Raw genomic sequence first — 144,179 nt, forward strand, 5'->3', positions numbered from 1 at the left:
ACTTCTGTGAAGCACCTGGGGGTTTAAAGTGCTCAATATGCATCTAGATAAGTTCCTTGGGGGGTCTAGTTTCCAAAATGGGGTCACTTGTGGGGGAGCTCCAATGTTTAGGCACACAGGGGCTCTCCAAACGCGACATGGTGTCCGCTAACAATTGGAGCTAATTTTCCATTCAAAAAGTCAAATGGCGCGCCTTCCCTTCCGAGCCCTGCCGAGTGCCCAAACAGTGGTTTACCCCCACATATGAGGTATCGGCGTACTCGGGAGAAATTGCCCAACAAATTTTATGATCCATTTTACCCTACTGCCCATGTGAAAATGAAAAAATTGAGGCGAAAAAGAATTTTTTTGTGAAAAAAAAGTACTTTTTCATTTTTACAGATCAATTTGTGAAGCACCTGAGGGTTTAAAGTGCTCACTAGGCATCTAAATAAGTTCCTTGGGGGGTCTAGTTTCCAAAATGGGGTCACTTGTGGGGGAGCGCCAATGTTTAGGCACACAGTAGCTCTCCAAACGCGACATGGTGTCCGCTAACGATGGAAATAATTTTTCATTCAAAAAGTCAAATGGCGCTCCTTCCCTTCCGAGCCTTACCATGTGCCCAAACAGTGGTTTACCCCCACATGTGAGGTATTGGTGTACTCAGGAGAAATTGCCCAACACATTTTAGGATCCATTTTATCCTATTGCCCATGTGAAAATGAAAAAATTGAGGCTAAAAGAATTTTTTTGTGAAAAAAAAGTACTTTTTCATTTTTACAGATTAATTTGTGAAGCACCTGGGGGTTCAAAGTGCTCACTATGCATCTAGATAAGTTCCTTGGGGCGTCTAGTTTCCAAAATGGGGTCACTTGTGGGGGAGCTCCAATTTTTAGGCACACGGGGGCTCTCCAAACGTGACATGGTGTCCGCTAAAGAGTGGAGCCAATTTTTGATTCAAAAAGTCAAATGGCGCTCCTTCCCTTCCAAGCCCTGCCGTGCGCCCAAACAGTGGTTTACCCCCACATATGAGGTATCAGCGTACTCAGGACAAATTGGACAACAACTTTCGTGGTTCAGTTTCTCCTTTTACCATTGGGAAAATAAAAAAATTGTTGCTAAAAGATAATTTTTGTGACTAAAAAGTTAAATGTTCATTTTTTCCTTCCATGTTGCTTCTGCTGCTGTGAAGCACCTGAAGGGTTAATAAACTTCTTGAATGTGGTTTTGAGTACCTTGAGGGGTGCAGTTTTTAGAATGGTGTCACTTTTGGGTATTTTCAGCCATATAGACCCCTTAAACTGACTTCAAATGTGAGGTGGTCCCTAAAAAAAATGGTTTTGTAAATTTCGTTGTAAAAATGACAAATCGCTGGTCAAATTTTAACCCTTATAACTTCCTAACAAAAAAAAATTTTGTTTCCAAAATTGTGCTGATGTAAAGTAAACATGTGGGAAATGTTATTTATTAACTATTTTGTGTCACATATCTCTCTGGTTTAACAGAATAAAAATTCAAAATGTGAAAATTGCGAAATTTTCAAAATTTTCGCCAAATTTCCATTTTTATCACAAATAAACGCAGAATTTATTGACCTAAATTTACCACTAACATGAAGCCCAATATGTCACGAAAAAACAATCTCAGAACCGCTAGGATCCGTTGAAGCGTTCCTGAGTTATTACCTCATAAAGGGACACTGGTCAGAATTGCAAAAAACGGCAAGGTCTTTAAGGTCAAAATAGGCTGGGTCATGAAGGGGTTAAAACTTTATTTTGTGATTACTTGTGTTATGTTTGCCTAATATTTAAAATGGTTTGGTGACTTAAAACATTTAAGTGTAACAAACATGCAAAAGAATAGGAAATAAGGAGGGACAAACAATTTTTCGTACAACTGTATTTTTTCAGGCCACATTTTACTTTGTTGGCATAAATAGGAAAAAATAGCCACCCCACCCTTGTGCAATGCCTTCAATGAAAAAAAAAAGGTTTCCAAAGGACTCTCACCTGTTGATGAGGGCAAAACACCAGATCGGAGATATAAATCAACCCACCATTGCATTTCTGCTGCTTTCACATGTGCACCAGAGAGATAAGAATGGGTATTTCAGATATGCACCTGGGGCAAAAGGACCTCTGGGAAAAATACAATATGACCTAGTTGTGGATGTACTTAATGAAACTTAATGAACACAATGGCAGTGGATGAAGTGCTGAAATACTAGGAGGACTAGAGGTCTACAAAAATGTATTTAAAAAATAATATTTAGAATTGAGAGTCCTCAGTGGTTGATACCTTTTAATGGCTAACTGAAAAGATGGCAACAAATTGCAAGCTTTCGAGACTACACAGGTCTCTTCATCAGGCAAAGACTAAAAGAAATTCTGAAGAATCACATATTTATGCACAACATAGCATAGAAAAAAAAAGGGAAAAACCATGGATAAGACTGGTGACATGAAGCAGAATTACTATGGGTGATAAACAGTTATGTCCATAAATATTGGGCCAGTTCTTAGATAAGGATTGTTTGATTGTCCTCTGATTAGGGCCTGTGTTGTGATGACCCCTCATAGTCTGGGGGGCAAGTTCCTTAGTTGATGTAAAAAGACATAAATCCGTGCGACACATTCATTCCTGCAGTCAGAGTGTCAAAGGTCGTCATCAGATTATATTCCCAGACTCTTCTGTCTCTCTGAGATTTGAAGCTACCTTTTAACACCAGTAATTTCATGTCCATAATGTTATGATTTGGGAGACAAAAATGTATTGCCACAGGTAGATCCATTCTTTTTTCTCTTATTGTATGGCGATGAGAGTTCATTCTTGTTCTCAGTTTCTGCCCTGTCTCCCCTACATACAGACCCCCAGTTTGACATTTAGTACAAATAATTAGGTACACCACATTAGAAGTGACGCAGCTGAAAGTACCTGGTATGTTGTAGTCCTGATGTGAATTGGGGATCTTTATCTTGTCCATGGTCATTATAAATGGACAGGTTTTACATTTTTTCTGGTTGGAAGGAAAGGTACCTGCAACTGTTGGAGAGGACAGGGAGCTCTTGACAATGATGCTTCTTAGATTTGGGGGCTGCCTAAAAATTAGTAGTGTGGTGTCTGGAAAAATGGATTGTAAGCGGGCATCTTTTTGCAATAAAGGTTGTAATTTCCGTGCAGCTCCCCTTAGCACCTCCAGATTTGGATTGTAGGTAACTACTAGAGGTACCCGGTTATTTTCTTCTTTAGCTTTGTAAAGTAGCAGGTGATTCCTTGATATTCTGGTGGCTCTTGTAATCTGGTTTTCAATTGTTCTTGGAAGGTAGCCCTGATTCAAAAAGGTCTTTCTGAGGCGACCAAGGTGTTCATCCCTATCCATTGGATTGGAACATATACGATTGTATCTGATGGCTTGGCTGTAGACAATAGAGTTTTTATGTGTTTTGGATGGAAACTGTCCCATTTAAGGTATGTTGGACGGTCGATTGGCTTCTGATACAGGGAGGTCTCTATTTCATTGTTCTGCAGCTTAATGATGGTGTCCATAAAGTTAATTTCAGTGCAGGAGTAGTTGAGTGTCAAGTTGATGGTAGGATGAAATTGATTAAACTGTTCATGGAACGTCTTTAGCTGTGGCTCAGACTCCATCCAGATGATTAAAATGTCATCAATGTAGCGGTAGTACGCCAGGGGCCTGATGGGACATGAGGACAAAAAGTCGCTTTCAAGCTTGGCCATGAAAAGATTTGCATACTGTGGGGCCATTTAACTTCCCATTGCTGGGCCAGTCTCCTGTAGATAGATCTTCTGTAAACAGCCTTCAAAAATAATATTATAAAAATGGACATCTCATGCAGTTCCACAATTTATGTCATTATTTTGTTCAAATGCAGTTTGGTCATAAAAAGACAATGTGAAAAAATTGTAGGACATCCTGAGACGGAATCTATCAGTGATAATTAACCTAGCTATTCCCAATTCCTTAAAGGATTTATCACCATGGTGCAAAGAGCATAGAAGCTGATGAGAGCTTTAATCAGATGGTAAATAATGGGGAAATGGTGTTGAACATCTGTTTTTAAGGCTTCAGGGATGAAGAAGTTTCAATATTGACTGCGGAATATCATTCAATTGTATCACTCAACTACCAATGAATGTATAATATCTTTTATATTTAATTACAGAAGACAAAATGTATTGAGCATTTTATTAACATAAATAGCACGCTTGGAATTTTTCCTGTTAATTTTCTATGTATGTGTAATGAACTTGACCAATTTCTGAGTTAAATTATTCTGCTACGTAGTAATAATAACTAGGGTTGAGCGAAACGGATCGGTCATTTTCATAAGTTGCCGACTTTTGGCAAAGTCGGGTTTCATGAAACCCGACCCGATCCCAGTGTGGGATCGGCCACGCGGTACGCGACTTTCATGCCAAAGTCGCGTTTCGATGACGTGTTCAGTGCCATTTCTCAGCCAATGAAGGTGGACGCAGAGTGTGGGCAGCGTGATGACATAGTTCCTGGTCCCCACCATCTTAGAGAAGGGCATGGCACTGATTGGCTTGATTTCTGTGGCGTCACAGGAGCTATAAAGGGGCATTCCCGCCGACCGCCATCTTACTGCTGCTGATCTGAGCATAGGGAGAGGTTGCTGCCGCTTTGTCAGAAGCAGGGATAGCGTTAGGCAGGGTACATTAACCCCCAAACCGCTTATGCTGTAGCGATTTCCACTGTCCAACACCACCAGGGACAGTGGAGGGTACATTTTTTTTCCCCAGCGCTGTAGCTCATTGGGCTGCCCTAGAAGGCTCCCTGATAGCTGCATTGCTGTTTGTACGCCGCTGTGCAAACCAACTGCTTTTTTCAAAACACAAATCCTGTTGCTCCTTCCTTTCTGCACATCTATCTTGTTTGTTTGTCCACACTTTTGACTTTTTTGTGCAGCAGTCCACTCCTTGTTATTGCTGCCTGCCATACTTTGCTGAGATTACTGCAGGGAGATAGTAATTGTAGTACAGTCCCTTTTTTTTTTTTTTTTTTTTGTTATATCTCTTCAAGCCACTTTCTGCCACAGAAAATATACTCTAATACAGTGGCCCAGATTTATTCACAAGTCTCCCTGAAGAAAAAAAAAAAAAAGGTGCAGATTAAAATTGGCAAATCTGCATGAGTGGCAGTCCTGTGTGTGGCATCTGTGTCATTTTCTGGCACAGAAAACATAAAGTCTAACAGAGGGCCTGATTCCTTGCCAATTCTCCCATAAATAAAAAAAATAGTGGGAGATTAAGATTGGCAATTCTGCCTCAGTGCCAGTGCTGTGTGTGGCATCTGTCTCTCATTTTGTGCCACAGAAAACCTAGTGTGTAATACTGGGCCAGATTTTTTGACAATTCTCCCAGGAAAAAAAAATAGTGGGAGATTAAGATTGGCATTTCTGCCTCAGTACCAGTCCTGTGTGTGCCATCTGTCTCTCATTTTGTGCCACATAAAACCTAGTGTGTAACACTGGGCCAGATTTCTTGACAATTCTCCCACAATAAAGTAAAGCAAGTAGGAGATTAAGATTGGCATTTCTGCCTCAGTGCCAGTCCTGTGTGTGGCATCTGTCTCTCATTTTGTGCCACAGAAAACCTAGTGTGTAACACTGGGCCAGATTTTTTGACAATTCTCCCAGGAAAAAAAAATAGTGGGAGATTAGGATTGGCAATTCTGCCTCAGTGCCAGTCCTGTGTTTCGCATCTGTCTCTCATTTTGTGCCACATAAAACCTAGTGTGTAACACGGTGCCAGATTTTTTGACAATTCTCCCAGGAAAAAAAAAAAGGGCCAGATTTCTTGACAATTCTCCCACAATAAAGTAAAACAAGTGGGAGATTAAGATTGACCATTCTGCCTCTGTGCCAGTCCTGTGTGTGACATCTGTCTCTCATTTTGTGCCACAGAAAAACTAGTGTGTAACACTGGGCCTGATTTCTTGACAATTCTCCCAGGAAAAAAAACTAGTGGGAGATTAAGATTGGCAATTCTGCCTCAGTGCCAGTCATGTGTGTGGCATCTGTCTTTCATTTTATGCCACAGAACATATACTGTATAAGAGTGGGCCACATTTCTTCAATATTCTCCCTGAAAAAATAAAAAGGGGGAGATTTTTATTGGTAGTGTGTGCATCTGCGTCAGTCCTGTTAGTGGCATATCTGTCTGCCACTGAAGCTGTGTATTGTTATACATAGGGCCTGATTTTCCCTGCAGTCTCACCCACCTATAAAGGGATATATAAATCCAACAGAAGTTTGAGTTCACCTTGTAACTGGTTGTACAGTAACAAATACTGTTAGTTTGGTTACGTTTTTCAAACAATGAGGAAGTCTGGTGGGAGAGGTCGTGGCCATGGGCGGTCATTGCCAGCTGGTAATGATGGTAGTGGTGGTGGAGCATCAGGATGTCGTGGGAAAAGCAATATAGCACCTAAGTCTCGAGTTGTTGAGCCAGCTTCATCGTCTGACTACACTAGGCCTCGAACGCTCCCTTTTCTGGGAGTAGAAAAACCGCTTTTAAAGCCGGAGCTGCAAGAACAAGTTTTGGCTTTCCTTGCTGACTCTGCCTCTAGCTCTTTCGCCTCCTCTTCTGAAACAGCTAAATGTAAAAGCAGCGCGTCGTTACTGGATGTTCATGGTCAGGGACAAGTCGCTTCCTTGTCTTCTTCACCAAGAACAACAGAGAAGGATGCGTCAGGCGACACAACGGGTTACTCCATGGAGCTCTTTACACATACCGTTCCTGGGTTAGAAAGTGAAACAGTTAACAGGCCATGCCCATTACAAGTTGAATCGGACATGGAGTGCACAGATGCACAGCCACAGCCAGATTACTATGCTGTTCCTTTGACTCAGACCAGAACATTGCCCTCGAAGTGTACTGATCCAGAATCTGACCCTGATGAAACTACGGTGCCCCGTCACGAACGCTATACCACCGGCTCACACCGTGACACAGATGAAGTTGCACACGAGATAGAAGAGGAGGTCATAGATGACCCAGTTGTTGACCCCGATTGGCAGCCATTGGGGGAACAGGGTGCAGGCGGCAGTAGCTCTGAAGCGGAGGAGGAGCCGCAGCAGGCATCAACATCGCAACAGGTTCCATCTGCCAGGCCCGTATCTGGCAAAAAACGCGTGGCAAAACCAAAACCAGTTGTAGGACAGCGTGGCCATCCGGTTAAAGAAGCTCAGTCTGCAATGCTTGATAGTAGAAAGAGTGCAGTCTGGCATTTTTTTAAACAACATCCAAATGATCAGCGCAAAGTCATCTGTCAAAAATGTTCAACTACCTTAAGCAGAGGTCAGAATCTTAAAAGTCTAAATACAAGTTGCATGCGTAGACATTTAACCACCATGCATTTGCAAGCCTGGACTCACTACCAAACGTCCCTTAAGGTTGTAGCACCCTCGGCCAATGAAGCTAGTCAGCAACGCTACATACCTTCCCTCACTGTAAGCCCACCATTTCCTGCACCACCTGCAGTAAATGTGCAGGTTTCGTCGCCAGGCCAAAGCAGTCAGGGAATCACCAGGTTCGTGGTAGGAAACACTGCATGTAGGGCACCAGTAAGAATATCATCTCCAACCCTCTCTCAGTCTGCCATGTCCACCGGCACCCCCGCTAGTTCCACGATCTTCAGCTCTCAAGTCCAGCTCACCCTACATGAGACTCTCGCTAGGAAAAGGAAGGACTCATCCTCGCATCCGCGTACACAGGGTTTGAACACCCACATTGCTAGACTAATCTCGTTAGAGATGATGCCCTACTGGTTAGTTGAAAGCGAAGCTTTCAAAGCCCTGATGGACTACGCTGTACCACGCTACGAGCTACCCAGTCAACACTTCTTTTTGAGAAACGCCATCCCAGCCCTCCACCAGCATGTAAAAGACTGCATCGTCCATGCACTCAGGCAATCTGTCAGTACAAAGGTGCACCTGACAACAGATGCATGGACCAGTAGGCATGGCCAGGGACATTACGAGTCCATCACGGCACACTGGGTTAATGTGGTGGATGCAGGGTCCACAGGGGACAGCAATATTGGGACAGTTCTACCTAGCCCATGGTCTAGGAAACAGTTGGCTGTAGGCGTTCACCCCCCCTCTTCCTCCTCCTTGTCCTCCTGCAGAAGCGAAAGCTCGTCCAAAGACCGCAGTCGCATGAGCACTCCATCCGCATCTGCCACTGTTGCACACGAGGTGTCCCATTATAGGACAGCTAGTGGCAAGCGTCAGCAGGCTGTATTGGCAATGAAGTGTTTAGGCGACAACAAGCACACCGCGGAAGTTCTGTCCGAGTTCTTGCAGCAAGAAACTCAGTCATGGCTGGGCACTGTACATCTTGAGGCAGGCAAGGTAGTGAGTGATAACGGAAGGAATTTTATGGCTGCCATAGCCTTTTCACAACTGAAACACATTCCTTGCCTGGCTCACACCTTAAACCTGGTGGTGCAGTGCTTCCTGAAAAGTTATCCGGGGTTACCCGACCTGCTCCTCAAAGTGTGCAAACTTTGCTCGCATATCTGCCGTTCGCCCGTGCACTCCAGCCGTATACAGAACCATCATCGGTCTTTGAACCTTCCACAGCATCGCCTAATCATCGACGTTGCAACAAGGTGGAACTCCACACTGCACATGCTTCAGAGACTGTGCGAACAGAGGCGTCCTGTTATGTATTTGTGGGAGGATACACATACACGGGCAGGCAGTTGGATGGCAGACATGGAGTTGTCAGGTGTGCAGTGGTCGAAGGTACAAGACCTGTGTCAAGTCCTTCAGTGTTTTGAGGAATGCACACGGCTAGTTAGTGCAGACAACGCCATAATAAGCATGAGCATCCCCCTAATGCGTCTGCTGATGCAAAGTTTGACTCACATAAAGGAGCAGGCGTCTGCAGCCGAGGAAGAGGGAAGCCTTGACGACAGTCAGCCATTGTCTGGTCAGGGAAGTCTACAGGACGAAGTAGCGGGCAAAGAGGAGGAGGACGAGGAGGATGATGGGGATGAGTATTTTTTGAATGAGGAAGCTTATCCGTGGCCAATAGAAACTGGTGGCGTTGCAAAGCCGGGTTCAGGCTTTTTGAGGGAGACAAGTGACGTAGATTTGCCAGAAACTGCCCCTCAACCCAGCACAAGCGCAGATTTGACAACTGGAAGTTTGGCCCACATGGCGGATTATGCCTTATGTATCCTCAAAAGGGACCCACGCATTATTAAAATGATGACCGATGACGATTACTCGTTGGCCTGCCTCCTTGATCCTCGCTATAAAGGCAAATTGCAAAATATCATGCCACATGAGAACCTCAAATAAATATTAGCAACCAAACAAGCAACTCTTGTAGACCATTTGATTCAGGCATTCCCAGCACACAGCGCTGGTGATGGTTCTCACACGAGCTGCAGGGGGCAACAGGGCAGAGGTGTTAGAGGTGCACAAATCAGAAGTGGCGTTGGACAGAGGGGTTTTCTGACCAGGTTGTGGAGTGATTTCGCAATGACCGCAGACAGGACAGGTACTGCAGCATCAATTCAAAGTGACAGGAGACAACATTTGTCCAGTATGGTTACTAACTATTTTTCATCCCTTATCAATGTTCTCCCTCAACCGTCATTCCCATTTGATTACTGGACATCCAATATAGACACCTGGCCTGAATTGGCAGAATATGCATTGCAGGAGCTTGCTTGCCCAGCAGCTAGTGTGCTATCAGAAAAAGTATTCAGTGCTGCTGGTTCAATATTGACTGAAAAAAGGACTTGTCTGGCTACCCAAAATGTTGATGATCTAACCTTCATTAAAATGAACCACTCATGGATTTCGAATTATTTTGCCCCACCTTTCCCGGCTGACACCTAGCTTTCCTATAAAAAGGTCTTGCTTGTGGACTGGTCTTACTGACTGTTCCAATCTCTTAATTTGCAGCAGCTGTTTGTCCAGCATACGACATGTTTACACCTCCCTAAATGGGCTAACTCCCCCCATGGGGCCGTGGTCTCGCCACTTGGTGCAAGCACCTGTGAGAGTGCCGTTTGTCTGAAGAGGTGGGTGTGCCCGCTTTTGGTCAACGGCACTGCCACTGGGTCCTTCATAGTAAAATAAAGTGTCTCTGGCGGTGGTGGCGCGCACCCAACATCAGACACACCGTTGTAACATGAGGCCAGTACCGCCGGCCACAAGAGAGTTTCCCCCCCCAGCTCAAACAGTGCTCTACCACTTGCAAAATTATCTCTCACAGCTCCACCAATGTTTAGTCTATGCGCTGACATCCTTCAATGCCTTGCACTGACAATACCAATTTGTTGACATATATGATGCTAGTTAAAATAGTCAGGGTCAGTGTCCTACATTGACACCAGTAAATACTTAGCGCCAAATTACTATGTCTGAAACTCAGCAGAGGAGCCCACCCCTGTACCTAAGTATGCCACCTTTTTTTTTTTGGTTTTGTTGTTTTGCGAGACATTAACATCTATTTCTTTTTTAGGAGTACTAACTGTGTCAGACACTCCTTCCAATCGTCCACCAATGCTGCCTGTGTACCCCTGCCACATAATCGAAGGTGCTTTGAGCCTATTTTTTTTTATTTTAGGCCTACTATGTCTGTCTGCGGTCCCTCCTTCAAATTGTCCTCCGCTGACCACACCAATGCTGCCTGTGTACCCCTGCAAGATAATTCAAACTGCTTTGAACCTATTTTTTTTAAATTTTTTGCCTACTAAGTCTGTCTGCGGTCCCTCCTTCCAATTGTCCTCCGCTGAGCACACCAATGCCGACCGTGTACCCATGTAACCTTTTTTCAACCTGCAGTGAGCCAACTTTGTGGTGTAAGGCCTACTAGCAGTGTCTGTCTGCACCACTTAATACAGCTGTCCTCCTCTAAAAACAAAACAAAAAAAAACACAATTGTCTGGTTTTCAGCCTGTCGGAATTATAAAACTGCATTGGGGCCACAAGTTTCGTTGTGATCTACAAACTGAGTCTTCCGCTCCAAGGTGTTCTCTATGTTGCCTCTCCCTCGCTTCTATCTTGAAGCTCTTGTAAAGTAGTTGTTGAAACAACACTGCATTTGGCCTACAAGTTGGGTCTGGGTAGTAGGGACGGTGTCTACCGCTCCAAGGTGTTCTCCAGGTTGCCTCTCCCTAGCTTCTATCTTCAAACTCTTATTAAGTAGTTGTTGAAACAACAGTGCATTTGGCCTACAAGTTGGGTCTGGGTTGTAGAGACGGTGTCAGCCGCTCCAAGGTGTTCTCCAGGGTGCCTCTCCCTAGCTTCTATCTTCAAGCTCTTGTTAAGTAGTTGTTGAAACAACACTGCATTAGGCCTACAAGTTGGGTCTGGGTTCTAGAGACGGTGTCTGCCACTCCAAGGTGTTCTCCAGGGTGCCCCTCCCTAGCTTCTATCTTCAAGCTCTTGTTAAGTAGTTGCTGAAACAACACTGCATTAGGCCTACAAGTCGGGTCTGGGTTGTAGGGATGGTGTCTGCCGCTCCAAGGTGTTCTCCAGGTTGCCTCTCCCTAGCTTCTATCTTCAAGCTCTTGTTAAGTAGTTGTTGATACAACACTGCATTAGGCATACAAGTTGGGTCTCGGTTCTACAAACGGTGTCTTCCGCTCCAAGGTGTTCTCCAGGTTGCCTTTCCCTAGCTTCTATCTTCAGGCTCTCGTTAAATTGTTTTTAATATAACACTGCATTTGGACTACTTGTTTTATTGGCCCTACTAACGGTGTCTGCCACTCCTTGATGTTCTCCTCTACTGTGCCGCCTGTTTACTTCTGTTAACAATTTTGAACTGCATTTAGCCTACTTACTGATTTGGGCCTACTCACTGTGTCAGCCTCTCATTACAGTTGTACTCCAATGAACAAAGCAATGCCCCCTGGTTAGTCCTGTTAGCAATTTTGAACTGCATTTAGCCCACTTTATTATTTGGGCCTATATCTGTGTTTCCTCCTCATCCTGCCCATTGCCCAGCCAGTGATAGATGAGTCTGCTGGTACATTGACCCAGAACGCCACATTCCCCATGCGCTCTACACAGCCAGAATGTGACCTTGCTGAATGTCAGGTTCCCCTTCTCGCATACTATACCACCTTACACGGGGACAAAGAGGAAGGTGCAGATGAAAGTGCAGTTTCCTTCATCAGGTGGGGGGGAATACTCGTTGGCGACGTCACTGGCACAGGGCCCCTCATAGTATGCAAAAGTGTCGCTGTCGGTGGGAGGCACCCCCGCCGTGCAAACTCACCGCCGTACTTTGAGGGGCCCTGTGCCAGTGCCAATGCCAACCAGTGGGCCCCCCCTGCTTGCTCAGGATCACAGCACTTGCAAAGTTGAAATACTTACCTCTCCCTGCTCCACTGCCGTGACGCGGTCCACATTTCCTGGGCCCACTAAATACTTGAACCAGCCCTATCCCCCACAACTTTAGCCAAATGACCCCCAATTTCCAATGCCTAACTATTATTATAAGGTAAATTAAGATTGACAAGCTTCAGTAACAATAATGGATGTTTTTGCCATTAAAATGGACACTGTAGGTGTTTTCCTGGCCTCCACTCACTGCCGACTATGCTTCCCCATTGACTTGCATTGGGTTTCGTGTTTCGGTCGATCCCCGACTTTTTGCGATAATCGGCTGATTTCACTCGACTCGACTTTAGAGATAGTCGGGTTTCGCAAAACCCGACTCGACCCTAAAAAACTAAAAGTCGCTAAACCCTAATAATAACTATTAGGTGACAGCCATTAGCAGCCACAATAATAACGCCAATAAGGTAGCTCTATTTACTTGTCTCTTCAACTGGTAATCGCTATTAATGTTAGAGATCCATTTTATTTGGGCATTATATTTATAAACTCGTTGATTTCTAGAAATATTATAATAAAAACACATACAAGCAAAACTTTGTTAAAGATGTAAAACTCCTTCACTCCGAAGCCTGTTTTCATCTTCCTAACCAGGCCAATTTTTACAATTCTGACCACTGTCACTTTATGAGTTTATAACTCTGGAACGCTTCAATAGATCCCACTAATTCTGAGAAAATTTAGAAAATGTGGAAATTTTTTATTTTGATGCCCTTAAATCAGTGAATCGTGTCATCAAAATTAGTTGATAAATAACATTTCCCCCATGTCTACTTTACATCAGCGCAATCTTTGAAACATATTTTTTTGTTAGGAAGTTATAAGGATCAAAAGTTGACCAACAATTTCACATTTCTACAACAAAATTTGCAAAACCATTTTTTTAGGGACCACATCACATTTTAAGTCACTTTGAGGGGCTTATATGACAGAAAACACTAAAAAATTACAAAAAAAACTATACTTAAAGTTACTGAAAGCCACTTTCAAGAAGTTTTTTAATAGTGATGAGCGAGTATACTTGTTACTCATGTTTCCCTGAGCATGCACAGGTGGTCTCCCAGTATTTTGGCGTGCTCGGAGATTTAGTTTTCGTCACCGCAGCTGCATGATTTGCGGCTGCTATGCAGGCTGAATACATGTGGGAATTCCCTAAGAAATAGGCAGCCCTTACATGTATTCAGCCTCCTTCCCAGAGCCATAACTTTTTTATTTTTCAGTCAATATGGTCATGTGAAGGCTTATTTTTTGCGGGACGAGTTGTACTTTTGAACGACACCATTGGTTTTACCATATACATGAAGTCAGTATCAACTGTCAACATTTCTAGGATCTTGCCATATTTCACCAAAAAATAAATATGATGACATTTGCAAGGAGCTTTTATGTTCTCCCCATGTTTGTTGTGGTTTCCTCTGCATGCTCCAATTTCCTCCCACACTCCAAAGACCTAATGATAGGCAGTCTTAGATTGTGAGTCCCAATGGGAACAGTGTCGATAATGTCTGTAAAGTGCAGGGGAATTAATGGCTCTATATATGGTATGTGTGTGAAAAAAATAAATAGTATAAAAAATAGCCTGCATCATAAATAAAACGTACTTTTGATTGATGGTTTGCAAAGTATATTGTTCCAAAACGCATTTTCCCCTATTCTTCGGTCTAGGGGTTTATCACGGGAATCCCATTATAGAGCAGTACAAGGAACGGTGCAGGCAACAAGCACACTTGCTCCTCAGGCCACAAAGATGTAGAATGGAATTCTACATACAAACCTGTTTTTGGCTTACAAATACTGATGTAAAATGCAGACAAAATACTGAACAAGTGAATGTGGCCTATAGGTTATATACTTTCTAAAAAACAGAGGTGCCCAAGCACTTACCTGCCTGTTGTGTATGGCGCCATTCTTTCCAGGCACAGACCAGCAGTGATTTAGCTGCTTTTGTTGGCATCACATTGATGAAGTGGTGGATTCTTTTCTGCTCCTCTCTGTTAATGGGGTAGGACAGTTAGGCAGCGCAAATTCTGCCACCAATCAGAATGACTTCTGGAGCCCTACCCCTTTAACTAATGTGCCTGTTAGTGCTTAGGCCCTTTTTTCTTCAGAAAGTCCCAAAAATACCCTTTAACCCCTTCACCCCCGAAGCTTTTTCCGTTTTTTCGTTTTCATTTTTCGCTCCCCTCCTTCCCAGAGCCATAACTTTTTTATTTTTCCGTCAATATGGCCATGTCAGGGCTTTTTTTTTGCGGGACGAGATGTGCTTTTGAACGACATCATTGGTTTTACCATGCCGTGTAACAGAAAACGGGAAAAAAATTCCAAGTGTGATGAAATTGCAAAAAAAGTGCAATCTCACACTTGTTTTTTGTTTGGCTTTTTTGCTAGGTTCACCAAATGCCATTATGATTCTCCAGGTCACTACGAGTTCATAGACACCTAACATGTCTAGGTTATTTTTTATCTAAGTGGTGAAAAAAATTCCAAAATTTGCTAAAAATAAAAAAAAAAAAAAATTGCGCGATTTTCTGATACCAGTAGCGTCTCCAATTTTTGTGATCCGGGGTCAGGTGAGGGCTTATTTTTTGCGTGCCAAGCTGATGTTTTTACTGATACCATTTTGGTGCAGGTACATTCTCTTGATCGCCCGTTATTGCATCTTAATGCAATGTTGCGGCGACCAAAAAAACATAATTTTAGCATTTTGATTTTTTTTTTCGCTACGCCATTTAGCGATCAGGTTAATCCTTTGTTTTTATTGATAGGTCGGGTGATTCTGAACACGTCGATACCAAATATGTGTATTTTTGATTTTTTTTTATTGTTTTATTTTGATTGGGGCGAAAGGGGGGTGATTTGAACTTTTATATATTTTTTATTTTTTTTATATTTTTAAACACTTTTTTTAAATTTTGGCATGCTTCAATAGCCTCCATAGGAGGCTAGAAGCATGCACTACACGATCGGCTGTGCTACATAGAGGTGAAGTACAGATCACCTCTATGTAGCAGAAAGGCAGGTGTACTTTGAACGCCGACCACAGGTCAAAGCAATCGGCCATCAACAACCATAGATGTCTCAAGGAGACCGCTGGTTGTTATGGCAATGCACCGCTGACCTCCGATCATGTGACGGGGGTCAGCGGTGCGAGCATATCCGGCCGCGCGGCCGGGAGCACTAGTTAAATGCTGCTGTCAGCACTTGACGGCGGCATTTAACTAGTTAATGGACGCGAGTGGATCGTAATTCCGCTCGCGCTCATTGCGCGCACATGTCAGCTGTACAAAACAGCTGACATGTCGCTGCTTTGAGGTGGGCTCACCGCCAGAGCCCACCTCAAAGTGGGGGATCTGCAAGCTGACGTACTATTCCGTCAGCTGGCAGAAAGGGGTTAATATTTTGAAATCATGATATTATATAGTACTGTGTACTTACATTTGCTCATTTTACCCTTCTACTCAACTAATTCTTCCCTTTTTCATTAGGTCTATGACATCACTTGATTAATAACTGACTAGCTGAATCCTTCTATGTCAGGGCAATATATATTTGCATATCATGAACCTGCAAGTCCCAGTATGACCTTAACAATGGTAAGGAGATGTTGTGAGTTGCTATCAGTCTTTATCAGACTGTGGACCATACAGGAACCACAGTACTGATGAGAGGTAGTAGGTATCAACAGTAAACATTTATATCCAAATACCTTATGAGTGATCTTTTCTCTGACTGAGATTTTTCTTTCTTTTCATCTCCATCTTGTCCAGATGCCATGATGACTTTTCAAATTCACATTTCGTCTCTGTAGACCTCCCCCTTTTCCGGTCTTCTGCAGCACATACCGACACAGTGTCCTTTAATATAACAGTGTTATTAAAATGTCCACTACATGAAAAATATCTGTCAATATTATGACCTAAATAAACTTTCTATAGTATATGGCCTCCATATTGTCCACCTTAATGAGCTACACACACAAACTGCCATTATCCACTATAAGGCTGTGTGCACACGTTCCGGATTTTTCATGGTTTTTTTCGCTATAAAAATGCGATAAAACCGCGAATAAACGCTCACATTAAGCATCCTATTAAAAGAATGCAATCCGCATTTTGTATGCACATGCTGCATTTTTTTCCTGAGCGGAAACGCATTCCGTAAAAAGCGCAGCATGTTAAAAAATTTGTGGAATTGCGAGGATTCCGCACACATAGGAATGCATTGATCTGCTTACTTCCCACATGGGGCTATGCCTGCCATGCGGGAATAAGCGGATCATGTGCGGATAGTACCAGAGTGGAGGAGAGGAGACTCTCCTCCACGGACTGGGCACCATATAATTGTTAAAAAAAAAAAAAGAATTAAAATAAAAAATAGTGATATACTCACCTTCCGATTGCCCCCGGAGTCCTCCCGCCTCTCAGCGGTGCAGGCGGCAGCTGGGAGGGATGCTGTGTGCAAAGGACCTGCGATGACGTCACGGTCACGTGACCGTGACATCCTCCCAGGTCCTTTGCATACAGCATCCCAGCCGCCACGTGCACCGCTGAGGAGATCGGGTGACGTCGGAAGATTTGAAAAACTATTTTTTTTTTATTATTATTTTTAACATTAGATCTTTTACTATTGATGCTGCATATATCTAATCTGTACCTTTCCCTTTTCAGTTTTATTCCATTGCTTCTCATGTTTCCATGTGCAAATGAGAATAAGAATGATCTCTCTACACTTAAGGCTCTGCTCACGTTTATCCTGCGCTCTACGCTGAGTTCTTCCACCGGGGTTTCCGTGTAAATCTTTTAAATGCGTGATTCAGATGGAACAATGTTCAGAATATTCCCTATAGTGAGGCAGATGGAGGCACTGTGGATGTCATCTGACCTGTGATCTGGCGGTGACCATCTTTTTAGTCATGCAGAAAAACACTTTTCGACAGTTTTGTGCACTTCTACAAAGAAGGACAATGCTGAATAGAGGCCATATGTAGTCCAGAATAACTTTGCTGCCTCATTATAGTGAATGGATTCCTCTGTAGTTTCATCAGAATCTGGTTACTCAGAGATTTACAAGTAAACCTCGATGTAAGTGCTTAGCGTAGAATGCTGGATAAATGTGATACCAAATGTTATGTAATATGTTCTTAACAAAAGCTGAAGTCAATCCACAAAAAAAAAAGCTCCAACTCAGGTCTGTCATCAGTTATTGGAAATATAGGGGCTTCCATGTTAGTGGTAGTACACATGTTTGGCATTTCTGTAGCGATGACCATCCCTCTTAATTTACAGGTGCATGTCTTAAGAAGCATGAGCTGGGCACCACAATGTACTGGGCACTACAACTTACTGGTCACTACAACGTACTGGGTTCTGCAATGGCAGTTTGCAATTTTCACTCAGCAACTACTGCATGTTTCTGGAAAATACCCATGAAGTCAATATCGTCACTATACCTGTAGATAAACTCCTAAAGGGGTAGAATTTCCAAAATGGGGTAATTTGAGGGGAAATTCTGCTGTTCTAGCACTTAGAGGCTCTGTATATGAAGTCCACAAACTATTCTAGCAAAATCTGCATGCCAGAGCACTGTGTCCCTCCCGAATCTCGCCATCGGCTAAAGCAGTACTGTATATCCACATATGGGGTATTTCCACATTCATCAGAAATTGTGGGACAAATTTTGGTGCCAGTTTTACCCATTTTCCAGTGTGGAAATATAAAATCTGGGGCTAAAACAAAATTTTGGTGGGAAAAATGTAATTATTTTTTCTGTACTGCTCAATGGTATAGACACCTGTGGTGTGAATATGATCACTGCACTGTAAAATGAGGTCACTTAGGGGGTAATCTGCCAATTTAACATGGAATCATCCAACCAGTTCAGCAAAATCTGAACTCCAATGCGACGTTTCTTCCCTTTTGAGCTTTTCACTTTGCCTCAAAAGTAGTTTTCAACCACATGTGGAATATTGTTATAATCAGAAGAAAATGCAGAACACATTTTGGGGTCTATTTTCTCCTGTTATCCTTGTGAAAAAAAAATGGGGGCTAAAAGAAAATGTATGTGTCAAAAATGGGATTTTTTGTATTTTCCTGGCTCTATATTATAAACCTCTGAGAAACACCTGGAGGATCAAGGTGCTCACCACTAGAGTTGAGCGACCTTGACCTTTTTAGAGTCGAGCCGGGTTTTGCGAAACCCGACTATGTCCAAAGTCGGGTCGAGTGAAATCGGCCGATTATGACGTAAAGTCGGGATCGACCGAAACACGAAACCCAATGCAAGTCAATGGGGCAGCATAGTCGGCAGTGAGTGGGGGCCAGGAAAACACCTAGAGTGCCCATTTTAATGTCAAAACCATCCATTCTTCTTAATGAAGCTTGTCAAGCGTAATTTACCTTAAAATAATTGGAAGGCATTTGAAATTGGGGGTCATTTGGCTAAAGTTGTGGGGGGTAGGGCTGGTTCAAGTAATTAGTGGGCCCAGTAAATCTGGACCACGTCACGGCAGTGGAGCAGGGAGAGGTAAGTATTTCAACTTTGCAAGTGCTGTGATCCTGAGCAAGCAGGGGGGGCCCACTCGTTGGCATTGGCACTGGCACAGGGCCCCTCAAAGTACAGCGGTGTGTTTGCACGGCGGGGGCGCCTCCCACCGGCAGCAACACTTTTGCGTACTATGAGAGGCCCTGTGCCAGTGACGTCGCCAACTAGTATTCCTCCCCCCACCTGATGAAGGAACCTGCACTTTCATCTGCACCTTCCTCTTTGTCCCCGTGTAAGGTGGTATGGTATGCGGGAAGAGCAACCTGACTTTCAGCAGGGTCACAATGTTGTTGTGTAGCGTGCACGGGGAATGTTGCGTTATGGGTCAATGTACCAGCAGACTCATCTATCACTGGCTGGGCAATGGGCACGATGAAGTGGAAACACAGATATAGGCCCAAAGAAGAAAGTGGGCTAAATGCAGTTCAAAATTGGTAACACAGGAATAACCAGGGGGCATTGCAGTGGAGGACAACTGGAATGAGAGGCTGACACAGAGAGTAGGGCCAAATCAGTAAGTAGTCGAAATGCAGTTCAAAATTGGCAACCGTAGTAAACAGGCGGCACAGCTTTGTTCAGTGGAGGAGAACAGCAAGGAGTGGCAGACACCGATAGTAGGCCCCAACCCAACTAGTAGGCCAAATGCAGTCTAACATTAACAACTACTTAACGAGAGGCTGAAAATGGAATTTCAGGACAGGAAACCAGGAGAACAGCAAGGAGTGGCAGACACCGATAGTAGGCCCCAAACCAACTAGTACGCCAAATGCAGTTGTTCCATTTAACCACAATTTAATGAGAGCCTGAAGATAGAAGCTCAGGAAAGGCAACCTGGGGAACACCTTGGAGTGTAACACACCATCTCTCTCCACCCCATACCCATTTTGTAGGCCTAATGCTGTGTACTTTTCTACAACTACTAAACGAGAGTCGGAAGACCGAAGCAATGGCAAGGAAACCTGGGGAACACCTTGGAGTGTAACACACCATCTCTCTCCACCCCATACCCAATTTGTAGGCCTAATGCAGCCTACTTTCCGACACCTACTAAACGAGAGCATGAAGATCGAAGCTCAGGAAAGGCAACCTGGGGAACACCTTGGAGTGTAACACACCATCTCTCTCCACCCCATACCCATTTTTTAGGCCTAATGCAGTGTACTTTTCTACAACTACTAAACGAGAGTCGGAAGACCGAAGCAATGGCAAGGAAACCTGGGGAACACCTTGGAGTGTAACACACCATCTCTCTCCACACCATACCCAATTTGTAGGCCTAATGCAGCCTACTTTCCGACACCTACTAAACGAGAGCATGAAGATCGAAGCTCAGGAAAGGCAACCTGGTGAAAACCTTGGAGTGTAACACAACCTGTCTCTACACCCCATACACAATTAGTAGGCCTAATGCAGCGTAGTTTCCAACAGCTACTAAACGAGAGCCGGAAGATCGAAGCTCAGGAAAGGCAACCTGGGGAACACCTTGGAGTGTAACACAACCTCTCTCTACACCACGGAAGGGCTGATTCTTAGGAAGGAAGGCTGTTGTAAATAAGCATTGCGCGTCCGAGGGTGATTATATTCTTATTCGGTATCTACTCACCCTCGGACGCGCCATGCTTCTTGATTTGTAATTAATGTTTATTTGCAATGTGCTTTTGACTTACTCAATTATTTTTTTAATTATTGATTTTATTAAATTAATAGTTTAACATCTTATTGGAAATAATTTAAAGGAGACGCGACAGGACAACACTCGGTGGATGCCATATCTGTGTTAACAACTCCAAAAAACTTTCAGTTAACTTCTTGCAGGAGAAAGAAATTGTAGCTGTTGGACCTTTGTAGTACAGTTCCAGATATTTGTTGTGTGTTTGTTTTGATTGTTAAAATGTCTGCATTTGAGATCTCAACACGATCTTATTTTTTATAATCAAATTAATTTTTTAAATATTTTATTAGGTTGGTTCAAGGGGTACACGGGCCGCAGTAGACAGGTCAGTGGAGGCCTAGTGGAAGGAGGGACCGCAGATGCGCCACTGTTTCACCCATACACAATTAGTAGGCCTAATGCAGCGTAGTTTCCAACAGCTACTAAACGAGAGCCGGAAGATCGAAGCTCAGGAAAGGCAACCTGGGGAACACCTTGGAGTGTAACAACAACCTCTCTCTACACCACGGAAGGGCTGATTCTTAGGAAGGAAGGCTGTTGTAAATAAGCATTGCGCGTCCGAGGGTGATTATATTCTTATTCGGTATCTACTCACCCTCGGACGCGCCATGCTTCTTGATTTGTAATTAATGTTTATTTGCAATGTGCTTTTGACTTACTCAATTATTTTTTTAATTATTGATTTTATTAAATTAATAGTTTAACATCTTATTGGAAATAATTTAAAGGAGACGCGACAGGACAACACTCGGTGGATGCCATATCTGTGTTAACAACTCCAAAAAACTTTCAGTTAACTTCTTGCAGGAGAAAGAAATTGTAGCTGTTGGACCTTTGTAGTACAGTTCCAGATATTTGTTGTGTGTTTGTTTTGATTGTTAAAATGTCTGCATTTGAGATCTCAACACGATCTTATTTTTTATAATCAAATTAATTTTTTAAATATTTTATTAGGTTGGTTCAAGGGGTACACGGGCCGCAGTAGACAGGTCAGTGGAGGCCTAGTGGAAGGAGGGACCACAGACAGGCATCGAAGGCCTAAAATAATAACACATGGCTGTAGGCAATTTTAAATTGGTTCCAGGGGTACACGGGCAGCAGTGCCCTGGTCAGTGTAGTAGTAGTTGAAAGAATGGACCGCAGACAGGCATCGAAGGCCTAAAATAAAAAAATTGGGCTGGCTGTAGGCAATTTTAAATTGGTTCCAGGGGTACACGGGCAGCAGTGGTGTGGTCAGTGGAGGCCTAGTGGAAGGAGTGACCGCAGACAGGCATCGAAGGCCTAAAATATTAACACATGGCTGTAGTCAATTTTAAATTGGTTCCAGGGGTACTTGGGCAGCAGTGCCCTGGTCAGTGTAGTAGTAGTTGAAAGAATGGACCGCAGACAGGCATCGAAGGCCTAAAATAAAAAAATTGGGCTGGCTGTAGGCAATTTTAAATTGGTTCCAGGGGTACACGGGCAGCAGTGGTGTGGTCAGTGGAGGCCTAGTGGAAGGAGTGACCGCAGACAGGCATCGAAGGCCTAAAATAATAACACATGGCTGTAGGCAATTTTAAATTGGTTCCAGGGGTACACGGGCAGCAGTGCCCTGGTCAGTGTAGTAGTAGTTGAAAGAATGGACCGCAGACAGGCATCGAAGGCCTAAAATAAAAAAATTGGGCTGGCTGTAGGCAATTTTAAATTGGTTCCAGGGGTACACGGGCAGCAGTGGTGTGGTCAGTGGAGGCCTAGTGGAAGGAGTGACCGCAGACAGGCATCGAAGGCCTAAAATAATCACACATGGCTGTAGGCAATTTTAAATTGGTTCCAGGGGTACACGGGCAGCAGTGGTGTGGTCAGTGGAGGCCTAGTGGAAGGAGTGACCACAGACAGGCATCGAAGGCCTAAAATATTAACACATGGCTGTAGTCAATTTTAAATTGGTTCCAGGGGTACTTGGGCAGCAGTGCCCTGGTCAGTGTAGTAGTAGTTGAAAGAATGGACCGCAGACAGGCATCGAAGGCCTAAAATAAAAAAATTGGGCTGGCTGTATGCAATTTTAAATTGGTTCCAGGGGTACACGGGCAGCAGTGGTGTGGTCAGTGGAGGCCTAGTGGAAGGAGTGACCGCAGACAGGCATCGAAGGCCTAAAATAATCACACATGGCTGTAGGCAATTTTAAATTGGTTCCAGGGGTACACGGGCAGCAGTGGTGTGGTCAGTGGAGGCCTAGTGGAAGGAGTGACCGCAGACAGGCATCGAAGGCCTAAAATAATAACACATGGCTGTAGGCAATTTTAAATTGGTTCCAGGGGTACACGGGCAGCAGTGCCCTGGTCAGTGTAATAGTAGTTGAAAGAATGGACCGCAGACAGGCATCGAAGGCCTAAAATAAAAAAATTGGGCTGGCTGTAGGCAATTTTAAATTGGTTCCAGGGGTACACGGGCAGCAGTGGTGTGGTCAGTGGAGGCCTAGTGGAAGGAGTGACCGCAGACAGGCATCGAAGGCCTAAAATAATAACACATGGCTGTAGGCAATTTTAAATTGGTTCCAGGGTTACACGGGCAGCAGTGGTGTGGTCAGTGGAGGCCTAGTGGAAGGAGTGACCGCAGACAGGCATCGAAGGCCTAAAATAATCACACATGGCTGTAGGCAATTTTAAATTGGTTCCAGGGGTACACGGGCAGCAGTGGTGTGGTCAGTGGAGGCCTAGTGGAAGGAGTGACCACAGACAGGCATCGAAGGCCTAAAATATTAACACATGGCTGTAGGCAATTTTAAATTGGTTCCAGGGGTACTTGGGCAGCAGTGCCCTGGTCAGTGTAGTAGTAGTTGAAAGAATGGACCGCAGACAGGCATCGAAGGCCTAAAATAAAAAAATTGGGCTGGCTGTATGCAATTTTAAATTGGTTCCAGGGGTACACGGGCAGCAGTGGTGTGGTCAGTGGAGGCCTAGTGGAAGGAGTGACCGCAGACAGGCATCGAAGGCCTAAAATAATCACACATGGCTGTAGGCAATTTTAAATTGGTTCCAGGGGTACACGGGCAGCAGTGGTGTGGTCAGTGGAGGCCTAGTGGAAGGAGTGACCACAGACAGGCATCGAAGGCCTAAAATATTAACACATGGCTGTAGGCAATTTTAAATTGGTTCCAGGGGTACTTGGGCAGCAGTGCCCTGGTCAGTGTAGTAGTAGTTGAAAGAATGGACCGCAGACAGGCATCGAAGGCCTAAAATAAAAAAATTGGGCTGGCTGTAGGCAATTTTAAATTGGTTCCAGGGGTACACGGGCAGCAGTGGTGTGGTCAGTGGAGGCCTAGTGGAAGGAGTGACCGCAGACAGGCATCGAAGGCCTAAAATAATAACACATGGCTGTAGGCAATTTTAAATTGGTTCCAGGGTTACACGGGCAGCAGTGGTGTGGTCAGTGGAGGCCTAGTGGAAGGAGTGACCGCAGACAGGCATCGAAGGCCTAAAATAATCACACATGGCTGTAGGCAATTTTAAATTGGTTCCAGGGGTACACGGGCAGCAGTGGTGTGGTCAGTGGAGGCCTAGTGGAAGGAGTGACCACAGACAGGCATCGAAGGCCTAAAATATTAACACATGGCTGTAGTCAATTTTAAATTGGTTCCAGGGGTACTTGGGCAGCAGTGCCCTGGTCAGTGTAGTAGTAGTTGAAAGAATGGACCGCAGACAGGCATCGAAGGCCTAAAATAAAAAAATTGGGCTGGCTGTAGGCAATTTTAAATTGGTTCCAGTGGTACATGGGCAGCAGTGTATGGTCAGTGGAAGTCTAGTGGAAGGAGTGACGGCAGACAGTCTTCGAAGGCCTAACATAACAAAATTGGGCTGACTGTAGGCACTTTTAAATTGGTTCCAGGGTAACACGGCCAGCAGTGGCCTGGTCAGTGTAGTAGTTGTAGAAAGAAGGGACCGCAGACAGGCTTCGAAGGCCTAACATAACAAAAATGTCAAAACAATGGTATTGTCAGTGCCAGGCATTGAAGGATGTCAGCGCCTAGACTACACATTGGTGAAGCTGTGAGAGATAATTTTGCTAGTGGTAGAGCACTGTTTGAGCTGGGGGGGGGGAACTGGCTTGTGGCCGGCGGTACAGGCACAGGGCCCCTCATATTACAACGGTGTGTCTGACGTTGGGTGCGCACCACCACCGCCAGAGACACTTTATTGTACTATGAGGGACCCAGTGGCAGTGCCGTCGACCAAAAGCGGCCACACCCACCTCTTCAGACAAACAGCACTCTCAAGGGTCCAAGCGCAAAGTGGCGATAGCACGGCCCCGTGTGGGGAGTTTGGCCATTTCGTGAGGTGGAAACATGTCGTATGCTGGACAATCAGGTGAAGAAAATTACGAGATTGGAAAAGTCATTCAGAATAGTCCACAGGCAAGACCTTTTCATAGGAAAGCTAGGTGTCAGCCGGGCAGGGTGGGGCAAAAGATTTTGAAATCCAGTTGTGGTTCATTTTAATGAAGGTTAGATCATCTACATTTTGGGTAGCCAGACGAGTCCTTTTTTCTGTTAGTATTGAACCTGCAGCACTGAATACTCTTTCTGATAGGACACTAGCTGCCGGGCAAGCAAGCTCCTGCAATGCATATTCTGCCAATTCTGGCCAGGTGTCTAATTTGGATGCCCAGTAATCAAATGGGAATGACGGTTGAGGGAGAACGTCGATAAGGGATGAAAAATAGTTTGTAACCATACTGGACAAATGTTGTCTCCTGTCACTTTGAATTGATGCTGCAGTACCTGTCCTGTCTGCGGTCATAGAAAAATCACTCCACAACCTGGTCAGAAAACCCCTCTGGCCAACGCCACTTCTGATTTCTGCCCCTCTAACACCTCTGGTCTGCTGGCCCCTGGAGCTCGTGTGAGAACGATCACGGGCGCTGTGTGCAGGGAATGCCAGAAGCAAACGGTCAACAAGAGTTGATTGTTTTGTTGCTAATATTAGTTCCAAGTTCTCATGTGGCATAATATTTTGCAATTTGCCTTTATAGCGAGGATCAAGGAGGCAGGCCAACCAGTAATCGTCATCGTTCATCATTTTTGTAATGCGTGTGTCCCTTTTGAGGATACGCAAGGCATAATCCGCCATGTGGGCCAAAGTTCCCGTTGTCAAATCTGCGGTTGTGCTTGGTTGAGGGGCAGTTGCAGGCAAATCTACGTCACTTGTGTCCCTCAAAAAACCAGAACCCGGCCTTGCCACGCCACCAATTTCCCGTGCCCCCGGGAAAGCTTCCTCATTAAAAATATACTCATCCCCATCATCCTCCTCATCCTCCACCTCCTCTTCGCCCGGTACCTCGTCATGTACACTGCCCTGACCAGACAATCGCTGACTGTCATCAAGGCTTTCCTCTTCCTCTGGTGCAGACGCCTGATCCTTTATGTGCGTCAAACTTTGCATCAGCAGACGCATTAGGGGGATGCTCATGCTTATTATGGCGTTGTCTGCACTAACCAGCCGTGTGCATTCCTCAAAACACTGAAGGACTTGACACATGTCTTGAATCTTCGACCACTGCACACCTGACAACTCCATGTCTGCCATCCTACTGCCTGCCCGTGTATGTGTATCCTCCCACAAAAACATAACAGCCCGCCTCTGTTCGCACAGTCTCTGAAGCATGTGCAGTGTTGAGTTCCACCTTGTTGCAACGTCTATGATTAGGCGATGCTGGGGAAGGTTCAAAGAACGCTGATAGGTCTGCATACGGCTGGAGTGTACAGGCGAACGGCGGATATGTGCGCAAAGTCCACGCACTTTGAGGAGCAGGTCGGATAACCCCGGATAACTTTTCAGGAAGCACTGCACCACCAGGTTTAAGGTGTGAGCCAGGCAAGGAATGTGTTTCAGTTGGGAAAGGGAGATGGCAGCCATGAAATTCCTTCCGTTATCACTCACTACCTTGCCTGCCTCAAGATCTACAGTGCCCAGCCACGACTGCGTTTCTTGCTGCAAGAACTCGGACAGAACTTCCGCGGTGTGTCTATTGTCGCCCAAACACTTCATAGCCAATACAGCCTGCTGACGTATGCCAGTAGCTGCCCCATAATGGGAGACCTGGTGTGCAACAGTGGCAGGTGCGGATGGAGTGTTTGTGCGACTGCGGTCTGTGGACGAGCTCTTGCTTCTGCAGGAGGACGAGGAGGAGGAGGAGGAGGAGGGGGTGCGAACGGCTACAGACAACTGTTTACTAGACCGTGGGCTAGGCAGAACTGTCCCAAACTTGCTGTCCCCTGTGGACCCTGAATCCACCACATTTACCCAGTGTGCCGTGATGGACACGTAACGTCCCTGGCCATGCCTACTGGTCCATGCATCTGTTGTCAGGTGCACCTTTGTGCTCACAGATTGCCTGAGTGCATGGACGATGCGCTCTTTAACATGCTGGTGGAGGGCTGGGATGGCTTTTCTGGAAAAAAAGTGTCGACTGGGTAGCTCGTAGCGTGGTACAGCGTAGTCCATCAGGTCTTTGAAAGCTTCGCTTTCAACTAACCGGTAGGGCATCATCTCTAACGAGATTAGTCTAGCTATGTGGGCGTTCAAACCCTGTGTACGCGGATGCGAGGCTAAGTACTTCCTTTTTCTAACCATAGTCTCATGTAGGGTGAGCTGGACTGGAGAGATGGAGATCGTGGAACTAGCGGGGGTGCCGGTGGACATGGCAGACTGAGAGACGGTGGGAGATGGTATTGTTGCCGCCGGTGCCCTAGATGCAGTGTTTCCTACTACGAAACTGGTGATTCCCTGACCCTGACTGCTTTGGCCTGGCAAAGATACCTGCACAGATACAGCAGGTGGTGCGCTAAATGGTGGTCCTACACTGCCGGAAGGGATGTTGCGTTGATGACTAGCTTCATTGGCCGAGGGTGCAACAACCTTAAGGGACGTTTGGTAGTTAGTCCAAGCTTTCAAATGCATGGTGGTTAAATGTCTATGCATGCAACTAGTATTGAGACTTTTCAGATTCTGACCTCTGCTTAAGGAAGTAGAACATTTTTGACAGATGACTTTGCGCTGATCAATTGGATCTTGTTTAAAAAAATGCCAGACTGCACTCTTTCTAGCATCGGATACCTTTTCAGGCATTGCAGACTGAGCTTTAACCGGATGGCCACGCTGTCCTCCACCAGGTTTTGGCTTTGCCACGCGTTTTGGGCAAGATACGGGCCCGGCAGATGGAACCTGTGGCGATGTTGATGCCTGCTGCGGCCCCTCCTCCTCCTCTGCTTCAGAACTGCTGCCGCCTGCACCCTGTTCCCCCAATGGCTGCCAATCGGGGTCAAGAACTGGGTCATCTAATAACTCTTCTTGTACCTCCTGCGCAACTTCGTCTGTGTCACCGTGTCGTTCGGTGGTATAGCGTTCGTGATGGGGCAACATAGTCTCATCAGGGTCTGATTCTTGATCAGCACCCTGCGAGGGCAATGTTGTGGTCTGAGTCAAAGGACCAGCATAGTAGTCTGGCTGTGGCTGTGCGTCAGTGCACTCCATGTCAGATTCAATTTGTAATGGGCATGGACTGTTAACTGCTTCACTTTCTAAGCCAGGGACGGTATGTGTAAAGAGCTCCATGGAGTAACCCGTTGTGTCGCCTGCTGCATTCTTCTCTGTTGTTGTTTTTGCTGAAGAGGACAAGGAAGTGACTTGTCCCTGACCGTGAACATCCACTAACGACGCGCTGCTTTTACTTTTACCAGTTTCACGAGAGGAGGCAAAAGAGCTAGAGGCTGAGTCAGCAAGATAAGCCAAAACTTGCTCTTGCTGCTCCGGCTTTAAAAGCGGTTTTCCTAATCCCAGAAAAGGGAGCGTTCGAGGCCTTGTGTAGCCGGACGACGAACCTGGCTCCACAGCTCCAGACTTAGGTGCAATATTTTTTTCCCCACGACCACCTGATGCTCCACCACTACCACTACCCTCATTACCAGCTGACAATGAACGCCCCCGGCCACGACCTCTTCCACTAGACTTCCTCATTGTTTTAAAAACGTAACCAAACTAACGTTATTTGTTGCAGTCACACAACTTACACGGTGAGCTATAACTTCAGTATGATTTAGCTACCCCTTTACAGGTTGGTGAGACCACAGCGAAAATCAGGCCCAATGTTACACACTCTTTTTTTGGTGGCTGCAAATTAGAGAGATGCCCCCCACGCAGGACTGTCACTGAAGCACAAATGTTAATATTAATGTCACACTATTATTTTTTTTTTATTTTTATTTTTTTCAGGAACACTTTAGAAACCCCCCCAAAAAAAAAAAATTGATTTTTGCAGGGAGAATTTAGAAAACAAATGTAACAAACTATATGCTTTCTATGGGCCACTGAGTGAGAGATGACGCACACAGGAATCAGGAGTGGCACACAAGCCCAGAGGCCAATATTTTTCTACCAATGATTGATGGAGTTATTTTCTCTGGTAGATTTTGGAACCCAAATCAAGGAAAAAAAATATAGGCTTTCTATGGACCACAATTGGAGAGAGAGAGAGAGAGAGAGAGAGAGAGAGAGATGGCACACCCAGGAGTCAAGACTGGCACACAAGCAGAAAGGCCAATATTAATCTCCCACTGTTTTTTTTGGTTGTTTTTTTTTTTTTTTTTCAGGGAGACTTTAGAAAAAAAAATAATAAAAAAAATATGATTTTATCAGGAAGAATTTAGAAACCAAATAAAATAAAATGATTTTTTCAGGGAGAATTTATAAAACAAATAAAACCAAAAATAGGCGTTCTATGGCCCACTGACTGAGAGATGACGCACACAGGAATCAGGAGTGGCACACAAGCCCAGAGGCCAATATTTTTCTACCAATGATTGATGGAGTTATTTTCTCTGGTAGATTTTGGAACCCAAATCAAGGAAAAAAAATATAGGCTTTCTATGGACCACAATTGGAGAGAGAGAGAGAGAGAGAGAGAGAGAGATGGCACACCCAGGAGTCAAGACTGGCACACAAGCAGAAAGGCCAATATTAATCTCCCACTGTTTTTTTTGGTTGTTTTTTTTTTTTTTTTTCAGGGAGACTTTAGAAAAAAAAATAATAAAAAAAATATGATTTTATCAGGAAGAATTTAGAAACCAAATAAAATAAAATGATTTTTTCAGGGAGAATTTATAAAACAAATAAAACCAAAAATAGGCGTTCTATGGCCCACTGACTGAGAGATGACGCACACAGGAATCAGGAGTGGCACACAAGCCCAGAGGCCAATATTTTTCTACCAATGATTGATGGAGTTATTTTCTCTGGTAGATTTTGGAACCCAAATCAAGGAAAAAAAATATAGGCTTTCTATGGACCACAATTGGAGAGAGAGAGAGAGAGAGAGAGAGAGAGAGAGAGAGATGGCACACCCAGGAGTCAAGACTGGCACACAAGCAGAAAGGCCAATATTAATCTCCCACTGTTTTTTTTGGTTGTTTTTTTTTTTTTTTTTTCAGGGAGACTTTAGAAAAAAAAATAATAAAAAAAATATGATTTTATCAGGAAGAATTTAGAAACCAAATAAAATAAAATGATTTTTTCAGGGAGAATTTAGAAAACAAATAAAACCAAAAATAGGCGTTCTATGGCCCACTGACTAAGAGAGAGAGAGAGAGATGGAACGCTTAGTACTGGCACACAAGCCCAAAGGGCAATATTAATCTCCCTTTTTTTTTCCAGGGAGAATTTCTAAAACCCCCCCAAAAAAAAAAATAGGCTTTCTATGGCCCACTATTTGTGAGAGAGATGGGACGCTCAGGACTGGCACAGATGGCACGCTCAGGACTGGCACAGAAGCCCAGAGGCCAATATTAATCTCCCTTTTTTTCTGGGAGAATTTATAAAACCAAAAAAATATTTAAATAGGCTTTCTATGGCCCACTATTTGTGAGAGAGATGGCACGCTCAGGACTGGCACAGATGGCACGCTCACAACTGGCACACAAGCCCAGAGGCCAATATTAATCTCCCTTTTTTCAGGGAAAATTTATAAAACCAAAAAAAAAATTAAATAGGCTTTCTATGGCCCACTATTTGTGAGAGAGATGGCACGCTCAGGACTGGCACAGATGGCACGCTCACAACTGGCACACAAGCCCAGAGGCCAATATTAATCTCCCTTTTTTCAGGGAAAATTTATAAAACCAAAAAAAAAATTAAATAGGCTTTCTATGGCCCACTATTTGTGAGAGAGATGGGACGCTCAGGACTGGCACAGATGGCACGCTCAGGACTGGCACAGAAGCCCAGAGGCCAATATTAATCTCCCTTTTTTTCTGGGAGAATTTATAAAACCAAAAAAATATTTAAATAGGCTTTCTATGGCCCACTATTTGTGAGAGAGATGGCACGCTCAGGACTGGCACAGATGGCACGCTCACAACTGGCACACAAGCCCAGAGGCCAATATTAATCTCCCTTTTTTCAGGGAAAATTTATAAAACCAAAAAAAAAATTAAATAGGCTTTCTATGGCCCACTATTTGTGAGAGAGATGGGACGCTCAGGACTGGCACAGATGGCACGCTCAGGACTGGCACAGAAGCCCAGAGGCCAATATTAATCTCCCTTTTTTTCTGGGAGAATTTATAAAACCAAAAAAATATTTAAATAGGCTTTCTATGGCCCACTATTTGTGAGAGAGATGGCACGCTCAGGACTGGCACAGATGGCACGCTCACAACTGGCACACAAGCCCAGAGGCCAATATTAATCTCCCTTTTTTCAGGGAAAATTTATAAAACCAAAAAAAAAATTAAATAGGCTTTCTATGGCCCACTATTTGTGAGAGAGATGGCACGCTCAGGACTGGCACAGATGGCACGCTCACAACTGGCACACAAGCCCAGAGGCCAATATTAATCTCCCTTTTTTTCAGGGAGAATTTATAAAACCAAAAAAAAAATTAAATAGGCTTTCTATGGCCCACTATTTGTGAGAGAGATGGCACGCTCAGGGCTGGCACAGATGGCACGCTCAGGACTGGCACACAAGCCCAGAGGCCAATATTAATCTCCCTTTTTTTCAGGGAGAATTTATAAAACCCAAAAAAAAATAAAATAGGCTTTCTATGGCCCACTATTTGTGAGAGAGATGGCACACTCAGGACTGGCACACAAGCCCAAAGGCCAATATTAATCTCCCACTGTATTTTTATCAGGGAGAATTTATACACCCCACAAAAAAAAATACAGAAAAATGAAAAGGCTTTCTATGGCCCACTATGTGAGAGAGATGGCACACACAGGGATGGCACTCTAGCAGAAATGCCAAATTGCCAATCTTAATCTCCCACCAAAAAAAAAAAAAAAAAAAAAAACAGGGAATGTCCTACAATTACTATCTCCCTGCCTGCAGTAATCTCAGCCAGGTATGGCAGGCAGCTACTATCTCCCTGCCTGCAGTAATCTCAGCCAGGTATGGCAGGCAGCAATAAGGAGTGGACTGATGCACAAATGAAATAAAAAGTGTGGACAAACAAAAAAGATAGCTGTGCAGAAAGGAAGGAACAAGAGGATTTGTGCTTTGAAAAAAGCAGTTGGTTTGCACAGCGGCGTACACACAGCAATGCAGCTATCAGGGAGCCTTCTAGGGCAGCCCAATGAGCTACAGCGCTGAGGGGAAAAAAAAAAAAAAAAAAAAACTTCCACTGTCCCTGCACACCGAGGGTGGTGTTGGACAGTGCAAATCGCTGCAGCACAAGCGGTTTTGAGGTTAATGGACCCTGCCTAACGCTATCCCTGCTTCTGACAAAGCGGCAGCAACCTCTCCCTAAGCTCAGATCAGCAGCAGTAAGATGGCGGTCGGCGGGAACGCCTCTTTATAGCCCCTGTGACGTTGCAGACAGCAAGCCAATCACTGCAATGCCCTTCTCTAAGATGGTGGGGACCAGGACCTATGTCATCACGCTGCCCACACTCTGCGTTTACCTTCATTGGCTGAGAAATGGCGCTTTTCGCGTCATTGAAACGCGACTTTGGCGCGAAAGTCGCGTACCGCATGGCCGACCCCGCACAGGGGTCGGATCGGGTTTCATGAAACCCCGACTTAGCCAAAAGTCGGCGACTTTTGAAAATGTTCGACCCGTTTCGCTCAACCCTACTCACCACATATCTAGATAAATTCCTTGAAAGGTTTAGTTTCTAAAATATGGTCACTTGTGGGAGGTTTCCACTCTTTAGACACATCAGTGAATCTCCAAATGTGACATGACACCAGCTGAACATTCCATCAAAATCTGCTATCCAAAATGTCACCTCTTCCTTTCTAAGCCCTGCTGTGTTCCCAAACAGTAGTTCCCCCCACACATATGGGGGGGAATGCTCAGAAGAAATTACACAAATTTTAGAGCCCATTTTCTCCTGTTACCCTTATAAAAATAAAAAAATCTACTATATAAAGCTGAATGTGTGTGTGTGTGTGTGTATGTGTGTATGTCCGGGATTGGCATCTGCACCGTCGCAGCTACAGCCACAAAATTTTGCACAGTCACACGTCTGGACCCCGAGAGCGTCATAGGCTATATTGTGAGGTGAAATTTTAACCCCGTGCATTCCAATTCACCAAACAATTTTGCCCCTATCTACATAATGGGGAAAAAAGTGAAAGGAAAAGTGCTGGAGGCGTCGCAGGTACAGAAACAAAATTTTGCACAGTCACACATCTGGACCCTGAGAGCATCATAGGCTACGTTGTGAGGTGAAATTTTAACCCCGCGCTTTCCAATTCACCAAACAATTTTGCCCCTATCTACATAATGGGGAAAAAAGTGAAAGGAAAAGTGTTGGAGGCGTCGCAGGTACGGAAACAAAATTTTGCACAGTCACACGTCTGGACCCTGAGAGCGTCATAGGCTATGTTGTGAGGTGAAATTTTAGCTCCGCGCTTTCCAATTCACCAAACTATTTTTCCCCTATCTACATAATGGGGAAAAGTGAAAGGAAAAGTGTTGGAGGCAAATTGACAGCTGCCAGATGTGAACAAGGGGGACTTAAAGAATGAGAGCGATGGCGCCAAAGAGTATATACCGTACAGTTGCTAAGGTGGGACCCCGACATGGGATACTCACCACACACGGGGATATGAACACACACACAAAATGCGCCACACACTACCACGAGCTTGAACACATATACCACCCTCAGCACACATTTCAGCACACATACACCAACCTCACCACATAAAAGTCGAAACACAAAAGTCGCCATTCAAAACTCACCATGCGCAAAACTCGCCACATGCAAAAAATAGGCTCACGCAAAACTCGCCACAAGTGCAAAACTCACCTCATGGAAAACTCGCCACACGCAAAACTTGCACATGCAGAAAATTTGCAACACATGCAAAAGTTGCCTCACACAAAACTTGCACATACTCAAAAGGCACCAGACATAAAACTCACCACGTGCAAAACTCGCCATGCGCAAAACTTGCTGCACACAACTTGCTACACTAACCTGTCACATGCAACTCGACACACAAAAAGTTGCTACACGCATGTTGCCACACAAAACTCATCTCACAAAAGTCGCTACATGCATGTCTCCACACACAACTCAACACACACAACTTGACAAACAAAACTCGCCCTAAAACACACACAAGTCTGGTATTAGCCTTCAAAAATAAAATTCTGATTAATAAGCAGACAACCTACAAGAGCAACAAATGTACCATATAGGAAATATGGCAGCTGTCAGTCACATAACCTGTCTATTATGTGTATGTGTGAGCTAATATATACTGCCAGGGGGAGGGCTTCCTGTTGGCTGGGGATTTATCAGGCTGCCAATTTATCTTACAAATACTGAGGTAAAAATACTGAGCAAATAACATGTTAACGAGGTCTAATACAGGAGATCACACAGGTATATACTATATACAGGGGAGATGACACACAGGTATATACTATATAAAGGAGGAGATGACATACAGGTACATACTATATACAGGAGGAGATGACATACAGGTATATACTATATACAGGAGGAGATGACACACAGGTATATACTATACACAGGAGCAGATTACCTACAGGTATATACTTTATACAGGAGGAGATGACATACAGGTATATGCTATATATAGACGATGACATACAGGTATATACTATATACAGAAGGAGATGACACACAGATATATACTATATACAGGGGAGATGACACACAGGTATATACTATGTACAGGAGGAGATGACATACAGGTATATACTATATATAGAAGGAGATGACATACAGGTATATATTATATATAGGAGGAGATGACATACAGGTATATACTATATATAGGAGGAGATGACATACAGGTATATACTATATATAGGAGGAGATGATATACAGGTATATACTATATACAGGGGAGATGACACACAGCAGGTATATACTATATACAGGGGAGATGACATACAGGTATATACTATATACAGGAGATGACATACAGGTGTATACCATATATATAATAGTGTAGTGATCGGAAAATGACAGATGTGAGGTCGAAATGACAAGTGTTAGGCGGGAATGAGAGGAGTGAGGGAGAAAATGAGAGGTGTGAGGGAGAAAATGAGAGATGTGAGGGGGAAAATTAAAGATGTGATTGGGAAAATGAGAGGTGTGATGGGAAAATAAGAGAAGTGACGTGCTATAACTAACCACAGATATTTACTATGCCCAGGCAACGCCGGGCTCTTCAGCTAGTTGGAGATAAAAATACATTTTTGTAGGGAAAATTTGATTTATTTTTATTTTTACGGCTCAACATTATGAATTTCTATGACCACCTGGGGGTTCAAGATGCTCACCACACATTTAGATAAGTTCCTTGAGGTGTATAGTTTCTAAAATGGGGTGTGGGGGATTCTATTGTTTAGGCACATCAGGGGCTCTCTAAACACTACATAGTGTCCACTAGTGATTCCTGCTAATTTTGCCTAAGGAAAGTCAAATAGTGCTCCTTTCCTTCCAAGCCATGCCTTGCGCCAAAATAGTAGTTTCCCTCCACATATTGGGTATCTGCGTACTCAGGAGAAATTTCACAACAAATTGTATGTTGCATTTTCTTCTCTTACACTTGTGAAAATAAAAAATTGTAGCTAAAAAAAAATTTGCTTCAAAAATGCTATTTTCTTATATGTATAAGCTCTTATGGTCAGCAGAGTTCTCTCTCTCTCTCTCTCTACCATAGAGTCAAAACTCTTACATAGTTACATTGCTTGAAAAAAGCCTCAGGCACATCAAGTTCTACATTTTCCACCAAATATACTTTTTTTGTCACTAAATAATCTATATCCCACAATTTATGATCAGGGGTTTTCTGTCTCTTTCTTATAAAGTGTAAGCTTTTATGATACATAAAGTTTGGTATCTATTTTTTTCAGTGCCTTTTATGGTACTTTTGTATTTACCGTACAAAAAAATTATTTTGCAGTACCGTGCTAGACAGAAAAATCAATGTAACTACTTTTATACCAAAAAATACAAAGTATTCTAAGAGCGATACCTTCATTCGCTAAACAAAAAACTTATATTTGCAAACTTTCAGAGGCTCCTTCGTCATGAAAGTTTACAAAAATCTACACTTTTTATTTGTAAATTTCCTTGATGAAGGAGCCTCTGTGTTCTGAAAACTTGCAAATATATGTTTTCTGGTTAGTTAATAAACATATCACTCTTTGAACACTTTTTTCTTTTTGGGTCACAAAAGTATTTACATGGTGTTATGGACTGGCGGAACGCACCAAGAATAAGATGTTATGGTATTAGGTGCGTTCGCAGTCCGAGGTCCAACTTGCAGGTGAAAACCCTGCTGCTAGTAGAGACGGACGATATGGCGGTACAATAAGTATACACGCTTGGGTTAACTTCACCCTGTGTGAAGGAAGCGAACCCTGTTGCGTCACAGGGCCGCAGTACCGCACATAGAGCGCAAGCAAGAAGTCTCAGAACTCAATCCCAAGACAAAGGATTTGAGTACAAAAGACCTCATGCGCTCAACACCACAACTGGGGAGTCAGAGAGACAGAAATAATAATATATAAAGGCACGAGTGTGCGTGCGGTGCCGCACTGACGGACGCCACTAACCACCCAGGCTTGGGTCAGGAAAGCGCAGAGAAAGCGCACGGCGCCGTACTGGCGAAGACAGCAACTAGACGCTGTAATGTGTGTTTCGTGCTGATGGCTTAGTCGGGCGCTAGATAGCTACCACCATTCGTGAACAGACAACAACACTAGGAATGGGATATTTAGGAGCTTTCATCCTTCGACATACATCCATCTACACACACACATAATATAAAGACAATACTAGCGCATGGCCGTGCGGTCATGCGCAGCTATATAGTTGCAGCACAGGAAACTACTACCAAAGTTTTGCCCTTTCAGGACCTTCCTGGAGGACCAATGGGATGTGCTGCAGTACCTGAGCATGTGACCCTCGATCTCCAATGGGAGATCTTGCCCTGGGCATGCTCAGTGTGTGCAAATAAGGACTTAGTCCCAGAGAAGCCCGCTCGCCGCAGATCATTGCAGGGTACAACAGGAGAGCCAGAAAAGGCAGCAGTAACCCTTTGCACAGAATCAGTCCCAGCGAGACGCTGGGAGCGATGCCTCCACTGAGCAAACCCCACTGCGGCCGATGCAGAATGGAAGACCGCAGCAGACACGGATCGAGATTCTCCCTGTGCAGCAGAGGAAACTCGACTCCTAACACATGGTTCTTTATTAAATGAGTAACGAAGATATGGACAAATGTTCACACTAACAGTTTTCCAGCTGGTTAAGCTGTTCAGATATTATTTTTTATAATGCACATACTGCAAACATGAATATCCATAGTCTATTGTCTTGTTATTCTGTATCATGAAACCTGTAAAAACAAAAAGTTTCAATATTGTATTACGTGGAAAAGCTGTCTCCTGAACAATTACAATGTGGTGCAGATATCTGGGAAGAGCACATGGATAGACACATTGCTCACTTCCCACACTTAGTCACAGCTGTCTTTCATACCTATGTCACCTTGCTTGCATTTTAGGCATGTCCTGTCTTCTTTTTAAGTACTGGAATCCTGAACATTGCATTCTACTAGAGAAATTACTTTCTCACCTAAAAATTTTTTCGATTCCCAAAACAAAGCAATGATTCAGAGGTGTAATGTCATTCTAAATGTTCTTATGTGATAACTATTATCCTAAGGGAAGTAGCTTGACTAACATCCTATTTTGAATTCCATATCAGAAATTTTAGAACAAGGTGTACTTTAATCCTATTATATGAAAGTATTAACCCAACATTCACCAGTCCACCTGTTTGTTTCATTTGTTAGCTGAGTACCTACAATCACTAGAAAACCACCATGCCCCTATTCTGCAAAATAAACATACATTGCTTTGTCGTAAATTACCTCATTGCTGACAGAAGATTACATCAACCATGAACATGAACCTAACATGTGTCCTTAAGGGAATGGGTTAAACTGAACTACCTTCATTTCCAGGCTTTGAAAGGTGAAAAGGGTAAAATACTCAAAATAGTGCAATGATCCCTTTATTTAGAGTGTGAATATATATATATATATATATATATATATATATATGCTCATTTTTGAGATACTATGGGGGGGGGGGAATAAGTATTTCATCCCTTGCAAATTTTGTAAGTTTGCCCACTGACAAAGACATGAACAGTATATAATTTTAAGGGTAGGTTGATTTTAACATTGAGCGATAGAATATCAAAAATAAAATCTAGAAAATCACATTGTATACATTATATTACTTTATTTGCATGTTGCAGTGAGAAATAAGTATTTGATGCCTCTGGCAAAGAAGATTTAATACTTGGTGGCAAAACCCTTGTTGGCAAACTCAGCAGTCAGACATTTTTTGTAGATGATGATAAGGTTTGCGCACATGTCAGGAGGAATTTGGGTCCACGCCTCTTTGCAGATCATTTCTAAATCTTTAAGATTTTGAGGCTGTCACTTGGCAACTCGGAGCTTCAACTCCCTCCATAAGTTTTCTATGGGATTAAGGTCTGGAGACTGGCTAGACTACTTCATGACCTTAATGTGCTTCTTTTTGATCCACTGCTTTGTCGCCTTGGCTGTATATTTGGGTCATTGTCTTGCTGGAAGACCCAGTCATGACCTATTTTTAATGTCCTGGCAGAGGGAAGGAGGTTGTCACTCAGGATTTTATGATACATGGCTCCATTCATTCCTTCATTGATGCTGTGAAGTAGTCCTGTGCCCTTAGCAGAGAAACACCTCCAAAATATAATGTTTCCACCTCTATGCTTGACAGTGGCGACGGTGTTCTTTGGGTCATAGACAGCATTTCTCTTTGTTAGGGCTATGGCCACCCAGTCCCCCACTACCTCCCGCTACTCACCTTCTCCCTTCTGCTCCGGCGTCTTGCTGGATGGGGGTCGTGGTGTATTTCTTCTGTGCAGTCAGCCTCGTGGTCGGCAGCGGTACTTCAGTGCTCGAGCATGTGCCTTAGGGTGCGATCGCGTCCCTCACCCAGACTTTCTGTTTCTGCAGTGACCTGACCCGGAGCGCCTCCCAGCCAATGGAACTGAGGTACTGGGTGTATCAGGCCACGCTCTACCTGTAGAGGCGCCTGATTATTAGGTGCTTCTCGGCATATGTGCTTAGGCCCATTTTTGAATGTTTTCTCTATGTTCCTGCATTCCTTGTGGTGATTCCTGTTGTTCCTTCTAACTGCCTGTCCACCCGGTCCATGTTTGGCTGTCCCCTGCTGCCGCTTTTCCTCTTGGTTATCCCTGTCCACCAACTCAGTGCTCCTGCCCGTACTCCTGTCCTGGCTTTCTGTATTTCTTTGCTCCCACTCCGCCTCATGGTCATCCCTGTCCACCGACCCAGTTCTCCTGTCCGTGCCCCTCTCCTATTCCAGACGTTCAGTATTCCGCTTCGCCTCTTTTTCCTCTGTCTTTCCTGTTTCCCTTGTCCCTTGTGTTATCACTATCTCCCATTCTGTTTGTTCCCTATGAGCTGCCTCATGGCACAGGCTGTCAAGGTATTTGAGCCCCTTGGGCCTGCCCCAAATGATCCCTGTATAGGGGTCGGCATCACTTTGTTAGCTCACCCAGGGGAGTTTTGATGCCACGATCCTCCAGAGGGCTTACTCTAGGAAGTTCTCTTTCCCTAGTGTTACACTCTTCCTCTAAACACGTCGAGTTGAGTTAATGCCAAATACCTCAATTTTTGTCTCATATGACCACAGCACCTTCTCCAAATCACTCACAGAATCATCCAGGTGTCCATTGGCAAACTTCAGACAGGCATCCACATGTGTCTTTTTGAGCAGTGGGACCTTGCGGGCACTGCAAGATTTTAAACCTTAACGGTGTAATGTGTTACTAATGGGTTTCTTGGTGACTGTGATCCCAGCTGCCTTGAGATCATTAATAAATTCCCCCTATATAGTTTTAGACTGATTTCTCACCTTAATCACTAGGATACCCGATGAGGTGAGATTTTGCATTGTGCCCCAGATCAAAGTCGATTGACAGTCATTTTGTATTTCTTCCATTTTCTTACTATTGCACCAACAGTTGTCTCCTTCTCAGCCAGATTCTTACTTATGGTTTTGTAGCCCTTTCCAGCTTTGTGCAGGTCTATGATCTTGTCCCTGACATCCTAAGAGAGCTCTTCGTTCTAGCCCATGTTTTAGAGGTTAGGGTCTGACTGATTAATTGAGTCTGAGGACAGGAGTCTTTTATAAACATGACTATGTAAGACAGCTGTCATTAATGCAGGTAACGAGTTGATTAAGAGTGTCTAACTGGTCTGTAGGATCCAAAACTCTTAATGGTTGATAGGGGATCAAATACCGGTACTTATTTCTCACTGCAAAATGCAAATAAATGTATATAATTTATACAGTGTGATTTTATAGATTTTATTTTTGATATTCTATCTCTCAATGTTAAAATTAACCTACCCTTAAAATTATAGACTGTTCAGGTCCTTTGTCAGTGGGCAAACTTACAAAATCAGCAAGGGATCAAATACTTATCAAAATTACTTATTTTCCCCACTGCATATGACTAGAAAGAAATAATTGAGCTGAGTTTTCTCTTTAATCCTTTAATGACACATTATGTCATGGTACATCATATGTCGGCTCAATGTCTTTGATGTGGACCCAGGAGCTGAGCCTGCATTTTTCTTCTCTGATCTTCCGCCATTATTTGCCTCTAACAGCTGTGAGTTGAGCAAAGCTTCGCACCTGATTGTAAACCTCTTAAATGCCACTGTCAACCTGTGACAATGACATTTAACGATGGGTTGCCAAGACGGCAATGATTGGTGTTCATTGGAGATCATTATTTTTCCTGTATGCAGCAACACTGTGTTAGTACTGCATATAATACGGGGATCAGATGATTACAGGTACATATTTACCTAATGGAACTTCAAAATACATTTAGAAGTAGAAAAACATGTTTTTAAAAATATGACAAAACATTTGTTTCAAATCACTGCCTTTTTTCTTCATTAAAAATAAATAAATTAAATAATTTTACACAAATACGGTACATATGTGATATCTCCACGTATGTAAAGGTCCGATCCATCAAAATTAATTAATGTCGGTAACAACCCATTCAATCGACACAGGCAAATAAATCAAACCGTAGATGGCCATAAATTAAGTTATGTGTAATAATGAGAAATGACACAGGGAAAAGTATTGAACACACTTACTAAAATTTATTTAATACTTTGTATAAAAGCCAATGTTGGTGATGATAGCTTCAAGTAGCCTTCCATATGGAGAAACTAGTTGCATGCATTGCTCAGGTGTAATTTTGGCCCATTCTTCCACACAAACAAATTTCAAATCCTGAAGGTTTCGTGGGCTCCTTCTATGAATTTTGAGCTTTAGTTCTTTCCAGAAATTTTCTATTGGATTCAGATCAGATGATTGGCTGGCTGTTAAGATTGAACCCTTACACTCGTACAGGGATAAACAAGCAAGGGGAGACGTTCAACCTGCACACAACAGGTTCTATTACAGACTATCCAAATCTCTAACTTGACCCTGAATTGTTCTTGCCTTACCACAGAGGTTGGCACCGCAAATTACACAATGGCACCCCCTCTCAACATCGGCTGACCCTGAGTGTCCTTAACTGCACTCTCAACTAGTACACAGAGTGCAAAACAACAACAACATAATGTAGTGCACACAGACAAAGGGTGAGGTACAGGACTAGGATGTGTTCACTCAGTCATACATTAAATATGGAAGAAAAAGAAAGAAGCCGAAAAACATGCAAACAAACTGCAGTAGATACAATAGAGAAAACATCAGCAAGATAATCATTAACTGGAGAGCTGGAACTCCAAACATTCATCTAACTTAAAATATAGCCAGCAAAGACTGTATGTGCCAGGAAAGTATAAATAGCTCCTCCCAGGATGTGATAGGGCAAACAAATTAGGAATTGAAAACATCTGCACCGAAGCAAAGCAAACTGATGACAAGAGCATTATCAGTAGTTGGACAAAGACAACACAGGCTGTGGTCCAACAGAGAGGAAAACTGACAACAAAGAGGTCACTTGATTAAGCCCCAGAGTCAAGCCATGACTGGCCCATTCTTGTAGTTTTATTTTCTTTGTCTGAAACCAATTGAGAATTTCATTGGCTATGTGTTTGGGATCATTGATCTCATCTGACCAGCCTATATTTTCTCAGTCACAGTCACAGACTTGTCTAAATGTTGCTGAGCAAGCTATTAACACACTTAAACATGCTTTTTGTTCTGCAATGTAGTCTTGGATGGTGAGCATAAAAACAGGCCTTGGAGGTTCAGTGCATTACTTAAAGTTTGTATGAAACAATTCTACCTGCTGATTCCAGGTCTTTCTTTAGCTCTCCACAGGTGGTCTTTGGCTCTTGGTTAACTGTTTTGATAATTCTTTTCACTCCTTTGTCTGAAATCTTGCAGAAAGCACCTGGTTGTAGTCGGTTTATGGTAAAATGATGTTGTTTCCACTTCCGGATTATGGCCCCAACAGTACTCACTGGAATTTTCAGTAGTTTAGAAATTCTTCTATAACCAATGCCATCAGTATGTTTTGCAAGAATAAAGTTGCAAAGGTCTTAAGATAGCTCACTGGTTTTACCCATCATGAGATCTTTCTTGTATGGCACCTTGGTAATGAGACTCCTTTTTTTAAGCCATCAGTTGAACCAGCTGATGATATTTTTCACTAAGTGGCAATATTGTTGACTAACTATTGATAAAATCCATCTGGTGTCATGTCTCTCAATGGCTTTTTGCACCTCCCTCTCTTCATGTGTTCCATACGCTTTCTCTGTGTAATTTTTCATTCTTAAATTATTTTTTTTTACATCTATGGTTTGATTTAGTTGCCTGTGTGGATTGGATGGGTTTTTACCAACATCTTGTGAGAATTTCATGTCAATAGCGTCTTTTGAAATATATTTACTTTGAAAATTGATGTTGTGTTCAAATACTTATTTCACTCTCTGTATCTTTTACTTTTATGGTTATAATAGAGTTGCGATTTACTGTTATTCATTTTAAAGGCATTGATTAAAAAATAAAAAATCCACACAAGAGCTGTACTGCTTATCTTACAGTACATTGCTCACAACTTCTAGTACTATGTCACCATAGTCTATCAAGATATAACCTTTCAATGGGAGTAATACAGCTATTTATGTAATTTTTTTTGTAAAGTCCTGGATTTTCTACACCATTTATCTTTTACTGTTGTTGTCATTTGTGATTTTCCTTTTATTCATGTTAAAAGCAGTGATTTAAAATTATACAGTGGAAATTCTTACATGTTTTCTAACACTCAGCCATATTCAAGGACTGAGTTTTGATTCACTTTAAGCAGCTTTACTTCACTGGAAAATGATTCAACGATTTCCCTTCCTTTAGGCTACAGTATGTCGAAAAAACGATTTTGCATTTTTATATCTTCATCTCAATAAGATTGTGTGATTTCACTATGCATTGCGTATTACAACTATAACTAACATTTCAATATATTAGTAAATCAACATCACTGTGCCATGTGCTTACAAGTTTCCATTTCCAGTGTCCTGCCTTAAGAGATTTCTCATGGTTACTCTGCACAGCAATATGGGTACACATATTTTGTAACTTATTTTCCAGGCATTAGCTCTCCATTTTCTGCAGATATCTGAACCAATTATGGTCCCAATCATGTTTATTTCTAAATACTTTATATATCTGATGAGTCAGAATACTGTGTTGACTAGAGAAGCATGGAGGCTGATGAAAGGAAAAAAGAAATAACTGTTGAAAAATACAGGAGAACTATTACTAAATGGAAGATGCAATCCTGGATGATTGTGAGTAAAGTTTTGGGGCAGTCAGGAGTGAACTGACAACGATACAGATAGTTAATGTCTATGGTGGCCCATAAAGAAAACATTGAGTGTGAGTACATTTAATATAAATATTAATGTAACTCAGGGAATGCTTTTTATCATTATGTGATTTTTCTTTTTTATCTTATTAAACCATATACAGAGGTATAAAAAAAATACTAACCATACAGTATACGGTCAACCACAGTTCATAAGACTACTAATATAGGCCAAAGTAGAGCTAGATGGTTAGCACTCTGCCCCTAACAGAGACTGGGAGTGTGTAAGAAGTGTTTGGTAGGGACAAACTGTCCTTCAATACATTATTGCAGACCATAATAGTTAAGCAGAAGATGTTACCTTTGATCATCACGTCATGGTACAACAAATTCACATGTACAAACATATTAAGTTGCGCATTACACTTGCTGGTTACAGTCCTTAAGATAAAGCACAATTTGAATAGCTGTTCCAATTCAGAGCACGTAGTATTATATAAGCTTGGTGGTTGCTCCTCATTAGAAATTGCACTTTTGGCACGTTGGTTGCAACACATTCATAGTGGCACAGTTACTCTCATTGACTACTTATCACAATCGGTGAACTTGAACATTTTACAACTTTGTGCAACCAATGTTAACTTCACAGAGGCCACAAGTAAGTATTACTAATACTAAATCTTCCATGACTATGCATATTCTAACTTTAGGTTATAGCTTTGCATACAACTCTAAAGGGGTTTTCTGGTTTCAGCATTCTGCATGCCATCAGCATACCTGTATTAATCGAAATACAAACAGCCGGTGCTCATCCTTCCCGATTGCAAAATTTTGTTTCTGCAGCTGCTTTAGTGATGGTTTACCGGCTGCAGCGGTGACATCACATTACAAGGTCTGCAGTATTACCAGGCTCAGCAACTCGTGTCATCTACAATCACAGGAGCAGTGGTGGATAGGAAGTGGTAGTCCCAGACAGGGTGATTAATGGCTGCTTTAAAGGCATGTAGAATAGAATACTAGAAGCAGAGAACCATTCTACAGACTTCTACTAAGAAGGAGGGTTTCTCTCTAGACACCTGATTCTCTTCCGAAGCACTCTTGTAAGCAACCTTCTCAAGGGAAAACCCTATTATGCTCCCATTTAACCAACTACATTATGGGACTGTGCCATAATGATTACATAATGGGTCTCTGGAGAAAAAAAAAGTACGGAATAGGGAAGAAAAGGAAAAACCAGAAGCACAACAACAAAAAATGGCCCTGTCATGATGGGGTTAAATTCCAACACTAGACCTAATATATAAATCTTAGATCTTTTCCGCTTGCCACCAAGTTGGACCCCAAACTTTCATAAAAAATATATTAAGATAAGGAGAAATGCCACAATTACAATATACCATACAAATTGATTTTTTTTTCATTTTCCGTAATTATTATTTTTTTTTTTTAAATAAGAAGCTGCTTCTCAGTTCACTGCAGGCAACACCAAGCCACTTTGGCAAATAACACTGTTGACAGTCAATAAGCCCCTAGGTCACACACACTTTGTGATCTTCTAAAATGGTACATTTCCTCTATGAATACAATTTTCTCTGTTTCCATGGCCACAATGACTTGAGTGTGCCACTTCTGAAGACTATTCAGCAAACACTGCATGATGTACTTATTTATTACCTGGCCATAAAAGCAATAACATATCACTATTTAAAATAATCATCCACTGGTTGAATAGTGTAATCAAAGCAAAATGAAAATTCTGAGTATGTAAAGTTACATTTCTGTTCCTCTAAGGACAGTATGTTCTTATTCGCCAGCCTAATCCCAGTACTCTATTAATCTTATTCTTAGATCTTATCCAGGGAAACTGGAAATACCAGGTTAGGCAAATGAGGTTATTACTAAAAATGTGTGCAAATAAATGGATAAATGTTCACTTCCTATTTTTGACAACTTGTAATTATTCTGGGTGATAAATATCTAATGATAGCATCAAAGATTTATTTTTTGTTGTTTTTCTATTTAGTCTTTGTTCAACCCCTTCCTGACATTAAACATATCCATATGTCTTATTTGCTATGGTTTTCCTGTAAATGGACATACAATTACATCCAGGTGATTGTGCCAGGACAGTAGCAATGCCCTATACAATAATCTTAACTGACAGCCTAGCTCCTGCATCGATCTTGGCAATTTATCTCTCTAGCAGGCACTGGTAATAGGGTCATCAGTGTTTAGATGCTTGGGAGAGGCTCCAACTTTAACCCCCTTAAGCACTCCAGTGCATCAATCGTGCTGATAGTTGTCATGGCAATCAGAGGTCAAACCATGGCTTCCGGGTCTGCCCGTTACTGTGGCCTGTTAGGCCCTGTCATAAACAAGGTGTAACAGGCCACCATTTTATGTAACACTGACTGGTTTAATGCACCGCAATACAACATTTTAGTGGAAAACATGTAGGCTCCAATTCATCAAAGTGGTGACACCGGAATTCTGACATACATCTCTTTAAAAATTAGCAAAATTTTTGTTACTTTTGGAGTTTTCACAGCTTTGCCCAGCTTTGCCAAAATGGGCAAAGCTAGAGCATAATGGAGCTGCGATGGGGATAGTATCCAAGTTGTGATCACTTGATTGTGGTTTCTGCTGTTTTCAGGTACTCTGCAAATGCGATGAGTAACTTTTGCTTTCATTTGCTAATTCTGTGAAGTAGCTGAGGGGTTAATAAACTTTTGGAATGTGGTTTTGAATATTTTGAGAAGTGCAGTTTTTTAAATGAAGCTTTGATTGTTTGTTTTTCTGACAAATAGGCCACTCCAAGTCACTTTAAAATGAAGTGGTGACTTAAAAAAAGGTTTTCTAAATTTTGTTAAAAAATTAAAAACTGTTGTTAAAATTTTAAAGGGAATCTGTCACCCCAAAATTGGCCTATAAACTAAGGCCACTGACATCAGGGGCTTATCTACAGCATTCTGTAATGCTGTAGATAAGCCCCTGATGTAACCTGCAAGATAAGAAAAACGAGTTAGATCATACTCACCCTGGGGCAGTCCCGGTCCGGTTCGGGACCGATGGGTGTCGCAGTCCGGGTCCAGCGCTTCCCATCTTCATGCAATGACGTCCTCTTCTTGTCTTCCTACTGTGGCTCCTGCGCAGGCGTACTTTGTCAGCTCTGTTGAGGGCAGAGCAAAGTACTGCAGTGCGCAGGTGCTGGGCCTCTCTGACCTTTCCCGGTGCCTGCACACTGCAGTACTTTGCTCTGCCCTTAACAGGGCTGGCAAAATATGCATGCACAGGAGCCGCGGCAGCAAGACAAGAAGAGGACATCATTGCATGAAGATGGGAGGTGCCGGACCCGGACCGTGACGCCCATCGGACCGGACTGCACCGGGACCGCCCTAAGTGGGTATAATCTAATAATCTAACTCGTTTTTCTTATCTTGCAGGTTACATTGGGGTCTTATCTACAATGATGCCGGTGGCCTTAGTTTATAGGCCAATTTTGGGGTGACAGATTCCCTTTAAGTCCTCTAACATCCTAACAACATAAAAGTACAAATGAAAAATGAAACTATACATACCATACTGTATATATATATATACATATATATATATATAAAATGTTTCTGTGGTTTGACATCTGGTTTAATATAGAATATTTTAAAGGCTCCAAATTTTAGTAATTTTTTAAAATCTCGCATATTAAATAAATGCAAAGCATATTAACCTAAGTTCACCACTAAGAAAAAGATAAATGTGTCATGAAAAAACACTCTCAGAATCACTGGGATATGTAAAATGATTCCAGAGTTAATATAACATAAAGTAACTTATTTTAAAAATCTGGTCTGATCTGATGTTGATCAAATTTGGCTGCAGTAGGAAGTGGTTAAAAAAAAAACTTTTACTTGTCAATAATATGTAGTTGTGTTAATTGCTATAAACGCTGCTGTACTCTTTAGTATGGCAAGTTTTCCTTATTGTTCCTGCACATTTTGTTCCCGAGATACAGTATGACTCACTTTTTCCTTATATGTATATCTAGTCCTGTTGGCTAAGCAGGTGTGATCTTCATGAAGATGCCCACAGGTAAGAGATGAGAATCACACGTATATCTTCCCTCACGTAATCTCCAATCCTCCCAAGACCTCCTACTCTCCTCCACACTTATTCGTTCCTCACACAACCGCCTCCAAGATTTCTCCCCAATATCCCCCATCCTCTGGAATTCCATGCTTCAACACGTCTGACTATCCAACACCCTCGGCTCCTTCAGATGGAACCTGAAAACCCATCTCTTCAAGAAAGCCTACAGCCTGCAATAACCATCCTGCCACCTCGCCATCGCCAGAGCCGCTGCCTCACCATCGCCAGAGCCGCCGCCTCGCCCCTACCTTCTGTCTCTTCCCCACTATCCCATAGAATGTAAGTCCACAAGGACAGGGTCCTCTCCCCTCTGTACCAGTCTGTCACTGTAAATTTGTTTACTGTAAATGATATCTATAACTCTATATGTAACCCCTTTCTCATGTACAGCACCAAGGAATTAATGGCGCTATATAATTAAATAATAATAATAATCACACTACTTTGCTAAAAAGATTAGAAACAGGATGAGGTACAAAATAATAGGAATATCAATATTAGATTCAAAAGAGCAGGGACATTTGGACCAGGTGAAAGTTATACCTGTTATTTAAAGCAAAGGACAAGTCCTCTTCAAAGAGAAAATGTCAGCATGATTTTGTAAAGTAAAGACAAGACTTTAATGGCATTTTAGCACAAATTACATTGATAGGTTTGATACACACATGCTAGCCACCTTAGGGAGAGACCCAAGTTGGGCTAAATGTAGCGGGACGAAAGAGACCGAAAAGCCCTCTACTTAAAGGAAATACATAGTGGATGCTTTCCTGAAACGGAAAGTACTTGCAAGCAACATAATGCAAAGAATAGCAGGTTTACCCAGAATCCTTTGCAGTAGGCGGAGCTATGCAAATCATCTCTTTCCACCCCTGTCTAATCCACAGCGCTTGGAACCGCCAAGCGTGCAATGCTGCAGATTAGTTTCTAAATTTACACAGCCAACCAATTCCTACCTGTGGACACGTGTTTCGGGCTTTAGGCCCTCATCAGCACAGGGCTGGAATTGGTTGGCTGTATGGAGTGGGGCTCGGTGAGCAAGCGATACACACATGCTAGCCACCTTAGGGAGAGACCCAAGTTGGGCTAAATGTAGCGGGACGAAAGAGACCGAAAAGCCCTCTACTTAAAGGAAATACATAGTGGATGCTTTCCTGAAACGGAAAGTACTTGCAAGCAACATAATGCAAAGAATAGCAGGTTTACCCAGAATCCTTTGCAGTAGGCGGAGCTATGCAAATCATCTCTTTCCACCCCTGTCTAATCCACAGCGCTTGGAACCGCCAAGCGTGCAATGCTGCGGATTAGTTTCTAAATTATGTTGCTTGCAAGTACTTTCCGTTTCAGGAAAGCATCCACTATGTATTTCCTTTAAGTAGAGGGCTTTTCGGTCTCTTTCGTCCCGCTACATTTAGCCCAACTTGGGTCTCTCCCTAAGGTGGCTAGCATGTGTGTATCGCTTGCTCACCGAGCCCCACTCCATACAGCCAACCAATTCCAGCCCTGTGCTGATGAGGGCCTAAAGCCCGAAACACGTGTCCACAGGTAGGAATTGGTTGGCTGTGTAAATTTAGAAACTAATCCGCAGCATTGCACGCTTGGCGGTTCCAAGCGCTGTGGATTAGACAGGGGTGGAAAGAGATGATTTGCATAGCTCCGCCTACTGCAAAGGATTCTGGGTAAACCTGCTATTCTTTGCATTATGTTGCTTGCAAGTACTTTCCGTTTCAGGAAAGCATCCACTATTGATAGGTTTGGTGAAGAAATTTGCTCTGATGTTCTTCTTCAACCACCATTTGAACTTTTCTGCTAATTAGATTTTAGTGCAGGGGCCGGACTGTCCACAGGGTCTTCTCCTCCCTGTCTGTGATTTACCAGCCCCTCTCCCTGCCTTCGGTCTAAGGATGACCTGCCTCCTTTCTTCGAAATCTCCTCCATTGAACTGTCATTCAAAGACCGGATGCGAGCAGAGGGAACAGAGAATCACAGGAAGGGAGAAGATGACCAAGTGCACTGTGCACCGAAATATAATTTAAGGTATCAATTTCATCTGTATTACATCGTCATTATAGTAATATCTTTAATTTACATTACAAAATCATGCTGACAGGTTCTCTTTACATTGATTTTCCAGTGTGTTCACACTATTATCCTGGTTGGGGGTTATCAGAAATCAGAAAACATCATTTTAACTAATGAAAGCAAAAAGGTAATTATTAAATAATTTAAGAAGTGTGTAAAGTCTTAGTACCTATGGTGAAAGTGAGCAAGTCTGAAGACAAATAGGTCAAAAATGGTCTCTAGGAAATCGTTGTTGTTAAAAAACATACCTTAGACATAGAAATAGGGCCAAATGACAGAACTGTGTATGAAAACATAAGAACTGGGATTCTGAAAAATGACATGTGCTGTGATCTGATGAGTCAAAATAGAAAATATTTGACAAACAGAAGGCTGTTTGATTGTTGGAGGACTGGAGAACGATACAATAATAGGTGTCTGAAAGGAACAGTGAACTATGATGGAGGTTCATTGCAAATTAGGGGCTGCATTTCAGCAAATGAAGTTGGAATTCACGCAATAAATAATTTAAATGGGACAATTGATCAGAATAAAAGATAAATATCATAATAATCTAGATAGTGTAACAGTCCATAAAAGACTAAAAATATCCCTGATGTAAGAGGTAATAAAGCCTTTTCCCCCTTATGGCAATGAAGTAAATATGAAACAACAAAAAACATACTTAATAAGCAAATTTATAGCGTTTGCAATCAGCAGTCCAAGTAGGAGAGAAGGCAAAACAGCAGTATGCTAAAATAGACACACAGAGACTTCAAATAAATATATAATAATAAAAACGATGAGAACAAATCCCATAGTTATATTGACCTAGGAGGAGCCCAAAATAGTAGAGGACTATACCATACAAAAAAGACATTATGTGAAGTAATTTGAGGTCTCTGTTTCTCTATTGTATTTTGGTCAATTCATATTTACTTCACTATATTAAGGGGCAAAGGGTATTTCTTGCCTCTTACATCAGGGATATTTTGGGGCCTTTTATGGAATATTACACCATCTAAAATATTCTGATGTTTATTTTTTAGTCTGATATTTCTCATACTGTCTATTGATACTTGTTATAGACTTATTAATAAACTTCATCTATTTTATACCTTATTACTTGTTGGCCCCTATGTTTTTTGTTTCGCAAACATTTATTTTACCGATGTTGTTTGGGTCATACATATTTGGTTATACATATTTATTTTCTAGGTGGTTTATTAGATTCTTTAGATCATATGAAGGTTGGGAAGTTGGTTACAAGTAATGGCGTTCTCAATGTTAAGATTTACAGGCAGATAATTATCCATCATGTAATGAGGAAACTGATTGACTCCAAATTTATTCTCCAGCAGGACAACAACTGTACAGCCAATGCCATTAAGAACTATCTTCATAGTAAGGAAGAGCACAAAGTACTGGAAATGATGATATGGTGTTAGGGATGGTGGATTGCACTAAATAAATTTAATAAAGAAGTGCAATGGCAACCCGAGGTCCACCGTGCAGAGATGTAAAACTGCACCTAATGTGAACAATGACAGAACACACAGCGAGCGATTACTTGTACACACTGAGTTAAATGTCACTCAGTGAACAGCACATGAAGCTGTGTCACTTGCACACAGAAATGGAAAAGATGCTCTGCAATCGAGCTGTGTCACTCGCACACAGTAACAAAATAGATGCTCTGCAATAGAGCTGTGTCACTTGGACACAGTAACGGAATAGATGCTCTGCTATACAGCTGTGTCACAAGAACATTGTAACAGAATAGATGCTCTGCTATAGGGCTCTGTCACTCGCACACAGTAACCGAATAGGAATGATTCTAGATACAATCCCTGTTAACGTCACAGGGGAACAAAGCCCGCTCACAGGGTAAGAAGCAAACAGTGGTCACACAGTCAGCAAAGCACTTAACAAACTCCTCTCTGGAGATCCGGAATTCTAATGGCTTACCGCCGACCCTGAGCACATGCTGATAAAGACCACACTGTTGCAATGTCTCATACACACATGTAAAGTGATTGATACTAGAGTACCCACGTGCGCCTCTGAAACCTTTTTATATGTTAAGCTCATGCTGAGTCGGAAAGGACCTTGTTCGCGGACCAATCCGGACCTGCCACACCAGAGCAGCTGACGACCCACCACCAATGAGACGCCGCCATATCACGAGCATGATCAGTAGGGTGATTTCTGGACTTAGTCTCCAGAGCGTTCGCTTGTCGCTGCCTACCGATGGTTACCATAGGCTTGGCTGAAGAGCCAGCAGTAACCAGACAAGTAGCACAAGCCTGAGCAAGAAGCTGAGACTGACGTCTATGCTCAGCAGCAGCGGCCAAAGATGAATGGGAGACCACTGATGCAGGCAAGGGTTGGGATCTACCCTGTGCAGTGTGACAATCCCAGTGCCTAACATAGGGGCAAGCTGAGCCCTGATCTCAACATTGTTGAGTCTGTATGGGATTACATGGAGAGACAGAAGGATTTTTGCAACTGTACATCCACAAAAGATCTGTGTAGCTAAAGGCATTGAGATAGATTTATCATTTGTTTATTCAATTAGAATCTAATATATAATTGCCTAGAATACTACTTCCTGCAATTTGTGCCAACTTCCGTGGCTTTGTCCGGAGATAATGTCCGGAGCTAATGTCCGGAGCTAATGTCTGGAGCTAATGTCCGGAGCTAATGTCCGGAGATAATGTCCGGAGATAAGTGACGTCAACAGTGTCCAGTGTCTGATTGGTTGCCGCCTGCTGCGAGCGACCAATCAGAAACGTGACGTACTGTGACACACTCCGCCCGCCATTTTGGTGTGATTTTTGAATTTTTACCTCACAGCAAGTTTCTACTGCGTGGAGGCGGGCCCAGTGACGTTGCTCTTCAAGCTCCTGCCGAATTTCGTCAAAAAAATGATAATACCATTTGCCAAAACTATATATATTTAGTTGTGAAGTGGTTCAGTGACATTTTCACACCAATTTTGAACTTTTGTTTGGTGTTTTCTCCATATACTGCCTATTATTTTTGTTCTTTCTTACTATTATTTATTAATTGTATTATTCTTACATTTGAATAAATAAAGTATATATGGATTCTAGACTCCCGATTCTTTAGAATCGGGCTGCCATCTAGTCTAATATATAATTGCCTAGAATACTACTTCCTGCAATTTGTGCCAACTTCCGTGGCTTTGTCCGGAGCTAATGTCCGGAGCTAATGTCCGGAGCTAATGTCCGGAGATTAATTGCCTAGAATACTACTTCCTGCAATTTGTGCCAACTTCCGTGGCTTTGTCCGGAGATAATGTCCGGAGCTAATGTCCGGAGCTAATGTCCGGAGCTAATGTCCGGAGCTAATGTCCGGAGATAAGTGACGTCAACAGTGTCCAGTGTCTGATTGGTTGCCGCCTGCTGCGAGCGACCAATCAGAAACGTGCCGTACTGTGACACACTCCGCCCGCCATTTTGGTGTGATTTTTGAATTTTTACCTCACAGCAAGTTTCTACTGCGTGGAGGCGGGCCCAGTGACGTTGCTCTTCAAGCTCCTGCCGAATTTCGTCAAAAAAATGATAATACCATTTACCAAAACTATATATATTTAGTTGTGAAGTGGTTCAGTGACATTTTCACACCAATTTTGAACTTTTGTTTGGTGTTTTCTCCATATACTGCCTATTATTTTTGTTCTTTCTTACTATTATTTATTAATTGTATTATTCTTACATTTGAATAAATAAAGTATATATGGATTCTAGACTCCCGATTCTTTAGAATCGGGCTGCCATCTAGTCTAATATATAATTGCCTAGAATACTACTTCCTGCAATTTGTGCCAACTTCCGTGGCTTTGTCCGGAGCTAATGTCCGGAGCTAATGTCCGGAGCTAATGTCCGGAGATTAATTGCCTAGAATACTACTTCCTGCAATTTGTGCCAACTTCCGTGGCTTTGTCCGGAGCTAATGTCCGGAGCTAATGTCCGGAGCTAATGTCCGGAGCTAATGTCCGGAGCTAATGTCCGGAGATAAGTGACGTCAACAGTGTCCAGTGTCTGATTGGTTGCCGCCTGCTGCGAGCGACCAATCAGAAACGTGCCGTACTGTGACACACTCCGCCCGCCATTTTGGTGTGATTTTTGAATTTTTACCTCACAGCAAGTTTCTACTGCGTGGAGGCGGGCCCAGTGACGTTGCTCTTCAAGCTCCTGCCGAATTTCGTCAAAAAAATGATAATACCATTTACCAAAACTATATATATTTAGTTGTGAAGTGGTTCAGTGACATTTTCACACCAATTTTGAACTTTTGTTTGGTGTTTTCTCCATATACTGCCTATTATTTTTGTTCTTTCTTACTATTATTTATTAATTGTATTATTCTTACATTTGAATAAATAAAGTATATATGGATTCTAGACTCCCGATTCTTTAGAATCGGGCTGCCATCTAGTTAACTAATAAACACTTATATTTTTGAAAGCATTCTTGCTTTGCAGCATTTTTACCACATATGCCTAAAACTTTTGCACAGCACTATAAAATGTGGCATCATTATTTATTTACAGTACAATATATAGCTTTATTAAAAATGAGAGCATTATGCATAATCTCTTTTTAATATGTTTTTATAAAATATATCAAGAATCATGCACTGGATCAAAATTGATATGCAAAAAACATGGTGATACAATAAAACATCAATATGACAAGCCCAGCAGCCAGTCTCAAGGGGCCCGCAAAATAGCATTAGATGAGGGGAAACCACAAATATTGAGATGTTCTCAGATCAATTCTACCTTACCTAATCTATATAAAAGGATTAGATAACTAAAAATAAATAATAAAAGAAAACTAAACCAAGCTGAGAGAACAGAAAAGAGAGAAGAAAAAAAGAAGAGAAAGAAAAAAAAAATAGGTATAGGGGTTAGTAAACATGAAGGCATCCTGTAGTATATAATACTTGACATCCAACCGCTGTCTGCAGATTAGTAATTATAAGCCACTGTACACATGCCCAGCTATTTTAGGAAGTTCATGGGAACAAAATTTTAATGAAGACATCAGGGCGGTCATGTTCTGTTTCTATTATCTCCATCATTCTCATAATGCTGTATAGCTCTAAACCCATTCACAGAGAGTAAACCACATTTGTCCTCAAATGCAGAGGGATAATTATTAAATAGCTAAATAATTGAGAATAAAAAAAAGCCAGAAGATCAGTCAGTCTTACTTTAGGGCCTACCCATGGAGATGTAAGCAAGTCGCAAGTCTCAAACTCCACCATTATTTACAATCTTTATTATGGACCCAATCCTGAAAACGGGCTAGGATTTCAGCATCAAGTTGGAGCTGTAAAAGAGGAAAACCCACTTATTTAGATTTAGTGAAGGCCTTCTTTCCTAATTTAGGCACATTCCAACTCAACTTAGTAAATACAGTTGTGCTCAAATGTTTACATACCCCAGAAGAATTTTTGCTTTCTTGGCCTTTTTTTTCAGAGAATATGAATGATAACACCAAAACTTTTTCTCCACTCATGGTTAGTGGTTGAGTGAAGCCATTTATTATCAAACTACTGTATTTTCTCTTTTTAAATTATAATGACAACCCAAAACATCCAAATGACCCTGATCAAAAGTTTACATTGTTGGGGCTGGCAGAATGCACCAAATAATTATAAGGATGGTATAAGGTGCGTTCGCAGCCCGGGGTCCATCGTGCAGAAATGAGACCTGCAGCTCGGTAATGGCAGACAGTATATGGCGGTATAATGTGAACACACACAGGTTAGCTTCAACTGGTACCTAAGGAAGCGAACCCTGTTTCACCATAGGGCCGCAATACCGCAGAGTGAACGCTAGTATTGGGTCACAGAACTCTGCCCCAAGGAGACGGAGCTCTGACGAACACCACTAACCGCCCTAACTAAGGACAGGTGAGCGCACTGGTTGCGCACAGTGCCGCACTGGCTAACGCTGCTGTTAGACGCTATAGATTGTGCCTGGTGCTGGATGGCACTAACTGGCGCTAGACAGCTACAACATTCGCGAACATTTATCAACACTAGGGATGGGAATGATTCGGATTTTTCACCAGAACAGGCACACAACCACACACACACAATAACTGATTTATACTAGCTCATGGCCTCTCGGCCATACAAACCTTTTATATCTGTAGCCTTCCAGGACCCCCCTAGTGCTCCAGTCGGAGCCGCTACAGGACCTGAGCATGTGACCCCCGACCACCAATGAGAGGTCGTCCCATGGGCATGTTCAATAGAAGAAAAGCAGGACTTAGTCCCTGGAATGTCTGCTCGCCTCAGATCTCTGGGGAGATCTCAAGCGTGCAGTTCATGCTTGACAGCCCAGGAATTTACAGGAACTGGAGGCTTTTTGCCAAGAAGAGTGGGCAGCTTTACCATCTGAGAAAATAAAGAACCTCATCCACAACTACCACAAAAGACTTCAAGCTGTCATATATGTTACAGGCAGGGGTACTTGGTACTAAGAAATGGAGTATGTGAACTTTTGATCAGGGTCTTTGGATGTTTTAGGTTGTCATTATGATTTAAAAAGAGAAAACACAGCAGTTTGACAATAAATGGCTTCGCCTAACCACTAACCATGAGTGGAGAAAAAGTTTTGGTGTTATCATTCATATTCTCTGAAAAAATCCAAGAAACAAAAATTCTGCTGGGGTATGTAAACTTTTGAGCACAACTGTAAATTCTGAAGTGGGAAGTATGATTTTTTAGCTCAATTCATCAACTAATGGGAATTCTGAAGAGACAAGTTGTGCATCACTCTCCATCCATCATCCAAGAATGAAAAGAGGTGTCATTCTTCCAGAAAAATTTAGATGTTGCAGTATTTCACAAACTTGTTCCTTCCCTGTACAAGACTTGATGCTGTCCTTAAAAATCATGGAGGTCATACAGAGTTCTTGATGTAGTAGTTTTTGGCATTGGGTGTAGTGAATTTTGCATCAACTCATTTGAGCAAAGCTGAAGATTTTGTTGTTATTAACCTCACTTTCATGTCATTGGTTAAAAAATTGTTCAGAAAATTGTTCTTGTGTTCAGTGAGATATTGATTAAAATCTTAGTTTCCAAAAGGGGTGTATTCATTTATAGATATTATTCTCTTATTCACTATGTAAGAGTATAATATATTTATATATACAGTATTATTCTGTATATTCTGTATATACAGAATAAGAGAACAACAGAGAACATTTTCTTGCCCTAGCAAACTGGGTGCTGGCATGGTTGTCTTCCTGCCCTCTGTCTTATATTTTTGAACAAATAGCTGACAATTTTGAGTGTTTAGTCTGCTATAGTACTGTGTTGTTCAGGGTTGCTGACCTATAATTAAACTTTTTTTGGACAACTGTACTAAAATTCACAGAAAGTCCCAATTTTTTAGAGACATTTTCCACAACCTCATAATAATGACTGCTCTCCTAATAAAGAGCATGACCCCTAAGTCATTTAGAATAAGAGCATACATTGCGAATTACACTTAGTATGCAGGACAGGATGTGCATAAGTATATATAGATATATATATATATCTATATATATAATTGTCTAAGGGTTTTTCCGTCTGTCTGTCTGTCTTTCTGTCTGTCTGTCTGTCCTGGAAATCCCGCGTCTCTGATTGGTCGAGGCCGCCAGCGACGATGATGTCATAAAGGACGTAGACATCCCGCGTCTGATTGGTCGAGGCCACTAGGCCTCGAACAATCAGCAACGGGCACAGCGATGATGATGTCATAAAGGTCGCAGAAATCCCACGTTTCTGATTCAGCGTCGGGCACAGTATCGACGTAGATGTCATAATGGTTGCCATGGCGACGATGTCATAAAGGTTGCCTCGACCAATCAGCGACGGGCACAGTCTGCCGCAAATTCTGGAATCATCATTGTCCATATACTACGGGGACATGCATATTCTAGAATACCACCGCCAGGCCTCGACCAATCAGCGACGGGCACAGCGACGATGATGTCATAAAGGACGTAGAAATCCCACGTTTCTGATTCAGCGACGGGCACAGTATCGATTTAGATGTCATAATGGTTGCCATGGCGACGATGATGTCATAAAGGTTGCCTCGACCAATCGGCGACGGGCACAGTCTGCCGCGAATTCTGGAATCATCATTGTCCATATACTACGGAGACATGCATATTCTAGAATACCCGATGCGTTAGAATTGGGCCACAATCTAGTATATATATATATATATACTAGATTGTGGCCCGATTCTAATGCATCGGGTATTGTAGAATATGCATGTCTCAGTAGTATATGGACAATGATGATTCCAGAATTCGCGGCAGACTGTGCCCGTCGCCGATTGGTCGAGGCAACCTTTATAACATCATCGTCGCCATGGCAACCATTATGACATCTACGTCGATACTGTGCCCGTCACTGATTGGTCGAGGCCGCGGGATGTCTACGTCCTTTATGACATCATCGTCGCTGTGCCCGTCTCTGATTGGTCGAGGCCTGGCGGCCTTGACCAATCAGAGACGTGGGATTTCTATGTCGATACTGTAGTATATGGACAATGATGATTCCAGAATTCGCGGCAGTCTGTGCCCGTCGCTGATTGGTCAATCAGAGACGCAGGATTTCCTGGACAGACAGAAAGACAGACAGACAGACAGAAAGACAGACAGACGGAAAAACCCTTAGACAATTATATACAGTTAGGGCCAGAAATATTTGGACAGTGACACAATTTTCGCGAGTTGGGCTCTGCATGCCACCACATTGGATTTGAAATGAAACCTCTACAACAGAATTCAAGTGCAGATTGTAGCGTTTAATTTGAAGGGTTGAACAAAAATATCTGATAGAAAATGTAGGAATTGTACACATTTCTTTACAAACACTCCACATTTTAGGAGGTCAAAAGTAATTGGACAAATAAACATAACCCAAACAAAATATTTTTATTTTCAATATTTTGTTGCAAATCCTTTGGAGGCAATCACTGCCTTAAGTCTGGAACCCATGGACATCACCAAATGCTGGGTTTCCTCCTTCTTAATGCTTTGCCAGGCCTTTACAGCCGCAGTCTTCAGGTCTTGCTTGTTTGTGGGTCTTTCCGTCTTAAGTCTGGATTTGAGCAAGTGAAATGCATGCTCAATTGGGTTTAGATCTGGAGATTGACTTGGCCATTGCAGAATGTTCCACTTTTTGGCACTCATGAACTCCTGGGTAGCTTTGGCTGTATGCTTGGGGTCATTGTCCATCTGTACTATGAAGCGCCGTCCAATCAACTTTGCAGCATTTGGCTGAATCTGGGCTGAAAGTATATCCCGGTACACTTCAGAATTCATCCGGCTACTCTTGTCTGCTCTTATGTCATCAATAAACACAAGTGACCCAGTGCCATTGAAAGCCATGCATGCCCATGCCATCACGTTGCCTCCACCATGTTTTACAGAGGATGTGGTGTGCCTTGGATCATGTGCCGTTCCCTTTCTTCTCCAAACTTTTTTCTTCCCATCATTCTGGTACAGGTTGATCTTTGTCTCATCTGTCCATAGAATACTTTTCCAGAACTGAGCTGGCTTCTTGAGGTGTTTTTCTGCAAATTTAACTCTGGCCTGTCTATTTTTGGTATTGATGAATGGTTTGCATCTAGAGGTGAACCCTTTGTATTTACTGTCATGGAGTCTTCTCTTTACTGTTGACTTAGAGACAGATACACCTACTTCACTGAGAGTGTTCTGGACTTCAGTTGATGTTGTGAACGGGTTCTTCTTCACCAAATTAAGTATGCGGCGATCATCCACCACTGTTGTCATCCGTGGACGCCCAGGCCTTTTTGAGTTCCCAAGCTCACCAGTCAATTCCTTTTTTCTCAGAATGTACCCAACTGTTGATTTTGCTACTCCAAGCATGTCTGCTATCTCTCTGATGGATTTTTTCTTTTTTTTCAGCCTCAGGATGTTCTGCTTCACCTCAATTGAGAGTTCCTTTGACCGCATGTTGTCTGCTCACAGCAACAGCTTCCAAATGCAAAACCACACACCTGGAATCCACACCTGACCTTTTAACTACTTCATTGATTACAGGTTAACGAGGGAGACGCCTTCAGAGTTAATTGCAGCCCTTAGAGTCCATTGTCCAATTACTTTTGGTCCCTTGAAAAAGAGGACGCTATGCATTACAGAGCTATGATTCCTAAACCCTTTCTCCGATTTGGATGTGGAAACTATCATATTGCAGCTGGGAGTGTGCACTTTCAGCCCATATTACATATATAATTGTATTTCTGAACATGTTTTTGTAAACAGCTAAAATAACAAAACTTGTGTCACTGTCCAAATATTTCTGGCCCTAACTGTATACAGATATATATATACTAGATTGTGGCCCGATTCTAACGCATCGGGTATTCTAGAATATGCATGTCCCTGTAGTATATGGACAATGATGATTCCAGAATTCGCGGCAGACTGTGCCCGTCGCTGATTGGTTGAGGCAACCTTTATGACATTGTCACCATGGCAACCATTATGACATCTACGTCATAGAACTTAACACAATTGAATGAAATTATGAAACAGATCATCAAAATATATAAACCACATTACATGAACTGTAACTGTATTTAAATAAATCATCGGACAAAAGAAGGACATTGACACTATAATACATTTATTAACAATATCAAGCCAAAATATTTTTGTACACCACATTTCTTGTGAATACCTTTTGACTACCTATAAGCAACTTTCCTTGTAAAGGGGTAGGAAGAACTTGCACCTTGACGTTGGATCTCATTTTAACTCTTGAAAATGCAACGTAGAGTTATCCATGACCAAAAACGGGCTGTGGTAGATATATGCCAACACGGTGTAGAGTTTGACCTTGTGACTTGTTTATTGTCATGGCAAAGGCTGGTTTTATTGGAAACTGTCGACGCCGAAGCCTAAATGGAAGACCCGTGTCTGAAGGACATAAATCAATGCGTGGAATGAACACTTCATCTCCTTTTGCTGATCCAGTGATCACTCTTGCTTGAATGACGTGAGAATGGAGTCCAGTAACAATAAGGCGAGTTCCATTACATAGACCATTTTTCATATTTAGATTCCGCAGCAACATTATGATTGTTCCAACTTTCAGTTGAAGTCTGTGGGATGGCATTCCTGATGGCGTAAGACTATTTAAAAATTCAACTGGATAATGCTCTCGTTCATCTTCATTGTCTACATCCACTGAATCATCACTTTTATACAGCTTATACTCACTAGGCATTCTATCCATCACACGGGAATTTAGCAGAGCCACGGCATCATTCTTGGGACAGAGAATTGCATGAGAAGAGGCCCTCTCAACACTGCTTTGGTCAATTTCAATGCATTGTCCAAAAACATCAGTTACGATGCAGTCAGTGCCCAACATGTCTTCTGGTATTTCAATAATATCTTCTCCAAGGATGTATTGGTTGCTAAGTTCACCGTTGCCAAGTTTAAGAAGCCAGTTGCTATACTCTGGGTCCGAAGATCGCATATTGTTAATTAGTTGGAGTTTATAAGTTTATTGAACTGCTTCCAAAGGTCAGCCATTTTTAAGCTGGACTCGATAACATCTGTTCTTGTTCCATTTGGTATGACTGGAAGGCATTGCCTAAAATCTCCACCAATGACAAAAACTTTACCTCCAAACGGAATTTTATTTTTTTCAGCAACATTTGTAGTCATTACTTCACGCAGAAGTCTGTCAATTAAGCTTAAAGCGTATTTGGGTGCCATGGTGCACTCGTCAAGTATGAAAACATATGCATTTTTTAACAGTCTTCCTGCAAATGTGTCTTGTTTTATTCTGGAAATAGAGATTTCGTTGACTGGAACTGGTATCCCAAAGAGTGAATGGATAGTGCGACCTCCTCGTAAAATGTTTGCTGCAATCTCTGTTGTAGCCGATGGCAATACGACTTTTCCCAACCCTCTAACATGATGAATTAAAGCTTCATAGAGGTATGTTTTACCGCTCCCTCCTGGACCGTCAATAAAGAAACATTTTGGCCTTGCATCTGCTTGGTTTTCTATAGCGCTCACAATAGTGTCATATGCAATCCGTTGTTGTTCATTTAAGGAGTTTGTCTTCTCTGTTGCCAGCAATAATTCATAAGCTTCGTCATACTCTGGAACTTGTGGAAATTGAATGGCAGGCTGGGGCAAATTAAAGTCTGAAAACATTTTTCCATGTAGTAGTAAGATATTTTGGACATTTTGCATGGCATACGATTTGCAATTTTAACAACTTCCACTTCTGCTGTGAAGACGTAGGCAGTAGTCCTCGATTAGATGCTCTTAAAAATTTGTCCAAAGTTGAGCTGGATTTGTAGGCGGTCCAAATACACAGATGTAGGCAAACAATTCACGAAGTTGCTTAGGCATATGTAGAATAACTGCGTCTTCTAAAGTAAGTTTCCACACAGTATCATCCAATAGAAGTCCTAAGGCCAAAGCTGCAGCTTTAAATGTATCGTGCAATACTCCGTTAACTGTTTTCAAATCGTCATACGTTTTAGCTCCTTTGATATGTAGTAGTAACAGCCGAAGGCAATATCTTTCTTGATCCTTGACACTAACAGTATACATGCGTCCAATTATTCTGCTAACTCCTCGTTGTCTTGGATTCCAAGTTTTATTCCAAACGTAATGCTCTGGAATCTCTCGGTACAAATACTGCCTTGCGTTTTCGTCACGTTGGTTCAGCAAAAACCATTCCATTAATGTTGATGTCGTGCTTAAAGTTTTTGAGACATCTTTGACTTCAGCATCTTCAAAGAAATAAAGCTGCTGTTGATTTGGTAAATGAATAGCTAAATGTATAGTGGCATGGGACTGTGAATGCATTGGAAACGCAAATATCCTCCAAGCTGCTTCTGGAGCACTGACATATCTTGAGTCAACAAAAGTTGATGATTCATCGTGATTGACTGTTTTTTGTTGTATTTCGATGTTAGCTTTGTCATGCCCCTTGTAGATGTACTTGAAGATATATTTTACACTTTTTATTGAAGCACAGACTTCTATGTTGATGTGACAGTTGTAGCATTTTGATAAGTACGGGTTGTATGGGACTATCCATGAGTTATTTATAATTTTATTGTTGCAAGCAATGTTATCAATGTGTTGTCGCCGGTAGGATGGGTAGCCATCCAAGTCTTTAACAGTGTGCTGTTTCAACTCCTTTGGAAACCCTTTTGTACACTTTCCGTTTTCCATGCATGGACTTTTTGGATTTGCTACACCGCATGGGCCATGAACCATATGAGAGACTACAATATTATACAGTTCTGGATACTTTTCTTGGTTAGGAATTTCAGCCCAGACTATATTGTCGATTTCTTCCTCCGTACGAATCTTGGAATCCGTGTCTAAGATAATTAGTATATGCGCATGTGGGAGACCTCGTTTCTGAAACTCTATGACGTGTACCATTGCTACGACTGTTCCAAAAAGTCCATTTTTGATGTCTTTCAAAAGGCTGATGAGTTTCAGTCGAAATACGCGTGCGACTAAGTCCGGCCTGTGTTCAACTTTTTGCCAGGGTTCTAGATTTTCGGTAATTTCTGGCCATTTAGGATTACAGGTCATTGTCACAAAAATGTCAGGTCTTCCAAACTTTGTTACTATTGCCATTGCATCTTGATAACGCTGTTGCATGTTGCGGGGGCTACCTTCAAACGACGACGGGAGGATTACTGTTTTTACAATTGGAATTCCCTTTTCAATTGATTGTTTTTGCAAATGTTCTTGAAGAACGCAGTAGTCTTCAACTTTAAGTTGTTTTTGGTTCATTCTTATGAAATTTAGACGATTAGCTTCAATTTTAACATATGCGTCAACTAAGTACTGTTGTGTCAGTTTCCCACCGTTTAAAATAGGATTGAAGTAATTTCGGACAGACAGACGAAAACTGTAGTATTGCAGCTGTGTAATTCTTCTTGAAGTTCCTTGTTGGTTTAGGTTTTCATGCCACCCTTGTTCACCTCTTGGAAAGAATAGCGGATACAGAAGAGCATCAAGGTTGCTGTGCAAAATGCTAATTCGTTGTGTCTTAGGAACCAAAGGGTTGTTTTGGTCTGGCTTAAGATGGACTAATATATCCCTTTGAAAAGGAGGTTCTCCATCATCATTTTGAAAAACAACTGCGACCTCACTTACACGTGGTTTGTTGTAAAGTTGGGGATCCTGTTTACGTTCTTGTTTAATGGCCATGACAATAGAAGGCATTTCAGTACCATTTTGTATAGCCCTCTGTTCCTCCTCAGCTTGAACGTCTTTTAGCATGCGATATGCGGCAGCAAATGGGCTTATTTTTTGCAAATGTACAGCAATTTGGTTCATTAGTTCAGCATCACACTTTTCGTTTTCTTTTAGGTTCATCCTTTGTTCTGTAGCCTCATTTGTATCTATGATGTATAATTGTGCAAATTTTGGTGGTTGTCCTATTTCTGGGTGAAGTGTTCCAGTGCGATGGTAGATCTGGCCGTAAATTTTAAAACAATAAGGTCCGAATCCAGGGGGCGGTGCAATGTTGGCACCGAATGAAGCAAACGCATGAGAACTGTTGATGCTTCTGATATTTTCCATAAAATTTCTACTATGTTGATGCATTCCTTTCATTAACTGCTCAAACAGATCTGAGTAGTGAGGTCTCAGTAGCATAACTTTTCCTTTTTGGCAGCATTGAGTAAACTGATTGTCAGATGGTTTTTCATCAATGAAATTCAGAGAGTCGCATTTAGAGCAAACTGCATTCATATTCCCACAGTAGTGTTCATGAATTGTACTTTCATTGTCTGTTATATAATGTGCAAGTTGTTGAATATTGTCCTGGTCGTGCCTTAGTTGGTAGAGCATTCGTTTTTTATGAATTTGGCGATCATGTTGTTCCTGTTGCACAACAGTTTGTTGTGGTGTCTCCGGTTGACGACGGTGTCTGTGAGATTCCGTATCCTGGGCTTGTCTGGCGGCAGTTTGTTGTGGTGTCTCCTGTTGGCAACGTTGTCTGTGAGATTCCACATCCTGAGCTTGTCTGGCGGCAGTTTCTTGTGGTGTCTCCTGTTGGCGACGTTGTCTGTGAGATTCCACATCCTGGGCTTGTCTGGCGGCAGTTTCTTGTGGTGTCTCCTGTTGGCGACGTTGTCTGTGAGATTCCGTATCCTGGGCTTGTCTGGTGGCAGTTTGTTGTGGTGTCTCCTGATGGCAACGTTGTCTGTGAGATTCCACATCCTGGGCTTGTCTGGCGGCAGTTTCTTGTGGTGTCTCCTGTTGGCGACGTTGTCTGTGAGATTTCACATCCTGGGCTTGTCTGGCGGCAGTTTCTTGTGGTGTCTCCTGTTGGCGATGTTGTCTGTGAGATTCCACATCCTGAGCTTGTCTGGCATCAGTTTCTTGTGGTTTCTCCTGTTGGCGACGTTGTCTGTGAGATTCCACATCCTGGGCTTGTCTGGCGTCAGTTTCTTGTGGTGTCTCCTGTTGGCGACGTTGTCTGTGAGATTCCGCATCCTGGGCTTGTCTGGTGTCAGTTTCTTGTGGTGTCTCCTGTTGGCTACGTTGTCTGTGAGATTCAACATCCTGGGCTTGTCTGGCGTCAGTTCCTTGTGGTGTCTCCTCTTGGCGACGTTGTCTGCGAGATTCCGCATCCTGGGCTTGTCTGGCGTCAGTTTCTTGTGGTGTCTCCTGTTGGCGACGTTGTCTGTGAGATTCCGCATCCTGGGCTTGTCTGGCATCAGTTTCTTGTGGTGTCTCCTGTTGGCGACGTTGTCTGTGAGATTCCGCATCCTGGGCTTGTCTGGCATCAGTTTCTTGTGGTGTCTCCTGTTGGTGACGTTGTCTGTGAGATTCCACATCCTGGGCTTGTCTGGCGTCAGTTTCTTGTGGTGTCTCCTGTTGGCGACGTTGTCTGTGAGATTCCACATCCTGGGCTTGTCTGGCGTCAGTTTCTTGTGGTGTCTCCTGTTGGCGACGTTGTCTGTGAGATTCCACATCCTGGGCTTGTCTGGCGTCAGTTTGTTGTGATGTCTCCTGTTCCCGATGTTGTCGTTTTCTTGCTGCTGCTGCTGCTTTTCTGTCATCCTCATTGGCGTATTTTCATTTACGACCCATTCTACATACAGGGAGACGCAGGCACGCACCCTACACAATGGCGGCACTTGACAGCAGTGGAGGACAATGATGCTTCCAGAATTCGCAGCAGACTGTCCCCGTCACTGAATCACAAACGTGGGATTTCTACGTCCTTTATGACATCATCGTCGCTGTGCCCGTTGCTGATTGGTCGAGGCCAATCCTGGCCTCAACCAATCAGAGACGCGGGATATCTACGTCCTTTATGACATCATCGTCGCTGTGCTCGTCGCTGATTGGTCGAGGCCTGGCGGCCTCGACCAATCAGAGATGCGGGATTTCCAGGACAGACAGACAGACAGACAGACGGAAAAACCCTTTGACAATTATATATATAGATATTTATGCGCATCCTGTCCTGCATACTATGTGTAACTCTCTATATATGCATTATTTTGTATTTATGTTCATGGCATGTTAACAATTCTCCTTCCTCAGCCTCACTTGGACACCGATTCATCCATAAACTAAAGTACATAAATCATGTGACCACATCGACCATGAAGATCTTGTACATACAAGTTCATGATTGTGAATGACCTTCGACATTCGCACTTCTTCTATCTGTCCCATGCATATTCTTTTCTCACAGCTTAGCATGGAAGAAGTAATCAGGCTCCTCGCATCTTCTCGCTTGACCACTTGCACCAGTGACCCCATTCCGTCACATCTCCTTCAGTCCCTTTCCCCGGCTGTGACCTCTCACCTAACAAAAATATTCAACCGTTCTCTCTCTTCCGGTATTTTTCCCTCCTCATTTAAGCATGCCATCATACACCCATTACTTAAGAAAACATCCCTCGACCAAAACTGTGCCGCTATTTATAGACCTGTCTCTGATCTTCCCTTCATCTCTAAACTCCTCAAACTCCTGGTCCACTCCCGTCTTATCCACTATCTCTCAGATAACTCTCTTCTTGACCCTCTTCAATCTGGTTTCCGCTCTTTACACTCTACTGAAACTGCCCTCACTAAAGTCTCTAATGCAGTGGCGTAACTACAAAGTGAGGGGCCCCGATGCGAACTTTCAAATGGGGCCCCCCCGCGCCAAAATATTTCCCACCGAAATTCACATTTTCCCTATTCATTTCGCACACTATAGTCGTGTTGCAATGTTGTGTAGTCTGACCTAATACTGCCCTGTACTCGCTGAGAAAAATGATTTTATAACTAACATGTCCCTATAGTAATATGTCCTCCCTCGCTCTAATTCCAAGCGCACTCCCGGCGTTTGAACTCTGTGTGCTGTTTCTTCCTGGTATGACGCTGCAGTGCGTCATTTCCAGACCTGTGCAGTGTGGGGGTGTATTGGGTGTACTGGTTGGCTCTGGAGCATACGCACTGCACATTCTGACACTGGCAAGTACACGCAATACTCCCCCACAGTGCACATGCTGGGCTCTGCCCACAGCCGTGTATAGCCCGTACACACACGGCTTCGCTCCGAGAACCCGTACACACACGGCTCCGCTCCGTACACCTTGTACACACACGGCTCCGCTCCGTACACCTTGTACACACACGGCTCCGCTCCGTACACCTTGTACACACGCGGCTCCGATCCCTACACCTTGTACACATGCGGCTGCGCTCTTTACACCTTGTACACACGCGGCTCTGCACCGTACACCTTGTACACACGCAGCTCCACTCCTTACACCTTGTACACACGCGGCTCCGATCCCTACACCTTGAACACACGGCTTCGCTCCGAGAACTCCGTACACCTTGTACACACGCGGCTCCGCTCCCTACACCTTGTACACATGTGGCTCCGCTCCCTACACCTTGTACACACGCGGCTCCGCTCCCTACACCTTGTACACATGCGGCTGCGCTCTTTACACCTTGTACACACGCGGCTCTGCACCGTACACCTTGTACACACGCGGCTCCACTCCTTACACCTTGTACACACGCGGCTCCGCTCCATACACCTCTTACACACGCGGCTCCGCTCTATACACCTCTTACACACGCAGCACCACTCCATACACCCCATACATACACGAATCCGCTCACCTCTTTCACCCACGGCTCAGCTTTGTACACACCTGACTCCGCTCCGTACACCTTGCTCCACTACACACATACACGGCTCCGCTCTGTACACCTTGTACACACACGGCTCTGTTACATAAACATCCCCTCATTCAGCACCATGACAATCAAGCACAGCAGAGTCCTGCATAGTGCATACACTGAGGCCACTGATCATGTGACCCCTGACTCCTCCCCTCCTGTGACCTCATCACAGGTCCTGTGCGCATAGAACAGGTAGGTGTGTGTGTGTGTGTGTGTCAGGTGTAAGCAGCACATCACTCACCAGCTAATGCCTGCCATCTCTCCAGCTTCAGTCAGTGACACGCACAGCCCTTCTGCTAGGTCACATGTCCTTCACGGACACGCCCACTCGCCGCACACTGCTGAAAGTCTGGGAAAGCTGTGGGCGTGGCCAGCAGGATGCGTGCGTGACTTGTCTCCTTCCCCTGCTACTTGTTTGCTGGACTGGGCGGGCCCTGAAAACACTGTGGGCCCCGTCGCAGTCGCGACCCCTGCGACCGCAGTTGTTACGCCCCTGCTCTAATGATCTACTAACAGCTAAATTGAATGGTCACTGCTCCATGCTAATTCTCTTGGATCTCTCCGCAGCATTCGATACTGTGGCTCATCAACTCCTCCTAACTATGCTCCGCTCCATCGGCCTCAAGGACACCTTTCTCTCCTGGTTCTCCTCCTATCTCTCTGACTGCTCCTTCACTGTATCTTTTTCTGATTCCACGTCCTTTCACCTTCCCCTTACTGTTGGGGTTCCTCAAGGATCAGTCCTAGGCCCCCTCCTCTTCTCTTTGTCTACTGCCCCTATTGGACAAACAATCAGTAGATTTGGTTTTCAGTATCATCTCTATGCTGACAACACCCAATTATACTTCTTCTCCTGATATCATGCCTGCCTTTTTAGAAAACACCTGTGATTGTCTTACTGCTGTCTCTAACATCATGTCCTCCCTCTATCTGAAACTGAATCTGTCAAAACTGAACTCCTGATGTTCTCTCCCTCTACTAACCTACCTTTGCCTGACATTGCCATCTCCGTGTGTGGTTCCACCATTACCCCCAAGCAACATGCCCGCAGCCTTGGGGTCATCCTTCATTCTGAGCTTTCCTTCACCCCCATCATTGGCTCACTCTTCTTATCTGCATCTCAAAAACATTTCTAGAATTCGCCCTTTTCTTACTTTCGACACTGCAAAAACTCTTACTGTTTCACTCATTCATTCTCGTCTGGACTATTGTAACTCTCTCCTAATTGGCCTCCCTCTTACAAAACCAAAACTCTCCCCATTCCAATCTGTCCTGAATGCTGCTGCCAGGATTATATTCCTCACCAACCATTACACTGATGCCTCTACCCTGTGCCAGTCTGAAGAAACTCCCACTCCCGTCTCCAAGACTTTTCACGTGTTTTTCCATTTCTTTGGAATGCACTACCTAGGTTAATAAGATTAATCCCCAATCCCCATAGTTTTAGACGTGCCCTAAAAATTCATTTGTTCAGACTGGCCTACCACCTCAACCTCAACCTAACTATCCCTGTGTGGCCCATTAAAAAAAACAACCTTAAGCCTTAATCAGGTTCCTCACATCATGTTCTTATACATTTCATGCAGTTATACATACTTAGGCTGTTAACTAGTTCATGCAGCTTTACATGAACACCCGATCCTTACACTTTGGCTGGTCCGAACAACGAAAGCAATTGTTACCATCCATCTCTCGTATCTCCCTTTTTCCTATAGATTGTAAGCTTGCGAGCAGGGCCCTCACTCCTATTGGTATCTAAATTGAACTGTGATTTTTGTTATGCTGTAATGTCTATTGTCTGTACAAATCCCCTCTATAATTTGTAAAGCGCTACGGAATATGTTGGCGCTATATAAATAAAATTATTATTATTATTATTATAAGCCTGTCCTGGATGAGAAAATAACATAATTTCCTGTGATAGTGTTACAGTGTTCATTATAAATTAAGATTTACTCTGCTACAACCTCGCCTCTCTGGCTGTTCAGTGGCATCTTCAAAATATAAAGGCGTTCTTTGCTACCTCAGGTTGCATGAGGGCGTTTTTCTTTCACATCATATTTTTACCACATAAACTATTTATGTACAATTATGTATTTTATGATGTAATAATATGTTTTACCAGTCTTAGAGAGTGTAGCATGGTCAAGGAAAGACCGCAAGCTGTAGAAGCCATAGTGTGGACCAGAAGAGACCATAAGCTGTGGAGGCTGTAGTGTGGACTTGGAAGAGCGGGAGGGTTGAAAGGCTGCAGTGTGTCTTTGTAAAGGCCAATGATTGCAAAAACTGTGATGCAGTCAAGGAAGAGCCACTAATTGAAGTACCTGTGGTGTGGCCCAAGAAAAACCATGAGCTGCAGACACTATATGGTGGCTCAGGTGAGACCATAGGCTGAAGAACCTGGAGTGTGGCTCCCGTTAAGCTATAGGATGAATAGGATATATTATGGCTCAAGAAAGACCTGTAGTCTGCAAAGGTTGTAGTTTGGCTTGGGAAAGACTGCAGTGGATGTAAAATGCCTTAAAATTATTCATTAGACCAATAGAAACACTATGCAATACACAAATACAAATAAGTTATTGGTTAGACAAATACATTGAAAGCTACTAAAGAAAATTTTGAAAAAACAAACCATAAAAAGCCCCAAAAGAACGGACAGCATGGTAAATGGTAAATCCCACGATGGCTTAAAATAATCAATTAAGTGTATGACATACTAGTAGCACAGCAAAAGTACAATGCAGAAAAGTTCATGGTAATGAAAAACACTGTTAGGGTTGGCGGATTGCGCAAAATAAAATAAATAAAATGCAATTGCAACCCGGGGTCCACCGTGCAGAGATGGAAAACTGCTGCTAGAGAATAATTACGGAATACACAATGAGCGATTACCCATACACAGAATTGAAACAGATGCTCTGCAGCTGAGCTGTGTCACTCGCACACAGAAATGAAAGAGATGATCTGCAACTGAGCTGTGTCACTCACACACAGACACAAAAGAAATGCTCTGCAACTGAGCTGTGTCACTCACACACTGAAACAGAAGAGATGCTCTGCGACTGAGCTGTGTCACTCACACACAGGAACAAAGCAGATGCTCTGAGCTTGATACCCTGACTAGGGTTGAGCTTGCTCTGAGACTCTACTGTGCTAACTGCACACATGTAGGTAACAGATGCTAAGCCAATGGCTAATTGCCCCCCACTGATGCTAGCTGCCTGTCTAAGTGTACAGTCCTAAAGCTAGACAGACATACAACACTTGCAGACAGAGTGGTAGAGAATCCACTCACATAGCCACATATAAATGACACTGGTGCTCCCGCGTGTGCCGCTGGGGGCTTTTTATACATAAGGTTCTGCCCCAAACACTTACACCCAGTCGGGCAAGACCTCACATGCGAGCCAATTCAGAGCTGCCACATCATGGACATGCTCAGTATGGAGAACCATGACTTAAGGTACCTTCACACTGAACAACTTTCCAACAAGAACAACAGCAATCTGTGACGTGGCAGCGTCCTGGATCGCGATCTCGTTGTGTTTGACATGCAGCAGCGATCAGGATCCTGCTGTGACATCGCTGGTCGTAGCTAGAAGTCCGGAACTTTATTTGGTTATCAGGTCGGCGTGATTCGTCATGTAACTGTTTGACAGCAAAAGCAACGATGCCTGCAATGGTTTTTCATGGAGCTAACAACCAGCGAGAACGATAAGTACGTCACTGGATCGCTCCTGCATCGTTCAGCTGTTGCGGGTGTTTGACGTCTCCTAGCGACCTAAACAGCGACGCTGCAGCGATCGGCTCGTTGTCTATATCGCTGCAGCATCGCTTAATGTGACGGTACCTTTAGGCTCCAGAGTAGCAGGCTGCTCCTGTTTAACACTAATTACAAAGGTCTTGGCTAGAGTGCCTGCAATAACCAACCATACACCACAAGCCTGAGCTAGACGCTGGAACCGATGTCTATGCTGAGCAGCACCTTCCGCGACCGAGCCCGAATTGGAGACCACCAAGGCACACAAGGCTTGAGATCTATCCCGTGCACTGGGAGAATCCTGGCACCTAACAAACACATAGGAACTCCAAGCATGCTTTAGAAACAGAACAATATAATAATTATAACTGAAGATCCCCTGATTTGAGAATGAGTCCCTCGTAAGAGAGCTCCTAACAGTATCCAGCAACAAAAGACCAAAATACCCACCACAAGCCATAATTTGTGGACCAAACAATAAACCACACTGTCTAGTATCCTGATGCACTTTTTCCTATAGCTTGTCAGTGTGGCTCAGGAAAGACCATAGGCTGTAGAGGCTGTAGTTTGGTTCAGATGGCATAGAGAAGATTTCTCTCCACAAGTGGATTCCTCAGAATCTGGAAAACAAATAGACCTTATATTGAACATTAGGGCTACTGATCAGGCTGCTTCTGAACATTATATAAGAGATTTGATAATGACTGAAAAGTTCTTTGAAAATTGATATAGGTGAACAAATTAATATTATACAGGCATCATTTGAAGCAATTGCTCATTAAATTGATTGCACATACAGTAAATTTGGGCATCGCTCAAATGCTAATAAAGTTATAATTAAGGATCAATCAACAACTAAGGAAGAAGTTAATGATCTTAGAGCAAATAGTTGATTTAGAAGATTGGAATCATAGAAAAAAACAAAAGATGAAAGGGATTCAAGAGAGCATGTAATCTGACAATCTGTAACTTAATATCAAAGACCTTATAAAAAGTGGTATCCCACAACTCACAGATCTAGAATTAACAAATGATCACGCTTATCGCCTGACAAGGCCAAAATTTATCACTGATGACATTCCACAAGAAGTAGTCTTCCGTGTATACTTTTTCAAACGAAGAACTTATTAACAAATGAAATAGAAATCTCCCTGCTCCTTTTCAAAATTTTAAAGTCTTCATGAACTTATCTAAAGAAACTTTGCTGTTAAGGGAAGTATTTGGACCAATTACAATGTCTTTATGCCAAAAAGGATAATATATAGATGCGGATACATACTAAATTATTGTTCATCATAGGAAAAATGACATAATTACTGTCTCCAGAAGAAAGAAAAAGATTCTCGAAAAACTGGGAATGGATGTTCCATAAATATATGATCCTTTGCTTCTCAAATAAAAATAATGACTTGAGCATTCAATAAAATAATGGATATATGTAAATATACTCTTTCTTCATCATAGAGGATTCAAAATGGCTACTTACAACTTATTTAAAACTTAAAAATGTTCTCTCTTTAAAAGTGGTAATAACTGAATATACAATTTGATATATGATCCTTATGAACTCATAAATACCCTACAGAAGGAATAATAATATTTACATCCTTTAACCCCTTTCTGACCTTAGACGTACTATCCCATCGAGGTGCCCTGGGCCTATCTGACCCTCGACGGGATAGTACGTCATATGCCTATCACAGCTGACATCCGGCACTATGTGCCAGGAGCGGTCACGGACCGCCCCCGGCACATTAACCCCCGGCACACCGCGGTCAAACAAGATCGCGATGTGCCGGCGGTACAGGGAAGCATCGCGCAGGGAAGGGGCTCCCTGCGGGCTTCCCTGAGACCCCCGCAGCAACACGATGTGATCGCGTTGCTGCGAGGGTCTCCTACCTCCTTCCTCGCTGCAGGCCCGGGATCCAAGATGGCCGCGGCATCCGGGTCCTGCAGGGAGGGAGGTGGCTTCACAGAGCAGGCACTGTGAAGCCTGCCGTGCTGTAAGTCAGATCGGTGATCTGACAGAGCGCTGTGCAAACTGTCAGATCATGGATCTGTGATGTCCTTCCCTGGGACAAAGTAAAAAAGTTAAAAAAAATTTTTTCCAAATGTGTAAAAAAAATAAAAAAAAAATATTCCTAAATAATGAAAAAAAAAATATTATTCCCATAAATACATTTCTTTATCTAAATAATAAAAAAACAATAAAAGTACACATATTTAGTATCGCCGCGTCCGTAACGACCCCACGTATAAAACTTGCCCACTAGTTAACCCCTTCAGTAAACACCATAAGAAAAAAAAAAAACGAGGCAAAATACAACGCTTTATTATCATACCGCCAAACAAAAAGTGGAATAACACGCGATCAAAAAGACAGATATAAATAACCATGATACCTCTGAAAATGGCATCTTGTCCCGCAAAAAACGAGCCACCATACAGCATCATCAGCGAAAAAATAAAAAAGTTATAGTCCTGAGAATAAAGCGATGCAAAAATAATTATTTTTTCTATAAAATAGTTTTTATCGTATAAAAACGCCAAAACATAAAAAAATGATATAAATGAGGCATCACTGTAATCGTACTGACCCGAAGACTAAAACTGCTTCATCAATTTTACCAAACGTGGAACGGTATAAACGCCTCCCCCAAAAGAAATTCATGAATAGCTGGTTTTTGGTCATTCTGCCTCACAAAAATCGTAATAAAAAGCGATCAAAAAATGTCACATGCCCGAAAATGTTACCAATAAAAACGTCAACTCGTCCCGCAAAAACAAGACCTCACATGACTCTGTGGACCAAAATATGGAAAAATTATAGCTCTCAAAATGTGGTAACGCAACAAATATTTTTTGCAATAAAAAGCGTCTTTCACTGTGTGATGGCTGCCAATCATAAAAATCCGCTAAAAAACCCGCTATAAAAGTAAATCAAACCCCCCTTCATCACCCCCTTAGTTGGGGAAAAATTAAAAAAATGTATTTATTTCCATTTTCCCATTAGGGCTAGGGTTAGGGTTAGGGCTAGGGTTAGGGCTAGGGTTAGGGCTAGGGTTAGGGTTAGGGCTAGGGTTAGGGCTAGGGTTAGGGCTAGGGCTAGGGTTAGGGCTAGGGTTAGGGCTACGGTTAGGGTTAGGGTTGGGGCTACAGTTAGGGTTGGGGCTAAAGTTAGGGTTAGGGTTAGCTTCCTTGTCCTCTTCAACAAAAACAACAGAAAAGGATGCGTCAGGCGACACAACGGGTTACTCCATGGAGCTCTTTACACATACCGTTCCTGGGTTAGAAAGTGAAACAGTTAACAGGCCATGCCCATTATAAGTTGAATCGGACATGGAGTGCACAGATGCACAGCCACAGCCAGATTACTATGCTGTTCCTTTGACTCAGACCACAACATTGCCCTCGCAGTGTACTGATCCAGAATCAGACCCTGATGAGACTATGGTGCCCCGTCACGAACGCTATAACACCCGCTTACACGGTGACACAGACGAAGTTGCACACGAGATAGAAGAGGAGGTCATAGATGACCCAGTTGTTGACCCAGATTGGCAGCCATTGGGGGAACAGGGTGCAAGCAGCAGTAGTTCAGAAGCAGAGGAGGAGGGGCCGCAGCAGGCATCAACATCGCAACAGTTTCCATCTGCCGGGCCCGTATCTGGCCCAAAACGCGTGGCAAATCCAAAACCAGTTGAAGGACAGCGTGGCCATCCGGTTAAAGAAGTTCAGTCTGCAATGCCTGAAAAGGTATCCGATGGTAGAAAGAGTGCAGTCTGGCATTTTTTTAAACAACACCCAAATGATCAGCGCAAAGTCATCTGTCAAAAATGTTCAACTACCTTAAGCAGAGGTCAGAATCTGAAAAGTCTAAATACAAGTTGCATGCATAGACATTTAACCACCATGCATTTGCAAGCCTGGACTAACTACCAAACGTCCCTTAAGGTTGTAGCACCCTCGGCCAATGAAGCTAGTCAGCAACGCTACATCCCTTCCGTCACTGTAAGGCCACCATTTCCCGCACCACCTGCAGTATCTGTGCAAGTTTCGTTGCCAGGCCAAAGCAGTCAGGGTCAGGGAATTACCAGTTTCGTAGTAGGAAACACTGCATGTAGGGCACCGGCAAGAATACCGTCTCCAACAGTCTCTCAGTCTGCCATGTCCACCGGCACCCCCGCTAGTTCCACGATCTCCAGCTCTCCAGTCCAGCTCACAATACATGAGACTCTCGTTAGAAAAAGGAAGTACTCATGATCGCATCCGCGTACACAGGGTTTGAACGCCAACATTGCTAGACTAATCTCGTTAGAGATGATGCCCTACCAGTTAGTTGAAAGCGAAGATTTCAAAGCCCTGATGGACTACGCTGTACCACGCTACGAGCTACCCAGTTGACACTTCTTTTCGAGAAAAGCCATCCCAGCCCTCCACCAGCATGTTAAAGAGCGCATCGTCTGTGAGTACAAAGGTGCACCTGACAACAGATGCATGGACCAGTAGGCATGGCCAGGGACGTTACGTGTCCATCACAGCACACTGGGTGAATGTGGTGGATGCAGGGTCCACAGGGGACAGCAATATTGGGACAGTTCTGCCTAGCCCACGGTCTAGGAAACAGTTGGCTGTAGCCGTTCGCCCCCCTCCTCCTCCTCCTCGTCCTCCTGCAGAAGCGAGAGCTCGTCCACAGACCACAGTCGCACAACCACTCCATCCGCAGCTGCCACTGTTGCACACCAGGTGTCCCATTATGGGGCAGCTACTGGCAAGCGTCAGCAGGCTTTATTGGCAATGAAGTGTTTGGGCAACAACAGACACACCGCCGAAGTTCTGTCCGAGTTCTTTCAGAAAGAAACGCAGTCATGGCTGGGCACTGTAGATCTTGAGGCAGGCAAGGTAGTGAGTGATAACGGAAAGAATTTCATGGCTGCCATCGCCCTTTCCCAACTGAAACACATTCCTTGCCTGGCTCACACCTTAAACCTGGTGGTGCAGTGCTTCCTGAAAAGTTATCCGGGGTTATCCGACCTGCTCCTCAAAGTGCGCAGACTTTGCTCGCATATCCGCCGTTCGCCCGTACACTTCAGCCGTATGCAGAACTATCAGCGGTTTTTGAACCTTCCCCAGCATCGCCTAATCATCGACGTTGCAACAAGGTGGAACTAAACACTGCACATGCTTCAGAGACTGTGCGAACAGAGGCGTGCTGTTATGTATTTGTGGGAGGATACACATACACGGGCAGGCAGTTGGATGGCAGACATGGAGTTGTCAGGTGTGCAGTGGTCGAAGGTACAAGACATTTGTCAAGTCCTTCAGTGTTTTGAGGAATGCACACGGCTGGTTAGTGCAGACAACGCCATAATAAGCATGAGTATCCCCCTAATGCGTCTGCTGATGCAAAGTTTGACGCACATAAAGGAGCAGGCGTCTGCAGCAGAGGAAGAGGAAAGCCTTGATGACAGTCAGCCATTGTCTGGTCAGGGCAGTGTACAGGACGAGGTAGCGGGCGAACAGGAGGAGGAGGATGATGGGGATGAGTATTTTTTTAATGAGGAAGCTTCTCCGGGGCCAATGGAAATTGGTGGCATGGCAAGGCCGGGTTCAGGTTTTTTGAGGGACACAAGTGACGTAGATTTGCCTGTAACTGCCCCTCAACCCAGCACAACCGCAGATTTGACAACTGGAACTTTGGCCCACATGGCGGATTATGCCTTACGTATCCTCAAAAGGGACCCACGCATTATTAAAATGATGACTGATGACGATTACTGGTTGGCCTGCCTCCTTGATCCTCGCTATAAAGGCAAATTGCAAAATATTATGCCACATGAGAACCTGGAACAAATATTAGCAGCCAATCAACTCTTGTTGACCGTTTGATTCAGGCATTCCCAGCACACAGCGCCGGTGGTGGTTCTCACACGAGCTGCAGGGGACAGCAGACCAGAGGTGTTAGAGGTGCACAAATCAGAAGTGGCGTTGGACAGAGGGGTTTTCTGACCAGGTTGTGGAGTGATTTTGCTATGACCGCAGACAGGACAGGTACTGCAGCATCAATTCAAAGTGACAGGAGACAACATTTGTCCAGTATGGTTACTAAATATTTTTCATCCCTTATCGATGTTCTCCCTCAACCGTCATTCCCATTTGATTACTGGGCATCCAAATTAGACACCTGGCCAGAATTGGCAGAATATGCATTGCAAGAGCTTGCTTGCCCAGCAGCTAGTGTGCTATCAGAAAGAGTATTCAGTGCTGCTGGTTCAATATTAACTGAAAAAAGGACTCGTCTGGCTACCCAAAATGTTGATGATCTAACCTTCATTAAAATGAACCACTCCTGGATTTCGAATTCTTTTGCCCCACCTTTCCCGGCTGACAACTAGCTTTCCTATGAAAAGGTCTTGCTTGTGAACTGGTCTGACTGAGTTTTCCAATCTCGCAATTTGCAGCATCTGTTTGTCCAGCATACGACATGTTTACACCTCCCTAAATGGGCAAACTCCCCCCACGGGGCCGTGGTCTCACCACTTGGCGCAAGCACCCGTGAGAGTGCCGTTTGTTTGAAGAGGTGGGTGTGCCCGCTTTTGGTCGACAGCACTGCCACTGGGTCCCTCATAGTACAATAAAGTGTCTCTGGCGGTGGTGGCGTGCAACCAACGTCAGACACACCGTTGTAACATGAGGGGCCTTGGCCCTGTACCGCCGGCCACAAGACTGTCCACCCCCCAGCTCAAACAGTGCTCTACGATTTGCATAATTATCTCTCACAGCTCCACCAATGTTTAGTCTATGCGCTGACATCCTTCAATGCCTGGCTCTGACAATACCAATGTGTTGACATGTATGATGCTACTTAAAATAGTCAGGGGCAGTGTCCTATATTTACACCAGTAAATACTTAGCGCCAAATTACTAGGTCTAAAACTCAGCAGAGGAGCCCACCCCTATACCTAAGTATGCCACCCTTTTGTTTTTTGGTTTTGTTGTATTGCGAGACATTAACATCTATTTATTTTTTGGGAGTACTAACTGTCAGACACTCCTTACAATCGACCTCCGCTGACAACACCAATGCTGCCTGTGTACCCCTGCAAGATAATTCCAAGTGCATAGAGCCTACTTTTGTTATGTTAGGCCTACTAAGTCTGTCTGCGGTCCCTCCTTCCAATAGTCCTTCACTGACCCCACCACTGCTGCCCGTGTACCCCTGGAACCTATTTTAAAGTGCCTACAGCCTACTTTTCTTATGTTAGGCCTACTAAGCCTGTCTGCGGTCCCTCCTTCCAATAGTCCTTCACTGACCACACCACTGCTGCCCGTGTACCCCTGGAACCTATTTTAAAGTGCCTACAGCCTACTTTTCTTATGTTAGGCCTACAAAGCCTGTCTGCGGTCCCTCCTTCCAATAGTCCTCCACTGACCAGACCAATGCTGGCCGTGTACCCCTGGAACCTATTTTAAAGTGCCTACAGCCTACTTTTCTTATGTTAGGCCTACTAAGCCTGTCTGCAGTCCCTCCTTCCAACAGTCCTTCACTGACCACACCCCTGCGCCCGTGTACCCCTGGAACCTATTTTAATGTGCCTACAGCCTACTTTTCTTATGTTAGGCCTACAAAGCCTGTCTGCGGTCCCTCCTTCCAATAGTCCTCCACTGACCAGACCAATGCTGGCCGTGTACCCCTGGAACCTATTTTAAATTGCATAGAGCATCCTTTTTTTAATTGTTGGCGTACTAAGTCTGTCTGCGGTCCATAATTGAAATTGTCCTTTACTGACCACACCACTGCTGCCCTTGTACCCCTGGAACCTATTTTAAAGTGCCTACAGCCTACTTTTCTTATGTTAGGCCTACTAAGCCTGTCTGCGGTCCCTCCTTCCAATAGTCCTCCACTGACCAGACCAATGCTGGCCGTGTACCCCTGGAACCTATTTTAAAGTGCCTACAGCCTACTTTTCTTATGTTAGGCCTACTAAGCCTGTCTGCGGTCCCTCCTTCCAATAGTCCTTCACTGACCACACCACTGCTGCCCGTGTACCCCTGGAACCTATTTTAAAGTGCCTACATCCTACTTTTCTTATGTTAGGCCTACAAAGCCTGTCTGCGGTCCCTCCTTCCAATAGTCCTCCACTGACCAGACCTATGCTGGCCGTGTAACCCTGGAACCTATTTTAAAGTGCCTACAGCCTACTTTTCTTATGTTAGGCCTACTAAGCCTGTCTGCGGTCCCTCCTTCAAATAGTCCTTCACTGACCACACCACTGCTGCCCTTGCACCCCTGGAACCTATTTTAAAGTGCCTTCAGCCTACTTTTCTTATGTTAGGCCTACAAAGCCTATCTGCGGTCCCTCCTTCCAATAGTCCTCCACTGACCAGACCAATGCTGGCCGTGTACCCCTGAAACCTATTTTAAAGTGCCTACAGCCTACTTTTCTTATGTTAGGCCTACTAAGCCTGTCTGCGGTCCCTCCTTCCAATAGTCCTCCACTGACCAGACCAATGCTTGCCGTGTACCCCTGGAACCTATTTTAAAGTGTCTACAGCCTACTTTTCTTATGTTAGGCTTACTAAGTCTGTCTGCGGTCCCTCCTTCCAATTGTCCTGCGCTGACCACACCAATGCTACCTGTGCACCCCTGGAACCAATTTAAAAGTGCATAGAGCCTACTAGAGTTGAGCGACCTTGACCTTTTTAGAGTCGAGCCGGGTTTCGCGAAACCCAACTATCTCAAAAGTCGGGTCGAGTGAAATCGGCCGATTATGACGTAAAGTCGGGATCGACCGAAACACGAAACCCAATGCAAGTCAATGGGGCAGCATAGTCGGCAGTGAGTGGGGGCCAGGAAAACACCTACAGTGCCCATTTTAATGTCAAAACCATCCATTCTTCTTAATGAAGCTTGTCAAGCGTAATTTACCTTATAATAATTGGAAGGCATTTGAAATTGGGGGTCATTTGGCTAAAGTTGTGGTGGGTAGGGCTGGTTCAAGTAATTAGTGGGCCCAGGAAATCTGGACCACGTCACGGCAGTGGAGCAGGGAGAGGTAAGTATTTCAACTTTGCAAGTGCTGTGAACCTGAGCAAGCAGGGGGGGCCCACTCGTTGGCATTGGCACTGGCACAGGGCCCCTCAAAGTACAGCGGTGTGTTTGCACGGCGGGGGCGCCTCCCACCGGCAGCAACACTTTTGCGTACTATGAGAGGCCCTGTGCCAGTGACGTCGCCAACTAGTATTCCTCCCCCCACCTGATGAAGGAACCTGCACTTTCATCTGCACCTTCCTCTTTGTCCCCGTGTAAGGTGGTATGGTATGCGGGAAGAGCAACCTGACTTTCAGCAGGGTCACAATGTTGTTGTGTAGCGTGCACGGGGAATGTTGCGTTATGGGTCAATGTACCAGCAGACTCATCTATCACTGGCTGGGCAATGGGCAGGATGAGGAGGAAACACAGATATAGGCCCAAAGAATAAAGTTGGCTAAATGCAGTTCAAAATTGGTAACACAGGAATAACCAGGGGGCATTGCAGTGGAGGACAACTGGAATGAGAGGCTGACACAGAGAGTAGGCCCAAATCAGTAAGTAGTCGAAATGCAGTTCAAAATTGGCAACCGTAGTAAACAGGCGGCACAGCTTTGTTCAGTGGAGGAGAACAGCAAGGAGTGGCAGACACCGATAGTAGGCCCCAACCCAACTAGTAGGCCAAATGCAGTCTAACATTAACAACTACTTAACGAGCACCTGAAAATGGAATTTCAGGACAGGAAACCAGGAGAACAGCAAGGAGCGGCAGACACTGTTAGTAGGCCCCAAACCAACTAGTACGCCAAATGCAGTTGTTCCATTTAACCACAATTTAACGAGAGCCTGAAGATAGAAGCTCAGGAAAGGCAACCTGGGGAAAACCTTGGAGTGTAACACACCATCTCTCTCCACCCGATACCCATTTTGTAGGCCTAATGCAGTGTAGTTTTCTACAACTACTAAACGAGAGTCGGAAGACCAAAGCAATGGCAAGGAAACCTGGGGAACACCTTGGAGTGTAACACACCATCTCTCTCCACCCGATACCCATTTTGTAGGCCTAATGCAGTGTAGTTTTCTACAACTACTAAACGAGAGTCAGAAGACCGAAGCAATGGCAAGGAAACCTGGGGAACACCTTGGAGTGTAACACACCATCTCTCTCCACCCGATACCCATTTTGTAGGCCTAATGCAGTGTAGTTTTCTACAACTACTAAACGAGAGTCGGAAGACCGAAGCAATGGCAAGGAAACCTGGGGAACACCTTGGAGTGTAACACACCATCTCTCTCCACCCGATACCCATTTTGTAGGCCTAATGCAGTGTAGTTTTCTACAACTACTAAACGAGAGTCGGAAGACCGAAGCAATGGCAAGGAAACCTGGGGAACACCTTGGAGTGTAACACACCATCTCTCTCCACCCGATACCCATTTTGTAGGCCTAATGCAGTGTAGTTTTCTACAACTACTAAACGAGAGTCGGAAGACCGAAGCAATGGCAAGGAAACCTGGGGAACACCTTGGAGTGTAACACACCATCTCTCTCCACCCGATACCCATTTTGTAGGCCTAATGCAGTGTAGTTTTCTACAACTACTAAACGAGAGTCGGAAGACCGAAGCAATGGCAAGGAAACCTGGGGAACACCTTGGAGTGTAACACACCATCTCTCTCCACCCGATACCCATTTTGTAGGCCTAATGCAGTGTAGTTTTCTACAACTACTAAACGAGAGTCGGAAGACCGAAGCAATGGCAAGGAAACCTGGGGAACACCTTGGAGTGTAACACACCATCTCTCTCCACCCGATACCCATTTTGTAGGCCTAATGCAGTGTAGTTTTCTACAACTACTAAACGAGAGTCGGAAGACCGAAGCATTGGCAAGGAAACCTGGGGAACACCTTGGAGTGTAACACACCATCTCTCTCCACCCGATACCCATTTTGTAGGCCTAATGCAGTGTAGTTTTCTACAACTACTAAACGAGAGTGGGAAGACCGAAGCAATGGCAAGGAAACCTGGGGAACACCTTGGAGTGTAACACACCATCTCTCTCCACCCGATACCCATTTTGTAGGCCTAATGCAGTGTAGTTTTCTACAACTACTAAACGAGAGTCGGAAGACCGAAGCAATGGCAAGGAAACCTGGGGAACACCTTGGAGTGTAACACACCATCTCTCTCCACCCGATACCCATTTTGTAGGCCTAATGCAGTGTAGTTTTCTACAACTACTAAACGAGAGTCGGAAGATCGAAGCAATGGCGAGGAAACCTGGAGAACACCTTGGAGTGTAACACACCATCTCTCTCCACCCCATACCCATTTTGTAGGCCTAATGCTGTGTAGTTTTCTACAACTACTAAACGAGAGTCGGAAGACCGAAACAATGGCAAGGCAACCTGGGGAACACCTTGGAGTGTAACACACCATCTCTCTCCACCCGATACCCATTTTGTAGGCCTAATGCAGTGTAGTTTTCTACAACTACTAAACGAGAGTCGGAAGACCGAAGCAATGGCAAGGCAACCTGGGGAACACCTTGGAGTGTAACACACCATCTCTCTCCACCCGATACCCATTTTGTAGGCCTAATGCAGTGTAGTTTTCTACAACTACTAAACGAGAGTCGGAAGATCGAAGCAATGGCGAGGAAACCTGGAGAACACCTTGGAGTTGAACACACCATCTCTATACACCCCATACCCAATTTGTAGGCCTAATGCAGTGTAGTTTCCAAGAACTACTAAACGAGAGCCGGAAGATCGAAGCTCAGGAAAGGCAACCTGGAGAGCACCTTGGAGTGGAACACACCATCTCTCTACACCCCATACCCAATTTGTAGGCCTAATGCAGTGTAGTTTCCAACAACTACTAAATGAGAGCCGGAAGATCGAAGCTCAGGAAAGGCAACCTGGAGAACACCTTGGAGTGGAACACACCATCTCTCTACACCCCATACCCAATTTGTAGGCCTAATGCAGTGTAGTTTCCAACAACTACTAAACGAGAGCCGGAAGATCGAAGCTCAGGAAAGGCAACCTGGAGAACACCTTGGAGTTGAACACACCATCTCTCTACACCCCATACCCAATTTGTAGGCCTAATGCAGCCTACTTTCCGACAACTACTAAACGAGAGCATGAAGATCGAAGCTCAGGAAAGGCAACCTGGGGAAAACCTTGGAGTGTAACACACCCTCTCTCTACACCACGGAAGGGCTGATTCTTAGGAAGGAAGGCTGTCGGAAAGAAGCAGGGCGCGTCCGAGGGTGATTATATTCTTATTAGGTATATACTGACCCTCGGACGCGCCCTGCTTCTTTATTTGTAATGAATGTTTATTTGCAATGTGGTTTTGACTTACTCTATTGTTTTGGTAAATAATGATTTTATTATTGTCATTGTTTTGCATCTTCTTGGCAATAATATAAAGAAGACGCGACAGGACAACACTCGGTGGATGCCATATCTGTGTTTTAAATTGAAAAAAACTTTCAGTTAACTACTTGCAGGAGAAAGTTATTGTAGCTGGTGGCCATTTTTAGTACTGTACCAGATTTTTGTTGTATGTGTTTGTTTTTAATGTTAAAATGTCTGCATTTGATATCTCTCCAGTATTTTCTTTTTTATAAGCAAAATACTTATTTTTATATTTTCTGATGTTGGTTCAAGGGGTACACGGGCAACAGTAGACAGGTCAGTGGAGGCCTAGTGGAAGGAGGGACCGCAGACAGGCTTCGAAGCCCTAACATAACAAATTGGGCTGGCTGTAGGCAATTTAAAATTGGTTCCAGGGGAACCCGGGCAGCAGTAGACAGGTCAGTGGAGGCCTAGTGGAAGGAGGGACCGCAGACAGGCTTCGAAGCCCTAACATAATAAATTGGGCTGGCTGTAGGCAATTTAAAATTGGTTCCAGGGGAACCCGGGCAGCAGTAGACAGGTCAGTGGAGGCCTAGTGGAAGGAGGGACCGCAGACAGGCTTCGAAGCCCTAACATAATAAATTGGGCTGGCTGTAGGCAATTTAAAATTGGTTCCAGGGGAACCCGGGCAGCAGTAGACAGGTCAGTGGAGGCCTAGTGGAAGGAGGGACCGCAGACAGGCTTCGAAGCCCTAACATAATAAATTGGCCTGGCTGTAGGCAATTTACAATTGGTTCCAGGGGAACCCGGGCAGCAGTAGACAGGTCAGTGGAGGCCTAGTGGAAGGAGGGACCGCAGACAGGCTTCGAAGCCCTAACATAATAAATTGGGCTGGCTGTAGGCAATTTAAAATTGGTTCCAGGGGAACCCGGGCAGCAGTAGACAGGTCAGTGGAGGCCTAGTGGAAGGAGGGACCGCAGACAGGCTTCGAAGCCCAAACATAATAAATTGGCCCGGCTGTAGGCAATTTACAATTGGTTCCAGGGGAACACGGGCGGCAGTAGACAGGTCAGTGGAGGCCTAGTGGAAGGAGGGACTGCAGACAGGCTTCGAAGCCCTAACATAATAAATTGGGCTGGCTGTAGGCAATTTAAAATTGGTTCCAGGGGAACCCGGGCAGCAGTAGACAGGTCAGTGGAGGCCTAGTGGAAGGAGGGACCGCAGACAGGCTTCGAAGCCCTAACATAATAAATTGGGCTGGCTGTAGGCAATTTAAAATTGGTTCCAGGGGAACACGGGCAGCAGTGGCCTGGTCAGTGTAGTAGTAGTGGAAAAACGGGCCGCAGACAGGCTTCGAAGGCCTAACATAACAAAAATTGGGATGTAGGCAATTTACAATTGGTTCCAGGGGAACACGGGCAGCAGTAGACAGGTCAGTGGAGGCCTAGTGGAAGGAGGGACCGCAGACAGGCTTCGAAGCCCTAACATAATAAATTAGCCTGGTTGTAGGCAATTTAAAATTGGTTCCAGGGGAACCCGGGCAGCAGTAGAAAGGTCAGTGGAGGCCTAGTGGAAGGAGGGACCGCAGACAGGCTTCGAAGCCCTAACATAATAAATTGGGCTGGCTGTATGCAATTTAAAATTGGTTCCAGGGGAACCCGGGCAGCAGTAGACAGGTCAGTGGAGGCCTAGTGGAAGGAGGGAGCGCAGACAGGCTTCGAAGCCCTAACATAATAAATTGGGCTGGCTGTAGGCAATTTAAAATTGGTTCCAGGGGAACCCGGGCAGCAGTAGACAGGTCAGTGGAGGCCTAGTGGAAGGAGGGACCGCAGACAGGCTTCGAAGCCCTAACATAATAAATTGGGCTGGCTGTAGGCAATTCAAAATTGGTTCCAGGGGAACCCGGGCAGCCGTAGACAGGTCAGTGGAGGCCTAGTGGAAGGAGGGACCGCAGACAGGCTTCGAAGCCCTAACATAATAAATTGGGCTGGCTGTAGGCAATTTAAAATTGGTTCCAGGGGAACCCGGGCAGCAGTAGACAGGTCAGTGGAGGCCTAGTGGAAGGAGTGACCGCAGACAGGCTTCGAAGGCCTAACATAAGAAAAATGTCAATACAATGGTATTGACAGTGCCAGGCATTGAAGGATGTCAGCGCATAGACTAAACATTGGTGGAGCTGTGAGAGAAAATTTTGCAAGTGGTAGAGCACTGTTTGACCTGGGAGGGGGGACTGTCTTGTGGCCGGCGGTACAGGCCCAGGGCCCCTCATATTACAACGGTGTGTCTGACGTTGGGTGCACACCACCACCGCCAGACACTTTATTGTACTATGAGGGACCTAGTGGCAGTGCCGTCGACCAAAAGCGGGCACACCCACCTCTTCAGACAAACAGTACTCTCACGGGTGCTGGCGCCAAGTGGCGATACCACGGCCCCGTGTGGGGACTTTGGCCATTTAGGGAGGTGTTAACATGTCGGATGCTGGACAATCAGGTGCTGCAAATTACGAGATTGGAAAAGTCGTTCAGAATAGTCCACAGGCAAGACCTTTACATAGGAAAGCTAGGTGTCAGCCGGGCAAGGTGGGGCAAAAGATTTCGAAATCCAGTTGTGGTTCATTTTAATGAAGGTTAGATCATCTACATTTTGGGTAGCCAGACGAGTCCTTTTTTCTGTTAGTATTGAACCTGCAGCACTGAATACTCTTTCTGATAGGACACTAGCTGCCGGGCAAGCAAGCTCCTGCAATGCATATTCTGCCAATTCTGGCCAGGTGTCTAATTTTGATGCCCAGTAATCAAATGGGAATGACGGTTGAGGGAGAACGTCGATAAGGGATGAAAAATAGTTAGTAACCATACTGGACAAATGTTGTCTCCTGTCACTTTGAATTGATGCTGCAGTACCTGTCCTGTCTGCGGTCATAGCAAAATCACTCCACAACCTGGTCAGAAAACCCCTCTGGCCAACGACACTTCTGATTTCTGCCCCTCTAACACCTCTGGTCTGCTGGCCCCTGCAGCTCGTGTTAGAACGATCACGGGCGCTGTGTGCAGGGAATGCCAGAAGCAAACGGTCAACAAGAGTTGATTGTTTGGTTGCTAATATTAGTTCCAAGTTCTCATGTGGCATTATATTTTGCAATTTGCCTTTATAGCGAGGATCAAGGAGGCAGGCCAACCAGTAATCGTCATCGTTCATCATTTTTGTTATGCGTGTGTCCCTTTTGAGGATACGTAAGGCATAATCCGCCATGTGGGCCAAAGTTCCAGTTCTCAAATCTGTGGTTATGCTTGGTTGAGGGGCAGTTTCAGGCAAATCCACGTCACTTGTGTCCCTCCAAAAACAGGAACCCGGCCTTGCCGCGCCAACAATTTCCACTGGCCCCGGAAAAGCTTCCTCATTAAAAATATAATCATCCCCATCATCCTCCTCGTCCTCCTCCTCCTCTTCGCCCGCTACCTCGTCCTGTACACTGCCCTGGCCAGACAATGGCTGACTGTCATCAAGGCTTTCCTCTTCCTCAGCTGCAGACGCCTGATCCTTTATGTGCGTCAAACTTTGCATCAGCAGACGCATTAGGGGGATGCTCATGCTTATTATGGCGTTGTCTGCACTAACCAGCCGTGTGCATTCCTCAAAACACTGAAGGACTTGACACATGTCTTGAATCTTCGACCACTGCACACCTGACAACTCCATGTCTGCCATCCTACTGCCTGCCCGTGTATGTGTATCCTCCCACAAAAACATAACAGCCCGCCTCTGTTCACACAGTCTCTGAAGCATGTGCAGTGTTGAGTTCCACCTTGTTGCAACGTCTATGATTAGGCGATGCTGGGGAAGGTTCAAAGAATGCTGATAGGTCTGCATACGGCTGGAGTGTACGGGCGAACGGCGGATATGTGAGCAAAGTCCACGCACTTTGAGGAGCAGGTCGGATAACCTCGGATAACATTTCAGGAAGCACTGCACCACCAGGTTTAAGGTGTGAGCCAGGCAAGGAATATGTTTCAGTTGGGAAATGGAGATGGCAGCCATGAAATTCCTTCCGTTATCACTCACTACCTTGCCTGCCTCAAGATCTACAGTGCCCAGCCACGACTGCGTTTCTTTCTGCAAGAACTCGGACAGAACTTCAGCGGTGTGTCTGTTGTCGCCCAAACACTTCATAGCCAATACAGCCTGCTGACGTTTGCCAGTAGCTGCCCCATAATGGGCGACCTGGTGTGCAACAGTGGCAGCTGCGGATGGAGTGGTTGTGCGACTGCGGTCTGTGGACGAGGTCTCGCTTCTGCAGGAGGACGAGGAGGAGGAGGAGGGGGTGCGAATGGCTACAGCCAACTGTTTCCTAGACCGTGGGCTAGGCAGAACTGTCCCAAACTTGCTGTCCCCTGTGGACCCTGCATCCACCACATTTACCCAGTGTGCCGTGATGGACACGTAACGTCCCTGGCCATGCCTACTGGTCCATGCATCTGTTGTCAGGTGCACCTTTGTGCTCACAGATTGCCTGAGTGCATGGACGATGCGCTCTTTAACATGCTGGTGGAGGGCTGGGATGGCTTTTCTGGAAAAAAAGTGTCGACTGGGTAGCTCGTAGCGTGGTACAGCGTAGTCCATCAGGGCTTTGAAAGCTTCGCTTTCAACTAACCGGTAGGGCATCATCTCTAACGAGATTAGTCTAGCTATGTGGGCGTTCAAACCCTGTGTACGCGAATGCGAGGCTAAGTACTTCCTTTTTCTAACCATAGTCTCATGTAGGGTGAGCTGGACTGGAGAGCTGGAGATCGTGGAACTAGCGGGGGTGCCGGTGGACATGGCAGACTGAGAGACGGTGGGAGATGGTATTGTTGCCGCCGGTGCCCTAGATGCAGTGTTTCCTACTACGAAACTGGTGATTCCCTGACCCTGACTTCTTTGGCCTGGCAAAGAAACCTGCACAGATACTGCAGGTGGTGCAGAAAATGGTGGCCCTACACTGCCGGAAAGGATGTTGCGTTGATGACTAGCTTCATTGGCCGAGGGTGCTACAACCTTAAGGGACGTTTGGTAGTTAGTCCAAGCTTGCAAATGCATGGTGGTTAAATGTCTATGCATGCAACTTGTATTGAGACTTTTCAGATTCTGCCCTCTGCTTAAGGTAGTTGAACATTTTTGACAGATGACTTTGCGATGATCAATTGGATGTTGTTTAAAAAAATGCCAGACTGCACTCTTTCTAGCATCGGATACCTTTTCAGGCATTGCAGACTGAGCTTTAACCGGATGGCCACGCTGTCCTCCAACAGGTTTTGACTTTGCCACGCGTTTTGGGCAAGATACGGGCCCGGCAGATGGAGCCTGTTGCGATGTTGATGCCTGCTGCGGCCCCTCCTCCTCCGCTTCAGAACTGCTGCCGCCTGCACCCTGTTCCCCCAATGGCTGCCAATCGGGGTCAAGAACTGGGTCATCTATTACCTCTTCTTGTAGCTCGTGTGCAACTTCGTCTGTGTCACCTTGTCGGTCGGTGGTATAGCGTTCGTGATGGGGCAACATAGTCTCATCAGGGTCTGATTCTTGATCAGCACCCTGCGAGGGCAATGTTGTGGTCTGAGTCAAAGGACCAGCATAGTAGTCTGGCTGTGGCTGTGCATCAGTGCACTCCATGTCAGATTCAACTTGTAATGGGCATGGACTGTTAACTGCTTCACTTTCTAAGCCAGGGACGGTATGTGTAAAGAGCTCCATGGAGTAACCCGTTGTGTCGCCTGCTGCATTCTTCTCTGTTGTTGTTTTTGCTGAAGAGGACAAGGAAGCGACTTGTCCCTGACCGTGAACATCCACTAACGACGCGCTGCTTTTACTTTTACCAGTTTCACGAGAGGAGGCAAAAGAGCTAGAGGCTGAGTCAGCAAGATAAGCCAAAACTTGCTCTTGCTGCTCTGGCTTTAAAAGCGGTTTTCCTACTCCCAGAAAAGGGAGCGTTCGAGGCCTTGTGTAGCCAGACGACGAACCTGGCTCCACAGCTCCAGACTTAGGTGCAATATTTTTTTTCCCACGACCACCTGATGCTCCACCACTACCACTACCCTCATTACCAGCTGACAATGAACGCCCCCGGCCACGACCTCTTCCACCAGACTTCCTCATTGTTTTAAAAACGTTACCAAACTAACGGTATTTGTTGCAGTCACACAACTTACACGGTGAGCTATAACTTCAGTATGATTTAGCTACCCCTTTACAGGTGGGTGAGACCACAACGAAAATCAGGCACAATGTTACACACTCTGTTGTTGGTGGCAACAAATGAGAGAGATGCCACACACGCAGGACTGTCACTGAAGCGCAAATGTAAATATTAATCTCCCACTGATTTGTGTTTTTTTTTTTAAAAAGGAGACTTTAGAAAAAAATAAAAAAATAAAAAAAATGATTTTTTAAGGAAGAATTTATAAACCAAATAAAATGAAATGATTTTTTCAGGGAGAATTTAGAAAACAAATAACACATAAAATAGCCTTTCTAGGGCCCAGTGAGTGAGAGAGGACGCACACAGGAGTCAGGAGTGGCACACATGCCCAGAGGCCAATATTTATCTCCCACTGATTGATTTAGTGTATTTTTCAGGTAGATTTTGGAACCCAAATCAAGCAAAAAAATTAATAGGCTTTCTATTGCCCACAATTGGAGAGAGAGAGATGGCACACCCAGGAGTCAAGACTGGCACACAAGCAGAAAGGGCAATATTAATCTCCCACTGATTTGTTTTTTTTTTTTTTTTTCAGGGAGACTTTAGAAAAAAAAAATACAAAAAAAATGATTTTTTTCAGGAATAATTTAGAAACCAAATAAAATAAAATGATTTTTTCAGGGAGAATTTAGAAAACAAATAAAACAAAAAATAGGCTTTCTAGGGCCCACTGAGTGAGAGAGGACGCACACAGGAGTCAGGAGTGGCACACAAGCCCAGAGGCCAATATTTATCTCCCACTGATTGATTTAGTGATTTTTTCAGGTAGATTTTGGAACCCAAATCAAGCAAAAAAATTAATAGGCTTTCTATGGCCCACAATTGGAGAGAGATGGCACACCCAGGAGTCAAGACTGGCACACAAGCAGAAAGGGCAATATTAATCTCCCACTGATTTGATTTTTTTTTTTTTTTTCAGGGAGACTTTAGAAAAAAAAATACAAAAAAAATGATTTTTTTCAGGAATAATTTAGAAACCAAATAAAATAAAATGATTTTTTCAGGGAGAATTTAGAAAACAAAACAAAAAATAGGCTTTCTAGGGCCCACTGAGTGAGAGAGGACGCACACAGGAGTCAGGAGTGGCACACAAGCCCAGAGGCCAATATTTATCTCCCACTGATTGATTTATTGATTTTTTCAGGTAGATTTTGGAACCCAAATCAAGCAAAAAAATAAATAGGCTTTCTATGGCCCACTGAGAGATGGCACACACAGGAGTAAGGAGTGGCACACAAGCCCTGAGGCCAATATTTTTCTCCCACTGATTGATGTAGTGATTTTTTCAGGTAGATTTTAGAACCCAAATCAAGCAAAAAAATAAATAGGCTTTCTATGGCCCACTGAGTGAGAGATGACACAGACAGGGATGGCACCCTAGCAGAAATGCCAATCTTAATCTCCCACAAAAAAAAAATAAATAAAGGAACTGTCCTTCAATTACTATCTTCCTGCAGTAATCTCAGCCAGGTATGGCAGGCAGCAATAAGGAGTGGACTGATGCACAAATTAAATAAAAAGTGTGGACAAACAAACAAGATAGCTGTGCAGAAAGGAAGGAACAAGAGGATTTGTGCTTTGAAAAAAGCAGTTGGTTTGCACAGCGGCGTACACACAGCAATGCAGCTATCAGGGAGCCTTCTAGGGCAGCCCAATGAGCAACAGCGCTGAGGGGAAAAAAAAAATGTAGCTTCCACTGTCCCTGCACACCGAAGGTGGTGTTGGGCAGTGGAAATCGCTACAGCACAAGCGGTTTGGTGGTTAATGGACCCTGCCTAACGCTATCCCTGCTTCTGACGAAGCGGCAGCAACCTCTCCCTAGGCTCAGATCAGCAGCAGTAACATGGCGGTCGGCGGGAACGCCCCTTTATAGCCCCTGTGACGCCGCGGACAGCAAGCCAATCACTGCAATGCCCTTCTCTAAGATGGTGGGGACAAGGACCTATGTCATCACGCTGCCCACACTCTGCGTTTACCTTCATTGGCTGAGAAATGGCGCTGTTCGCGTCACTGAAACGCGACTTTGGCGCGAAAGTCGCGTACCGCATGGCCGACCCCGCACAGGGGTCGGATCGGGTTTCATGAAACCCGACTTTGTCAAAAGTCGGCTACTTTTGAAAATGTTCGACCCGTTTCGCTCAACCCTAGAGCCTACTTTTCTTATGTTAGGCCTACAAAGCCTGTCTGCGGTCCCTCCTTCCAATAGTCCTCCACTGACCAGACCAATGCTGGCCGTGTACCCCTGGAACCTATTTTAAATTGCATAGAGCATCCTTTTTTTAATTGTAGGCGTACTAAGTCTGTCTGCGGTCTATAATTGAAATTGTCTTTCACTCACCACAGCACTGCTGCCCTTGTACCCCTGGAACCTATTTTAGAGTGCCTACAGCCTACTTTTCTTATGTTAGGCCTAATAAACCTGTCTGCGGTCCCTCCTTCCAATAGTCCTCCACTGACCAGACCAATGCTGGCCGTGTACCCCTGGAACGTATTTTAAACTGCCTACAGCCTACTTTTCTTATGTTAGGCCTACTAAGCCTGTCTGCGGTCCCTCCTTCCAATAGTCCTCCACTGACCAGACCAATGCTGGCCGTGTACCCCTGGAACCTATTTTAAAGTGCCTACAGCCTACTTTTCTTATGTTAGGCCTACTAAGCCTGTCTGCGGTCCCTCCTTCCAGCAGTTCTCCACTGACCAGACTAATGCTGGCTGTGTACCCCTGGAACCTATTTTAAAGTTCCTACAGCCTACTTTTCTTATGTTAGGCCTACTAAGTCTGTCTGCAGTCCCTCTTTCCAATTGTCCTCCGCTGACCACACCAATGTTGCTGTGCACCCCTGGAACCTATTTTAAAGTGCCTACAGCCTACTTTTCTTATGTTAGGCCTACTAAGCCTGTCTGCGGTCCCTCCTTCCAATAGTCCTCCACTGACCAGACCAATGCTCCCCGTGTACCCCTGGAACCTATTTTAAAGTGCCTACAGCCTACTTTTCTTATGTTAGGCTTACTAAGCCTGTCTGCGGTCCCTCCTTCCAATTGACCTCCGCTGACCACACCAATGCTGCCTGTGCACCCCTGGAACCAATTTAAAAATGCATAGAGCCTAATTTTCTTATGTTAGGCCTACAAAGCCTGTCTGCGGTCCCTCCTTCCAATAGTCCTCCACTGACCAGACCAATGTTGGCCGTGTACCACTGGAACCTATTTTAAATTGCATAGAGCATCCTTTTTTTAATTGTAGGCGTACTAAGTCTGTCTGCGGTCTATAATTGAAATTGTCTTTCACTCACCACAGCACTGCTGCCCTTGTACCCCTGGAACCTATTTTAAAGTGCCTACAGCCTACTTTTCTTATGTTAGGCCTACTAAGCCTGTCTGCGGTCCCTCCTTCCAATAGTCCTCCACTGACCAGACCAATGCTGGCCGTGTACCCCTGGAACCTATTTTAAAGTGCCTACAGCCTACTTTTCTTATGTTAGGCCTACTAAGCCTGTCTGCGGTCCCTCCTTCCAATAGTCCTCCACTGACCAGACCAATGCTGGCCGTGTACCCCTGGAACCTATTTTAAAGTGCCTACAGCCTACTTTTCTTATGTTAGGCCTACTAAGCCTGTCTGCGGTCCCTCCTTCCAGTAGTTCTCCACTGACCAGATTAATGCTGGCCGTGTACCCCTGGAACCTATTTTAAAGTTCCTACAGCCTACTTTTCTTATGTTAGGCCTACTAAGTCTGTCTGCAGTCCCTCCTTCCAATTGTCCTCCGCTGACCACACCAATGCTGCTGTGCACCCCTGGAACCTATTTAAAAGTGCATAGAGCCTACTTTTCTTATGTTAGGCCTACAAAGCCTGTCTGCGGTTCCTCCTTCCAATAGTCCTCCACTGACCAGACCTATGCTGGCCGTGTACCCCTGGAACCTATTTTAAAGTGCCTACAGCCTACTTTTCTTATGTTAGGCCTACTAAGCCTGTCTGCGGTCCCTCCTTCCAATAGTCCTTCACTGACCACACCACTGCTGCCCGTGTACCCCTGGAACCTATTTTAAAGTGCCTACAGCCTACTTTTCTTATGTTAGGCCTACAAAGCCTGTCTGCGGTCCCTCCTTCCAATAGTCCTCCACTGACCAGACCAATGCTGGCCGTGTACCCCTGGAACCTATTTTAAATTGCATAGAGCATCCTTTTTTTAATTGTAGGCGTACTAAGTCTGTCTGTGGTCCATAATTGAAATTGTCCTTCACTGACCACACCACTGCTGCCCTTGTACCCCTGGAACCTATTTTAAAGTGCCTACAGCCTACTTTTCTTATGTTAGGCCTACTAAGCCTGTCTGCGGTCCCTCCTTCCAATAGTCCTCCACTGACCAGACCAATGCTGGCCATGTACCCCTGGAACCTATTTTTAAGTGCCTACAGCCTAATTTTCTTATGTTAGGCCTACTAAGCCTGTCTGCGGTCCCTCCTTCCAATAGTCCTTCACTGACCAGACCAATGCTGGCCGTGTACCCCTGGAACCTATTTTAAAGTGCCTACAGCCTACTTTTCTTATGTTAGGCTTACTAAGTCTGTCTGCGGTCCCTCCTTCCAATTGTCATCCTCTGACCACACCAATGCTGCCTGTGCACCCCTGGAACCTATTTAAAAATGCATAGAGCCTACTTTTCTTATGTTAGGCCTACAAAGCCTGTCTTCGGTCCCTCCTTCCAATAGTCCTCCACTGACCAGACCAATGCTGGCCGTGTACCCCTGGAACCTATTTTAAATTGCAGAGAGCATCCTTTTTTTAATTGTAGGCGTACTAAGTCTGTCTGCGGTCCATAATTGAAATTGTCCTTCACTGACCACACCACTGCTGCCCTTGTACCCCTGGAACCTATTTTAAAGTGCCTACAGCCTACTTTTCTTATGTTAGGTCTACTAAGCCTGTCTGCGGTCCCTCCTTCCAATAGTCCTCCACTGACCAGACCAATGCTGGCCGTGTACCCCTGGAACGTATTTTAAAGTGCCTACAGCCTACTTTTCTTATGTTAGGCCTACTAAGCCTGTCTGCGGTCCCTCCTTCCAATAGTCCTTCACTGACCACACCACTGCTGCCCGTGTACCCCTGGTACCTATTTTAAAGTGCCTACAGCCTACTTTTCTTGTGTTAGGCCTACAAAGCCTGTCTGCGGTCCCTCCTTCCAATAGTCCTCCACTGACCAGACCTATGCTGGCCGTGTACCCCTGGAACCTATTTTAAAGTGCCTACAGCCTACTTTTCTTATGTTAGGCCTACTAAGCCTGTCTGCGGTCCCTCCTTCCAATAGTCCTTCACTGACCACACCACTGCTGCCCTTGTACCCCTGGAACCTATTTTAAAGTGCCTACAGCCTACTTTTCTTATGTTAGGCCTACAAAGCCTGTCTGCGGTCCCTCCTTCCAATAGTCCTCCACTGACCAGACCAATGCTGGCCGTGTACCCCTGGAACCTATTTTAAAGTGCCTACAGCCTACTTTTCTTATGTTAGGCCTACTAAGCCTGTCTGCGGTCCCTCCTTCCAATAGTCCTCCACTGACCAGACCAATGCTGGCCGCGTACCCCTGGAACCTATTTTAAAGTGCCTACAGCCTACTTTTCTTATGTTAGGCTTACTAAGTCTGTCTGCGGTCCCTCCTTCCAATTGTCCTCCGCTGACCACACCAATGCTGCCTGTGCACCCCTGGAACCAATTTAAAAGTGCATAGAGCCTACTTTTCTTATGTTAGGCCTACTAAGCCTGTCTGCGGTCCCTCCTTCCAATAGTCCTCCACTGACCAGACCTATGCTGGCCGTGTACCCCTGGAACCTATTTTAAAGTGCCTACAGCCTACTTTTCTTATGTTAGACCTACTAAGTCTGTCTGCGGTCCCTCCTTCCAATAGTCCTCCACTGACCAGACCAATGCTGGCCGTGTACCCCTGGAACCTACTTTAAAGTGCCTACAGCCTACTTTTCTTATGTTAGGCCTACTAAGCCTGTCTGCGGTCCCTCCTTCCAATAGTCCTCCACTGACCAGACCTATGCTGGCCGTGTACCCCTGGAACCTATTTTAAAGTGCCTACAGCCTACTTTTCTTATGTTAGGCATACTAAGCCTGTCTGCGGTCCCTCCTTCCAATAGTCCTTCACTGACCACACCACTGCTGCCCGTGTACCCCTGGTACCTATTTTAAAGTGCCTACAGCCTACTTTTCTTGTGTTAGGCCTACAAAGCCTGTCTGCGGTCCCTCCTTCCAATAGTCCTCCACTGACCAGACCTATGCTGGCCGTGTACCTCTGGAACCTATTTTAAAGTGCCTACAGCCTACTTTTCTTATGTTAGGCCTACTAAGCCTGTCTGCGGTCCCTCCTTCCAATAGTCCTTCACTGACCACACCACTGCTGCCCTTGTACCCCTGGAACCTATTTTAAAGTGCCTACAGCCTACTTTTCTTATGTTAGGCCTACTAAGCCTGTCTGCGGTCCCTCCTTCCAATAGTCCTCCACTGACCAGACCAATGCTGGCCGTGTACCCCTGGAACCTATTTTAAAGTGCCTACAGCCTACTTTTCTTATGTTAGGCCTACTAAGCCTGTCTGCGGTCCCTCCTTCCAATAGTCCTCCACTGACCAGACCATTGCTGGCCGTGTACCCCTGGAACCTATTTTAAAGTGCCTACAGCCTACTTTTTTTATGTTAGGCTTACTAAGTCTGTCTGCGGTCCCTCCTTCCAATTGTCCTCCGCTGACCACACCAATGCTGCCTGTGCACCCCTGGAACCAATTTAAAAGTGCATAGAGCCTACTTTTCTTATGTTAGGCCTACTAAGCCTGTCTGCGGTCCCTCCTTCCAATAGTCCTCCACTGACCAGACCTATGCTGGCCGTGTACCCCTGGAACCTATTTTAAAGTGCCTACAGCCTACTTTTCTTATGTTAGGCCTACTAAGTCTGTCTGCGGTCCCTCCTTCCAATAGTCCTCCACTGACCAGACCAATGCTGGCCGTGTACCCCTGGAACCTACTTTAAAGTGCCTACAGCCTACTTTTCTTATGTTAGGCCTACTAAGCCTGTCTGCGGTCCCTCCTTCCAATAGTCCTCCACTGACCAGACCTATGCTGGCCATGTACCCCTGGAACCTATTTTAAAGTGCCTACAGCCTACTTTTCTTATGTTAGGCCTACTAAGTCTGTCTGCGGTCCCTCCTTCCAATAGTCCTCCACTGACCATACTAATGCTGGCCGTGTACCCCTGGAACCTATTTTAAATGGACCAGTAGGCATGTCCACGGAAGGTTACGTGTCCATTACGCGCACTGGGTTAATGTGGTGGATGCATGGTCCACAGGGGACAGCCTACTAAGTCTGTCTGCAGTCCCTAATTCAAATTGTCCTCCGCTGACCACACCAATGCTGCTTGTGTAACCCTGTAACCTTTTTTAAACTGCATTGAGACAAATTTTTGGTTTAAGGCCTACTACCTGTGTCTGTCTGCACCACTCAATACAGCTGTCCTCCTCTGAAAAAAGCTGAGCGTCAATTGTCTGGTTTTCAGCCTATAGGAATTTGAAAACTGCATTGGGGCTACGACTTCGGTAGGGCCTACTAACGGTGTCTGCCGCTCCAAGGTGTTCTCCAGGTTGCCTCTCCATAGCTTCAATCTTCATGCTCTCATTAAGTAGTTGTTGAAACAACACTGCATTAGGCCTACAAGTTGGGTCTGGGTCGTAGAGACGGTGTCTGCCACTTCAAGGTGTTCTCCAGGTTGCCACATAATCGAAGCTGCATAGAGCCTATTTTGTTATTTTAGGCCTACTAAGTCTTTCTGCGGTCCCTCCTTCCAATTGTCCTCCACTGAGCACACCAATGCAGACCGTGTACCCATGTAACCTTTTTTAAACCTGCGTCAAGCCAACTTTGTGGTGTAAGGCCTACTTGTAGTGTCTGGCTGCGCCACTCAATACAGCTGTCCTCTTTACAAAAAATGACCTGCAATTATCTGGTTTTCAGCTTATAGGAATTTTAAAACTGCAGTGGGCCTACTAGTTTGGTTGGGGCCTACTAACAGTGTCTGACGCTCCAAGGTGTTCTCCTGGTTGCCTTTCCTGAGCTTCTATCTTCAGGCTCTTGTTAAATAGTTGTTAAATGGAACAACTGCATTTGGCCTACCAGTTGGGTTGGGGCCTACTAACAGTGTCTGCCGCTCCTTGCTGTTCTCCTGGTTTCCTGTCCTGAACTTCCATTTTCAGGCTCTCGTTAAGTTGTTTTTAATGTTAGACTGCATTTGGCCTACTAATTGGGTTGGGGCCTACTATCGGTGTCTGCCGCTCCTTGCTGTTCTCCTCCACTGAACAAAGCTTTGCCGCCTGTTTACTACTGTTGCCAATTTTGAACTGCATTCAGACTACTTACTGATTGGGGCCTACTCTCTGTGTCAGCCTCTCATTACAGTTGTCCTCCACTGAACAAAGCAATGCCCCCTGGTTAGTCCTGTTACCAATTTTGAACTGCATTTAGCCCACTTTATTCTTTGGGCCTATATCTGTGTTTCCTCCTCATCCTGCTCATTGCCCAGCCAGTGATAGATGAGTCTGCTGGTACATTGCTCCAGACCACTACATTCCCCTTGCACGCTACACAGCCAGAATCTGACCCTGCTGAAATTCAGGTTCCCCTTTCCACATAGTATACCACCTTACAAGGGGACAAAGAGGAAGGTGAAGATGAAAGTGCAAGTTCCATCATCAGGTGGGGGGGGCATACTCATTGGCGACGTCACTGGCACAGGGCCCCTCATAGTACGCAAAAGTGTCGCTGCCGGTGGGAGGTGCCCCCGCCTTGCAAACACACCGCCGTACTTTGAGGGGCCCTGTGCCAGTGCCAATGCCAATGAGTGGGACCCCCCTGCTTGCTCAGGATCACAGCACTTGCAAAGTTTAAATACTTACCTCGCCCTGCTCCACTGCCGTGACGTGGTCCAGATTTCCTGGGCCCACAAAATACTTGAACCAGCCCTACCCCCAACAATTTTAGCCAAATGACCCCCAATTTCCAATGCCTAACTATTATTGTAAGGGAAATTAAGATTGACAAGCTTCATTAAGAAGAATGGATGTTTTTGCCATTAAAATGGGCACTCTAGGTGTTTTCCTGGCTCCCACTCACTGCCGACTATGCTGCCCCATTGACTTGCATTGGGTTTCGTGTTTCGGTCGATCCCGACTTTACGACATAATCGGCCGATTTCACTCGACCCGACTTTTGAGATAGTTGGGTTTTGCGAAACCCGACTCGACTCTAAAAAAGTCAAGGTCGCTCAACCCTAGTTAGGGGTGTGTCAGGGTTAGAGGTGTGGTTAGGGTTACTGTTGGGATTAGGGTTAGGGGTGTGTTTGGATTAGGGTTTCAGTTATAATTGGGGGGGTTCCACTGTTTAGGCACATCAGGGGCTCTCCAAACGCGACATGGCATCCGATCTCAATTCCAGCCAATTCTGCGTTGAAAAACTAAAACAGTGCTCCTTCCCTTCCGAGCTCTCCCGTGTGCCCAAACAGGCGTTTACCCCAACATATGGGGTATCAGCGTACTCATGACAAATAGGACAACAACCTTTGGGGTCCAATTTCTCCTGTTACCCTTGGGAAAATACAAAACTGGGGGCTAAAAAATAATTTTTGGGGGATAGTTTTTTTTTTTATTTTCATGGCTCTGCGTTACAAACTGTAGTGAAACACTTGGGGGTTAAAAGCTCTCACAACACATCTAGATGAGTTCCTTAGGGGTCTACTTTCCAAAATGGTGTCACTTGTGGGGGGTTTCTACTGTTTAGGTACATTAGGGGCTCTGCAAACGCAATGTGACACCTGCAGACCATTCCATCTAAGTCTGCATTCCAAATGGAGCTCCTTCCCTTCCGAGCCCTCGCAGGTGCCCAAACAGTGGTTCCCCCCCCACATATGGGGTATCATCGCACTCAGGACAAATTGGACAACAAATTTTGGGGTCCAATTTCTCCTGTTACCCTTGGGAAAATACAAAACTGGGGGCTAAAAAATAATTTTTGTGGGAAAAAATTTTTGTTTTATTTTTACGACTCTGCATTATAAACTTCTGTGAAGCCCTTGGTGGGTCAAATCACTCACTACACATCTACATAAGTTCCTTAGGGGGTCTACTTTCCAAAATGGTGTCACTTGTGGGGGGTTTCTACTGTTTAGGTACATTAGGGGCTCTGCAAACGCAATGTGACACCTGCAGACCATTCCATCTAAGTCTGCATTTCAAATGGCGCTCCTTCCCTTCCGAGCCCTCCCATGCGGCCAAACAGTGGTTCCCCCCCACATATGGGGTATCAGCGCACTCAGGACAAATGGTACAACAAATTTTGGGGTCCAATTTCTCCTGTTACCCTCGGGAAAATACAAAACTGGGGGATAAAAAAATAAATTTTGTGGGAAAAAATTTTTGTTTTATTTTTACAGCTCTGCATTATAAACTTCTGTGAAGCCCTTGGTGGGTCAAAGCGCTCAAAACACATCTAGATAAATTCCTTAGGGGGTCTACTTTCCAAAATGGTGTCACTTGTGGGGGGTTTCAATGTTTAGGCACATCAGTGGCTCTCCAAACGCAACATGGCGTCCCATCTCAATTCCTGTCAATTTTGCATTAAAAAGTCAAACGGCGCTCCTTCCCTTCCGAGCTCTCCCATTGCCCCAAACAGTGGTTTACCCCCACATATGGGGTATCAGCGTACTCAGGACAAATTGTACAACAACTTTAGGGGTCCAATTTCTTCTCTTACCCTTGGGAAAATAAAAAATTGGGGGCGAAAGATAATTTTTGTGAAAAAATATGATTTTTTATTTTTACGGTTCTGCATTATAAACTTCTGTGAAGCACTTGGTGGGTCAAAGTGCCCACCACACCTCTAGATAAGTTCCTTAGGGCGTCTACTTTCCAAAATGGTGTCACTTGTGGGGGGTTTCAATGTTTAGGCACATCCGTGGCTCTCCAAACGCAACATGGTGTCCCATCTCAATTCCTGTCAATTTTGCATTGAAAAGTCAAACGGCGCTCCTTCCCTTCCGAGCTCTCCCATTCTCCCAAACAGTGGTTCACCCCACATATTGGGTATCAACGTACTCAGGATAAATTGTACAACAACTTTTGGGGTCCATTTTCTCCTGTTACCCTTGGTAAAATAAAACAAATTGGAGCTGAAGTAAATTTTTTGTGAAAAAAAGTTAAATGTTCATTTTTATTTAAACATTCCAAAAATTCCTGTGAAGCACCAGAAGGGTTAATAAACATCTTGAATATGGTTTTAAGCACCTTGAGGGGTGCAGTTTTTAGAATGGTGTCACACTTGGGTATTTTCGATCATATAGACCCCTCAAAATGACTTCAAATGAGATGTGGTCCCTAAAAAAAAATGGTGTTGTAAAAATGAGAAATGGCTGGTCAACTTTTAACCCTTATAACTTCCTAACAAAGAAAAATTTTGGTTCCAAAATTGTGCTGATGTAAAGTAAACATGTGGGAAATGTAACTTATTAAGTATTTTGTGTGACATATCTCTGTGATTTAATTGCATAAAAATTCAAAGTTGGAAAATTGCGAAATTTTCATAATTTTTGCCAAATTTCCATTTTTTTCACAAACAAACGCAGGTACTATCAAAGAATTTTTACCACTATCATGAAGTACAATATGTCCCGAGAAAACAAAGTCAGAATCACTGGGATCCGTTGAAGCGTTCCAGAGTTATAACCTCATAAAGGGACAGTGGTCAGAATTGTAAAAATTGGCCTGATCTTTAACGTGCAAACCACCCTTGGGGGTAAAGGGGTTAAAGAAGCAGAAAAGAACTATTATAAACATTAACATTTAATTTCTGCATAACAATATATACCGTACATCAAGAAGTATCACTGGATATTTGATTATCTCCCTTTAATTTTTTCTACTTAAAGGAGAATAAACAGGATTTTCCGTGAACTATTGCTCCACATGGATGTTACCCATGTTTTTATTCTTGCATGTTCCTGTGAAAGAACAAGGCACTATAACTTTGATTCAATTTGTTTTTATCTATTTTGCCTGTATAACCCTTTTTTCCCTTCTAGTTCTTCATTTAGTAAGTACAGTAACGTGAACGATGATGTATTTTATTTTATAATAGAAACAAATTGTATCTGGAATTATCACTCACTCAAGTTTACCTACAATAAAAATTGCAGACCTCTCTATTCTTTGTAGGTGGGAAAACTTGCAAAATCGGCAGTAGATCAAATACTTATTTTCCCCATTTTAATACAATGTCACTTTTAGTAGGTTTGTAAGCTAAACAACCCTGTCTCTGATGTGCTTTTGGCACTCATTCTAGGCCTTGCCATACATAGCCCATGCAGCTAGAATAATGGAATTCTTCTCCAGTGAGATCACGTGTTCCCAGAAGCTGTTTTTCTTTCAGAAATTGCTCCAAAAACACCTAAAACTGGAAACATGACAAGGCATCAGCTAAGACATTTTGAACCCCCTCTGACGTGAAGTACCTTAAAGCAGATAAGTATTTGTCTCCATGCAGTAGAGTATTAAATGTCAGAGAAGAGTAAGGACTGGAAGGGTGGAAGAAGAGGTTAAAGATAGATTGAGTAGATAACACTAACATTGTCAAACCAAAATAAAATTCTTTAGTTTGATAGATCTTGGCCCAATATTTCATATATAACTACCATTAAGGGGAAAAAGCTCAAGTAAGTGAGGTGTTGGCATAAACCACTGTCTTGTGTGCATAAATCAACACTAGGAGCACCAGTGTGTTCCAAATATTGCCCTAAAATTAAAGATCCTGATGAGTCGGTGTACAGCAAAAATGTAAGAATTGGAGATCTCTCCAACCAGACAGCATATGTAGCCATTGAGATTTTTAATATAGATCACCAAATTGTCAAATTCTTCCACAACTGTGTTGATATCCTTATCCTATGACTAGTGTTGAGCGATACCGTCCGATACTTGAAAGTATCGGTATCGGATAGTATCGGCCGATACCCGAAAAATATCGGATATCGCCGATACCGATATCCGATACCAATACAAGTCAATGGGACATCAAGTATCGGAAGGTATTCTCATGGTTCCCAGGGTCTGAAGGAGAGGAAACTCTCCTTCAGGCCCTGGGATCCATAGGGATGTGTAAAATAAAGAATTAAAATAAAAAATATTGATATGCTCACCTCTCCGGCGGCCCCTGGACATCACGCTGCTAACCGGGAGGCTTCTTTGTTTAAAATGCGCGCCTTTAGGACCTGCGAATGACGTCCCGGCTTCTGATTGGTCGCGTGCCGCCCATGTGACCGGCACGCGACCAATCAGAAGCCGTGACGTCATTCGCAGGTCCTCAATTCCTAGAATTAGGAGTTTTTGTGAATGAGAATGACGTCGCGGCTTCTGATTGGTCGCGTGCCGGTCGGCCGATACCCGATACTTGCGGTATCGGAATGCTCAACACTACCTATGACCTAACTCATGGGTAGGAAAAGACAGGAACCATGAAAAAACTCACCTATGGATACTATCCGGCAGGTGAAAAGCAATAGTCCTAGAGTCACTTTTTTAACACTGTAGAAGCCTGAAATAAGATCTAACAGGTGGTCCATCTTGTACCTTGGTAAACAGAAATCAATATCCATGGTGTCTCTTTGCCTAAGAACAATAACATTTTGTTGCAACTTCTGTTTTTTCTTCAGATAGGGAAACACAGAAATGAGCCATTATGAAATAAAAAGCTTTAAAAAAGGAACTTTTAATTGTTGCAAACTGCTGAGACAACAAATAGGATGACAGCTGTAGAACCAGTGTCATGTCATACCATCTATTCAAGAAAACAGTTAAGCATCTCAAAACAGTGTCACAAAATTAAGCAGCCCTTTGGGAGGCACTTTTAAAAAATATAATGATCCACTGCCTTACAACCTTAGAAGTCAAAACAGTCAAGGTGCACTGGTAATAATCTGAAAACTTAGATGAACAAATGGAGAGCCTTTAATTCGAACATCAAGCTTTTTCCTTGTTCCTTATACAGAGATCATAAATATGGAGGACTGCATGGCATCAGGTTTCCTAATCCTCTACTGATAAACTATTTTCTCTTTTTCTCAAAACTACAGCAAGCAGCTCAGTAAGTAGTACTGTTAGGGTTGGCGGATTGCACTAAATAAATTAAATAATAAAGTGTAATCATAACCCGAGGTCCACCATGCAGAGATGTTAAACTGCAGCTAGTGTGAACAATGACGGAACACACAGCAAGTGATTGCTTTCACACACACAGTTAAATGCCACTCCGTGAACAGCACCAGAAAATAACATGCAAGCAGAAACAAAACAGATGCTCTGCAACAGCGCTGTACCACTCGCACACACTAATGGATCAGATGCTCTGCAATAGAGCTGTGTCACTCGCACACAATAACAGAATAGATGCTCTGCAATAGCGCTGTGTCATTCGCACACAGTAACAGAATAGATGCTCTGCAAGAGAGCTGGTATAGCGCTAGGCATGACCTCTGTTAACCTCACAAGGGAACGTGTACTGCTAATGGGGTAAAGGCAGACAGTGGTCGCACAATCAGCAAGTGCACTCAACCAACTCCTCTCCAAAGAATTCTAATGGCTATATGCCAGCCCTGAACTCATACAGACAAACTCCTCTCTGGAGGTGCCGGATTTCTAACAGCTTTGGACGAGACCTTGCCGTGGATCAATCCGGAGCTGCCACATCACCAGATCAGCTAACAACCGAGCACCAATGAGACAGCGCCACTTCATGGACATGCTCAGCAGCGTGGTTTCTGGACTTAGGCTCTGGATTGCAATGCTGCACGTGTAAACCAGTGGTTACCATAGAGTTAGCTGGAGAGCCAGCAGTGACCACATGTACAGCACAAGCCTGAGCAATACGCTGGGGCCAGAGTCTGTGCTGAGCAGTCATCCCAGTGGTAGGGCCTGAATGGGAGACCACAGCACCAGACAAGGCTTGGGATGCAGCGGAAATATCCTGACGCCTAACAGGCACATTACTAGAATCAGGATCTCTGTCTCTATATTATGCTGTTCTCAGGTTAGGATGCGAAAACCTGATGAGGTTATATCACAAATTGGAATTAGTGGGAATCTTCACTATGGCTGGGGAAAAGAATCTTTGTTGATTCTGGAATCCTTTTCAGTCAATGCGAGACACCAGTAGCAGTGGCGGAAACTCTCAAGTGGAACCATTCCCTTTACTCCTCCAGGAAGACAAATTGTATTGGGATCACATATACCTACAGAAACAAAGCCATGGGGGCTGCTTGTGCTCCCACTTATAGAAAATTAGCTCTTGGCACATAAGAGATATTCCAGACTGATCCCCCTCATGTCATGGAAAATGTTCACACCTATAATTGTTATATAGTTGATGTTTAGTTAATTTGGGAAGATATTATATCATGGTTATTGATATCAAGCCTCATTTCTAAATGAGATTTACAAGTTAGTCTTTAGTAGTAGAATGAAAAAAACGGTCAGAGAAGCGCTAGGAACTCAAGTACGCAGATAGACTAGATGATTCAACAACACGTTTCACCGGTAACTCCGTCCTCATCAGGTTGAAATCTGTACCTGATGAAGACGGGGTTACCATCAAAACGCATTGTGGAATTATCTAATCTACCTGTGTCCTTGAGTTCCTGGTGCTCCTCTGACTGTTTTTTTCATTCTACTACTGCACCCATCCTCCATCGTAGGCACACAGCTGGAGCTGCGGTGGACCTTTCATTCCATCTGACCTACCTGCTTCCTCTGCGCTCCCCAGAGACCGCAATACACTTGACTGGTACTTACAAGTTAAGCTTGGCATTCGCCCTCTGTATATTTCTGCTGAATTGGATATCCAATGAAGACTTGGGGAGAAATTACTTTAAAATCACTGATAATACACCCCCTGACAAAGCATGCATCCCTCAAACATAGGCACATTTTTGAACCACTATGTTTCGCCATGCGTCCATGTGATTGGTGCTAATAGTAACAAACACTATTGTTGGTAAGACATTTCATATACCGTATATACTATTTTGCTTATAAATACTCTTTTATAACTTCATTGGGATATAGTCATGTATGACTATAAATAGTCATACATGACACAGTATATACTATGTAACCTATTATATTTCTCATGACGTATTGGAACATATATGTATAACATAATGCACAAAAAAACTCTTTCAGGTATGTTCATCACTGTGCCGTTTTCATCATGAGGAAATTGTGATGTTAGGGTTGGCGGAACGCACCAAATATATTGTTTATTAAAAGAAATTGGTGCGTTCGCAACCCGGGATCCACCGTGCAGGAAAGTACCTGCTGCTAAATAATGGCGGCTCTATATGGCGGTATATACTAACTCTGTTAGCCTCACAGAGTAACCGCGAGAGGTGAGCTCTGTGCCCTGTGTAGGGATTTCACTCACTCAGCTGCGACGGCTGACACTCAGGAGACGTGTTCCTTTAAAGTTCACTGGGTTTATTGCTTCATAAACCATGTGGCAAACAACAGAAAACAAATAGCCTTTGGTTCAGGTAAAGAAAAACAAGTGTCCAGTTCATCCGGCTCAGTCCTGAAGCTGTAACACACTCAGGAGGGTTTCACCTCCACACATACCTGCTGTGTAAAGGATTAGCCAGTCTTATAAAGAGCTAACCCCACCCAGTAACCCATCACATGATTAGCCATGTGGTCTGACATTACCACAGGTCCTGAAACACATATACAAGATTATGTGCAAGAAAGGAATACTCCGGGCTACATCACAGCAACCAGGCACCTATGTGGCACATACCTCCCATCGACCACAAACCCTTTAGCCATGCTACATACCTCCCCCCTCTGCCTAAAGCCGTGGGGCTTGGCACTTTCCCCCACTAAACAAGGGATTCTCGATAGGGCATCCGCATTACCGTGCAGCTTTCCGGCCCTATGTTCCACATGGAAACTGAAGTCCTGCAGGGCTAAGAACCAACGGGTGACTCTAGCATTTCTTCCTTTCGTTTCTCTCATCCACCTAAGCGGGGCATGGTCAGATACCAGTCTAAATTTACGTCCCAGCAGATAGTACCGCAATGTGTCCACTGCCCATTTTATGGCCAAGCACTCCTTCTCAACGACTGAGTAGTTCTTTTCAGATGAGGACAGCTTCCTACTCAGATAGAGAACAGGATGCTCCTCCCCATGTAGTTCTTGGGAAAGGACTGCTCCCACCCCAACATCTGAGGCATCTGTCTGAAGAATAAACTCTTTCTTGAAGTTTGGGGCCATCAGAACGGGTTGCTTACACAAAGCGTTTTTCATTTCTTGGAAGGCTGACTCTGTTTCTTCGGACCACTTAACCATTATTGATTTTGTCCCTTTTAGCAGGTCAGTCAGAGGCGCAGCCATCGTGGCGAAGTTTGGGATGAACCTCCTGTAATATCCCACGATTCCCAGGAAGGCTTTAACTTGTTTCTTGGAAACTGGTTTTGGCCATGTTTGGATTGCCTCCACTTTATTGATTTGGGGTTTTATTTCTCCATGACCCACTATGTATCCAAGGTACTTAGCTTCTTCTTTACCCAAGGCGCACTTCTTCGGGTTTATAGTAAATCCGGCCTCTCTTATAGCATCCAACACCGCTTGGACTTTCTCCAGATGACTCTCCCAGTCCGGGCTAAAGATGACGATATCATCTAGGTACGCAGCAGCGTAGGCCTTATGGGGTGCAAGGACTCTATCCATAGCCCTCTGGAAGGTCGCCGGAGCTCCCTGTAGGCCAAACGGCATCCGGGCATATTGGAAGCATCCATCAGGTGTCGAAAAGGCCGTCTTCTCCTTGGCTTCCTGTGCCATGGGGATCTGCCAATACCCCTTTGTCAAATCCAAGGTGGATATATATCTGGCGTGCCCAAGCCTTTCGATGAGCTCATCAATACGGGGCATGGGATAAGCGTCGAACTTGGAGACTTCATTCAACTTCCGATAGTCGTTGCAAAACCTCCACTCTCCATCAGGTTTTGGGACCAGGACAATTGGGCTCGACCAACCGCTCTTGGATTCCTCAATGACCCCAAGCCTCAACATACGCTCCACTTCCTTGGAGATAACTTCTCGACGAGCCTCAGGAATACGATAAGGTTTCACATTCACCCGCACATGTGGCTCTGTTAGGACCTCGTGCTCTATGACCTTCGTGTATCCTGGCAATTCTGAAAACAGGTCCCTGTTTTTCTGGAGTAACTCCCGGCACTGCTGTTTCTGGGTCTTTGATAGCGTTTCTGCTATAGTAACCGCTCCAACCTCACCTTCTGGGTTGCTTAACAATGATGGAGTTGCTGTCGGCTCTCTATCTTGCCATGGCTTGATGAGGTTGACATGGTAAACTTGGAATGGTTTCCATCTTCCTGGTTGGTGAATTTTATAATTTACCTCACCAAGTTTCTCGACAACCTCATATGGCCCTTGCCATTTGGCCAAGAACTTGCTTTCCACCGTTGGAACTAACACAAGAACTCGGTCTCCCGGATTGAACTGCCTCACTCTTGCAGACCGGTTGTAGACCCTGGCTTGAGCTTCTTGTGCTTGGAGAAGGTGTTCTTTCACGATAGGCATCACCTTTGCAATCCTCTGCTGCATCAGGGCCACATGCTCAATGACGCTTCTGTGGGGTGTGACTTCGGCCTCCCAGGTTTCCTTGGCTATATCCAGGAGTCCTCGTGGATGTCGGCCATATAGAAGCTCAAACGGTGAGAACCCTGTGGAGGCCTGTGGAACTTCACGAATGGAAAACATCAGATAGGGTAAGAGACAATCCCAGTCTCTACCGTCTTTCTCTATAGCTTTTCTCAGCATGCTCTTTAGTGTCTTGTTAAACCTCTCAACAAGGCCATCTGACTGGGGATGGTACACCGAGGTCCTTAACTGGGAGATCTTCAGGGCTTTGCATAACTCCCTCATCACCTTGCTCATGAAAGGTGTACCCTGGTCAGTCAGGATCTCCTTTGGCAGACCTGTCCGGGAAAAGACATGGACCAACTCGCGGGCTATGCTTTTTGAGGAAGAATTTCTCAAGGGAATTGCCTCAGGAGAGCGTGTGGCATAGTCCAGGATGACTAATATATACTGATGGCCCCGAGCTGATTTAACTAAGGGACCGACCAAGTCCATGGCAATTCTCTCGAACGGTACCTCAATAATGGGCAGTGGCACAAGGGGGTTCCGGAAATGAGGAGTAGGAGCAGTTAGCTGACATGTAGGGCAGGACCTGCAATAGTTCTCTATTTCCCGGTGACACCCAGGCCAATAGAACCTCTGCACAACCCGTTCCTGCGTTTTTTCCACCCCCAGGTGTCCACCCAAGATGTGTGAATGGGCCATGTCCAACACTTTCCGTCTATACGGACCCGGCACTATCAACTGCTCTACCAACTCCTCCCGTATTTTCGTGACACGGTACAACAACTCCCCCCTCAACAGAAAATGGGGAAATCTTGTGTCTGCCCCCGGCTCCTGTACCACCCCGTCAATAACTGTGACATTATTAAAGGCTTCCCTCAGAGTGGGGTCCCTATGTTGGGCAGTCCCAAAATTTTCACCGGTAACTTCTAACTCCAGAATGTCAGATGTAGGGGATACTTCCTCCTCATCCCCAACCAGAACACAAAAAGGAAAACTGTCTGCCTCTGGGTGTGGCGATACCCTTCCAGGGTTCACTGGTTCCCTGCCAGGGAGCTCAGAACCATTTCCCCACAAATCCCAAAACAAACAGAAATCCCGGCCAATAATTATAGGGTGCAACAAGTCCTGAACCACGCCGACTATGTGGGACTCAGTGCCACATGCCGTTTCAATGTCCACCCTGGCCATAGGGTAGTCCTTTGCATCACCATGTATGCACCGCACTCCGACCTTCTTTCCTGGGAGCAGGTGGAGAGGAAAAGTGGCCCTCACCAGGGTCACTAGGCTCCCCGAGTCTAACAGTGCCGTTACTGCTCGACCGTTCACCTTTACGGGACACGCTTGAGGTCCCTCGTTGGATGGAGAGTTCACACTACAGGCTGGATACGCATAGTATGAATAACGGCGTCTCATGCTGCAGTCCATCTGCTCAGTGGTTTGGGAACAACGGGCAGCTATATGTCCTGGCTTGTGGCACCTCCAACAAATAATATCACCCGTGGGGACCTTGGGCACCACCTCCCCCGCCCTTTGTGACCTTGGACGCACCACCCCTTTTTGGGACTCAGCTGCCTTCTGGGACCCCCAGTACGGCATGGGCTGCCTCCCGAAGGAGCCTTCCAACCCTTGGTATCTCTCAACCAGTCCGATCAGCTCGTCGGCATTCTGGGGATCACCCTGGGCAACCCAAGACTGTATAGGCCTCGGGAGGGAATGGACAAACCGATCCATCATCACCCGTTCTACCATCTGTGCAGGCGCAGAGGATTCTGGCTGCAGCCATTTCTGGACCAGGTGCAACAGATCAAACATTTGGGAACGAGGTGGTTTGTCCCGGTGATAGCCCCAGGAGTGAACTCGCTGTGCCCTGACAGTCAGTGTCACCCCCAAACGTGCGAGAATCTCGGCTTTCAATTTGTGATACTCTTTGGCATCCTGCAAGGTCAAATCATAGTACGCCTTCTGGGGTTCTCCCGTCAGGTATGGCGCAAGTACCTCTGCCCACTGCTCTGGCGGAAGTTTTTCCCTCTCAGCGACCCTCTCAAACACCGTCAGGAAGGCCTCAACATCATCCCCGGGAGTCATTTTCTGCAATGCGCGTCTTACCGTTTTCCGGACGTGGGTGTCATCAGCCAAACCTGGGGTTGGGGCGCTCGCCTTGCCCTGGATGGCGGTTGCCAGAAGCTGCATCTGCTGCTGATGCTCCTGCTGGCTCTGCTGCATCTGCTGCCGTTGCTCCTGCTGGCTCTGCTGCATCTGCTGCTGGCTCTGTTGTAACTGCTGCCGTTGCTCCTGCTGGCTTTGTTGCATCTGCTGCCGTAGCTCCTGCTGGCTCTGTTGTATCTGCTGCATCAACAGCCTGTTGGTCTCTTGCTGCCTTTTCTCCTGCTGTGACTGCATCTGGACCAATTGTTTCAGCAGGTCCTCCATTTTCTCCGGCAATGCTTGCTGGCTTGCAACAGCCTTGACCCAGGACATTCAAAATAAACTCACGTCTCCGCTGGGAACGCTGCTCGCACGTCTACCACCAATTGTAGGGATTTCACTCACTCAGCTGCGACGGCTGACACTCAGGAGACGTGTTCCTTTAAAGTTCACTGGGTTTATTGCTTCATAAACCATGTGGCAAACAACAGAAAACAAATAGCCTTTGGTTCAGGTAAAGAAAAACAAGTGTCCAGTTCATCCGGCTCAGTCCTGAAGCTGTAACACACTCAGGAGGGTTTCACCTCCACACATACCTGCTGTGTAAAGGATTAGCCAGTCTTATAAAGAGCTAACCCCACCCAGTAACCCATCACATGATTAGCCATGTGGTCTGACATTACCACAGGTCCTGAAACACATATACAAGATTATGTGCAAGAAAGGAATACTCCGGGCTACATCACAGCAACCAGGCACCTATGTGGCACATACCTCCCATCGACCACAAACCCTTTAGCCATGCTACACCTGTTAGACTTTCACAGAGGCACAGGCCAACTACCCAGATGTGAGCAGTGAGTGGTCATGCATGCATACTCAATCTCCTCGCCGGAGGAGCCAGCATTCTAGGGGCTTATTTCAGCCGGGTCCCTGAACACACTTATACACAATCTCCTCGCCGGAGGTGCCAGCATTCTAGGGGCTTATTTCAGCCGGGTCCCTGAACACATACAAACACATGACCACATTGGCGCAAAGCATATAGCAAAAGACGATACTAGCGCATGGCCGTGCGGTCATGCGCAGTTTATATAGTTGCAGCACAGGAAGCTGCTACTGAAGTTTTTGCCCTTTCAGGACCTTCCAGAAGGACCAATGGAAAGTGCTGCAGTACCTGAGCATGTTTTGCCCTTTCAGGACCTTCCAGAAGGACCAATGGAATGTACTGCAGCACCTGAGCATGTGACCGAACATGTGGCCTCGACCTCCAATGGGAGACCCTGCCCTGGGCATGCTCAGTGTGAGTAAACAAGGACTTAGTCCCAGAGAGGCTCGCTCGCCGCAGATCAGTGCAGGGTACCATAGGAAAGCCAGAAAAGGCAGTAGTGACCCTATGCACCGAATCAGCCCCAGCGAGACGCTGGGAGCGACGTCTCCGCTGAGCAGAGCCCACTGCGGCCGATACCGAATGGGAGACCGCAGCAGACACGGATCGAGATTCCCCCTGTGCAGCAGAGGAAACTCGACTCCTAACATTACCCCCCCTCATAGGGCCCCCCCCCCCCTCCTTGAGCCTCACTACGCTCAAAAGCTGCAATAAGCAGCGGAGCCCGAATGTGCTCCACAGGCTCCCAGGTTCTATCCTCTGGGCCGTGACCCTTCCAGTCCACCAGATAAAATTTCTTGCCACGTACCACCTTGCACCCCACAATAGCATTCACCTCAAACTCATCCGTGGATGAACCCGATGTCCCAGCAGATGACTCGGAAAACCGGGACAAATTAACGGGCTTTAAGAGGGAAACGTGGAAAGTATCGGTGATACCAAGGCGTGGAGGAATAGCCAAACTGTAGACCACAGGGTTGACCTGTTCCAGAACCTTAAATGGGCCAATGTAGCGAGGAGCAAACTTAGTGGACTCAACTCGCAGCCTGATGTTACGGGTGGAGAGCCACACTAAGTCGCCAGGAGCAAAGACCGGAGCGGGGCGCCGGTGTGTATCAGCCGAAACCCTCATTCTCTCCTTGGAGGCCCGGATGGCATCCTGTGTGTGGTCCCAGATGTCACGTGCCTCCACCGCCCAGTCTGCCACCCTAGAATCGGTGGATGACACGGGCATGGGCACAGGGACACGTGGATGCTGGCCGTAATTAAGGAGAAAAGGAGTTTGACCAGTGGAATCGGCTACGGCGTTGTTCAGGGCAAATTCCACCCAAGGTAGCAAAGATGCCCAGTCATCCTGCCTAGCAGAGACGAAATGTCGCAAATATGTCACCAGAGTCTGGTTGGTTCTCTCCACCAACCCATTCGTCTCGGGATGGTATGCAGAGGAGAGGTTTAACTCTATGCTGAGTAAACGGCAGAGCTCTCTCCAAAACCGAGATGCGAACTGGGGACCCCGATCGCTGACAATCTTATCAGGCATACCATGCAAATGGAAAACGTGTTTAATGAACAACACCGCCAAGTCCCGTCCTGAGGGTAACCGAGGAAGCGGCACCAAATGCACCATCTTGGAGAAGTGGTCGGTGACAACCCAAATAATGGAGCAGCCACGCGACTTGGGTAGACCCACCACAAAGTCCATCCCGACCATCTCCCAGGGCCTGTCTGCCACCGGTAGAGGGTAAAGCAACCCAGCAGGCCGTTGCCGAGGAGACCGATTCTGGGCGCAAGAAACGCACGCCTGAATATAGTCCTTGACATCTCGGGCCATATGCGGCCACCAGTATGTTCTCGCCAGAAGCTCAGATGTCCTCTTGGTCCCAAAATGCCCACCCACTCTGGAGGAGTGAGCCCAAGAGAGAACCTCCGGTCGCAAGTTAGCTGGTACGAAAGTCTTGCCCGGGGGCACAGACTCTAGCGAACCCGGAGCTACAGTTCTCAGGCTCTCAGAAGGGACAATGAGCCGAGGCTCCTCCTCCCCCTCCTCCGATGACACCACGGAGCGGGAGAGAGCGTCAGCACGAACGTTCTTCTCCCCGGAGAGGAAATGAAGAGTAAAATGGAACCGGGAGAAGAACAGGGACCATCTAGCCTGGCGAGAATTAAGCCGCTGGGCCGTTTGCAGATACACCAAGTTCTTGTGGTCAGTGAAGACTTGGAAGGGAAAGCGAGCTCCCTCCAAGAGATGTCTCCACTCCGAAAAAGCCAACTTCATGGCCAGCAACTCCCTGTCCCCAATGGAATAATTCCTCTCCGCTGGTGTGAAGGTCTTGGAGAAGAAGAAGCAAGGATGCTTCCGATCTTGAGCATCCTTTTGGAAAAGGACTGCTCCAGCACCAACGGATGAGGCATCCACCTCCAAGATAAATGGCTTATCAACATCGGGGCGATGTAGGATGGGAGCGCTAGCGAAGTGTGACTTGATTGAGAGAAAGGCTTTGGAGACCTCCTCTGACCACAACTTGGGATTTGCTCCCTTCCTGGTGAGGGCAACCAAGGGAGCTACCAAAGTTGAGAAGTGTGGAATGAACTGGCGATAGTAATTAATGAACCCCATAAAGTGCTGCACCGCTTTAAGAGAATGGGGTTCTTGCCAGTCCATTACAGCCTGTAGCTTGGCAGGATCCATAGCCAAACCCTGGGCAGAGATGATATAACCAAGGAAAGGCAAGGACTCCTGCTCAAACACACACTTCTCCAACTTGGCGTAGAGGGAGTTTGCCCGTAAGAGGTCGAAGACTTTGCGAACATCTCTCCGATGGGAGTCAATATCTGGAGAGAAGATGAGAATATCATCCAGATAGACTACGACCGAGGTGGTGAGCATATCCCGGAAGATATCGTTCACAAAGTCTTGGAAAACAGCTAGGGCATTACAGAGCCCAAAGGGCATCACCAGATATTCATAGTGCCCATCCCTGGTGTTAAAAGCCGTCTTCCATTCATCACCTCACGGATGCGAATCAGGTTGTAAGCACCCCGCAGATCTAACTTTGTAAATACCCTCGCTCCCCGTAGCCTATCAAACAGCTCAGATATCAGGGGCAGTGGGTACTTGTTCTTAACGGTGATGGCGTTAAGACCCCTGTAGTCTATGCATGGACGTAAGTCTCCAGTCTTCTTCTGTACGAAGAAGAACCCTGCCCCTGCCGGTGACACTGACTTCCTAATGAATCCTCTTGCCAGATTCTCCTGGATGTACTGGGACATTGCCTCCGTCTCCGGGAGAGATAACGGATAGACTCGACCCCGGGGAGGCTCAGCACCAGGCAAGAGGTCAATAGGACAGTCATAAGGGCGGTGAGGCGGAAGGGTCTCCGCAGCTCTTTTGGAGAACACGTCTGCATAGGGCCAATAGTGCTTGGGGAGAGAGGAAAGATCTGCGGGTACCTGTGTAGTAGCAACCTGAACGCACTCCCTCAGACATCTACCCTCGCAAGATTTACTCCAACCCAAAATTCTCCCAGAGGACCACTCAATATGAGGAGAATGGTAGCGAAGCCATGGTATCCCCAACAGGACCTCATCAATTCCCTCAGGAATGACTAATAGGGAGATTATCTCCTGATGTGATGGAGACACAGATAACGTGAAAGGAATGGTTTGGTGGGTAATCTGTGAAGGTAGTGTTGACCCATTTACCACTCGAACGGTTATCGGCTTGGCGAGCATCACCAAGGGTATTGCGTGACGCTGGGCAAAAGCGGAAGACATAAAGTTACCCTCTGCCCCAGAATCCACACATAGCTCGACCATAAGAGTGGATGGGCCTATGGTAATTGTCCCCTTGAAGGACAACTTTGAGGCAAACGTCGCCGTGTCTAGTGTACCTCCTCCAACTGCCACTAGACGCTGATGTTTCCCCGACCGCTGAGGACCCTTGGAGGCAAGGTGTCCTGACTGCTGGCAAACATGACGGACCTTAGGTGCACGGGCAGACTGAGACTTGGATCCCGCTCGTGTCACCTCTAAGGCCTCATGTGACTCGGATGCCTGGACTGGAGATTCCAAAGGTTTGGCGAAGGTGGGAGCCAGCCGAAACCTCTGCCTACACTGGGCTCGCTCCAACCTCCGCTCGTTAAAACGGAGGTCAATACGAGTAGATACGGCTATGAGCTCCTCCAGTGTGGCGGGAATCTCCCTAGTGGCCAAAGCGTCCTTCACATGGTCAGCCAGCCCCCTCCAAAATACGGGAATGAGGGTTTTATCTGGCCATTCCAACTCAGACGCTAATGTCCGGAAGTGAACAGCAAAATGGCTGACCATGGTTGAACCCTGAGTCAAAGCCAGCAGTTGGAGCGCTGTATCATGGGTGACTTGGGGTCCTAAAAAGACCTGTTTCAGAGTGTCCAGAAACCTAGGAACACTCCGCACCACATGATCGTTGCGCTCCCACAGCGGCGTAGCCCACTCCAACGCTCTGTCCGACAGGAGAGAGATTATGAATACCACCTTTGCCCGCTCAGTAGGGAAACGTGCAGCCAGAAGCTCGAGGTGTATACCACATTGGCTCACGAAACCCCTACAGGACTTACTGTCCCCAGAGTATTTCTCAGGCAAAGGAAGGTGAGATAGGGTCGGAACAGAGGTGGCAGTGGGTAAAGCTGCTGCAGCCACGCTAGCAGCCTGAACAGCTATTGCAGTAACATCCACCGCCGAGGTTGCACGCTCAAGAGACGCCAACCGGCCCTCCAGCAGCTGGATGTACCCCTGCAATCGCTGTTCATCCGCCATTACTTAGCCAGATCCTGGCGCTAGTATACTGTTAGGGTTGGCGGAACGCACCAAATATATTGTTCATTAAAAGGAATTGGTGCGTTCGCAACCCGGGATCCACCGTGCAGGAAAGTACCTGCTGCTAAATAATGGCGGCTCTATATGGCGGTATATACTAACTCTGTTAGCCTCACAGAGTAACCGCAAGAGGTGAGCTCTGTGCCCTGTTAGACTTTCACAGAGGCACAGGCCAACTACCCAGATGTGAGCAGTGAGTGGTCATGCATGCATACTCAATCTCCTCGCCGGAGGAGCCAGCATTCTAGGGGCTTATTTCAGCCGGGTCCCTGAACACACTTATACACAATCTCCTCACCGGAGGTGCCAGCATTCTAGGGGCTTATTTCAGCCGGGTCCCTGAACACATACAAACACATGACCTCATTGGCGCAAAGCATATAGCAAAAGACGATACTAGCGCATGGCCGTGCGGTCATGCGCAGTTTATATAGTTGCAGCACAGGAAGCTGCTACTGAAGTTTTTGCCCTTTCAGGACCTTCCAGAAGGACCAATGGAAAGTGCTGCAGTACCTGAGCATGTTTTGCCCTTTCAGGACCTTCCAGAAGGACCAATGGAATGTACTGCAGCACCTGAGCATGTGACCGAACATGTGGCCCTCGACCTCCAATGGGAGACCCTGCCCTGGGCATGCTCAGTGTGAGTAAACAAGGACTTAGTCCCAGAGAGGCTTGCTCGCCGCAGATCAGTGCAGGGTACCATAGGAAAGCCAGAAAAGGCAGTAGTGACCCTATGCACCGAATCAGCCCCAGCGAGACGCTGGGAGCGACGTCTCCGCTGAGCAGAGCCCACTGCGGCCGATACCGAATGGGAGACCGCAGCAGACACGGATCGAGATTCCCCCTGTGCAGCAGAGGAAACTCGACTCCTAACATGTGATTTATTCAAATTCAGTACATATGTGTTTTATTAATTATCCTACTATATAATTGTCTAAGGGTCACTTCCGTCTGTCTTTCTGTCACAGATATTCATTGGTCGCGGCCTCTGTCTATCATGGAATCCAAGTCGCAGATTGGTCGTGGCAAAACGCCCACGACCATTGCCACGACCAATCAGCGATGCCCACAGTCTGGCAGCAATATGGCTGCTCTTTCCTCCTCGCAGTCCGTGCCCGCTCTATACTCCCCTCCAGTCATCCAGTCAGCCCTCATACAGGGTTAATGCCAGCATTACCGGAGCGCGGTGTAATGCACTTCGGTTACTCAGCTATTAACTTTGTGTGACCAAGTTTTTACTATTGATGCTGCGTACGCAGCATCAATAGTAAAACGATCTAATGCTACAAATAATAATAATAAAAAAAACATTATTCTCACCCTCCGATGCCGCATCCTGTCCGCCAGCAGGTTCCGGTGCTAAGGATGCTATGGGAGAAGGACCTGCCATGATGTCACGGTCATGTGACCGTGATGTCATCACAGGTCCTGCATGCCTGCATGAGAAGGACCTGCCATGACGTCACGGTCATGTGACCACGACTTCATCACAGGTCCTGCGTGCCTGCGCGAGAAGGACCTGCCATGATGTCACGGTCATGTGACCACGATGTCATCACAGGTCCTGCGCTCATAGTCATACCAACCCTGGCACCGGAAGCTGCTGCGTGCACCATACACAGGAGCCAGGACTACGGTGAGTATATGTTTATTTTTTATTTTATGTCACTGGCCAATATACTGCATTACTGGGCAATACACAACGTGGCTGACCAATATACTACATACTACGTGGCTGTGCAATATACTACGTGGCTGGGCAATATACTACGTTGCTGGGCAATATACTACGTGGCTGGACAATATACTACGTGACTGGGCAATTTACTACGTAGCTGACCAATATGATACAAACTACGTGGCTGTGCAATATACTGCGTGGCTGGGCAATATACTACGTTGCTGGGCAATATACTACGTGACTGGGCAATATACTACGTGGCTGGGCAATATACTACATAGCTGTGCAATATACTACGTGACTGGGCAATATACTACGTGGCTGGGCAATATACTACGTGACTGGGCAATATACTACGTGGGCTGTGCAATATACTATGTGGACATGCATATTCTAGAATACCCGATGCGTTAGAATCGGGCCACCTTCTAGTTTCTTAATAAACATCATAATTCTATTGGGAGTTGTATTGCACTATATGATTCGCTAACGTTTATGGGACTCCCTGATATGTTGTTTTGAATGTCATTTGGTGCTTCCATGCTAATTTGAATTATATGGAGCGTTATAAGGATTGAATATAATGATCTATACGCATAGAAGTACGATGGGTATGACTAGACAGGAGGTGAGAGGTAGTCTGCACTATAATACAAAAAAAGATGAAAAACAATAATAAATGACCACTGATTCCAAGTATTGCAGCTCAGTCTCTATTTAAGTGTGTTTTATGATTTGTGGTTATAAATGGTATAGTCTCTAACTGGGTCGCTGTGACCAGTGGGGTACCGCATGGGTCAGTATTGGGACCTGTTCTCTTCAACATATTCATTAATGATCTGGTAGAAGGTTTACACAGTAAAATATCGATATTTGCAGATGATACAAAACTATGTAAAGCAGTTAATACAAGAGAAGATAGTATTCTGCTACAGATGGATCTGGATAAGTTGGAAACTTGGGCTGAAAGGTGGCAGATGAGGTTTAACAATGATAAATGTAAGGTTATACACATGGGAAGAAGGAATCAATGTCACCATTACACACTGAATGGGAAACCACTGGGTAAATCTGACAGGGAGAAGGACTTGGGGATCCTAGTTAATGATAAACTTACCTGGAGCAGCCAGTGCCAGGCAGCAGCTGCCAAGGCAAACAGGATCATGGGGTGCATTAAAAGAGGTCTGGATACACATGATGAGAGCATTATACTGCCTCTGTACAAATCCCTAGTTAGACCGCACATGGAGTACTGTGTCCAGTTTTGGGCACCGGTGCTCAGGAAGGATATAATGGAACTAGAGAGAGTACAAAGGAGGGCAACAAAATTAATAAAGGGGATGGGAGAACTACAATACCCAGATAGATTAGCGAAATTAGGATTATTTAGTCTAGAAAAAAGACGACTGAGGGGCGATCTAATAACCATGTATAAGTATATAAGGGGACAATACAAATATCTCGCTGAGGATCTGTTTATACCAAGGAAGGTGACGGGCACAAGGGGGCATTCTTTGCGTCTGGAGGAGAGAAGGTTTTTCCACCAACATAGAAGAGGATTCTTTACTGTTAGGGCAGTGAGAATCTGGAATTGCTTGCCTGAGGAGGTGGTGATGGCGAACTCAGTCGAGGGGTTCAAGAGAGGCCTGGATGTCTTCCTGGAGCAGAACAATATTGTATCATACAATTAGGTTCTGTAGAAGGACGTAGATCTGGGGATTTATTATGATGGAATATAGGCTGAACTGGATGGACAAATGTCTTTTTTCGGCCTTACTAACTATGTTACTATGTTACTATGTTACTATGTATTCAACAAAAATGATTTCATTGGAGATTAAAAAATTACTTATAAAGCTATGTTCCCACATAGAGCTTTTCATGAGTTTTTGATGCTGTATAATTTGTAGTTCATTTCTGCACCTATTATTTAAATTAGATTACTTCCTTTCTTTCATTGCGTTTTTGAGTGCATTTTTATAACATAAGTTTTTATCATGGTTTTGATCCTCCATTTTTTGCCTTTTGTTGCTGCGTAATGCTTTTAACAAAGCCGCTTTGTTTTTGATATTTCCTGATATTTGATTTTGAAAAAACTTTATTTATACAGTCATGTGTGGAATACATGTGTTTTTGATGCATTTCTTCATGTGCGTTTTTTACCTGCAAATTTTCCACATTCATGGGGGAAATCCACCCAGAAAACTCTGCGTACCCGCAAGAGAAATTGACACTTTGCGGATTTCATACTGAATAAAAAAGAAGCACAGTGGGCATGAGATTTCTACTAATCCTATCAACTTTGGTCGATCTGTAAGGGTGTGTATCCACGGTCCGGATTGACAGCGCTGTGGACGAAGCGGAAAACCCGCTCCGCCCCCTTCTGTACGCATGGTGATACCGGATGTGTTCAGTGAACACATCCGGAATCATCGCACCCTATACATAGATCCCTGTTATTTACCTTGCAGCAGCATGTCCGTAAACGCAGGGCCACCGCATGTGTGCTCGCACGCATAGTGGAGACGAGATTACATAAAATCCCCTCCACTATGCTTTAACATCTGGATGCTGGGGGTTGAACGCAGCGGTTGTAGGCAGCGTTCAATCCGCAGGTAATCCGGATGTAATCCGACCCATGAAAACATACCCTTAGACACTGTATTTTCGACGCAAAGTTTGTATGCAGCTTCAGAAAAAAACCTCAATGTGAGAACATAGCCTTAGGCTAATACAATGCACCCACTGTGGGCAACCATGTTTTGGTAATTCTTGATACCCATTTTCCTAGGTGATGATATTAGATTTATTAAAGTCCAGTTTTAACTTTTAGACATTATTCTCCTATTATTACCCAAGAACTTACTGCAAAGTTGGCTGTACTTGTGAACTAATAAGTGTGCCTGAGAGTATACAGTTAATAAGGAAACCGAACAACTGTGCTGCTATTTACATAAAATAAGATGGTTTGCTCAATCAGACATGTATTGTTCCCGACGGACAACTCTAGCAGTCCTCTTTGTCTTGTCTACAAAAGATATTTTTTTCATGATTAATAAAGGAATACATGATGGCTCATTTGCTACGAAAGCCTGTCATTTATCATGTTTTTCTTCCCACTCTGAAAAGTTTCCGAGCAAGAAGTGCCTAATTGCACATAATGTAGAATGCTGTTTAACAATAATATGTTTGCTAATTAGCCGAAAGACCTAATGAGATCTCTAAATGCTATCAAAGTAATTAATAGCCCGTTCCATTAACAAACCAAGTTGTTACTTGCAAGGTTTGACCCAGATTCACACTGCGGAGTTGAAGTCCCTTATGTAAAATAACAGGTTAAGAGAAACGCAAAGTGTTTCAGAGCTTTGCTGTTATTATTATTATTAATAATAATAATCAATGTGTGCACATAAAGACTTTCAGGGCATACTTCCCACAGTCTATAAATAATCTTTTATAATTGCACCACTGCCAACTGCACATTGCTGAAGATGACAGGAGCCATTGTTCCAGCTTGTTACATTCATTGTTAAAGGGGAGGAATGGAGCTGTCTCACGCCCTGGAAGCGCTTTGTCCATCCACACTTGTGTAATTTAGATCCTACTTCTAATTGCAGGCGTTAACTATGATGTACAGAACAACTTGTAAAAAATCTTCAGGTAATAGGAGAAACTTCAAAATAAACTACTTCTACATGTATCCTGCATTATTCTGCTGTAGAAATAAAGGAAAAATGGTTCATAAAAGTAATATGAAAATTATGACATTTAATATACTGTACTTTATTTTATTTATGTAATGGCAAAAAACATTTTTATAGTGAATAATCATGCTACTACAACTTCAGAATCCTGTGATGATCTGTTATGAGACTATGGATATTGGTTTTTCATACAGGACAGAGTCCCTGGGAAAAATGAATGTATGGGATAATTTATTTATTTTACTCACTCATATAGCGATATTATATACAAACATTATAATTAGCGATGAGCGAGTATACTCAATGCTCGGGTTTTTCCCAAGCACGCTCGGGTGATCTCCAAGTATTTGTTGTTGCTCGGAGATTTAGTTTTCATCGCCTCAGTTGCATGATTTACGGCTACTAGACAGGCTGAGTACATGTGAGGAATGCCTGTTTGTTAGGGAATTCCCACATCTATTCAGCCTGTCCAGCAGTTGTAAATGCTTATAATCACTGTTCCCGTTGGGGTTCACAATATAGATTCCCCATCAGTATGTCTTTGAGGTGTGGGAGGAAACCGGAGTAAACCCACACAAACAGAGGGAGAACATGCAAACTCCTTGCAGATGTTGTCCTTGGTGGGATTTGAACCCAGGACCCCAGCGCTGCAGTGCTATCCACTGAGCCACTGTGCTGCTCTAATAGGACATATGTACAAGGATTGCAATATTAAAATCTGAAGGAAATAAATGATTTGTTTTGAATTCATGCTTTCCTATTCCCAAACTATACTCACTGGACCTGTGGATGATACCATATGTCTTCTGAGTGTACTGCTAAATTTTATTGACATCCAGGTACCAAGTAAATGATGTATATGCAGTGTAATTACATGGGTTAATGCTAAAAATGAGTGGATCTATCTGTGGAGGATTGACTTTAAGTCAAATTTTCTTAAACAGTCTGAGATTTACTTTATGAGGATCGCCAACAGGAAAGAAAGTTCTAAGGCTAGGTTCACATTGCGTTAGTGCAATCCATTAAGCGCAAACGCTAATGGAATGCGCTAACGCAATGTCCAAAAAGGGATTGCGTTGAGCGATCCCGCTAGCGCAGATGCCCGATCTGCGCTAGTGAAGAACGGACCCTGAACACTGCAAGCAGCGTTCGAGGTCCGTCAGAAAATAACGGGACATTGCTGATGCATGCCAAAAATGGCATACGTTAGCGATGCGTTAGTTGCATTGCGGTCAATGGGTGCGCTAACGGATCCGTTACATAGTGTTAATTGTGCCAATTGCGCCATGTAACGGAATCCGTTAGCGGACACCCACCAACGCAATGTGAATCCAGCCTAAGCCATTTCATACAATGCTGAAGACTCAGAGAACATGACATCAGCCCAGTGGGTTTTCTTTAATTCTCTACAGCACATCACTTGGTCTGATGTAGCCAATCAGGGGGGCTATCACAGTCTATTTAAAATATGGAGGCTTGCCAAAAAGAATAATTTTATGCCTTTATAGAGTTAGGACAAGAAGTTAGTTAGAACCTACAGATTGAAAAAGGTCTAATCTATGAATTATAATCCAATAATTCAAGGAGTACTGGAGGAAGTGCTGTACTCAATGTTACAAGAACTGATTGATGTGTGATATACTGCAGTAACAGAACCTTATTGATAGCCTTTCTATTCTTCACACTCTGGAAACAAGGAGGGAAATATTAAACACATTATGAAATTAGTGCTAATTTTACTACTAAAACAAAATTCTGAATCTATGGCTTCCGTGTAACAGAAAGTTTCCTTCTTGTCTTGTAAGTTGGATAAAACATATTTTTCAAAGCCAAAAAGGAAAATATCTATAAAATATAACAGTCTACATCAGAAAGTGTGTGTTAATTTTTTTTTCACACTTTTTTGTAATAATAAATTACAACTCAATACACCCACAAGTCTTCATCCCATGGAGCTCAGAGTCATGAGCAAAGCCAAGGCAATAAATCCACTGTGATAAAAAGACTGGCACTCTAACTTCATTATAAAATTTATTTAGTTTATTTTGTAAAAGAATTATATAAGACCACATATAGACTCAAATATGCAGACATTTGATGCATTTCAAAAATTACATATCCTTATTCATCACTGTTGTTGTAATAGTCCAATCTTACCATTGGTTACCGTCCATTTTCCCATAGTCAGATAGGTTGAGTTCACTTGGAAATGAATAAGGCTGTGTTGCGTTAACAATCTCAAAACAGGATCAATGCAGTCCTAGGAGAAACTCAGATTGTTATACATGTATTCTATGGTTAATAAGAGGCTTTTCGGTATTGCAATCTAATTTGCTGCAAATTGAATTTCGGAGCAAAATTCGGCAAAACGTACAAATTCGTATTTCAAATGATCTGCCCAACTCTAGTTATTGCCTTTGGTCCACAAGTCTCAAGGTCATGTAAAGGACCCATACACAATTAAATATTTTTGGCCCAGTTTGCTAATTTTGGCAGAACTAGACAATCATCTAATGTGTATGGGGCCAACCAATTCTTCCCAACAGGATATGTAGGGTATTAGAAGTATGAAGTATATTACAATTAATGTCCCATTATACATTAGATAAAAGTCGTCCAAAACAGGGAACAACTGATGGTCTAGTGTTTATGGAGCCTACCCAAACTCAATTCACATGTTGAGAGAGAAGGAATTGTCCTGTGAACTTTTAATGGACAATTTTTTCGTTTAGTGCTAAGATAAGGTGCAGTCAGAGTGAACACAAGTAGAGTGGAGCGAATATGTTCAGGTTCTCTCTTATTCAGCAAGCTATAGCGATTGCTGAATAAACTGCAGAGGGAACCTGACTTCCTGGATCGTGCCGGCCGATCAGCTGATCGGCGCCGCAGCTGCATGTGTCACGGGTGTGTCACAGTCACGACACATGCAAGAAGAGCCCAACAAACAGGATCTCCATGCATGTGTCTTGACTGTGACACAGCCGCGACACATGCAGCTATGGTGCTGATCAGCTGATCAGCCAGTGCAATTCAGGAAGCCAGGTTCCCTCTGCAGTTTATTCGGCAAGCGCTATAGCATGCCGAATAAGAAGGAACCCAAACATATTCGCTGAACTCTAAACACAAGAACGTTTGGCAGTGAGAAGTATTCCTGCGTATGGCGGAGTTAGAAGTGTTATCTTTCGGATGAACATTAGTTTTGTCAACAGATATCTAATGTCTATGGCTATTTTTACAGTGTCCAATCTTATTGCTTTTCAGGGAGAAAAGTTGTCGTTAAATTCAGAAAATGTTACTTTTGATTGAACAAATAGTCAACTGACTATTATCCAAAGCGCATGGTATAATAGAATGAGTCAGACATTCTGACATGCTTATCAGGAAATAACATGGAAGATGTTTTGAGATAAACCTTGATTAATCAAACATTACCAATCTAATTTTTTTAAATAGTAGCAGCCATAAACTTGAATTAATTTAATTAGAAATGCAAATATTCACTAAAACACATGTTAGGAGCGCTTTTAGATCAAGTCTTCTTTAAGAACATCACTGTTCATTGCTATTGCTCTAAACAACAGTTGCCTGTCTTCCGCATAATTGAGCTTTCCACTGTCAGTAATAGAGTCATATCTATAAATAAACCTCAGCTGAACACTTAAGTGGTTAAATTCCAATTTGCAATAACACCACACCTTCATATCTCTTGCTCATTTCTCTTTCTAGTTTCCTGCTTAATTTCCACCCGAAGAGGGTATTAAATAAACTTTTAGTTGTGTACTTAAATATAAACACAAACCTCATATTCACAACACCAATCATTGAAAAATTGCCAAATAATTTTTTTTTCATACATCATAAAAACACATAAATTAGGGAAGATTCATCCTAAACAAAGGCAGCAAATAAACAAAGAAAACAAAATTTGAACATACTGAAAATAATACAATAAGTAAGCGGAACAAGAATCAGTGTGTCATTATCAATTACAGTGTGTTGCTGTTCTTTTATTCTTCCATACTTTTTCTTTGCATTTACCCATTAAAAAAATTCACTTTATTACGGTATTTCTATTTTATATTTGTTGCCGTTAGTTTATTCATTTTTTTTTGTTCCATTTGCATTTTTTTCTTCTTTGTCATTTAGGTAAAATAAAAAAAGTACAAGTTTGTTTTCCCTTTTAAACTTATTAGTTTAAATGGGAGAAACTCTCTAAAAAGCATCTAAAAGAAAAAAACTAATTAAAAAAGCGGGTCGTAACTGTTAAACTGGTAACCAGTCCCTTGTGTTTGATGTTTTGAGGTTGCTTAGCGTAGAAGGTTCTTGGGGAATCACTTACTTCTGACAACTAGTTCTCAGGCTGAGACATTATGCAATAGTTTCTCACATTCAATTACGGCTGGGTTAACGCTTCACTTAGCGAAGTGTTTTTGATCTATTACGAAGAGGAGACGGCACAGACAATCCTCTTCTGTTGGGACATGCTGTTGCTATAAAGTCACAGGAAGTTCAGCAGATACTGCAGCAGGTACAGTAAGTGGCAGGACGAAGATGCTCCATTGCGCAGCACGTTGGACGTCCACACCCTAGCCTGATTATATAAGATTTTAAAAGCATGTGTCATGGCAAGCCTGTGTTAATAATTGATTATATGGCTCTGATGAACCATGTTTAAGCACTTGCTCGCCTCACCTGACACATGTGTTTTCTCAAGTTTACTGTGAAAAACATAGGAGTTGGCCTTAGGTTATAAAACATGAAGAAGAAGAAGAACAGAGTTCCAGTACGCACTTATGATACCAAAATACTTCTAACGGCAAACAGAGCAAAGTACTCTCTCGAAATGCCTTTGCTTAGAGATAATCACAGCTCATGCTCTGGAATCTGAGATACGCTTAAAGGGAAACTATGGTTAAGATACTTGTCCTTGCTATCTCAGGGAGTTATGTAACACACACAAGTGTGCCATTTCATCTATTTTAATTTGCATTCCTACTGTAGTACCGGCATACGATGCTCAATTCCTGCAAATATACATAGTATTGAAAATCACTGTGTACTCTATTTAGGCAACTTGGTCTTGTCGATTCTGCCTACGGATAAATTGCAAAGCGCTTTCCAGAGAAAAATGTTTTGTACAGCATATTGTGAGGTTTTATATAATTTAAAAAAATGTCTTAGGCTTCTTTGACACTAGCGTCGGAATCTTCCCATCGCAATGCGTCGGGGAGAGATTCCGACGCTAGCGTTTGCTGCATTGCACAATGGGTGCAGCGGATGCATTTTTCTGGCGCATCCGCTGCCCCATTGTAAGGTGCTGGGAGGTGGGGGCGGAGTTCCGGCCGCGCATGCGTGGTCGGAAAAAGCGGTCCGTCAAGAGAAAAAACGTTACATGTAGCGTTTTTTGCTCCCGACGGTCCGCCAAAGCACGACGCATCCGTCGCAAGACGGATGCGAAGTGTGGCAATCCGTCGCAAATGCGTCGTCAATACAAGTCTATGGGGAAAAAACGCATCGTGCAAGCACTTTTGCAGGATGCGTTTTTTCTGCAAAACGACGCATTGTGACGGATTAAAAAAAACGCTAGTGTGAAAGTACCCTTAATATTAGGTAAGGATCATCTGTTGGCAATAAAATACAGTCAACTGTATTTTTCAATATAAGGCCATTGTGTCCTGATATTTACCAGTGAAAGCTATACCAAAAGTACTCGTCTTATGAATAGAAATGTTTTCTGCTTAATATCACCAGTAGAGCTGAATATCATGGTAACATATTTTTTTTCTGCTCTGTCAAACCAAAAGATATTAAAATCAGCATTGCATTCTTTTTATTAAATAAACCAGGTTACAATTACTCAGAGCAGGAAAAACGCTGATTACAACAGCTACAAGCAGCAAGGTGCACCAAAATCAACAACTCTCGTGAGGCCTGCAATCTGACAAAAAGGTAACCCTAATTGTAAATCCTATTAAAATGAAATATTTTATTGCTCACGTAGTTCTTTAATGAGCTAATCAGCATAAAAATGTCCGACTATGATTACTACTTTCTGTTACATATCTCAAGCTCTGAAAACCTTCAGCTACGATGACATATAAATGTACTTATTAGCAGCATTTTATAAGTTTTAGTTTGATTTGCATATTACTTTAGGATCATTCAGATGTCCAGTTTTCATGTACGTGTTATATTCATGATTTTCGCAGATAGTATATGTCTCCAATATACACCACGTTCCAAATTATTATGCAAATTATATTTTTCTCGGATTTTCCTAAATGGTCGGTGCAAATGACAGTCAGTCTAATAAAAGTCATCACCCATTGGAGTATACATCGAATTTTATTGAACAAACCTCCCAATGAAAACAGTATGATCTCCAAAATGAATAAAAACTCAAAATGCACTGTTCCAAATTATTAGGCACAGTAGAATTTCTAAACAAATGATAAGTTTTAAAGAACTGAAAATGCTCATTTGTGGAATTTGCAGAATTAGGAGGTCACATTTACTGAACAAAAAAGCTATTTAACTCCAAAACATCCTAACAGGCCAAGTTACATGTTAACCCTGCTGTACTGTTCATATGACCCAAAATGATTTTAGAGACCCTGTAGATTTTTTTATATGAGGATTTGAAACTAGTGGTATCTTGACTTCTCCTCATTTGTGGAGCTCTATATATTTTTTTTGTTTACTTTTTGCTACACGCTGATTGTTACACTTGTACTGTTCGGGTCAATATGACCCAATAGCATTTTCTACCTGTTCTACCTGTTCTACAGGTCTCTGATTATTTCTGACTGCAAAAGTTATGTTTTTTTATGTGTGTGACAATTAGTTTATGGTGATAAATGGAAAAAATTAGATGTGACAGCTCTAAATGCTTATATTGGTTTACTTCTTTTAGCGGGAGTATACAAATCTTATGGTGAATCAACTAAAAGTTTGTGGAATTGCGAAACCGGTCGCCACATATTTAGAGCTACGATGTGTCTTGAAAGGTTTCATGAAATTTCTAGAGTACTGTGGTTTGATTCTAAAACAGATAGAATGGAAAGAAGAGCTAAAGATAAACTAGCACCTATTAGAAATGATTGGAATCAATGGGTAGAGATTCTACCAAAATTGTATAATAGTGGTGAAAATGTAACTGTTGATGAGCAACTGGTGGCATTCCGAGGTAGGTGCCCATTCAGACAATATATACAAAGTAAGCCAGCGAAATACGGCATCAAGATCTGGACAATTTGCGACAGCAAGTTCAGATGCTCTAAATGTTCAAGTGTATACAGGAAAAACCCCTGGTGAAAGACCTGAAAAAAATCAGGGTATGCGTGTTGTTCTCGATTTTACTCATGGACTAAAAGGATAAAATGTCACATGTGACAACTTTTTTACATCCTATCAACTAGGCCAGATGTTGAAGAAAAAACAACTTACCATGCTGGGTACTATAAGAAAAAACAAACCTGAACTACCGCAAGGTATCCTTAGCCAGAGAGAGGTGTACAGTTCTACTTTTTTTTTTCTGGAAATACAACTGTTGTTTCTTATGTTCCCAAAAAAACCAAGCAGGTAATTCTACTGAGCACAATGCACCATGACAATGCCGTAAGTGATAGAGAAGACAGAAAGCCTGACATTATTTTGGATTATAATGCCACAAAGGGAGCAGTTGATACTTTAGACCAAGCAATATCAACATATATATGCAAACGCAAAACCAATCGGTGGCCAATGATTTTATTTTATAACATACTGGACGTTTCTGCATACAATGCATTTGTCTTAGGCCTCTTTCATACTTCAGTGTCTCCGGTACGTGTACTGACAGTTTTCTCACGTACCGGAGGCACTGACACATGCAGACCCATTCAAATGAATGGGTCTGTGCACATGTCTCCGTGTTTTCACGGACCGTGTGTCCGTGTGCAAAACACGGAGACATGTCCGCTTTTCTCCGGCAGCATGTACCGCAATACGTGCCGCACATGTGCACACGGAGAACAGTGTGGATTGAAGTTCATTCTCTGTCCTCTGTAGTACACGCCTGCACAAGGCAAGATTGCTTTGCGCAGGTGTGTACTATGGAGGACAGAGAATGAACTTCAATCCAATATTGCAGCCAGCATGCAGCCAGCGGGTAAGGAAAGGGTGAATCAAACACCCGAAAACTCCGCCCATATGACCCAAAACCAGTCCCGCCAAATTCAGGTGACAGAGTCCCTTTAAAGGTAAGTCCCCTGCCTCTGGTCATATACTCAACCACCGGTGTCTTCACTGTTTCTCAGGTCCGGTCCCTTGGTGCCATCTTGTGAGTGCCGTATTTGACTGGTCCAGATGTCGGAAGCCATATTACTAGTTCTCGATGCAAGTTTATAAGAGCCAGAATCAGGCTCTCATAGACTTACATTAATTAGTAATCTACAGCACACTCCATGCAACACTGGAGCAGCCAGCAGGTCACAAACTGCAGGAGACGCACCAGAGTGGTGGCGAAAAAAAGATGAAAACTTCAGAAGGGGAGTATCAGATAGGGGCAGACGACGTGGATTTTAAGCACCACCCCAGAGGTGAGATTTAAAAAAATGCAGCAGTGGTGCTTTTAAGAAACATACTTCATTCTGATTAATTGGCAATATCTCTGTGTCTTTGAGTCAACCATTTGAGGGCTTGTTTTTTTGCAAAACAAGCTGCATTTTTTTAATAGTATAATTTAGGGTATATGCAATATAATGAAAAACTTTTCTTATCTTTTGAATGGGATGAAAAAAACTGCAATTTTGCTAATTTTTTTTTCTTTTTTTTACTTTTACACTGTTCAGACAAAGAAAATAACTGTGTGATGATTTTGCCTGATTGGTTGACGTTTTTATTTGGTACCATTCTTGGAGTACATGTGAATTTTGATCACTTTTTATTCTATGAGTGTATAACATTCAATGTACTGATTAAATACTGTGACATTTGTATAACTGCAGTTGTTTCGTATATGTTGATACAAATTATGTGTTTTATTTTGTATTATATTTAATATATAATATAGAAGTGGCTAAAGGGAAATAACACTAATATATATCCATATTTGGCCTCTGGCTGAACCCATTAGGAAGACTAAAATGTAATTGATGGAACCCATTGACATACCCTTTCACACTGCCGTGACTGGAATTAGCACCCCCATGGTTGGGTAATCGGAATGACTGATGGGCTGATAGATGGAACACCCTTCTGTCTAACCTCTTAGATGCTTCTGTCACAACGAACAGTGTCATCTGAGGGACTAAACTTTGCGGATCAGTGTTTTCATCAGTCCTTTCAGTTTCAGCATGAGCCCTGCTATGTAAATCAGTCAGGCTTCTGCAGCTGATATCGCTGGTGCACAGACAATAATCACATAATAAGCATGATATATTTATTAGAGATGATCGTCTCTTCTGAAATTCGAATTTAGCAAGTATACCACATCTTCCCTGAAAATTAAATTTGTGGCAATTACATTTTTGTGAATTTTAATACTGGAAAGTTTATAAATTATTTGTGAGGGAGAGGAGGAAGAGAGAACATCGCTTGCCATAAGAGCTTAAAATTCTACAGAAAAGAGAGAATCCCACTGATCATAAGAGCTTACACTCCATAGGAGAAAGAGGAGCCACTGATCATAAGAGCTTACAATCCATAGGAGAAAGAGGACCCACTGATCATAAGAGCTTACACTCTATAGGAGCAAGAGAGGACCACACTGATCATAAGAGCTTACACTCCATAGGAGAAAGAGGAGCCATTGATCATAAGAGCTTACACTCCATAGGAGAAAGAGGAGCCACTGATCATAAGAGCTTACACTCCTTAGGAGAAAGAGGAGCCACTGATCATAAGAGCTTACACTCCATAGGAGAAAGAGGACCCACTGATCATAAGCGCTTACACTCTATAGGAGCAAGAGAGGACCACACTGATCATAATAGCTTACACTCTATAGGAGCAAGAGAGTACCACACTGATCATAATAGCTTACACTCTATAGGAGCAAGAGAGGACCACACTGATCATAATAGCTTACACTCTATAGGAGCAAGAGAGGACCACACTGATCATAATAGCTTACACTCTATAGGAGAAAGAGGAGCCACTGATCATAAGAGCTAACACTCTATAGGAGCAAGGGAGGACCACACTGATCATAATAGCTTACACTCTATAGGAGCAAGGGATGACCACACTGATCATAATAGCTTACACTCTATAGGAGCAAGAGAGGACCACACTGATCATAAGAGCTTACACTCCATAGGAGAAAGAGAGGACCACACTGATCATATGAGCTTACACTTTAAAGAAGCAAGAGAGAAAGAGAGAGGACCCCGCTCATCATAACAGCGTACACACTACAGAAGAGAGAGGGCCTTGCTGACTATAAAACTTACACTCAACAGAAGAGAGAGACTTATCCAGCAACTCTGAATATGGAAAATAACTCTGCTGTACAAACTGTGCTCCACTGGGAACTGCTTATTTCTGAGGACATAGGTAATGACCCCCCTATCTATACATGGTATGATGATCTGTAAGATGTCATAGTTGTAGGGTAATAATGGAGAAACCTGCATGGTAATAAAAGATGACATTTACCTGCTCTTTGATGCTTCAGCAGTTCTCTCTTTCTTATTGGTCAGAAGTGTGGGAATGTTGTCAAGAAAATATTTTTGTGGGGAACTGCAAATCATATATCAATTTTCTTTTAATTTGCTTGAAATCGCAAATTTCATGAAATTTGACTAGAAATCGATCCTACATGAATAGATCCACTCAGCTCTAGTATCTAATCATCATTGATTAATATCTTACCGCCACTGTTAATGGATTCAGAGTATATGTCATGGATTGATAATGGGGTTAATAAGTGACACTAATTGTTTCCTATAGTAGTAAGTGACAACCTGGATAGACAGGAATATTGAAATCAGGCAGTGTCAACTGTCTGAAACTATTATGCAATGGCCCAGATATATTACAAGGAGGTCAGGTCATACATTATTCAATAGAAGCTCTGTAAGTTTCCCTTATGAATAAGATTAAAGTTAATGCCATACTTTCCCTTTAAGTTGTAAGTAATTAAACTGTTTCACAACCATTGAATAGGTTTTTAGAGGCTCATATTAACAAAATATAAACCAGGTATATGCGTGAGGGACACCATAAGGTTATGACCTTCTGAGCCCACCAAATGGCATCAGGTTAGAATTGTGTTTTTCTTTCCTAGTAAAGCCTTGCAAACTGAAATGGTACATTCAAGCAGGGCAATGCTATTTATAAAGCTTGGATTCTTTGGAAAGGATCTAGCAGGACAATATATGGACATTGGACACTGATCTCTGTATTAAAAGCTTATGTCGGTATAACTGTGGAGAATGGGAGAAAACAAATCTTCTTTCTCAAATTGACCCATGGGATACTCGGAGATTTATTTTGACATACAAACACTGGCTTTATGTTTGCAGTTCAAAGACTTTGATAAATAGTGCTTATTATATTAGACTTGCATGTTTAGCTTTATAATATTAATTTAAATAATTGTTTCCACAAAACCCGACTCTCTAACCTATTTAAAAGAGGCCTAGAAACAAATATTTATAAAAGAACTTTCAATGTAAAATAATAATCTGAAAACATTTTTAAATCTCTTACATCTATACTGATACTATATATCAAAATAAAGATTGAATACTGCAGGAAAGCCAAAGGAAGGATTAAAAAGCACTACAGGTGACAATTTAAGATAGTAAAAGAGATTATTAAGTTGGCAAGTCCTGCTTGAAGCTACATCTTAGGGTTTGTTCACGCTACCGTATGTTCAGTCCAAGTAATGTACGTTAAAGAAACAGACCACACTCGGGTAATTTGCATGTGATAAACTTTGGTGCATGCAATAATTTCCTCCATAATTTGGATGAGACTTGCCCATTCAAGTTTACGGGTGGGGAAAAAAAAATCAAATGCCATATGGAGCCATAGTTTAATATCCATTTTTTATGGATACATTGCAATTCTGTAACATAGTAAACTGTAAATTAGGGGTGCACAACTTTTTTTGGTATAAGGGCGACATTGTCATGCTGCACTAAAAATCAAAGGAGTATTACCTTCTGAGACATTTCTGCCATATGAAAGGATATACCAGAAAAATCTGATAGTAACAGATTTTGCTTAGGCTGGTTTCACATTTGCAGTTGTGTCCGCAGCGTTTCTTCCGCAATAATCTGCATGCATTGTGTATTCCTAGATTTAACATTAGGGATGCATGTGTCTGCGTTTGATTGCGTTTTGCCGTGTTTGATGAACCATGCTTTGTTTCGTCATCTGCGGTTTGGCGCGGTAAATGCTGCATGTAGTAATTTTAGAGGTGTCAATTTGACGCCTAGAAACGTATGCGGTTGTTAGCGGCAGAAATGCGGCAAAAAAAATGCATTGCTGTCTATGTGAACGCATGCTGTCGCAAGTACATGCATTTGCTTGCGTTCGTGAACGCATGTGTTGTACCAGAGAAAAACATGTCTAGACACTGATAAGCCACCCCCCACATACACTACGCAGCAGCCAGAGAAGCAGAGCAGCCGGACCAAAGCACCTTGGAGGAAACAAGCCTCTGAACAATGTGAGTATATCCTAACCAATGCCTTTATTTTCTATTTTCTATCTCTACATGTCCTAATTTCTGCCATTTCTTTCTTTCTGCATGCATCAGAATGTCTTCTTCTTCTGATGAGGAGCAACATCGTGGGCCTTCTCAAGTCGAACATGTCAGTGAAGTGAGTACTCACCTCCTCAGATTGGTAAGTATTCACTGTCACATCTACACATATGACAATTTTTTTTCCTTTTTTTAGAGAACTTCTTCCACTGCGGCAGAGGGTGAGCAGGAGCAGCGGGGTCACGGTCGGGTGTCAAGGGGACAGCGTGTAAGTATATCTGGCTGACTGTTTAATGTATCCTCACTTTAGTATTCTTGATTCTTCCTTTCTTGACTTTACTCTCTCTTTAAACTTTTCTTCTGGACTCTTTTTTATCTTGACTTTCATTATTCATACCATTTCTCAGCCTCTGTTTTCTTTTTTTTCCTTATGTTAATGTATCCAACATTAATGTCTTTATTTAATTTTTAGGTTCCAGAACGGGATGAAGACCTCATAGAAAATGACCTCCTCATCTCCCTGGTCCATGAGCGAGTCCCGTTGTGGGACACCCGGGTTCCACAGCACTCGGACAACGTGACGATCCAGCGCCAATGGAATGAGGTGGCCAAAGCGATGTGGGATGGCTGGGACAACGTCCCGACTCGGGTCCGAACTGCATTTTGTAAGTATTGCAATGCAGTGTGAAGCGGCAGAGACCTTGGCCGTGCTCACTACAACTGTGTGTGATGACAGAAACTCTCAGGAGTTTCTCTTCTCATCACACACAGTTGTGTGAGCACTAGTGTTGAGCATTCCGATACCGCAAGTATCGGGTATCGGCCGATATTTGCGGTATCGGAATTCCGATACTGAATTCCGATACTTCCCGCGTATCGGATACCGGAATCGGAAGTTCCCAGAATTCAAATTGAACGCAGCAGCCAATGAGGAATGAATGAAAGTGTGGGCACATCCTGTTTAGCATGGTGGGCATGTAAGTACTGGCAAGGCTTGGATTGGCTGCTGAAATGATGTCACTCTGCACTATAAAAAAGCGCTGCCGCCATTTTGCGCTCACTCTGCTGTGATTTCAGTTAGGGACAGGACGCTGTGTTCTAACTGAGGGCCAGTTGAGCTAGCTAATTGCTTTATTTTCCTTTCCAAAGGCTAATTTAGCAAAACGCTGTGTGTTCTTCACTGTTCACCTTGCTCTTGCCTTGCAGCGCTGTTTTAACAGCGTTCTGCAAGGTCTCTGTGTGTGTGTGTGTGTGTGTGCAGCTCACTCTGTAGTCTGTGTGCAGCCATATACCCGGTTGTATTCAGCTCAGGGGGGGTTCACACTGCCTCACACAGTTGTTCTTTTTTGCTCTTAGTGCAGCCTGCTGCACATTTTTTCTCAAATTTCCTATTAGTGTTTTTCCACCAGTCTCCAGCTCTATTGTGGAAAAACACTACATAGGATAACCTAGAGGGGGGTTTTTGGGCCTTGCAGCGCCGTTTACGGCTGTCTGCACGGTCTCCGTGTGAGCCCAGCTCGCCCTGTAGTCTGTGTGCAGCCATAGCCGGTTGGATTCAGCTCAGGGTTCGTTACTGGCTCATACCTTGAGAAAAATTTTCCTTTTTTTCAAATAGTGCAGCCTGTTTAAAATTTGAAAAAAAAAATTCCTATTAGTGTCTTTCCACTCGTATCCAGCTAAATAGTGGAAAAACACTATATAGGATAACCTAGAGGAGGGTTTTTTGGCCTTGCAGCGCCGTTTACGGCTGTCTGCACGGTCTCCGTGTGAGCCCAGCTCGCCCTGTAGTCTGTGTGCAGCCATAGCCGGTTGGATTCAGCTCAGGGTTCGTTACTGGCTCATACCTTGAGAAAAATTTTCCTTTTTTTCAAATAGTGCAGCCTGTTTAAAATTTGAAAAAAAAAAAAATTCCTATTAGTGTCTTTCCACCAGTCTCCAGCTCAATTGTGGAAAAACACTACATAGGATAACCTAGAGGTTTTTTTGGGGGCCTTGCAGCGCCGTTTACGGCTGTCTGCACGGTCTCTGTGTGAGCGCAGCTCGCCCTGTAGTCTGTGTGCAGCCATAGCCGGTTGGATTCAGCTCAGGGTGCGTTACTGCCTCATACCTTGAAAAACAATTTCCTTTTTTTCAAATAGTGCAGCCAGTTTAAAATTTGAAAAAAAAAATTCCTATTAGTGTCTTTCCACTTGTATCCAGCTAAATAGTGGAAAAACACTATATAGGATAACCGAGAGGAGGGTTTCTTGGCCTTGCAGCGCCGTTTACGGCTGTCTGCACGGTCTCCGTGTGATTTAAACTAGCTCTGTAGCCCGATCTGCACCAAAAAAAAGGTTAAGTTCACCAAACACAACTTACACTTGTGTAGGCCACATTTGAAAAATAATAAAGTTTAGTCCACAATTTACAACATTAGTGTTTCTTACACCTGTTAGGAGGAGCATTACAGGAATAAGCACACTAAGGCCTTAGTACTTTTCTGCTTATCTTTATCTGTCAACCAAGATGAAGAGGGCAGGGAGTAAGGCACGTGGGCGTGGGCGCGGAGCAGGGAGAGGAGCAGGGAGAGGACGTGGTGATTCTGTGCCTGCTGCGGGCGCCGGTGACTCGTCGTCACTCAGTTTCAGCAGGGAACAGTCCTTCATGCGCAGCTTTGTCGGAGAGCGCCGTGCACCGCTGCTGCGTGAAGACCAAATTGAAGCCGTTGTCGGGTGGATGGCAGCTAACGCCTCGGCATCGACTTCAGTTAGTGCCACATCCTCTCAGGCACAGAGCACTGGAGAGCAGCCATCTGTCTCTTCACCACCTGCCAAATTGGCCAGGCAGTCAGAGAGCCCAGGACAGGAGCCGTCTCTACTTCTGTTCTCTGAATCTCTTGGCTTGGAAACAGGGGGCCAGCCAAGCAGCATTGGAGAAATGGAAGAAGAGGCAGTGTGCAGTGATGCCCAACACCTTTTTCTCTCTGACTCTGAAGAGGCAGGTGGGCCAGTGCCTCCGGTGACCACAGCGCAGTACGCATCTGATGATGAAACTCAGGTGCCGCTTTCTCGTGCGTACTGTGCTGCTGAGACTACCCAGGAGGAGCAGTTGGTGGCAGAGGGTAGTGGAGATGATGAGGTCCTTGACCCATCGTGGCGTGAGGAACAGGAAGGTGGTGGGAGCAGCTCAGAGGAAGAGCTTCCTCTTACGGGCCAAAGAGGGAGAGGGAGGGGGAAGACTGCGGAGCCTGTAGCCTCCACTTTGGCACCCGTTAGGAGCCTGTCTCTTTCCAAAGCCAAAAAGGGCGCTCCCAAGACTTGCAGTGCCTGGTCCTTTTTTGACACAGTTGCAGATGACATTTGTTTTGTCAAATGCAAGCTGTGTCATCATAAAGTAAAAAGAGGGAAAAATGTCAGCAACCTCAATACCACAAATATGTGGAAACATGTGCGGACCAGGCACGCGGTGGAGTTACAGAAACACACTGAAGATGTAGGCCAACCAACAGCGGCAGCTACCACCTCTTCAGCTCGTGTTGCCTCTTCCTCCAGCTCACGCACAGCTGGTTTGGCTTCCTCCCAGAGACCTTGTGTAATTCCACCCACAGCACCACCTTCCCAGTCATCCTCACACTCCCAGTCTACTCTACAGCCATCGGTAGTACAGGCATGGGAGAAAAGGCGGGCATTCTCGGCCAACCACCCCCGAGCACAGGCTCTGAATGCAGGCATTGCCAAACTGTTGTCCCTGGAAATGCTCTCGTTCAGGCTGGTGGAGACTGACAGCTTCCGTGACTTGATGGCATTGGCAGTCCCACAGTACAAGGTGCCCAGCCGCTTTTACTTCAGCAGGCAGGCTGTCCCTGCCCTGCACAGGCATGTTGAGGCAAACATAAAACATGCGCTACTGAACGCCATCAGTAGCAAGGTCCACCTCACCACCGATGCGTGGACCAGTCAGCATGGACAGGGGCGATATGTTTCCCTCACTGCCCATTGGGTTAATGTTGTTGAGCCAGGTACAGATCGTGCGAGTGGCGCAGGACGTGTCCTGCCCACTCCAAGGATTGCAGGAATCCAGTCTGTACGCATCGACTCCTCCTCTTACACCAGTTCCTCTGATTCCTCTCTGCAGGATCCGTCACAGTCCACCCCCACATGGACCCGTGAACGTTTACCTATGACCGACATGAGCACAGCCATGGCCAAACGTCAGCAGGCCATCTTGAAACTAGTTTCATTGGGGCATCGAAGCCACACAGCGCAGGAGCTCTGGAATGCCATAAAGCAGGAGAGCGATGTGTGGTTACTGCCAGCGAATCTCCAGCCAGGCATGGTAGTGTGTGACAATGGCCGAAATCTGGTGGCAGCTTTGGCCCTTGGCAACCTCACTCACATCCCATGTCTGGCACATGTGCTCAATTTGGTTGTGCAGAGTTTTCTGAGGGACTATCCGGATCTTGATGCCCTGCTGCACAAGGTCCGCCTAGAGTGTGCTCACTTGCGGCGTTCCAGCTTGGCCAGATCCCGCATTGCTGCTCTGCAGCGCCGATTCCGCCTTCCGGAACACCGCATCATATGTGACCTACCTACCCGGTGGAATTCCACGTTACATATGTTGGAGCGGTTGTGTGAGCAGCAGCAAGCAGTTATGGAGTACCAGCTGCATCAGGCGCAAAGAAGTCGCAGTCAGCGCCGATCAGACTTCACAACCACAGAGTGGGCCACTATGAAGGACGTCTGCCAGGTTTTGCGTCCTTTTGATTATTCCACGCGGATGGCAAGTGCAGATGATGCACTAGTCAGCATGACTGTCCCCCTTATCTGCCTGCTTCAGCAAACTTTGCAAGGGTTAAGGGATGATGTGGTGGAAGAGGTGGAGGATGAGGAGTCACCTTTTCCATCAGCTTCTGGAGAGTCAGCGCCACGTGGTTCCTCACAAAGGGGTACGCAGGGGCCAATTTGTGAGGAGGATGAGGAGGAGTCAATGGAGGAGGAAGAGCTCCGTCCAGAGGAGGGAGCGACACAATTGTCCAGTGGTCAGTGTGTACAGCGAGGGTGGGGTGATGACGAGCGGGCAGAGATCATGTCTCAAGCAGGGGACAGCGTTTCTGGGCCGGTTGGCACTCTGCAGCACATGGTGGATTTCATGCTGCAGTGCCTGAGAAACGACCGCCGCATCGACCACATTCTCAACATGCCTGATTATTGGGTTCACCCTCCTCGATCCTCGCTACCGGGACAACGTCCAAAACCTCATCCCTGCGTTGACCCGGGAGCGTAAATTGCGGGAGTACCACGACACACTGGTGAATTCCATCATCTTCTCCTGTCCAACTGAGAGGAGTGCTGCTAGTGCTTTACAAAGCAGCTCAGTGCGTCGAGGCAGTGGGGGAGGCTCTGCCCAAAGAGGGAGCAGAAGCAGTGCCTCTGCCCAAGGCAAGCCCAGTATGGCACAACTCTGGCACACTTTTGTGTGCCCGCCCCAAATGTCTACACCATCACCGGCGGCTCCAGTCAGCAGGAGGCAACGGTTCCGTCAGATGGTGACAGACTACATGGCTTGCCCTCTTACTGTACTCCCAGACGGCTCTTCCCCGTTCAAGTTTTGGGTCTCTAAGCTGGATACATGGCCAGAGCTAAGCCAGTATGCATTGGAGGTGCTGGCTTGCCCTGCGGCTAGTGTCTTATCGGAACGTGTCTTTAGTGCCGCAGGTGGTGCACTAACAGACCGTCGCATGCGACTATCCTCCGATAACGTTGACCGGCTTACTTTCCTGAAAATGAACCAGGCCTGGATCTCGCAGGAATTTGCCACTCCTCTGCCTGATTAAGTAATTGGGTGTCATCCAGGTCTCCTGCTGTGTTCATCTTTCTACCACCTGAACTGCTATTCCTGGGCTCCAACACCGCCAGTTGCGGCTCAGAAGTGCAGGCTGCACAGTAAAAACATACGACCCAGTGTTATTGGGTTTCAGTAACGTCAGCTGATCCCCAGCTGTGTAGCCGGCAATGTGTCCTGCGACCGCCACGCTGGCACAACAACCTAAATGTAAGGGAACCTCTCCCCCCCCCCCCGTCGTTTGTTACTGAAAGAGCCATCTTGTGCAGCAGTAATGCTGCGCAAGGAAAAGGTAGCTCTTTTTTTTTAGCTCTTTGCACACGCAGAACTTAACACTTATAAAATGTGTTCACTGATACCGTTATACCGTCCCGGAGCTGGGACTTTCCTTCGTAATGTGACGCAGCACAGCCGTCATTCCTACCCCCTTGGTGCCATGCGCTGCCTCCTCAGCGTTGTTTTAAGCTGTCACGGAGCCTGCGCTGTTCTGTTATCCCTTGGGCATGCCCTATTTGCGCTGCCTGTCTTCTGACATAATTTGGTGTCAGGCTGGCTGCGCCTGTGCGGCCGCGGTGCCCGAGATCCCGCCTCGCAGTGTCTTCTGATTGAGTCACACTGCGGGCCTGGGATCCATGGGCATGCGCAGTGCATATCTTCCCCTCGGGCTCTCGCTCATTTCCCTCCGCCTTCTTTAGACTGTGCGCCGTCAGCTGATCCCTAGCATGCCACGGCCGTGACACCGCACAGTCTGAAGAAGAGGGAAGGAGGGGAGTGAGAGTCGAGGTTATGCACTGTGCATGCCCATGGTTCCAAGGCCCGCAGTGGGATTACGTTAGATGAGACTGCGAGGTGGGATCTGGAGCAGCGTGGACGCACAGGCACTGACAGCCTGACACCAAATTATGTCAGAAGACAGGCAGCGCTAATTGGGCATGGCCAAGGGCTAACAGAACAGCGCAGGCTCCGTGGCAGCTTAAAACAACGCTGAGGAGGCAGCGCACGGCATCAAGGGGATAGGAATGACAGCTGTGCTGTGTCCCATTACGAAGGAAATTCGCACCTCCGGAACGGTTTAACGGTATAAAGGGACACATTTTTAGTGTTTACTTCGGTGTTTGCAAGGAGCATAATTAAAAGAGCAACCTTTTCCTTTTGCATCCTTAGTGCTGCACAACATGGCTCTTTCAGCTACAAACGTCTTGGGGGGGGGGTTAAAGGTTTCCTTTCAACTTGCTCCAATCAGGCTTCGGCCTACACTCTGTTCCTCTGCTCCTCCTGCTGTCCCTGGGCTCTAACACCGCCAGTTGGTGCCTGGAAGTGCTGTGTGCACAGTCAACAGTCGCTCCTCTGTTATTGGGGTTCAGTAACGTCAGCTGATCCCCAGCTGTGTGTGCGGCAATACCTCCAATCTGCTCCTCCTGCTGTCCCTGGGCTCTAACACCGCCAGTTGGTGCCTGGAAGTGCTGTGTGCACAGTCAACAGTCGCTCCTCTGTTATTGGGGTTCAGTAACGTCAGCTGATCCCCAGCTGTGTGTGCGGCAATACCTCCAATCTGCTCCTCCTGCTGTCCCTGGGCTCTAACACCGCCAGTTGGTGCCTGGAAGTGCTGTGTGCACAGTCAACAGTCGCTCCTCTGTTATTGGGGTTCAGTAACGTCAGCTGATCCCCAGCTGTGTATCCGGCAACGTGTCATGCGACCGCCACGCTGGCACAACTAAAATGTAAGGGGACCTGTCCCCCCCCCCCCCTAGGCGTTTGTTACTGAAAGAGCCACCATGTGCAGCACTAATACTGCACAAGGGAAAGGTCGCTCTTGAAATTATGCTCCTTGCAAACGCTGAACTACACACTCATGTAATGTGTCCCCTCACACCGTCCAACCGTCCCGGAGGTGGGACTTTCCTTTGTAATGTGACGCAGCACAGCCGTCATTGCTACCCCCTTGGCACCGTGCGCTGCCTCCTTAGCGTTGTTTGATTCCGTCATGGACCCTGCGCTGTTATGTTATCCCTTGGCCATGCACAGTTTGCGCTGCCCGTCCTCTGACATCATTTGTTGTCGTCCTGGCTGCGCCTGTGCGTCCACGCTGCCCGAAATCACACCTCGCAGTGTCGTCTAATGTGATCCCACAGTGGGCCTGGTATCCATGGCCATGCGCAGTGCATATACTAGCCTCTCACTCCCCTTCTTCACGCTTCTTCAGACTAGGCGGCGTCAGCTGATCCCTAATAGCATGCCACGGCCGTGACGCCGCACAGTCTGAAGAAGCAGGAAGGAGGTGAGTGAGAGGCGATGATATGCACTGCGCATGCCCATGGATCCCTGGCCCGCAGTGGGACTACATTAGATGACACTGCAAGGTTGGATCTCGGGCAGCTTGGACGCACAGGCACTGCCAGCCTGACACCTACATGATGTCAGAAGACGGGCACCGCTAACTGTGCATGGCCAAGGGATAACATTACAGTGCGGGCTCCGTGACAGAACCAAACAACGTTGAGGAGGTGGTGCCCGGCACCAAGGGGGTTGGAATGACGGCTGTGCTGTGTCACATTACAAAGGAAAGTCCCACTTCCGGGATGGTTTGACGGTGTGAGGGGACACATTATATGAGTGTGTACTTCAGCGTTTGCAAGGAGCATAATTTTCGGAGCCACCATTTTCCATGTGCAGTATTACTGCTGTACAAGATGGCTCTTTCAGCAACAAATGCCTGGGGGGGGGGTTAAAGGTTCCCTTTCAACTTGCTCCACTGCAGGCTTCGGCCTACACTCT

The sequence above is a fragment of the Ranitomeya imitator genome, chromosome 4, assembly GCF_032444005.1.
Source record: "Ranitomeya imitator isolate aRanImi1 chromosome 4, aRanImi1.pri, whole genome shotgun sequence".
Lineage (NCBI taxonomy): Eukaryota > Metazoa > Chordata > Amphibia > Anura > Dendrobatidae > Ranitomeya > Ranitomeya imitator.